Genomic DNA, 108,626 nt, shown 5'->3' on the forward strand with positions numbered 1-108,626 from the left:
TGTTAAAATTTGGATAACTTTTTTTGATGTTGTGAGACACATTCTGAACGATGAAGATCGGATTTGGATCTTTTTATCGAAGTGAATAGATTCTGGACAATTGATTTTTGGGTAAGATGTTTCTAAATATGTTGTTACGTAAAAATCGTGATACATTGACAGTGATTTTTGATTGTGTATCAGTTGGATTGGTTGTAGACCGATTGCAATCTATTTATGCATTATGGTTGAGATTATTTTGATGGATTACGATCTCATGGTTTTGATTCTTCACAATGGAGAGGTTTTTCATGTTAAAAGTCGTTCTTGCTTTTATTTTGCTTTGAATATTCTTGGTGGGATTTTTAGTTGTTCTAATTGATATTGTTTCATGTGTAGTTTAACAAAAGATGGAGATAATTTGTTTCACTATGTTATTGATTTACCTATGCTTTTCTTGCCATGATTTTATACTATTTTTTAAATTTCTCTAAGATATCACGAGAATTTAGGGTATTCTTGGCAATTTTTAAACATATAGGATTTTGTATATTGTGTTCATTCCAAATGTTATATCCATATTATTTATATTTTTATCAAGTAAAAAGAATATCAAATTTAATACCCCTCGCTTTTGTAAGCATGACTCGTGTAATAATACGTAAGCAGATTCATAACATAGTTATTGTGAAAACCCGAATCGATTTTGTCTTGCATTATTCCATGTATTTTGAATAAATATGTAGAATGTGCTCTCACCTTTTAATCACCATCATTTTAAGTTGAATTGGTCAAGTTGTAACAACACGACATATCCGTTTCTATTTGATATGCTATATTTAAAATCCGTTTGTTACTTGCTATTAACTATGATATTCGAAGCATGTTTGAATTAATTGAAATGTACTGTAATGAGTCAAGTTAGAAGTGGTAAAGAAATTCCGATGTCTGATTTGATATGCTCATGATGCGGTAAGATATAATAATCGTTTATTTGGTCTCGTTCCTTAAAAAAGTAACATATAAGAGACTGATCAGTAGACCATGGAAAAACGAGATGATTTTCAGTTCTATGTTCGTATTTTATTTGTACTGGATTCAGCATGTTTATTATTGAAATAATGATAATTTATTTGTATATGTATCATTGATAAGTTTTATGCACGATCGGCCCTCATTTATTTAGTATTCCTCCAAATACTCACCTCTTATTTTCTCCCATCAGATAAGAACAAAGAAAGAACAAGAATACTTCTGGGAATGTTGAAGATGTCAAGTTATAATAAGATCAGTAAGTTAATTCGTTTTATTATTTTTACGCTTCCGCATTCCGTTCATGTTTTGTGAAGACAATGATATGATTTATGTAATAGACTGGCTTTTGGCTATTTTATGTGCTACATGGCTTCTTGTTATACGATTTTAAATTGTTAAACAACGCTGATGACATGTCTCAGTTTCGAGGCGTGACAGAATAGTATCAGAGTTGGTCACCGACGAGGAACACCGAGAAATAAGTGTTATGCGGTGCAAAGTGTTACGTGCATAAGAGCAACCTTTTGAACCTGCGGGATAAAATGTTATATGAGTGGAGCCACCTCTTGTATTTGTAGGAGCCGTTTCTATATTCTCGGCGCTGGTGGATCGAGGGTTCAGGCCTTGATGAGGACATCGCGTTCGGAAGGGGGGCGATTGCGATATCTCTTGTCCCAAATTGTAAAAATTAAAGATTTAAAATGAGTTTATAATGGAATTACAATGAACTTTTATAACAACTTGAGTTAATCATTTTCGTAAAGCGACGACGAATACGAAATAGTTGCTATAAGACCTCATTGTGTAGCCACACAGACGCAAGCCCGGGCTCGGGATGTGACAGTTATTCTAAATTTATTACGTTTTGTACAGGAACATGCATGTTTCTTTAATCTTAAGCATGAAAACAAAAGAGAACACGAACTACATAAAATAGAAGATCTAAATTTATAATGGATTCGTTGTGGACATAATGGTAAACTTAAGAGTGAGTCTCATGTGAAACCATCTCACGGATCTTAATCTGGAGATGGGTCAACCCTATCCATATTCACAATAAAAAGTAATACTTTTAGCATAAAAAATAATACTTTTTTATGGATGACCTAAATAAGAGATCCGTCTCACACAAGTTTTTGTCTAAACTTAATATCCAAAAAAAAGAAGTTGATATTCGATTCTTTTTATTTGAAGAAAGACAAAAACTATTATGAAATCATCAATTTTGTGAGACCGATCTTTAACTCGATCATATTCATGAAAAAAATATTATTTTTAATGTCAAAAATACTATATGAGTATGAAACATGTTGATTCATCTGAAAACCTAAAGTCATAAATTAATTTAAACAAACCCAGAATTTTGAGTGAGAAAAGTATTACAACATGTTTGTATAAGATACTCCTATCAAAATAATGAAATGAGATCGATCGATTCTAGACCTGCCCTATTCAATTTTCAATTTGTTAACCCGAAACTTCCAAAGAAAAATCAACAAATGTTCTCTGAAATTGTTGTTTCTTTTTCAGCGTGTCCTAAACTAACAAACCCAAACCTGGAAGGACCATCAATAGCCGTTGGACGGATCAGGAGTCCAAACAGGAAGAATTTACACAGGATTACAAAAGATTTTTCTCCCAACTCTTTCTGAAGAACTTGGCCAAATTCGGCAACACCTTTCTCTTCTTCCTCATGGCGAAAAGAGTCGATCTTGGAGTTTCGTGAAATGCAGGAGGAGAAGATCCTCTAGCCATTCCTCGTTTTCCAGGCGCCATTTTGGCTCCCCTGTAAGTGCCTTTGCTTGAAACTGAACGCGCCAACCTTACACTTCTGTTCATGGACTTACTCGGAATCGAAATCAACTCGGGCCGCAACTTTTTCGCCTGTATATTTTTCCTCCAGTTTTCAAATTCATCGGCAATCACTTCATTTTCCTTAATTATTTGCTCAATTTCAGAAGCTTCCTCTTCTTCCTCCAGTGTCTGCTTTCTTGCTTCTCTTTCCAGGAGTTCGATTTTTATCAGTATTTCCTTTTCACTTGCTTTCAAAGCTTCAGTCCAGGCCTGGGATGCCGCAATTTTCTTGTCAGCAATTTCCTTGGCTCCAGCTGCGTGGTCTATCAGGTATTCATATTCGAGCTTTGAAATAGTGATCGTTGTGCTTCGATGAGATGTTGAAGCTCGACTTCTCAGTGTATTTTCTATGAATTCTTTTAGATTCTCCAGGGCTATGCATTCTGATTCTTTAGCTGCTTGAAGTTCGTGCATTGAAACTTGGAAATTTTCCTCCGATGAAACTATATTAGTTTCGGCTTTATGGATTTCTTCTTTGATAATTCTTGCTTCGTTTCGAATCCTACGGAGTTCTTTTTTCGCTGATTCGGCTTCGGGTTTCAGCTGTTCGAGCTTCCCAATCAGATTTGACAAGATCGATTTAGCTGTTTCTTCGGCTGCTGATGTTGATTCCAGCTCAGCTTTAGCTCTTAGAAGCTTTGAATTCAGATTCTGAATAACCATATTTACTTTTTCTTCTTTGTATTTTGCATGTGCCATTTCATCCGCGACGTATTTACGCTCCTCCCGGATGATATCCATGGATGTCATCAGCAGAAAGCTTTCTTCTTTAATAGAAATCAGTGCCTTTTTTGTATCCTCCACTTCTTTCTTTGCAGAATCTAATAAGCACATAAGATCTGAGTTTTCGTCTTCTTCCATATCGGTGTCAGCTCGATCTTTGGCTACTTTTTTCTCCACTTCCTCTTCCATTTCCTTAAATCTCTGGAGCTCACTTTCTAAGATATTAATGTCCAACAGTGCTATAGCCAGTTCTGTTTGCAGCCCTTTCGCATCTTCGATTTCTTGAATCAAATCACTCTGTTTATTTGAATTTTCCTCCATTTCAGCGGCAAACCTTTCACTATTTTCTCTTCTCCAATCCTGTATTTCTATTAATTCTTTAATGGCCTCCATTTTAGCTAACTCGACAAGCACTTGCTCTTCATTTATCTCCTCAATCTTCCACTCAAGTTCTTCGAATAAACTCGAGCAAGACTGTATCTTCGACAAGGATTTGTCTTTGTCTTTCTCGGCCCTTCTCTTCTCTTCCATAACTGAACCCATATCCAGCTTAAGCTTATTCCGTTCGTGTTTTATCAATCTCAAGTCTTCCACCACTTTGTCGTACTGAGAACTTTCGGAGTAACTCGTTTTGGTCTCATGGAGCTTTCGGAAAGCCCGAATATCAGTTTTTCTTCTTGAATTCGATTCTTCAATTCTTTTAGTTAAATCTTTTACTGTCTTTCTAGCAGCAAAAAGCTCCGACTCTGCCTCATCAGTAAATTTCCTGCTCTCCCCCAACCAGTCCGGCGTTTTAGTAGATGCCTTCCAAGTTATAATAATTCATACAATCAGAATTAAGAAATCAAACACCATACTGCCTTACGAACTAGGCATCGAAGAACCAAATCGACACCACAAATTTTCAAGAAATCAGTATAACTCATATTTTCAAGGTACCTTGGAATAATTTTCCTGGGATTTCTGCGTTTTAGTATTGGCTTGAAAAACCCGCTCCCCGAAGGAACTAATCGCCGCTTTAACCGAACCAATTTTGGTATCATCCAGCTTGACTCCTTCCATCACAATTGCAATCCGAACGTTAAAAGTTCAAGTTAGTGCCACAATTGTAACGCTAACAAGATTGCTGTAGCAGAAATTTACGCCAAAAATTTAGACCTGAACTCATTGAACTGCAATTTGTTTTGGCTGCAGAATCTCATTCTGCATGCTAAAAAAAGGAAATGTGATGGTAATAAAATAAAATTAAACGGGTGGAAGGGATAAACTGGTGGCGACTGGCAGTAATTGTCTTTGTCCACACCCGTTGGATTCTTTTTTCTCGTGGGACCATTGAAATAAGCTTACGCGATGGTACTCGTTAATTTCAGATTGCGTTTAGGACACATGCGCACCTTTTGATTCAGGACGAGTGAACAATGTCTAATATATGAACATGCAACTTTTTTCCAACACTTAATTACTTTAAATGTTTCTTTCTTCGTATACGAGTGATTTTATTTTTAAAACAAAACGTTTCACAACATTAATTTTTTTTTTTGGGGTTTCGTGAATAAAAATTTGAGAAGTATACGAAGAAAGCTCAATTGGTATCAAGATTGATGTCAAGACTCATATAAGTCCCCGAGGTCTTGTATTTTAATCCTGATAAGGTAAAAGCTATCGTGTTTGGGCTGGAGAAGTTCAATGACTAATGACGCATCCAGTGGAAATACAAGTTGGGACAAAGCGCCCGAGGGATCCCAAGATCGGGATAGCCCATAAAATTGAAAAATCATTAAACTACATCGTCGCCCATGTTAAATTGTGTAATTTTTTTGTAAAATTAAATAATAATAACTTATATTCGAACTGATATTTTTGTAAAGTAGTAATTGAATAAATATTCATACTGATTTGTGAAATATTGAAGTAAATATGATGTTTATATTTAAGAACTAACCAAAAGTGAAGTAAGAGAGAATTTAATTGATGTTAAGGCATATACTTAATCTTCATTCGTTTTCATTGGTTTCTATTTGATATGTCATATCTTCTCACAAATGATGATCCCCAATTTAAAAAATAATCATTGAAAATAAATAATCATAAATAATGTACTTTTTTTTAATATGTAAATACCGGGGAAGGAATAATATATACATATGGGCAAATTATTAAATGCACGGAAGAAACCAAAATAAGGCTTAGAATGTATAGGGACCGTGAATTGTAGAAAAACACGAGCCACTCACTTCTTGGAATAGATACTAAAAAAGAATAAGCAACGGAAAAAAACCATTGAAAATAAAGACAAAGATCAATAAAATAACGTTTGTTATAACATAAAACATTCGCTTCCTCGCCATACTCGAAAAAAAGGGATATGTTGTAATCGACTTTGAACACAATAATCTATTTATTATTTTTACTTTGCACTGTTGGGTACGAAGAATAAGACAATTATTGTTCATCTTTTTTTATTCAATGTTTGGCACAAATTTTATAAAAAATAATATCATGTACCATTATTTTATCCAAATATATTGATGCATCCTTATATTATGTTAATCTTTCATCCTCTCAAACTAGTCAATTTGCCTAAAATTTTAACAATTTAACTTAATTTTTTTTTTTAAAAAAAAGACTCATTTATTTTACATTACTTAATTATAAAAGTAAATTAAATGGTATGCATGAAAATCACATAAAACACATATAATTATTTTATTTTAGTAAGTTTATAATCATATAATAGCAAATAAATTTGATTAATATTATTAATATTTATCATAAAATTTAATTAACCAATATTATTTTAATTAGGTTTTTACTGAAAATAGTTATAAAATTATATATTAAATGAATTGAACTATAAAATAATTGTAACAATTTGCATGTAGAAGAGGGTCGATCAATGCAACAACGTTCATATATTGCTCGGCGCATCGATATCCACGACGGAAGCAGTGGGCGCCATCCTCGGAACAGCAAATGGCTCCCGGTCCAAGCACCGGAGATCTAGCTCCGATGGCTTGTCCCTCAATTTAAGCTACCATTTCTTTAATTCTTAGTTCTGATAAAATGCATTGTAAACGGAAATAACTTCATAAAGTTAAAAAGAACACTGTTAGCGGAGCAACCCCATTTTGCTATATATTCATAGAAAAATAATTAAATTCAACATTTTGGGACGGTGACAGCACAGGCACGTGCAACTTTCGGCGAATTGGGTGAGTTAACAAAAGGCGCGAGGGATGGATCCCTGATGTAGATGCAGAGGCACGGCACCTGCTCTCTGAGCTTCACACAACACTCGGCCGATGGTACGCCAGAGCCTACTATCGCCGCCGTGCACGGGCTGAGCTCATGCACGTCGCAGACGACAGCAGTTGCTTCCTTTACTCCGCAGACCAGCACAACCACTAGGCACCAGAATGCAACATTGGCTGCAGATTTCTTCATTTTGATCAGTGAAGATTGAATATTTTGTGGTTGGGGGTGGTGGAGATTATGCGCACAATTTATAGGACTTTGAGTTCTATTTTTTTGGAAATAAATTGATTTACTTGGTAACCATTTAAGAATTTTATTTTTGAGAATCTGACACATTATTTATTCGCATAATTAGTGAGATTCATATATAATATTTAACTAAATAAATCCGATAATTATTTTGTAAATATTCGTGTATATATGTGTGTGTATATATATATATATATATATATATATAGTTGTTTAGGTTAAGTTTTAATTGGTCAGCCTCTTGCACACCAGTACTATGGTAACACAACTCAGAAATCCAGGAAATCAGGGTGAGATATATAATTAGACGTTACATGTCTCACTTCCCGAAGTTATTGAAAATTATATATATATGTGGATGTTATAAATTTAGTAGAGAGAATGAGAGAAAAACTAGTCTCTTATTACAACCAAACAACTCTATTTATAATGTAGAGAGGTTAGTCTATAAAAGGAACTTTACAATCAAATCAATCACCTAAATATCATATATATATATAACACTCCCCCTTAGATGATTGATGGAGAATCCAGTGTTGCCTCGTTAAAACCTTGTCAGTAAAACCCAGTGGGAAAAACCTGAACGAAGGAAAAAGAGTACAACAACTAACACTCCCCCTGATTTCAATCATCGAAGATCTGTTAATTGATGCATCCCTATCTTGTACACCAATTTCTTGAATGTTGATGTTGGTAACGCTTTTGTGAATAAATCAGCTACATTGTCACTAGAACGAATTTGTTGTACATCAATATCACCTTTCTTCTGAAGTTCGTGTGTGTAGAAAAACTTTGGCGAAATATGTTTCGTTCGATCACCTTTGATATATCCTCCTTTTAGTTGTGCGATGCAAGCAGTATTATCTTCAAATATAGTCGTCGGGCTATCTTTCATTGTTGGTAACCCGCATGATTCTTGAATATGTTGGGTTACGGACCTCAACCACATACATTCTCGGCTTGCTTCATGCATTGCAATGATCTCAGAGTGATTAGATGATGTCGCTGTTAAAGTTTGCTTTGTCGACTTCCATGAAATAGCAGTGCCCCCTCGTGTAAACACATAACCTGTTTGGGATTTGGCTTTATGTGGATCTGAAAGATAGCCTGCATCTGCATATCCTATTAAAGATAAATCTGATTTTTTCGAATAAAACAATCCCATGTTAGTTGTACCACGAAGGTAACGAAATATGTGTTTCACACCATTCCAATGTCTTCGGGTTGGAGAGGAACTATATCTTGCTAGGAGATTAACAGAGAATGCTATATCTGGTCGAGTGCAATTTGCAAGATATGACAATGCACCAATTGCACTAAGATATGGTACTTCAGGACCAATGATTTTTTCTCCATGTTCAAGTGGACGGAAAGGATCTTTATTAGTGTCGAGTGATCGGACGACCATTGGTGATGGTAATGGGTGTGCTTTGTCCATGTAAAAGCGTTTTAATATCTTTTCTGTGTATGAAGATTGATGAACAAACATTCCTTCGGATAAATGTTCAATTTGCAATCCAAGACAGAACTTTGTCTTTCCCAAGTCTTTCATCTCAAATTCACTTTTTAAATAATTGGCAGTTTTGGTGAGCTCTTCGGGAGTTCCTATAAGATTTAAATCATCGACATATACTGCCACGATTGCAAAACCCTCATCCGTTCTTTTTGTAAAAATACATGGGCAAATAACATCATTTGTATAACCTTCTTGTAGTAGAAACTTGCTAAGACGATTGTACCACATGCGTCCAGATTGTTTTAATCCATATAATGATTTTTGTAATTTTATTGAGAACATGGTCTTGGGGGTTGTATCACTTGCTTCTGGTGGTTTAAATCCTTCAGGGATTTTCATGTATATGTCGTTATCAAGTGATCCATATAGATATGCAGTGACCACATCCATTAGTCGCATGTCCAAATTTTCTGATACAGCCAAGCTAATCAAAAATCTAAAAGTGGTGGCATCCATCACAGGTGAGTATGTTTCCTCATAGTCGATTCCAGGTCTTTGAGAAAAACCTTGAGCAACGAGTCTGGCTTTGTATCTTACAATTTCATCATTTTCATTCCTTTTTCGTACAAACACCCATTTGTATCCTACAGGGACTACATTTTTAGGTGTTTGAACTACGGGTCCAAACACTTTACGTTTTTCTAAAGAATCTAATTCAGCTTGTATAGCTTCCTTCCATTTTGGCCAGTCATTTCTTTGTTGACAATCTTTAACAGATTGTGGTTCGGGGTCATTAACACCTTGCGTGATATCAAGGACCACATTAAGAGTGAAAACATTGTCAATGTTTGTTTTTCTCCGATCCCATATTTTACGAGATATCAAATAATTTGTTGAAGTCTCGGTATTTTCATGTGATTCTGGTTCTCCCTGAATCACGTTATCCACATCTGTTTCATTTATTTTTCTTGTTGTATCATGTAAGGTTGCTTCTTCTGGAGCTTTCAATTCTTGCTTTTCTTGCACCTTTCTTTTCCTAGGTACTATATCCTTCGAACCAATCGGTCGACCACGTTTCTGGCGTATTTTAGATTCATTTGCGGGTGAAGTATTAGATGGTCCTGTAGGGACATCGATCTTCACTGGAGTATTCTCCACTTGTATGTGTGGCTTTGTTACATTTTTTGTATTAACAAAAGCATCGGGCAATTCATTAGCAATTCTTTGCAAGTGAATGATCCTTCCAACTTCTTGATCACATTGATTGTTTCGGGGATCATAATGTGCTAATGTTTTCTCATTCCAACAAATTTTTCGTTGTTCTTCTGGATACAATTTTGCTCTTCCCAGTGTTGGAAAATCACTTTCATCAAAATGACAGTCTGCAAATCTTGCGGTAAACAAGTCGCCTGTTAATGGCTCCAAATATCTAATGATAGAAGGTGAGTCATATCCCATATAAATTCCAAGTCTACGTTGTGGACCCATTTTGGTCCGTTGTGTAGGTGGGATGGGTACTTGTACCGCACAACCAAATACTCTAATGTGAGAAACTTCAGGTTCTCGACCATACACAAGCTGCAAAGGTGAGTATTGGTGGTAGTTAGTTGGTCTTACACGAATCAGTGATGCAGCGTGTATGATAGCATGACCCCAAGCTGAAGATGGTAGTTTTGTTTTCATGAGTAGCGGTCTTGCAATTAATTGCAATCTTTTAATAAATGATTCTGCAAGACCGTTCTGTGTATGAACATGAGCAACTGAATGCTCAACTGAGATCCCAATGGATATACAAAAATCATCAAATGCTTGTGATTTGAATTCAGCAGCATTATCAAGACGAATTGTCTTGATTGGGTGATCAGGGAATTGAGCTCGTAATTTAATAATTTGACCAAGTAGCTTTGAAAAAGCTATATTTCGAGTTGCAAGCAAACTAACATGTGACCACCTAGTTGAGGCATCAATTAATACCATGAAGTATCGAAATGGTCCACATGATGGGTGTATAGGCCCACAAATATCCCCATGAATTCTTTCCAAGAATGTTGGAATTTCAATATCAACCTTCGTTGGGGAAGGTCTTATAATGAGTTTGCCTTGTGAACAGGCCACACATGAAAACTCATTATTTAAAATAATCTTTTGGTTCTTTAGGGGATGTCCACGAGTATTATTTATTATTCTTTGCATCATTGAACTCCCAGGGTGACCAAGTCGGTCGTGCCATAATATGAAAATTTTCTTGTCAACAAACTTCATGTTTGTGACTGTATTTGCCTCAATTGCTTTAATTATTGTGCAATACATTCCAGAGGAGAGTGCACGTAATCTTTCTTTTATTTGCTTCTGGCCGCATATAATAGATGTAATACAAAGGTATTCAACATTGTTTGCATTCAATGTTTCGATATGATATCCATTTCGGCGGATATCTTTAAAGCTAAGCAAATTTCTATTGGATTTGCTAGCATATAGAGCATTTTCAATATATAGGCTTGTCTCATTTGGTAAAATGAATTTTGCCTTTCCATGGCCTTCAATAATTTTTGATGCACCCGATATTGTTATAACATTATTTTCAGCTAATGTTAATTCTAAAAAATACCTTTTGCTTTTAAGGATGGTGTGTGTTGTACCACTATCGGCTAGACAAACGTCTTGATATTCCCTCATTAATCTAAAAATAAATGCATAATAAAGTAAGTTATAACTCTAATAAAATTGTAGTTAAACAAGGTTCTCAAAGTAGTTATCACTTATTACAACTCAAGAAAAACCTTAAACAAAGATATAATAATGCGGACATCCTAGAAAAAAAATAATTAAAAGCATTGAGCCAAGACAAGAAAAAATACTAGAATTAGAATTTGATCAATCTATATTTTCTAGCACACCACCCCCAATCAAATGATCAATATTCCCATCCGGTTGTGCAAAGAAATCAGAGACATCTAAATGAGTTATGTCGACAGGGCCATCATCATCAGCAAAATTTGTCTCTATTTTTCCTTTTCCTTTTCTTGAATTTTGGTAGAGATCTACAAGATGCTTTGCCGTACGACAGGTACGAGACCAATGCCCCTCCGTTCCACATTTGAAACACTTATCTTCATATTCTTTTGGTTTTCCAACTGATTCTTCATTATTCGGTTTCCACGGTTGGTGGTTTGTTTTCTGTCTCTTTCCATCATGTTGCTGAAAATTTTTCCTTTGACCATTGCCGCGTCCGCGTCCACGCCCACGCCCTCTTCCATAATGAGGGATTTGGGTTGAGTTGACATTCACTTCAGGGAATGCTGTTTCATTTGCTTCAGGAAATGGTGTAGAGCCGGTTGGGCGCATTTGATGATTTTTCATCAGTAGTTCATTGTTTTGTTCAGCAACTAGTAGACATGAAATAAGCTCAGAGTATTTTTTAAATCCACGCTCACGATATTGCTGCTGCAGGAGCACATTTGATGCGTGGAAAGTAGAGAATGTTTTTTCAAGTAAATCTTGATCAGAAATGTTTTCTCCACAAAGTTTGAGCTTGGAACAAATTTTGAATAATGCAGAATTATAGTCGCTTACAGATTTGAAATCTTGCAGGCGAAGGTGGATCCATTCATAGCGGGCTCTTGGGAGAACTATAGTTCTCTGATGGTCAAACCTTTCTTTAAGATCTTTCCAAAGTTCTTGCGGGTTTTTCACAGTGAGATACTCGGCTTTCAATCCATCATCGAGATGGTGACGAAGGAAAATGAGTGATTTTGCAAGATCCTGCAGGGATTCGTTGTTTGCTTCTTTTATCGTATCTCCAAGATTTTTAGAAATGAGATGAACCTCAGCATCCAAAATCCATGACAAATAGTTTTTTCCACTGATATCAAGTGCTTCGAATTCGAGTTTGGTAATATTTGCCATATCAACTGTTAAATGAAAAAAAAATTAAGAAAATTAATAACGAATGAAATCACCCACAGGTTTTTGATGGAATACTGATTATAACAAAACACTTTTAATTGAGTTTTGAGTAAAGTTATGAAATCATACATATAATTTGAAAATATATATATTTATCGATTTTTAAATTTGAATTTTAATAATTAAATATATAAGTATATATTAAACAAATATATAAGGGGAGATGTGAGTTTAAATATATAACAGATACATGATTATTCGGTTGTCTATATATTGATGGAATCATTTTTTGATTTGAATCGGTAAGATTAGGATCAATCACGTTAATGTAGATCTAAAATCAAGAAAATGCCTAAAAGCAAAAAAAATTAAGAATCAATCACGTTAATGGTCAAAAAGTAAAAGCATATAAAGTAAATGTATTTCTAATTAGTATTTAGTCAATATTCTTCAGGAATATAAATTGAAGATCTTGGATAATATTCTTCAGGAATATTGATAGATATAAGATCTTGAATAATATTCTTCAGGAATATTGGTAAATTTAAGATCTTGTATCCTTAGATCTGTCACGATTTATCAACATAAAAATATGTAGTGCTGCTTTAAGAACACCAACATAAAATAAGAGTTTGTGCTTCTTCAAGAGCATCAATATAAATATAAAATATTGTGCTACTTCTGGAGCATTAATATAAAACTAAGATTATCATCATAAGATCATATTTGCTATTTCGAGAGCATCAATATGAAATCTACATATTGTGCTTTATCGAGAGCATACATACGAAAGAAAATAATTAATGAGTTTACCTTTGAAGAGCACCCGTGCTGATAACGTGTTATAAATTTAGTAGAGAGAATGAGAGAAAAACTAGTCTCTTATTACAACCAAACAACTCTATTTATAATGTAGAGAGGTTAGTCTATAAAAGGAACTTTACAATCAAATCAATCACCTAAATATCATATATATATATAACAGTGGACAAATTTTTTGAGTTAATTGTTACCCGTTAATATCTTATAAATTTTACGTTCTAATTATTAATTTATAAGGATGATGGTGAAATAAAGCTTTTTTGAACGTGAGAGTGGTGTATTAGATGTACCACATTGACTAGATGTGTCATATATCTCATATCGGTTGTATTAAGTTTTTGAGAGTTGTATATACATACATTTAAACAATTTTTTCCATAAATTAACTTTTACAAGGAGTTAGACTTTAGTCCATAATCTTAATATTAGATAATAAAATTATAGATAAATAAATAAATTATCAGCAGTTTGACACTGATTTTTTTTTTTTTTTGGTTACGACAGTGTATCTTAAAATAAAGTGTTGAAGAACTTTTTTTTAATCATCGACCATGTGATTTCTTCTATATTGCATCAAAATATATTATTTGTTTTTCTTATGAACTCATCTTTCATAAGTAAAATTAGTGATCGATAGTCTGCACTTCTAATTTTTGCTCAAATATAAAACTTTTATTTCATTCATTTGATGAGTACAAATATTAGGACTCGCATTTTTCGGTTTCCAAATTAGTTGTCGTATTTTTTATTTTGTCGTCTAACTTGTCAAAAGTTGGCTCTTAATATTGTAACTTTGTTTTTTTTTTTTGGGATTTATAGTAATATTATGCCGGAACGCTTACGTCGCGCCTGAAAATAATGAGTTGACACCGGGGGAAATTTCACGTGTTAGAGAAATAGGACAAAATCAACCAAAAAAAACAAAAGGAAAGAAAACCAAGCCCCACGTTAATAAGTCATAGGATTTTTTCCTAATTTACTTATAGAAATTATTTACTTGATTGATAATTTAAGGATTATGCCATACATAAAAGTTTCCTTCGGTGCTGGATAATTTCTTCCCGGATTAATTTGAATCAGGGATTTAATTTCTATAATTATTGATATTCTATTACATTTTTATCATAATGCAGTTGTTATTCTTAGTTGGATTTATTTTTATTTTTGATAAGGGATGATTTCAGAACGAATGGAGGGAGTTCTATTGTAAGTGTGAAAGTAACCGGGCATGTAGGAAATTTCTTTCTATTTGCAAAGCCTGACTTTTCTTAACAATTATTTCATACTTTTCTACCCAATTTTTCCAATTTGCCGACCCCATCATTAAATGACATTTGCCAATTATTGGAATTGAAGGCAAGGAATGTCATAGTTTCAAAAGTTTGCATAAACTAAGAAAAAGTTGTTCCACTTCCTGAATGACGGGGATCTTAGAATCAATGAGTAAAAGAGAATTTTGAAACCAACAAGTAAATAGAATTGATGAAATTCCTGACCAACACATCAAGGAACACAGAAAAATAGTATATCCTTACCGATTTGAAATGGTAAGATAAAATATGATTGAATTTACAATTCACTTATTGCTGTCAAATTTTGGAAATTAACGTGAATACATGAAGCTGAAAATTTTCCCAAATTCCTTCTTGCTGCGAAATTCTGTAGAAGTGATGTGATGCTGAAAATTGTAAAATTGGGAGAAGAAAGGTGGAGATGGAGGGAGGAAACTGTTCCAATTTCTTATCTACCAATTACCAATACTATGTAATTTAGGAATTTTTTTGTGTTTTATTTGCAATTTAATAGAGAACATATCAAAAGATCATTCGGTTAGTTAGTATACGATTGTCATACATACTTAATAAATAGAAATAGATATTTCAAATATCATTTCATCAACCACTTTTAGGTTACAGAGAATAGATTCAGCAAGTCGGGTATGGAACACCACAGTCGGAAAAAGTTTTCTTTGCATTTGGCGAGGCAAGATAAGGCGCCAATATGGGACTCTTGATGTAGCGGCAAAGGCATGGCACCTGCTCCTTCAGCTTTGTACAGCAATCCGGAATCGGAGGAGCGCCAGTAAATATGGCCCCGATGCATGGGCTGAGCACCGTCACGTCGCAATTCACCGCCGACGTTTCTTGTATTTTGAAGACCAGGACCGCCGCTAGGCACCAGAAAGCAACAGTAACGGCAGACTTGTTCATTTTCGGAAGGAAATTAATTAATGGTGGGAATTTATAGTACACTTGCTAGGGTTTCAATGTAGCTCAGAGAGTTTGTGTGATTGAGGATGAAGAAATGGAGTGGAATTTATAGGCGTGGGCAGCAGAAAACGTCCGGAGAGGCATTAATTTTCCAGGCTGGATGCATATAGTTTGTTTCCAAGGCAGGGGACTCGACATTTTCTTTTTTTTTTACGGTAACGGGACTCGACATTTTCTAGGCAGCAGACGGATTTTGAAAAATGATGATCATTTTCGCAATATGTTTCGGTCACTTATTTTATTAATCAGATATTTATCTGAATCAAAAATATAAAATATGAAACGAAGTATAAAATATCAAATGATATTATTACTGCGTGCTGACTCGAACAAAATTAGAAGAAAACTTCATCGCTCACGGTTGCACTGAAATAACTTGTAGCAGCATTTTCACATAATTTCAATGGTTTCCTCGAACGTTTCAAATCAAAATTCACGCGTACAAAAAATGGAATTCAAATTATTTTGAATGAAAATGAAGATAACAATTGTACCAAATAGCCGAAAATTAATTTAATGCACAAAAACCAAACTTTGAAAACTTAGTAGCTAAAACCAAAAAGTTAGTTGGCAAAAAGAATTACACAAAAAACTCTTATAACACGGTCTCATGGTTCAGTGTTGTGAGACTAGATCTTTTATTTGGGTCACTCATGGAAAAAAATATATTTTTTTATCGTAAATATGAACATGATTGACCCGTCTCAGAAATAAAGATACGTGAGACCATCTCAGAAGAGAATTACTCAAAAAAATTATTATCCTATATTCTATCGTAACACAGTTGTTATTCCTAGTTGGATTTATGTTTAGTTTTTATGAAAGTAACGAAGACGATCGATTATATAAATAAACAATCCAGATATTTCAAATCATTTAATTAACCATCAATGTGAGGGTACATGGATTTAACAAGTCGGGTATGGAACACCGCAGGTGGCTAAGGTTTTCTTTCCATTTTCTAGATAAGGCGCCAATAAGGGATTCTTCGTGTAGCCGCAAAGGCATGCAACCTGCTCCTTCAGCTTTGTACAGCATTCCACACTCGGAGGAGTGCCACCAATTACCGCCCCCAGGCATGGGCTGAGCTCCATCACGTTGCAAGTCACCGCCAGCGTTTCTTGTATTCCGAAGACCAGCCCCGCCGCCATTAGGCACCAGAAAGTAACAGTGACAGCAAACTTGTTCATTCTCGGGCGCGCGGAAATTAAAATGGAGCGGATATTACCGTAAGTTGCTAGGGCTTTCAATATAGCTAGCTCAGAAAGTTTGTGTGATGGGAGTGAAGAAATGGAGTGGAATTTATAGGCGTGGGCAGCAGCAAATGTTTGTAGAGGCATTTATTTGCCAGACTGGATCCATATAATTTGTTCCCAAATATTAGTTGAATAATATTAATTATATTTTGATTTCTGTCACCAAAACATATGAGTGTGTAACTATTTTGATTTTTGTCACCTATAAAAATTCAACACATGACAATCAATTTTTTTAAAAATTGCCGACAATCATTTGTTGATGTAATAGAAAATGTTACATGAGATTTTTTTCACAATTCAAATTGTAACTCTAGAATTTTGAAACTATTTGATGATACGTACCGATGATTAAACACTAGAAATTTAGTTTTAAAACTTTATATTTTTAGTATAATATTTCTTTAATTTTAAAGAAAACAACTAAAAATTTCTTGGTCAGATAACCATATATAGTATCCCATCCGAAAAGTATAGATATCCGCTTATTGAATGATATATTATTTAATGGAAAAATTGTGCAAATTTTCATTCTCACTACTTCTTCTTCTTCTTCTTCTTGTTGTTGTTGTTGCACTATTGTGATCTCTATTTAATGTATATATTTTATTTGTTTTGCAAATTGCAAGCCTATTTAATGCTCAAGGCATATCATGTCTTCTCTTCAAATATACTTCTCAATTATTTAAGCTCCCTTTCGTTTTTTATTCATTTTCTTGAATATAGAATCTAATTTCTATATTTAATTAAAAAAATTTTTTTTTTACAAAAATACCCCTATTAACTAAGTCTTGAAAAATGTACAACCATTTTTTTATTGAATTAAATATGGACAAAATAGAAAGTTTGTTTGTTAACGTCGTTCTCCAATGATTTTCTAAATATATAAATAAAAAGCTTATATATTTGAAATGTATTAAGTATATTCTTTTGAAATAAAGAAGAAAAATCATTTGAAAATTTTAAGATTTAAATAAAATAATTAAATCAGGGAATGTGTGTGGTTGGCCATAATAATTAATAGAAGCTCGACTTTTCAGATAGACTTTGCCTAGGTAAAGTAAATATTTCCCCAATTCTGACCCGTCTTTGGGAACCTCCAATGAGAGGTTTTTTCCGTAGGTTCAATTTTTGAACCTTAAACCATGAATCTTTCATGGTCCAAATTTAAAACATGGTTCAAAATTCTGAACATTTTTCATGGTGAAAGAAGATGTGGGAATGCAGCACTCCAATGATATGGAGTCCCCATAATAGTGATTTAATTTAAGCGGTCGTGTCTGCAGACTCATGGATATATATGACACGATTGTTTTGGTGTCGCGAGATCAAATAATGATATCAATATGCTTAGCCAATCATCTTTGTTCAACGTGTTCAAAAAAATGGACTCAAGATAAAATTTACAATAAATTGCAAAAAATATATATACCAAGGGATATTGCTTAACATAAGGAATTTATCCGGAGTGGCAAATTTTGTAAGAGCTTTCCGTGCTCTCCATACCCTAAGAGACAGAAGTTCAAGGCAATGCAGGAGGAGGCAAGAAAAGATGTCGAGCAAGCATTCGAGTGATATAATCTCGTTGGGTACATAATAATTAGAGATCCAAAGCGATTTTGGAGAAGAATTATAACTTGAAGGATATCATATACTTGAATTATTTTGCATAACACCATTATTAATTACGAGGGAGATACATCACCCTTCAGATTATTCAAGGGTGCGGTCGAAGAATTTAACAAGTACATCAAGAGAAATTGCGAGCTACTTGATAGGGCAACACATCACCAACTACGATCCGACTTAGTTGAACATATATGAGCATACTACGCCACCAATTACATATCTTTATATTTTATTTACGAATTGTTTGTAATGTATTTTTTTCTTGCACTCTTTTATTTTGAAGTTCTCGAGTAATATTTTAAATATTTATTTAATTATTAAATTAATTACAAATTAATATATATGATTAATAAATCAATTTTATTAGTTATCATGATTATTATAAATATAAATTTACTTGAATATATACTTTAAAATTATAAATAGAGATAGTAAATTAAAGTATTGAGAATGAATGTGATTGAATAGAGGGATCTAGAAAAAATTATGTTTTGGGGTTATGCTTGAAAGAGAAATATTTAAAAATAATGAGTTTTTAACTTTTGACACATTGTGTTACTATGTGTTTAAATCATTCGGCCGTCTCATGAATTAACCTTATTATAAATTCTCATATTTCCGCATCAAAACCCAGAAAGTAGAGATATTTTAAGAATAAGGGGATCGAATTTTTTAATAACACGCGTTTTTAATTCATGTATTTATAATTGCTCCAAAAGGTGAGATCGCTCACCTTAGGCGCCCTCACCCCGACCCGACAGAAATGTGAGAGGAGGTAAATTATGGTGACTCAGCCAACCAGCAGCAGCTAGACCTTATGCTACACCGCATACAAGGAGCTCCCCCTCATTGGAGGGAATTTAACTCCCACACTGCCGCTTGCGAGACTTGATCCCTGGTCATTGCTCCAAGATTCACTGCTGCTGACCAACTACGCTAAGCCCATGCGGACTTCATTTATTTATAATTGGTATGTGGTTTGATATCTATATCCATCGATGGATATAGAGTTGCTTTTAATTTCAAAATAAAATATTAGAATAATTGTGGATGGCCGCTGATCTCTCAACAAAATTGCCTCGGTTCTTATCGATGTATATCGAAATTCTTAATCTTTGTTTCTCAATAGGTTTTTATTTTTGTTTTTTGTACTTGAATAATTTGTTTTAATTTCTATAATCGATTCTTCAGGAAACTGTGAAGCTTAAAATCTTTAGTATGTGCATCATCTGCAACGTATATATTCATAAAAATCACACACGTTATTTTACCAATAAATTTTTTTCTGTAATAACTAAAAAAATTTCAAAGTCAGTGCACCAAAATCAAAGCCAGTGGACCAAAAATATTATTTTTCTCTAAGAAAATTACTCACATCTTTCATAACTAAGGCCGATTTTCCACATGTGCTAGATTTTTAATTTGGCAAAAATTTGTGTGAGACAGTCTCGCGGGTCATATTTTATGAGACGGATCTTTATTTGGGTAATCCATGAAAAAATATTGCTTTTTATGCTAAGAGTATTACTTTTTATAGTGAATATGGGTAGAGTTGACTCGTCTCACAGATAGAGATCCGTGAGACGGTCTCACATGAGACCTACTCTTTTAATTATTTGTTAATTCATCGTCATAAATCCTACTCAATTTAAATGTTTTTAGTCATTGCTTGCCATCAATCTCGTCCCAATACAGCGCTAACAGTGTGATTCTATTAAGGATCTTGTCTCCTCGATCGGGAATTAGTACTGGTATACTTATTGCCTATCCTTCTAATAAATTATGCATTAATTTTTTTCTTAGTTTAATTGATTTGTTTTTCATCCATTACATGTTATATTCATAATTTATAATTATTAGAATTTGTAAGAACATAAACAATCGAACTATAAAACTAAAGAAGACGATCGATTATATATGTTTGATCAAATCTCTTCATTAACCACTAATTTTAGGGTACATGTGGATTTAACAAGTCGGGTATGGAACACCGCAGGTGGCTATAGTTTTCTTTACATTTGATATATAAGGCGCCAATGTGGGACTTTTGATGTATTCGCAAAGGCATGGAACATGCTCCTTCAGGGTTCTACAGCAATCCAGAAACGGAGGAACGCCGCCAATTATCGCAGCGAGGCATGGGTTGAGATCCGTCACGCTGCAGTTCAACCCCGACTTTTCTTGCATTCCGAAGACCAGCACCCCCGCTAGGCACCAGAAGGCAACAGTAACAGCAAACTTGTTCATTCTCGGGCGGGAAGGGAAGAAATTAAAATGGAGGGGATAGTACCGTTCGTTGCTAGGGTTTCAATGTAGCTTAGAAAGTTTGTGTGATGAGAGTGAAGAAATGGAGTGGAATTTATAGGCGTGGGCAGCAGCAAATGTCCGGAGAGGCATTAGTTTGCAAGGCTGGATCCATTTTATAAGTTGCCAAATATATATTATTAATTATATTGGAAAATTTCATCAAATTATATGTTATAATAATCATTAATTACTACCTATATCAAATTATAATTTTTTTTCCTAATCCAACATATTTAAAAAAACATTCTTATAAAAAATAAGGCAAAAACTTGTGTGATACGGTTTTATAGATCGTATTTTGTGAGACACATCTCTTATTTGTGTCATCCACTTTTTATTGTGAATATCGATAGGGTTGATCTGTCTCACAGATAAGGTTCGTAAGACCGTTTTATAAGATACATACTCTATCAATAAATCCCAACACATGACACATCATACAAATTTTTTTCCTATCCTCTATTTGGTGTATATAATATATATATCTGTTTTGTAAATTTAGTTATTTTTTCATTAGTGTTACATAAGCAAAATCTGATGTCACATAACTAAAAAACAAACAATAAAACAAATTAATTACACCAAAACCGAAATTTAACTAAGAATTAAAACATTTTGGGCCCAAATTATAAAACCAATTACACTATTTTCCCTTATTCAATTGAATTTGATAGAATATCATAAATGACACGTGGATAATAATGAAATGCCAACTGCGTCGTTGTATCTCTTGCCATGCGTGAAGTTTAAGTCGGCTGCACCGTTATCAGCACGATATTCGAAGTTTCGGTTCTCCGTATTTTTCCAAGCTCTAAAACGCAAAAAAAATGTAACAATATTTAAAAGTGAGAATATTTATTTATTTTTATTGTGAATGTATTTAATATATAATATTATTTTATTATGTAAAAAGAGTCTATGACATCTCATTATAATAATGTGATGTGATTATATTATTAGGCTGCTTATATATTTTAATTATGTTACTTTATTGTATATATATTTGAATAATATCATGTTATTATATAAAAGAAGTAACATGATGTGATTATTTTACTGTTTATATATTTTTATTGTGTTATATATTAATTATATATATATAAATATAATGTAAAGATATTATATAAGGGTGTCACTAACCACCACTGAAAAACATCATGAGAACATGAGTGTTCATGAAAATCACTAAAAACGATTTGAAAGTTCTTGTTTTATATGCGGCACTCCTAGGACATTGGTAATGCTAGTGAATTTACTTCCCAGACTTTCAATTATTATTGTATGTCAATGAGAATCACTGTTGAGCATCATAATGCTAATGTACATGCACAAAATGAATTAACTGAATCATTGATTAAACGTCTACAGTTGATTGCTAGATCATTGATTATGAAAACAAAACTCCATGTTTCTATATGGGACATGCAATTTTACATGCTGGTTCATTAATTCGCATCAGACTAAGTGCATATTATAAATACTCAGCATTGCAGTTTGTCTTTGATAAAGAACCAGACATTTATCATCTGAGAATTTTTGGATGTATGGTATACGTACTTATTGCACCGCCTCAATGAAAAAAATGGCCCTTCAAAGAAATATCGAAATTTATGTTGGTTATGATAGCCCATCAATAATTCGATATCTTGAACATCATACATGCGACGTGTTTACAGCATGTTTTGCTGACTGTCATTTTAATGAGGAAATCTTCCCAATGTTAAGGGTAGAAAAGAAACACATCTAAAAAAAATTACATGATATACATCATCATTCTTACATCTGGATCCAAGAACTAAACAATGTGAAAAGAATGTACAACAAATTGTGTACTTGCAAAGAATAACAAATCAAATACCAGATTCATTTGCAGACACAAAAGGGATAACTAAATCATATATAAATGTTGTAAATGTCCCCGCTCGAATTGAAATTCCAAATAAACAAATTGAAGACATTCATGATGTCATAAAACGCTTGAAACGTGGAAGGTCAATCAGTTCCAAGGATAAAAATCCTTTACAAAGAAAGAGCATAGAGAAACACGATGATCACAAAATATATAATGATATTCCGACAGAAATACATGATGATGAAAATGTTCTGTGACATTATATGAAGATAATGGTGCATGTGTTGCTCAAATGAAAGAAGGATATATAAAAAAACGACAAAATTAAACATATTCTTCCTAAGTTCTTTGCATTCACCCAATAGTTTGAAAAGAATAAAGATATTGATATTCGTCACATTAAGTCAAGTGAAAACTCATCAGATTCCTTCACAAAAACACTTAATATATATATATATATATATATATATATATATATATAGATATATATATATAGATATATATAATTTTGGGATGCGCAATCTACGAAAAAATCGTCCGTGTTAACATGAGGGGAGCTTACGTGACTACATTTTTTTCCCTTACTATGTTTTTATCCAAACGGGTTTTTCTTAGTAAGACTTTTAACGAGACAATATAAAAATACGTAATGAATACAATCATTGTATCATGATCATAATCACAAAGAGAGAGTGTTGAAAATAAGAGATTGACTGCTGAAAATAAGAGTTGTAAATATTAAAAATTACTGTGTGATGATGTATGTAATAATTTATTTATTTTTGGATTATTTCCGAAGAAATTTTATAAATAGATTTTTCAATTTGTGAAGAAAAATACAAATGAACGGAGAAAATGTTATAAAATGTGTAGTTTAATATATTTTGTGAATTTGAGATTTTTACTTTTTACTATAAATTTTTACTTTTAACATTTAAAACTTATTCAGAGATATAAATAAATGAATAATACATAATATAAACAAACAAACACACACAAAAATCATTAGTATATATATATATATATATATATATATATATATATATATATATATATATATATATATATATATATATATAAACAAACAAACACACACACACACAAAAATCATTAATGCAGTTGTAAATATATAAATCAATGAAGACTTAGTTGTTACACATGTATATGTTGAAAAGTCGTTTTCACAGATCACAAGCGAAAACACACCACTCGAATATGACATCAATTATCATTCTAATATCTTCCTCTTGGATATTATATATTTCCACTCAAAATAGGTGCGTTTATTCAACTTCCTACCTACCTACATAGCTAGAAGACTCGGACGTGCTTCTTAAATTAATCCCACTCTTTTCATTTGTATAATTAGGTGTAAAAAGATCAGCAAACTACCATTTTTTTTACATCTCAACCAATCAATTAAATTTGTCGAGGTAAATTTTTTGGATCAAATATACTGTTTATTAGGGATTCTTGGAATTTTAAGCAAGGGGGATTCGGATTCTGATGCCTCTGACGTTAGTGTATTAAGTAAGCCATGGATGTTGTTGTTGCATTCAATTTCTAATTCATGTGTGCCAAATTTTATCAGTTGAAACCGTATGGCATATGCGTAACACTTTTACCATTTCTTCCAATAATAATTGACTTGCAAAGTAGCAGGTGAACGATTTTATTATTTAATGTCATTTACCAAGTCCATGGTTTTATACAACGTAGTTGCTTAAGTAAGTGCCCAATCTCCACTTTTCATTTTTAATCATTTTCTTGAATTAATACCCCAACTTCCATCAATTTCCAAGTCCTTCAATGTGATTGAACTCGATCTTCTTACAATCATAAATGATTGATCTTCTATATAATTTTTCCCAAAAAAGTTTCTTGAAATGAAGGCTGAAATCCCTTCCTGGTTCACTAGGTTTCTTCATCTTGTATTCGCAATAAAAGTCTTTGTCATATTCCAAGCCCCTAATGGATCCAGCAACCCCCAACAACTCTACAACGCATGCAGCAAGTGCATTCAACTGCGGCAATACAATCAACGGAATCGGCTATCCTTTCCGGGATATTCACGATCCTCCCTACTGTGGCCACCCGAGCTTCATCCTCAGCTGTGATTCAACCAATGTAACAAGAATCTACCTCACGAGCACAATGTATCAGGTTCTGGAAATAAACCAAGCCGCTCAAATCATGCGAGTCGTGAGAGACGACATCATGATGGAAACTTGCCCACAAGTGATGGTTAACACCACTTTAGACCACACGGTCTTTGGTTACGCATCCACGTATAAGAATTACACGTTCTTGTACGGTTGCCCGGCCTCGAAATATCCGTATTACAACCCTCTTTCTTGTCGGAGATTCGGATCAAATGACGGTGATTTTGTAAACGTGTATCTGCTGTCAGGAAATCAGGGCCCTGGAAAGTGTAATACTAGTGTCGTAGTTCCAGGGCCTGGAAACGAGGACGTTGAAAATGGGAATTCAACAGGTTTAGTTGAAGTACTCCGAGAGGGATTCGAGATTAAGTGGAAACTTGATAGCGAAGCTTGCCTTGCGTGTATTGAATCCAAGGGAAGATGTGGATTCAATATAAAAAATAATCAGACGGGCTGCTTTTGCCCTGGTCCTCCATATTTGGCTGACACTTGCTCAATATTCGCTAATGGATCATCGCCTATTCCCGAATCGTCTCCGTCTCCGGGTACGCATAATGCCTTCCTTCTTGCTTGGAATTACATATGTTTTACGGCATCTTACGCAATCACTTCATTTCATTGCACAAAATTGTGAGCTATATAAGATTTGTAGGCAGCTTTTTACAGTTAACACCAAGTATTTTTGAAACTACTCTAATCAAGATGCATGTTTTTTCCAAAAACCTGTTGGTTCTGTATGTGTTCATTTGATTTGGAAAACTTGGTAAAAGGTTGCAAGTGGTAGTCTAGTACAAGGTGTCTCGTTTATAAAGAAAACAAAATAAAGGGAAAATGATATTTTTCCCATTGAATTATCCATTTTTTTTTTACTAAATTTTGGTTTTGATACACTGACTTATGATTTTTTTAATATTTTGATCAAACTGTTGACGTGATATTAGAATTCATGTCAGTATTTTCCGATGTAGCACTTCTACGATATTAAACTCAAAATTAGTATATTAAACCTGTTAAAATTGGAACTTGGACCTAACTCAACCCCAAAAGCTAGTTTAAGGGGGAGGATTGTCCAAGCCAATATATGCAATTCCCAGGTTATTTATCCTACCGATGTAGGATAATTAACACACCCTCTCACGTCCATAAATGAACATTTGGAGCGTGGAGTTTTTACAAATGACCCAATTTGAAAACTTAGGAGGCTAAAACCCAAAATAAACAAAATTTATGAACCAAAACTATATTTCCCAAATAAATTATGATTGTTAGGTCAGTCCACCAACCTCATCGTGATCATCAGAGTTGGTTTACTCGCACCAAATTTTGACTAATTCGATGGCAGTTGAGGCGCATTCCTTGAAAAAGTATTCTGCTATCCCTAAGTGAAATAGCCGAAAACACCTAACAAAAACTTTGTGTGACACCAAGAATCAATATGTGACGTTGGAAATAAATAAGATTCCATCCGATCTTCTTTCCACATCTTGGGTTTATTTCGATTTCGAATCAGCTGGAAGAAGCAAGAATCGATAACAAACCCGTAACTTAAGCTCTGATTAGAGGATAATTTGTACAATGATCAAGACTTCTCATCAATTTCATTTATTTTGAATATTGATTTCAATTACTTAATGCAACAATATTCATCCAAATAATTATATTCTTTGCAATCAATGTACCTCAAACTCGTAACCTAGGTTTTGATGCCAATTATAAGACCGAATGTTTGTCGAATTCGTACGGGGAGAAAATTAATAAAAACATATTATAAAACGCTGTAATTTTTGAAAGGAAGATTTTAATTAATTACTAAAAATCATGTGTAGCAATTTGATCTTGATTTCATTAGAATAATCCGTGAATTTCTTAAACAAAATCACTCAGCACTAAAATATATTGTACTTCAATAAACTAGTTTTACAACGTGTTAATAGAATTATTGGTTGTCGAGTAATAAATGATAATTTTGTATTTAAATTGTTTCACCCACGTGAGTTAAGTTTATCAAATTGAATTGTTTATATATCATGCCGTTTTTTTTATTGAATATGTTTTTTTCTTGTAAATGATTCTATAATAATTTAATTTGTTTATTTGGTTCTTAAACTGATTTTTACTCAATTCGATCTTATTTATTCCTTGCATTTGTCAGTATTTAAATCATTATTTTTATTTGTTTTGTGACAAAAATCAATTATTTACATTTCATTATTTTGATTATTTAAAAATCAATTATTTACATTTCATTATTTTGATTATTTTTATTTTATTTGTATTATACATAGATTCATCTCTGATCCGTGAGATCAGGCCTACATAGTTAATTCATTGAGTTCATTTTAGTTTATATTTAATATTTTTATATATTTTAAAAAAATTATATAGAATCTTTCCTAAAAATTAGCTGAGAGCCTCCTAGGGATGTAAATGATCCAAACCAAGCCGAACAGTATCAAGCTTGAGCTTGGCTCGTTTAAGATTAATTCAAACTCAAGCTCGAGCTCGAGCTTGAGCTCGAGCTTTATTCGAGCTTTTATCATCAGGCTAGAATTCGACTTGTCTTGAAATTACTAAGCTTGTGAAAATCTCGAGTTCGACTCGTTAAAAGCTCGTTTATCATGTTAATCAAGACGGGCTCGAGCTTGATTTATTAATAGCTCGTTTATCATATTTAACAAGCCTGACTTGAGCTCGGCTCGTTTTCGAGCTCTTAAAACATACAATTGAGCTCGAATTTGAGCTTGATTCGAGCTTGTTAAAATTAAATATATCTATGAAGTTATTTTATATTAGACATAAAAGTTTAACTTTTATTAGTACTAATATTTTTATTTGTCAACTCAAAAAATGAGTCAAGCTCGAGCTTACGAGCCACCTAAATGAGCCGAGTTCGAGCTCACGAGCCTATTAACGAACATGTTTGCGAGGTCACGAGCCGAATACGCTTAGGCTTGAGCTTGGTTTGATTAAGTTGTCGAGCTCAAAATCGAGCTTGAGCTTGGTTTGATATGATTAACAAACGAACTCAAACAAGCTTTTATCGAGCCAAACTCCGAATAGCTCGCGAACGGTTTGGTTTGTTTACATCCCTAGAGCCTCCCATTTTCGAGATACAGGCCTCTTTTAGACGTAACTGTTCCCCGTAGCCTAACAAATCAGTCCGGTATTCACGATAAAAAGTAATATTCTTAGTATAAAAAATAATATTTTTTTCATGGATGATCCAAATAAGATATCCATCTCACAAAATACGACCCGTGAAACCGTCTCACATAATAAAATATTTTGCTTCGGACACTGCTTTTGAAACTTGATTTGCAATGTCAATATCAGAATGGGACTAATTTTGACCAATATGAATTTATGATCAATGGGAAATTACCAAATTCTGTTGTCCTATACTAGAAAGTGGGCTACCGGCTACGCATCAGTAGTCCACCCTAGCTAGCTAGCGAGGAATTAGGATTATTGTAATATTCTAAGGGTTCGCTTGGTACTGTAGGATGTGATAATTGAATGATTAATAATTTGATTGATAAATGCTTGATATGATAGATATCAATAATTTGAGAGATATATAATATCATGTGTAGTGTGAAATAAGTGAGATGGATAAAATCATGACAATACATTAATGACCAAAATACCCATCATTTTAATACTGAATTTGTTAATTAAAGTGATTTCCTCCCCAAACCTACAGCCTCTCTTCCGATAACTCACAGAGCAATTGCAAACCCTCTCACCTTTCTTTGCAACTGAAGATTGAAATCTGAGGTTCAATCCCTAAGCCCAAACGGCGTGGATTTCGTTTCACGGAATCAAGGTTCAATCCCTAAGCCCAAACAAATAATAACATACGCCGCCGCCATATCTCTCTAGTTTTTGCAGTGCGCTGTACAAAACTGCGTTTCGTATCTCTCCGTTTTCACTCTCCGGTGTGCCTACGTCCGGCGTCATTTTTTTTGCCTCTCCTCAAGCGGACCTCCGACGTATCCCTCCTTCCCTCTCCTCTATCGAGTTTTATCTTCGATTAATCTTCCAAGTTCTTCAGATATGTAATAGAAATGTGGATTTCATACTCCCCTGTCGATTTCGTATGTCTTCAGCAGGGGTCAATGGCAAGAGTCGAGTGAGAAGAAATGAAGAGAATGACGTAAATAAGACATATTTGCAAATTTGATTCTTTAAGTTAGGGGTATTTCGGTCATTATTATTTATGGGGTTGTCGGACAGTTTTTATCCTCATTGCATTACTGGATTTACTCTCCCACAAAAACAGTGAAAGTTGTCAAACTAATAGTCAATCACAAGTTTCAAAATCAAAGCAAACAAAATATTAACAGTGTATCCAACAGTAATCCTACAACCAAACTGGACCTAAAAATATGTAAATATTCCTTGCTGCATATTTATCGGTTTTTTGTTGAATTTTTTGTGTAATAAAATCTTCAAATCATGTTATTTTTTATTTTTGATATGTAATTATATTTTAATCAAATTAATATATCTTAATATTAAAATAACAAAATTGATTGAATTATTTGAACAAGTGATGTGTCAACATAAAAATTAGGAAAAACACACGTTGGATTAACATTAAAAATCCTTAGTCTACCAAAGCCAACCAAAATATTCAACGTTCAAAGTTCGCCTACTTTTATGATTTATCAAATTGCTGTAAACAAAATGCCTCCGACGCTTCGTCACTTCCCACTTCCACCAAATGCCTCCCTTTCCTCTTTTCTTCACACTCGTCGCCACCCTCTTCACGGCGGTGCGTTCCCAGAACGATGCAGCAACATTCCCAGACTGCGACCGCACCTTCTCATGCGGCGCCATCACCAACATAACCTACCCTTTCACAGGCGGCGACCGCCCCTCGTACTGCGGAGTTCCTGAATTCTCACTCACCTGCCGAGACGACACGATCACCGAGATGACGCATGGTGCACTCGTTTACAGAGTCCTGCAACTCGATCAAACTCAGAAAACTCTCGTTCTGTCTCGCTCCGACCTGTACACTACCACCTGCCCGTCGGAATTCCGCAACACGACCCTCAATTCCTCGTTGTTCTCTTACGAAAGTGTTCAAAATGAAAATCTTAGTTTGTTCTATGGCTGCAACACTACCGCGATGACAGTGACACCGACTAATCTTTTCCAGTGCAATTCCGGTGGCTTCAGTTTCACCAATGCGTATTATATTATCGGGCCGGTGCCAACCGACCCGATTTTGAGGATCCTATCCTGTAGCGTTAGTATTACGGTGCCTGTTTTGCGGGATATAGGCAATCTACTTTCGAATCTACAGCTGACACTTGGGAAGGCATTAACAGAAGGTTTTGGTGTGAATTATGTCGACCCGTACGAGAAGTGGTGCTCCGAGTGCAGTAGGTTAGGCGGGCGATGCGGGTTCGATTCGAGTTTGGTTCAACCCGTTTGTATTTGTGGAGATAGGCCTTGTCCTTTTGCTGTAACACTTGCTCCAGAAGCTAGTTCAAATGCTTCTGAAGGTAATACGGATTTGTCATGCAAGGTCTTGAGCCACTAATGTAGTCTGGAAAACTTACATGTCTTGCTCTTTTGGTTTCTCGTGAGATGTTATCGTTTTTACTCTTCTTCTTTTTTCTGTAAAATGTTATCGGTGATATTCTTTTCTCTTAATGGTGAATTATATATTTATATTATCCGATCGTTTTAACTAAGATTTTGGGGATGGCTACTGCAGGAAATAGCTCTTCGAAGAAAGTGGGATTGATTATTGGTATGATCTCCATCAATAGAACAAAATTTCATTCACTTTCGCAAATTGTATTATGCCTGAAATTTTGATTTTCAGTTCTTTCTATGTGTGGATCCAGGTCTGGCCCTAGCTGGTGCAGTTCTCGCTAGTTTTGCGCTCGGATTCTTGATTTTCTACAGTAAACAGAGGCGTAAAAAGCATATTGCAACCAACTATGTGGACAAAATGAGCAAGGATATCGCCGCTCCTCCCTTGAGCAAGGGTCCCTTGTTTCCCAGTTCGATGAATTTCACTAACAGCATCCCTTCATATCCATCTTCGAAATCCGAATTGGGTTGGGGAAGCACATACTTCGGGGCACATGTTTTCAACTATGCTGAACTAGAAGAAGCTACTAATAACTTCGATCCTTCTAGGGAACTTGGGGATGGTGGATTCGGCACTGTATATTATGGTATATATTCGAGCTCCTTTTTATTCCTTTTTGACTTTGTTATTTCAGCCCACGGTTGGTTATTGAAGATGGGATCTTCTGTTTTTTTTTACTCGAAACAGGGGTGCTAGCTGATGGTCGCGCTGTTGCAGTTAAGCGATTATATGAAAACAATGTCAGACGAGTGGAGCAATTCATGAATGAAGTCGAGATTCTGACCCGGTTAAGGCACGAAAACCTTGTGATGCTTTATGGATGCACGTCCAGGCGCAGCCGAGAGCTAATACTAGTTTATGAGTACATCCGAAATGGAACAGTGGCTGATCATCTTCATGGAAAACGAGCCAAATCAGGCTTGCTATCTTGGCCAGTTCGGCTACATATAGCCATTGAAACAGCTGAAGCACTTACATATCTTCACAAATCAGACATCATCCATCGAGATGTTAAAACCAACAACGTTCTTCTAGACCAAGATTTTCACGTAAAAGTTGCCGACTTTGGGTTGTCAAGATTGTTCCCCACGGATGTCACCCATGTATCAACAGCCCCGCAAGGAACTCCTGGTTATGTCGATCCTGAGTACTACCAGTGTTACCAACTCACCGAAAAGAGTGACGTGTATAGCTTCGGAGTGATGTTAGTCGAGCTTATATCATCATTACAGGCCGTGGACACAAACAGACACCGGCAAGATATCAACTTATCAAACATGGCTATTAACAAGATCCAGAACCGGACATTGCATGAGTTGGTGGATCCAAATCTTGGTTTTGACACGAATAGTACAGTGCGAAGGATGGTCACATTGGTCGCGGAATTAGCTTTTCGATGCTTGCAACATGAAAGGGTTATGAGACCCTCGATGGAAGATGTTCTCGAGGTTCTGAGAGGGATTCAGAATGAGGATCTGAATGCGAATAAGGCAGAAGTAGTCGACATTTTGGCGGATGAAGATGCTCGACTGCTTAGCGTCATCGTTGACCCTCCGTCACCGGATTCGGTTGTCCCCAACAAATGGGGAGGTAGCTCTACATCTAATTCTAGTCGTTGAACTTATCCATTTATCTGCTTGGTGTTTATGTCACAGAGAGATGGACTTCATGAAACATGTTTAAGATGTGATCCTACAAATTTCCATGTATTTTAATGTTATATTTTTTTTTATAAGTGACATGGTTTTGACCATAAGTTTCAAGGCAACGTACATGGCTTAAGTTCTGTTGCTAAGTAGTTTCTTCTAGTAACATGTGGAGCTACAAAATTCTATGCTTTAGTTCAAAATAAACTTGTCAATCTCTGTTTTCAAGTTTTTTGCACCTCAGATTCTTTAATATAGATTCATATTAGATGACTGAACAATTAAAGAATCAGAATCCAATGATAAAATGTCTCTATTAGCAATAAAGAATGATGAAAGCGAGAGCGAAAGGAGGGCCTTTCTCCTGGTGCCACGTGTAAGAATATCAGAGGAAATGAATGGAAACACCGAAACAGAGGATAAAACGAAAAAGTGGCTGGTTTCCCGTACTTACTTAAAACCAGCCCCCTCAACTCTTCTCTTTCAACCTAGAAAATTACACACAGCACTCTGCCTATATACCCTTCCACACAAGATGTCTAGATCTTGCTTTTCCACACTCTGAATCCCTCCAGCTCCCAATCTGATCATTTTCTTGATTGAAGGAAGAATATATCATGGCCACTTTTCAGAAATTCAAGCTCTTGGCGACACAGTGTGCGGTTGCAGGTAGCCCTACTAGAAGCCCAGCCACCAGCCCAGGAAATGTAATACACATCCGCAGGAAGAGAACCCTTCGAATGCTGCTCGGCCGCGCTGGTGGGAGAAGGCTCCCGGAGTGTCCGGATGAGGGCTCTCCTGATCGGAGGGACAGTAGCGATGAAGGGAGCTCGCCGGAGAAAGGGGAGAAGTTGTCTGCCAGGAACAAGCTCAAGGATTTGTTTGTGTCGTCGCCCCCAGCTTTCGGAGAGAGGTCCTCGGAGAATGTCCGGGAAAGGTTGTTGACAACGAGCAGCGTATCCGATGGCGGCGTCAGGGAGGCTGCGTACCGCTCGCTGCGTCCGCTTTCGGCGACGATTCGACAGCGGTTGATGAGGAGAGCGTGGCGTCCGTTGCTTGTCGCCATACCTGAGTAAATGTAATAGTATTGTGAAGTGAAAATTTTGTACGAACATTAAAATTTGTTGTCCTGTTCTTCTCTGGTGTATTACCACACGTGCTATTTTGTCTCTGTCTTCTACTCCATAATTTCAATCATAATTTAATTGCTTGGTGGAGAAATTCAAATGTTATTGTTAATGGTATTTTACAATTTTACTCTTAGAAATGTTGCAATTAAAATTGGATTATTTCTGTTATATATGTAGATTGTAGATAAACAATTTTTATTTTTTTCAAAAAAAATAATATGAATTGATTGGATTTAAATACATTTATTAATATCAGTGGAATAAATTTAACTTTGGGGCGAATTTTTTTTTTATTAATTCTCAAACATGATTTTTGAATTTTTAAGAAATATCAAACTCCGTGCTAATTTGAACTTAAAATTGGATCTAAATAAAAAGAAGTGAAAATTTAGAGGGCAAAGAATATCTTTTTGACCAGCATGAAGCAAGGAAGAAGACAGGGAGTGGGGGCATTGTGCTCTTTTGAAAAATATTTTAAAGTAAAAGAAATAGGGCCGACCTTTTTAGAAATTCTCCAAGAGATTTGATTATGATAAATTGTATACTAATGTATGAAACAATATTTAATTAAAAATACTTGATATTTTGATTATTTGGTAGTTTTTATTTATTTTGTAGTTTCGGTCTTATTTTTCGCAATTATATTTGGTATTTTATATATGTTCTGTCTAAATTGATTGTGATGTTTGTATGAATAAAATTTAGTGAACATGTACAACTAGTTCGCTGCCGATTTTTTTGTGAAAATCGATGAAATAATATTCTTTTATTTGATGTATAATTTTGATATATTTTATTCGAGATTCATGTTAATGTTCACAATATATCAAAACTATATATATATATATATATATATATATATATATATATATATATATATGTATATATTGGGCTTGTGGCCCATTTGATCACACACAATTAAACAAGGTGACTAAATATTTTTTAAGCTTAAAAGTAATTTTATCCAATCTTCTCCTGTAATTTGATGTCTGCAGTAAATTTTTTTTTTGGTCCAAACAAAGCTAAGCATATTTCTCCGAAAACAAATCCAACATTGTCATGAATTCTACAATTTGGGTTTAAATTCCTGAAAAACAGATGGAATCCAACAATGGCTGATTCAGATAATTTTCGTTGGAAGGTTTTTTCTAGTACGTTTTGCTCTACCGACTATAGGCTCACATCAGCCAGCTGCCACAAATCGCAAAGTCGTGAAAAAATGGACTCGAAACTCAATGAGGAAAAATGCATCAAAAGCGACTTGCAGGTGATAGAGATTGAATATAGAGATGACCGTGTCGCGACTTATTACAAGAACATCAAAACCCCTCCATTCTGAACATCTACCATGCGTAAAATTTACATATATAGCACAATCATGGTCATACAACCGAATGAAGCACAAACCAAATACACAAGTACATAGAGAACTAACACTGCATATATTAGATTTTCTTGGCCTCATCTTCAATTGGATCACGAAGAGTTCCGAACATCCAGTCCATCCATATTGTGTAGTGGCCGTAGTTGTGGCGATAAGTGGTGTGATGAATTGTGTGGTACCCTGCGCCCATCACAGGCCATAGCTTCCCGTGTATGCAGTCGTGAATATTTGCAGTCCATATGGCCTCGATAAATAAAAGTGCTATGTGTGTGGTAAAATGCACTGGTACTAAAAAGAGAGCTATGACATGAGGTACCGCCTGTAATATCCCATCGAGCGGGTGAAAAGCCAGACCTATTCCAAATAAAGTAAAGAATAAGTATCCAATGATGAACGAGTGTTAATTTCCAAGGATAAACATAAAGAAAATATAATCAGCAGACACATACAGAGGCTGCTTCTTATGCATAATTCAATGAGGGTGTGTTAGATCAAACGATTCAAGAAAATGTAATCTGAACTCATTCGTACATTGCAAATTCTCTTTTCAAAAGCTGTCTTCAATAATGATGATGTACTCCGAAGTTCTCAAACTGAATGCATTTTAAATCATGTCTAAGATCCTTTACTTAATACAGGAACTTCAATCTATGAACACACCAGGCGAAAACAAAGGTCACAAATCCTAAAGTTTGCCTCATTATAACTCATGTTCAACAGAGATTTGCGAGAAAATGTGAAGTGACAAATATAAAAAAAAAATTGAATAGATTTAACTAAATTTGTTTTTATGTTGTCAAAGACTTAAAGTCTATTCCTAATGCAATTTCTCTAAGACCAAAAATAAATTACACACGATCTTTGCATAACCCGAGGGTGGCTATTTCATTGAAAGACTTAATAGGAGATATGAAAGACAAAATAAATAAGAACTTACCAGCAAAGGGAGAAAGTGTATTTTGCTTGTTATAAATGTGATGAGTGGCATGAAGATACTTATAAAGCGGTTTTATGTCAGTGTAATTCCCGGTGCATCCAGTAAATCCCAAACTCCACGATTACTAGATAGATAGTCGTATAGCAAAGGTAAGGAATCCACCCAACATCACATATCCTCGAATAACATTTTGTCCATCCATGTTCAATCATGTATTCAGATATTGTCGGAAGAGCACAGTACCATGGCATGGCTTTCATGGCAACTCTTATCTGCAAAAGCATGGCTTTTTTCGAGGGAATGGAATCTGTAAAAAACAGGTTATCATGGACATCGTTCCATACACCAAGTTAAATCAAGAATTTATATACTGGTCTCAAGATATGTTCCCAAAAATTGGGTGGAGCCGAGGGTCGATCTAATGTAATTGCAGGGTGAAATATGAATTCCTAGAAAAACATCAAACAAAATCTCGAATTATTTTACAAGCAAAACGTGTATCGCGCTGACCCAGATAAGATCTGCCCCTTGATTTATATTTTTCACAAGTGATCTCACATAGCCAATAAACGTGACTTTGTATGAGAGAGTTAAGTTTAGCTATGCACATAAGAAAGCAGAAACAATTGACATGATAGACATTATAGTAATTTAGAGAACCTTAAGAACCTGGCTCCAAATAACTCAAAATAACAGGCACGAGGAGAGCCATCTAATGTAATTGCAGGGTGAAACCTGGATTCTTAGAAAGAAATCAAATAAAATCTCAAAAAAAATTTACATGTGAAAGGTGTATCACGTTTACCTGGATAAGATCTTCCACTTGATTTCTACTTTCACAACTAATCTTACACAGCCAATAAATCATAAAACAACTTTGAATGAGAGTTAAATTCATTTTTTTCTATGCACACAAAAAGTGGAATCAATTGACGTGATAAACACTAGAGTAATTTGGAGAACCTTAAGAACCTGACTCTCTTATCTTACGCCTGCAAATCGCCATTACAGTGCTCCAAGATAAAACATGCAGAGAAGAGCCTTAACTTTCCATCATAAAATTATGTTCGATAATAAATTTAAGCTATGGATAAAATTGGGACAGCCAACTGGAACATGGGACACATATTTCATCAAAGTAAATACCATGGAATAGAGTACATGCCCCCCACATATTTTTTTGGGGAAATGACAGTTTCAACAAAAAATAAAGAAACCGATTCATGTCACTTGATAAACTTGCTCAGCAGATTTTTTGAATGCAGAGAATGATCCTGTTAGCTTTATCAACATCTCAATAATTGATTCAAAAGTTTAACAAGATTCATGATACAGATAAGGCCAGTAAGAGAACGAAATCCAGTAGATACAAAAATTACTTCAAATAATCAACAACAAAAAATCCAAATAATTATATGTCAGGTATCACAATCGAGAACATGTGTTTACTACTGTGTAGCGGAAAAGATTCAGAAATTGAATTTCAAATGACAGTTGATATATTCAGATCCAAGTTTAGGCAGCAAAAGTGAGACTGAACAGAACTACATAGGCAGCAGATTAAACAAAGAAACACCCTCAACCCATCCGCCTCTTCAAGAAAAAGAAGCAAAACAAAGCAAGAAACACGCATTAATCACCATTATTGAACAAAATCGGCACAAGCTTTATACCCCAAAATATATACATTAAAAAAAAAAAAACCTTTACAAAATGGAAACTTTTGATTTTCAGGTAAGGTAGATAAACAAAATCAAATAAAAAATTAAGAAAACCAAAAAAAGAAAGAGAAAAAAAAAGGTCCATCAAAAAATTAGAACCAGTGTAAAGTTGAAACATAAAAAAAGAAAAGTACCTTTGGGAACATAAACATTGCGCTTCAATGTAGTAGATATAGAAACACCACAAAATCCCAGAGATAAAATAAAGCAAAGTGCCTCCAACGTAGTTCCGTAGCCACCCTCGGTACAAGTGAGGTAATGCAGCGCGCCACTTCTCCGGAAGCATTGAACCCAATACGATGTCATTGTACCATGAGGTTTCCTCCACGAACAACTTCAAGTAATCTTCTTCCATTAGACCTAGGTTCCGGTGCCGGCGTCTCGTGTCCCGACCGCCGGCGGGGATTTTTTGTCGCTAATGATAATGAGAAAAATTATGTGGAATGGAGAGATTAATACACTGTACTAGCGAGATTCTCAGGTTTTACTTTGCCAGAGCAAATTACCTTCTGCCAGAGCATAATCTTGCCTAATCTCCTATTTGCCCTCAGTAAGATTTAAGTTTCTCGCTGTCATACGAGTAAAGTGGAGAATTCAATTTGATTTTGTAGTCAAATTTAAGTATTTTATTATAATTTTAATTCTTAAAATTGGGCTGAGGATTTCTAAAGGAATTTTTTTTATTTGAAAATTTCAATATGCATATGTTATATTCTGAATTATGCCCCAACAAATCTCTATTTTTTGTTTTTATTAATAAGATAATTAACATTTTCTTTTAGAAATAAAAAGTTTCGTGTATTGTTTGGTATATACTGAAATTTTCAAATTAGAGACCGATATAGTACAGAAAAATTCGATATTATTACTGTACCATACCAAAATCTTTCGTATACCATAAATTCGATATTTTTCGATATGATAATATCGATATATAAAAAATTCAGTATTTTTTGCTACACATATTCGTGATGGTATGTCTGACAGAAGTAGGAAATTTTCATAAATTTATAGTCGCCAAAATTTTGCAATCATTTCCCCTTATATATTCACAAAGCATATGAAGTGATAAACAAAACCTCACACGAAATATGCAAAAGGACAAAATTAATTTCGTTTCAGAATTTCCAATATACGTGTACGGAAAAGGTTATCACCTGGGCGTTTGTTTCTATTTGCACGTGCTGTTCTCTTTTTATAGATAGTGGACATGTTTTTTTACTCCCTAGATTTTATATACCAATATTTTGATACTAGATCGATCTTAAAAAAAATGATTCAGTTAATTACACCAGTTCTAAACCAAATCGATTTATCTTAAAAAAATAATTCAATCGATCAAACCGATTTAATCGTATGATCGAACCGAAAAATTTTATATCATATAAAATAATAATATAATACAATAAATAATATCTTTTAAATTCTAAAGATTTTAAATATATACTGAAATAATAATAAAAACTATTTATCGAAATTTTAAATCTAAATTATAATTTATATCCATATTTTTAGAAAAATAAGCTTTAATTCTGTTAAATAATGTGTCTTTTATTCAAGTTGGGCTCTTCACTAGAATGCTTATACAGATCACCGATATCAAGTTATCAGATATAAGGGCATTATTGGTTAAGAGACATTACTACAAGTTCAAACAAAAAATAAAATAATGTACACTGAACTGTCCGAAAGCCATGTGAAGATGTCAAATATGTCTTCCTCGTCCAAGAAAAGGATACCACATGGGGGAAATTAGACTATGATCAATGAAACCTGTCCCATAACTGCAGACGAGGCTGTAAGATACATGAATAGAGTACTCAGATAGACGGGCTCAGAGCAAGCTCGATTTCCTCCAAAGATCGGCCCTTCGTTTCCACAACATTACCGGCTATGTACATGACTGCTAGAAGACAAACAGATGCAAATCCCAGGTACACTGTGCTGATTCCGAACTTATTTACAACGCTCAAGAAGTACAGGCCGATCACAAAATTGGATATCTGTGCGAGAGAGAAACAAAGGAAGCATCATATTAACCGAGTTGATAACACAAACAGATTCAATTAATTTGCTTTAAATCTTAAGAAATATATTTGAAGTCTCAATATGTTTTTTTTCTGGAGGGAGCATTTATAAAGATAATGCTCGGTATTAGGTTACAGAAATAATGCCTACTACACTTGAAAAATCTGAAATTCTTCAATATCCGTCTCAAGTGGTGCACAAATTTATTCAGGAAAATAAGTGATATTGAATGTAACAAGGGAAAAACCTAGAGGTGCAGAAAGTTGGTGGTGGACAAATTGCATAGATTTTCTTACCCAATGCATGCCCAAAGACAACGCCACTGCTTTGGCTCTGATCCTAGAGGCAAAGATCTCTGGAAGTAGCAGAGCAGGTACCGGACCAGCACCAAGAGAAAAGGACAGTACATAACTGCAGAAAGGAACAAACAATACGATACTATTAATGACGAAACAATCCTACAAAGATGGAAACTGAACCTGAACTATGGGATATAACAACTTACAGAACAGTGCCAAGGACAGCAAGTGTTCCAGAATAAGATGTCAGAGCATTCCAAGTGAAGGTCAGGAAGAGTAGCAGCATAGAAGCGGCCTTCGAAAATACACAAATTGGTTATCGGTAGTGATTATAATAACCATAAATGAAAAATTCAATCCACAGTAAACAGGTACAGTGGGCCAGACAGAGGTTTAAAGTCCCTTGAAGAGGTAAGATGTTTTTCCAAAGCTTTAAGCATTCATCTGAAGATGAAAAACAATGTAGACCGATGACATACAATGAAATGTCCCATTGATGCTTCATGACATTACAAATTGCTGATTTTATAAGATCAAATTCCGTCAAAACGAGTCCTACCTTGGAAATAAAAAATACAGTTAAAGAGCTGATAATTCAACAGACATAAATAATTTTCAGTGGCAAGACAAGCCAGTACTTCAAGATAAGGTATTGTTCTAAATGATGTTTTGGTGGAGTATATTCCTCTTGATTAAAGTATGTCTTCAGCCTATCGCAAGAAGCATCATCCTTTTTGTCTTTGAGACCTCAGACATGAAATTTAGTTAAAACATTACAAACAATACCTATCAGAATCCAAAATGTATCTTACCATTCCAGAAAAGCTTATAAGCAGAAGACTTTTTCTTCCTTGTCTGTCCATCAATGAAGATGCAATAGTTGTGCCTAACAAACGATTGGAATCATGTGAGGGAAGCTAGGCAAATATAATCACAAAACTCCCAAAACCTCCAAAATAAAACTAACCAAACACATTTGCCGCTCCAACCAGAGCACTAGCAGCAACATCAGAAGCAACTCCAGCGCTGCGGAACACGGCCGTCGAATAATAAACAACTGCATTTATCCCAGCAAGTTGCTGCAGCAAGAAGAGAGCTGCACCGACACTGACAACTGCGGAGGAACATGAAAAAGTATTACTTTCAAGGAGATACTATATGTTCCAACAAAAGCTCACAAGAAATTGGACAAAAAGAAACCGAACTATGGTCACCCATTAACTGTTCAATTATATTTATGAGCGCATCGAACAACATAGAATAAAACCAAAATTTGTAAGCCCTCATTTATGATGCATATATTTTCTATGATGAGTACAAAAACCACCTACAACAAGAAAGGGGCATAAACTAATGTATCGTTGAAAGAAGGAATATTAGACAGAAAAAGGTAGGGATCCACACTAAATTCGTTGAATTATATGTCTCAGTTCCCTCAAATTGTTGCCATCAGCCAACTCAGACATACAATACATGTATCCCAAGAGAGTAAGTCATAGCCCACAAGAGAAAGAAGAATACGAGAAGATCAATGAGTCAACGAAACCAGAGTTGAAAGACGGTTAGTTCACCAGCAAATAGTCTTGACACTTCCAGCCGTTGTTCTTCGTTTTATGGTGCTAAAGAAGTAAACACACTTATGAAGAACTATGGTCCAAATATATCTAAACTTACTATGGTTGAGTTCAAGTGGCCGTTTATGATGATGTGTGGATTCTTTGTGAGGGGTTGACTTTTCATTTTTACATGACAAACAATCAACAAAGTCAAACATAAAGAGGGGGATAGTTTTTCTCTACACTTTCTTCTTCCCCGCAAATGCAAGTTCATCAACATATGCATCTTTAAATTCTGGTGGGGGTCAGGAAACCACTTGTTAACAAAAGATATACCGTTTCGGTAACGACGGCTCAAAAGATCAAACCATCCAGCTTCTGGTTCAGAGGAACCTTGACTGGCAGCATCCAAGTCACTCATAACCTCAGCAACTCTTTCTTTTCCATATAGCTTCCTAATAGCCTGTTTCTGCTTGAGAAATTTTTCCTTGCTGTACAAAAAGAAAAGGTCCTCATCAAGCATCAGTTAACAAGAATAACCATTCAGATACACAAAAATTAAAATTAAAAAAAATAAAGAAATGTGTTGATCTGAAGTATTTCAATAATGAAGTTTCGAACCTGGTACAACCATCGTGGACTTTCAGGAGAAAATGCCATTCCAAGGGCCAATAATATAGATGGAACAAGCGCCACACCAAACATTGTCCTCCACCTGATGCATTGATCAGATGCTTGGTAAGATAATAATCAGGCAATGTAAGTGCAATCTAAAATATGAAATGAAAAATTCATGAAAAACAAATGATAGAAGACCAAAATCATCATGATATTGTATAGAATCTTTAGGCTTGTTGTATTCAATATAGACAAAATTATTCACATCCTCTATGCCGACACTCCATTATATTATAATATAACAATGAAAAGAAATCAAATCCTTCTTCAGCTACCTTACATTATACAATCCAATAATAAACAATTTTCACTCACCCAAAACCAAATAAAACCAGCTGAACTTGAAGGCCCACGAGCAATATAATATGAAAAGATAAGATAGTTATACACGAACCTAATGTAGGTTTCAGACTTGATTCACAAAAAACTTGCCAAATCATTATTAACTCTTTAGGCCATTTCAGGAAAAAAGAGATAAGACTATTTCCCATGGAGACAACCATAGGCATTTCAAGAATTCTTGATGTATCTGGTGGAACTGTGGAAAGTAATATGTGTGATCATCCAGCTTCGATACACAAGGATTTAAATGAGAAAATACCACAAAGGATTCCCTGCCAAAGGTAATCCAGCTACCAAAGCCGCGAGAATTCCAACACATATAAACAATTGGTTTACAGACCCGAGTGTGCCACGAACTTCAGTAGGTGAAATCTAGTGGCAGAAACCAAGGTAAGATGAAGAACAAAATGCATTTGAGTAAGACAGAAAGTATAAAAAGGTGAGAAACAAATGTACCTCAGATATATAAAGTGGGACAATAGCAGATGATATGCCAATCCCAATTCCAGCTAGTAAACGGCCAATTATCATAGCCTCTATACTTTGAGCCGTGGCACTGTAAATAAGGAGGCAGTTTAGGCACAGTTATTATAATAACTTTATCAAATCCAAAACATCCTCCATCCCAACTACAGACCAAAGAAATGCTCCAATAGTAAGTGGGATTGCATCCAACTGGAAGGTCTTTGTTCGACCAAATTTATCAGCCAACGAACCCCCAGTAAATGAACCAACAGTGGCACCGGCTAGAAGAGTGCTAACAACCCAGCCTACATAAAAAACATTGGTATAACAATAGGCATGCCGAAAGTACTAAAATAGTAACCACGGGACAAAATTATTATGGCTTCCAAAGATAAATACAAATCATTCATTTCCAGAAAAACTTTGCCAAAATATTGGATAGAAAGGAAAGGAGTCTCCTCAACAGTCAGGTCAAAACTATGCGAGATTATATCGACCTAAAGATAATTTGGAAGAAGACCTGGACAATGAATACAATTAACATGAAGGGGAAAATCCTGTCATTTCTTTAACAAAGAAATGTGCTTGCTTCTTGCTACGTGAACAGAAAAATGCAAGCTGGCAGACTTCCAAGGTCATGGGAAACAAAAAAGACAATAGTTTTTACTAATACTCTAATAGTTCTGTTTGCTATCCAAAGTTCTTCCAAAAAATACTTGATGATTGGCCACGGGATACTGGACAAACGACTGGCTAAAGGCTCCACTGTTTTCGCTCTGTTATCCCCGTAGTAAGTGATTTTCTGAAATTCAAATATATGGGCAAGATTCTGTTTGATTCCATCTCGAGTTAATTGTCCATTTCCTAAACAATGCAAATATACCTAAAAATTAAGAGTTAGATCAAACACAACTTGCCTTTTAACACCGCATTCTCAGCAATCCCAAGGTCCTTAGCGAGGTACTCTAAAGCTCCATTAACAACCCTGAACAAGAGTGGAGTATGTCGGTAGTACATAAAAACATAAGTTTCAGAAATTTAATATAAAAGCAAGTCAATCAACATCCAACCAACGACCAAGAGAATAAGAATACAACTGAAGTGGATTCATACTGATTTAAAATTCTAACTCAAGGTCAGGTACTTTTAAACATCAGATTTACAAAAAGGAAAAGGCAAAAACAAAAAATTAGCATACCCTAAATGGTATCCAAAAAGAATGGCTCCCAAGCAAGCAACGCCGACATATGGAAGCACTGATCCAGATGATTTCACATGGATTTTGGCAGATGCAGCATCCTCAACATCTCCTTCTGTCGCTCGACAGGATATAAAATAATTAATAATACATCTAATACATAAACAAATGTCCACAAAAATAAGCTTCGACTTTTACTCAACATTGTAAAAAAAATATATGTGAAATATTTGAAATTACATAATGAGAACATACACTGATTAAAAATAGATTGATAGTATCAAAACTCAGCACATATTTGGTAATGTATTATCAAAATGGAGCTTAACAATAGTGATTACTTGATAATTGCCGACTAACAAAGCTTAAGTGCTCCGAAATTTCATCCCCATAAAATTCAAGAATAAAATGTCAACAGTTGGGAATTAATAATGACGTCATTAGGCATAGTGAAACCAACTAAGACGTGCAAAATACATTCCATCACCGCATCACAAATTTCAGCGCACCAAGTGAATCGTAATGTGTCTTGAAGAGTGAACATGTACTAAAGAAAATATTCCAATTCATCCAGAAAAGGGTGCCAAATTCCCTCGCTGACTATATTTTTTCGAATGGATGAAAACAACAGGCGATTAAAAGTAAAAAGAAATTCTAAAGAGTAATACGAAAAAACAAACCAGAAGCTTGAACCCTGACTGATCTGAACTTGGTCGATGATCCGAAGATGGATTCAACACTTCCTTTCGCTCCCATTGACGCCGAACCGATCCTAAATCCAAAGCAACCAGTCCGCTTACTCATCGGAAGTCGAGTTCAATTACAGGGAACGCCGAGTCCTTTTTCCCATAATCACTCACTCCCAAAAAAAGTCTGCGGTTTTGGAGGCCAAAGCCCGATTTAATGGAAGCTTGCATTTTCCACGAACTGACCTGTCAACGCTTTGATTATGAATTATGACAATTAAGAAAGTCAACAAAAAGAGTAAACAAGTACACCGAAAACGCTACTCTAATTCAATCCGAGTCAGAACGTAATTAAATAGCGAAATCAAAGTAAAACCACACTTACCTGGAAAATAAACTCATCCACCAAAAACCGGTGAATGCAGACTCCACAGAACATACACAAAATCGTATCAGAATCCAACAAATTAGCACCATACTCTTACCAGTTTTGAATCGATGGCGGTTGTGTTGGAACGATCAAAGAAGCGTGCCCTGGCGGATGAGCTGCGGGGGCTCCGTGCCTGCGGATAAACGACAAGTGAGAAGAAGAAACAACTGTGACTGTTTGCTTAATCCTTAATAGTAACGAAATCGGTGGAGATTTCAAACTCTCATTTTCCTATTTATTTTCGAAATTCAAATAAAACTTATCCTTATCCCACATTCAAAATAGCCGGTCGCACACTCTTAATTAGTAATAAATAAATTTTATATTTTTTGGACGGCACACGTTAGAGAAAAATGATACGAGCAAGGGTTTGATCCTTACAGTAAGGCTAGTTATTGAATTGGTCGCGACTTGCGCTTTGGTGGACGTCTCGTCGGGGAGCCTGAGTTGAGAGAGAGGGAATAGATTTTGTGTGTTGCAGATGGATGGATGGATAAGTGCCTTGCTGTGCTGCATGTGGCAGCAAACTGCAGAATTTGCCAAATAGTACAAAAAACATAATGAATTTCATACAATATTATTACATAATATATGGGATATTTATATAAAATATTTTTTAAATAACAAAAATATATTTGTATCATATATGATCATACAAACTTATATCTTAAAAAAAGTAATCGCATACCAAATTAAGATAAACATTTTTGTATATCTTGAAAGAAACCATATCAACATATTATGGAGTAATCACAGACCAAGTTAAGATAAACAATTCAAAAATGTTGGTTGGACCAATTTTCTTGATTTATTGGATCGTCAGCTCAAGGTCGATTTTTTTTAAAACTACGGCCCTGGAAACAGTTGATATTCCCACAAACTCCATAGGGATCAAACGCTTCAAAATCGAACGGTGCTGACCCCACAGAAGCAGGTGAAATTCAGTTCCCAGGAAATCCAAGCTTCGCAACGCCACCAAAAAGGCCGGAAGGGTCCTCTATCCTGACGACTTGACCCAGTCGGTGCAGATTACTCCTCCATTTTAAGGAAGGAGAACCGTAGACCCGCCGTGGCACTGCCACCTGTGGTGGAGCGGTTCGGTGACGCCGCCCACAGGGCTACTGAAGAGTTTTATTTTTGGTTACGTCGAGAAATAAAAGATTGTATTTTGAGTTACAAAATTTCTTCTACCCATTTTTTAAAATAAATAAATAAAATTATATATGAAGTTTGAATTTTTTTTCAGATAACTTCTCTTTTAAAATTGGCGACCACAAAAGGAGAAAAAGAATCCAGCAACTTGCAGATCGGATGCCTATTAATGTATCGAGAAAAAGCAATACTAGCAGAAAGAAACATCCACGGGACATGGAAAATTGAGCAAAGTGAGGTGCTTTGATTTAAAATCGAGTACAAATAAAAAAGCATTACATATTTGATCATTTTGTGATGAAGAAAAAAACAGGACAAATATAAAATTCTTCATCAATCCATATATATAACAAACTTGGAGGTAAGTCGATCCCCATGTTTATGATAATGTGAAAACTGGAGCTTTTTGCCAATAACAAAAAAGAATTTTGAGGAAAAAACAAGAAACCAAAATTGCTGACATACTGAAAGGCTTAAAGCAGCTTGCGTTCATAATTCAATACTCGCTAAAGTTACTGGAAGTAGACCATAGCGTGGCATCTAAATCTGATCAACCAAATCCAACAAAGATTAAAGCAAAAGAAACCAAACTTTTCTGACTATTCCCTAACACCTTTCCAGACAATCAATAATTATAGGCCCAACCCACTTCACACACACACACACACACACATATATAAACAATTTTATAATAATTATTATATAATTACAAAAACCAAAACATATATACATACAAAGAAAGTAATTTTTTATCCAAAAACAATAAAGAAAATCAAAATTTTTTTATTTTTACCAAGATCGACATTCATCAATAAGTCATAGGACCCATGCCGGAATATTGAATCATATAGGTGTAATGGTGCTTCTCTTAGGCTGCGTTTGGTTTGAAGGATAGGATAAACTAATGATTAGTACGTAAATGATAAAGAAAATGATTGTGGTAGGATTGTAATATATGGTGTAAAATAATATTATGTTTGGTAAGATTTTTAAGTGTAGGATAATTTTGAATTTTTTGATGAACAAACGAAATTGTTCTTCCCCCGGAAAAGATCGGTGGGTGAGTCGGCCGGAGACGGCTGCCGGAAATTACCGACGGATTTTGAAAAACCGTCGCTAATAGCGACGGTTTTCCTGAGAAACTGTCGCCGATCTTGTTTTGAATTATTTTAATTACTAAAAATTTGACATTTTGCGACGGTTTATAACAAAACCGTCGCTATTTGCGACGGATTTTTTTCAAACCGTCGCTAACCGGCTGTCGCCGGTGTTCGGCCGGCAATCGGCAGTTCGTCGCCGGTCTGCCGGTGCTCGGCCGCGGTCGGCGGTCCGTCGGTGGTCGGCCGCGGCGGTCGTGGAGGCGGCGGTCGGTGGCGGGAAGTGGTGGTGAGTTTGAATTTAGGAGAAGGGTAAAATTGGAAAAATATGAGGTATTAAGAGTGGGGTAAATAATCCTAGGGGGTGAGGAGATATTATTTTAACCTACCTAATATAACCTAATCATTCATAGGAGGGATTGAGTTGGTTTAATAATCACGCGAACCAAACAGCTGACTAGATAGGATAAAATAATCAATACAGGCTAATCACCCGAACCAAACGCAACCTTAATGTTTCAAATCTTATTTTGCAAATTTGAAATTGTTGCTAGAGTTAAATACGGCCGTCAAATAATTGAATGAAAATGATTTGATTATAAAATTTGTTTTTATGGTTATTGGATGGAAAAAGACCTTATCATAAGCGGGTTTTTTTATGTCTTATATGTTGCATAATACATTTATATTTGTAAATATATTAAGATGGGCTAGCAATTTCTAGTGGACAAAATATTATTGTCCCTACTTATATATATATCTTTGCTTGTCTATATTGCATTTAGAGCATTAGAGTGTTATTTTTTTTTTGTATTTTTAAATGAGATGTGTGCGTTATCATCTGGTCGATCATATGATAACGCGAACATTTGTTGCGAAAACAAATAGGAAACAAAACTCTAGGAGTAGTATATAATTACCCTTCATGAGGTAGTTGTGTGTTTACGTGACTTGAATCATATCAATTCTGTAGGACCAGACGTTTGTAGTTTTACCAAAAGTTATAACTTGTGGCGATAATGAATATCAAATATTTTAAACTGTACAAGAGCTCAAGTACCACGTTTCGATTTCTTTACCCAATATAGACAATTATTGCACGCAACAATATTTCTCTCAATAATTGTACTCTTTGCAATCAATATTAATTGATCAATTGAACACGAATTTAACTCTGACACCACTTGTATGATCAAATATTTGCAGTTTTACCGAAATTTATAGCTTTTGGTAGTGGTACAACTCAAATATTTTAAACCATACATTAGTTCAAGCACCACATTTCGATAATTCTACATGTTGGAATATCAGAAAAATAAACAAGTAACATCGCAACATAACATCATAAATAATATCAACAACGAATAAGTTGGATACCAATATTTATAGTGGTTCACACCTAAATTTAGCTACGTTTACTCTAAACATCTCAATGAGATTACTTATTTTTTAGAGAATTGAGAATACATAGTATTTCATCCATAACACTATCATTTTAACACTTACTTTCTCTGCACTAATTATATTAATTTCACGGATAAACACTTCTTAAAAAATCTCACATCAAATCATTTATCTAACATCCACACATGATTATACATGAGATGATTTTGTGTTTTTATGTGATTTTGAAACAAAAAATGAATATGTATTTATAGGTGAAGTTTAGAGAAAAAAAAAATTATACATCATTGCATATATAATCAAATTTAATAATTTTTGACTAATCAACATATGAGTTTATAATTCAAAAATAGTGTTTTTTAAATTCAAATTTAGCTTAATTTCTAAGAAATATCAATATAAACAATTATTACACCCAATAAATCCAATTCTAAAACTATTTTAACTTATTTTGCCGTATGGATCCCACAAATACTTGAAATTTTTTATGAAATAATGTTTAGTTATCTTCAATATTACTTCGAAGAGTAAATTTATTGTGAGATGGTCTCACGAATCTTTATCTATGAGATGAGTCAACCCTAACGATATTCATAATAAAAAGTGCTAATAATACTTTTTAATGGATAACCTAAATAAAAGATCTGTCTCACAAAATACAATCCATAAGAATTTTCACACAAATTTTTGCCAATTTCGAAAAAAGGATGTGCATTATTCGATCGATTGGAGTTTCAATCAAAATCAACTTGGTTTTGCAGCCGGTTGGTGTCATGTGGGAGAGCCCATTGTCCATTGACAACAACAACTTATAAATTTAATTAGACGCCTCATCCCGTCAAAATAGACCAATTCTTAAATATATATCTGACACAAAAATCAAGCTGAAAGGAAAAGAGGCGAATATTCAAACGAACATGACAACAAGAAAATAAAAATTAAAGCAACACAGCACAATCTCGAAAGCTTTCCCACCATTTCTTTAAGCATGTGGGAGAGATTAAATCATGGCAAACCAGTCGACCCCATCAACACATTTTCTTCAAATTCCCATTATCACTTCCTTATTAAAGTACTCTAACACCAGTTTTGTAAAAATTAAGCAGTTGTTACTAATTAATTAATGCTTCTTCTTGATCTTGTCTTTTCCGCCGGAAAAGATGGAACCCAAACCGAAAAGATTTGCGTGAGGGACGTTCAAGACTGGGTTGATCTTGATCCCGTTGTTGTAAGAATGATTTGTCCTCTTCAATGGCGGCCTCTGGTGGGTATTTGAAGCAGCGGAAAATGGAAGTTGGGATTGTTTTAGAGGACTGTACGTGGAGTTCTTGAATAAATTCTGCTTCTGGTTATTTGAAAGTGATGCGCGTTTCGAGCTCGCAGTTGAGCCTGTGGAATTGCTGCGTGATAAAATCGGCAGCGGGCAGAGGGTCCGCGCGTAGCCACTGCCGCAGTTTAAGCTGGTGCTGCGCTTGAAACTCCAGAATGATGATTTCTTCTCGTCTGGTTCTGGATTTGGGCACTGTCTTGCTTCGTGGGTAGCTGTGTTTCTGGTGAATTTCTGAGGAGGCGGCAATGGTTGCGGAGGAGGAAATGCTGGTGCCGGCGGGTGAGGTGGTGGATCGCCGGATGTTCTTGGTGGGGCTAGTCTTTTCTTGATCTCGATCGGGAGGATCTTTCCATCGAAGAAAAGCTCGTCGGCGGAGGACGATTCTTGATCGAAGCTTTCGCGAAAAACGCAGAAATCAAAGTCGATGCTGGAAGAGGAACCCGATCGAATGTATTGTTCGATGGGTACGATGTCTGTCTGGGGAAGATCATGCGAGAAGGAGATCCGAGGACTCATGCCCAGGCTGGGGCTGTCGGGCAAAACTTCAATCGCCATTATCGGGCTTGAAGACAGCTCAATTCTTTTCTTGATCGGTTTATATTTCTTCTTATAAACAGAAATTTAAAAGCATCAAAGATTCAGGACCAAAGAGACACAACCAGTCACACTACTGTTTGCATGGGAGTTTGAATAATTCTCGGAATAAGAAAGAAGACGAGACGTTTGAGAGTAAAAATGGGCAACTTCTAGAAAAATGTTGAAAAAATTCAGTGTGTAGAAGAAGATTTGAGCGACGTGGGGAGATGAAATGGGAGTACTCCAGGGATTGGGAAAGAATTACAAGTAGTAGTTTAAAGGAGTCTTTGGGGCCTGCTTTTCTCGAAGTAATGGAAGCTTGAGGCCACACAAAGTTTCTCTTTTTAAATTATCGGTTTGAGTCATACTATATCAAGCATTTGTTTAATGTCTAATTCATCTACTTCATTGCTTTTTCGATTTTTATTTTATCAAATTTCAATTTTGATTTACTTTATTTGTAATTTTAGTCATTTTTCGACGTAATGTTAATGTAACGTCGACGTGATACTGACTTGACGTCGATATACCGACATATTTACAAAATTTCTGCTAACATATTTACACAATTTATAGTTTCGAAATCCATATCCATACTATTATTTAATACCTTGTTCCCCTGTAACAGTTACACATACTTAAACTTTAATGGCGGTGTTAACCCATATATTCCCTTTGTCTGCATGGTTGTGTCCATAAAATATTTAATTTGTTTGGTAAAATAATAATAATAATAATAATAAAAATCGACATCTTTATATTTTATATATGTTCGATGGATGTACTGATATTGGATGAAATGAAAGGGAAGGAGACATGGGTTTTGGACAAATTATATGTTTAGGATTAGGACAGAAATACGTGACATAATCGAGACACATATGATGTAATACAAACCAAAATAATTCTGTCACCATTCGCTTCTTATCTGTCAAAAAGCCCACTTCTGAAATTGATTCTTTACTGGTATTCTAAATGCTTAATTACTCGGCCAAACAGTCATTAAGACCAAATAAAATACAGTCTAAAATTAATTTGTTCCTCATTATATCAAGAACCTTGTGAAATCATGAAAGTTAAAGTTTGTGCATGCACCTGCACCTAGAAATAGAAGATTGTCTGGCATGGTTTCATTTGAGTCGCCCGCCTACTGATGGACTTAGCTTAACCAAACACGAGAAAATGAGACCTTAAAAGTGCACATCTAACAGTGAATATTTAACCATATATGTATGGTCAGTTAATTTTTTTTTTTACTGAACCACACATGTATTATTGTCGCGTAGAATATAAGTTGTATCGATGTTTTTCGTTTGAGAATTCGAGAAATTTATGTTTTCTGATAGATAATATGTTTTTTTTAATATATATACAAAAGTTTGGATCATATCCGTCTATCTTTTTGAAAAATATTAATATTCTCAAGAGTCATCCGATTCCAAATTCTTTTACAAATACATATTTCCGAATGATTTTCACATTATCATTTACACGATTTATTCAAAATCTAATTCCACGTTCTAAACTTCCAAGCAAATAATTAAACTATTTAGAGAACACACTTTTCAAAAAGAATTTGTGAAATTATTGAATACAATATCCAAACATAACCGAACTCGCCTTTTGATTTCTCCCGTCGCTGTCTCGCTTGGTGGATTGATATTCTCCTCCTTTTATCATCAATTCGTTGGTCCATGAAACTTTAATTTACATGTACTAATCTAATGCCTTTCATTAGTCAATTAATATTAATTAAAAATAATTTCAAAAAAACAAATGGATTTAATTAGTATAAAAATAAATATAAATATTTTTTTAAAATATTTAAAATAGTGATTGCTCTAACCCACGCTTATTGTGAATTGATCTCTCATGATAACTACTATGAAATAATTGCCAGCCATAAAGAAGAAAAAAAGATGCTTTTTTCTTGTGTAAACCAATAAAGTTAGCTTGAAGTTTTGTGTATAAAAGGATATAAAGCTAATAAAAATAAATAATGTTTTTCAGAAGTTGGTGACATTTCTTGTCAATAATATACATACATTTTCCCATCAATAATTAATTTACTATAAGACATTATACGAGCAACGCGTGTGCAAAAAACATTGTTATATTATAAAATTTGTATTTATATTATATAAAAAAAATTAAATATGGAGGGAAAATTATAATAAGTTGCACACTGCGTTTATTGAGACATATTTTAGAATATAGAGTCCTATAAGTGAATTAAATCACAACATAAAATATGTTAAAAATTATGAAATTAAGTTCACATTTTTTCAAAAGTTTATAAATATTTTTCTGTCGATAAAAAAAGTCTACTCTTTTTCTCGGTCCGGAAGCCCACGTTGGCCATTGTGTGATATTTTCAATATGAGTTACAAGCTTGATTTGAAGTAAAAGCCCAAATATGATTCTAATGTAAAGCCCAGAGAATGATTAAAGCCCAAATTCAAAAATACACCAAAAGCCCAACGTTTTGTTTCCTTTCCTTTTCCAAACAGAGACCAATTCTTCAATAAACGACAAGGACTGTTTGGCCAATAGCGATGAAGAGCAATCAATGCCATACCAATCAGCAGTCGTCGTGCCAGTTAGGACACCAACTCCGCTCCTCATTATAAGGAATTTTTCAAACATAAAAGTTCCCAAAAATACAAGATAACGAGTTTTCTCTCTGTTAACTTAACTTGGTCTCCTCCTTCTTGGATTCCTCCTCAAAAAATTCTTCACTTTATTCAAGATTCTTGATTTTCTACTTAGTCCTCTCTTCAAAATTTTGCATCTTTTATTGAGATTTACGGAGAGAAGGGATGAATCCGAACTGGGAATTGGAGAATTGCTGTCAGCATGATCAAAAAGTTTTCCTTATCACCATTGGCGTTTTCACCTTTGCTATTCTTGCTGTAAGCTTTTTGGCCCATTTTATTCTGCTTGTTTTTGTTGTTTGACGACCTTTTTAGTTCTTATTTTTTCATATTCTTGTTGCTTTTGGAATGTTGACTCAGATTAGAAAGCTTTGTGCAATGTGTATATTCATCTTTTCTTTAAACTCGATTTCTGTGTGGCTTATGTATCAAGACTTGTGGCAAAGTTGATTTCTTATTTTGTGTGCAACTCTTTCTTCTGTTCTTTAATTGGATTTCTATCTTAGTGGCGTTTGTAAACAGTTGGAAACTGATTTAATATAGCGATAATAAATAGCAACATGGCTCTGCAAACTCTTGATCTTCCTACTTCCCTATTATCATAAATTTGAATTTCAAATGATGTCAATTGAAGTAACGAAATATTGGACGGATTGACATCAAGGAGAGAGATTGTTTAATAAAAAAATATCCTGGTTATATAATAAACTAGAACATGGTTTCAAACTGCTGAACTTATTAATTAAGTTCCACACTTACGCTCTTCTAGATTGCACAAAAAATGATGAATACATGTACCAAAAGTTCACATCTCAATCTTGACTTCTGTTTAATCTCTTGGGTTTTTTTTTTCTTTGATTGGCTTGTCAATAGTTTCACCGATGTAGGTTGTGTTTAGCAGCTCCTATTTGGGAATCGAAACTTTTACACTGCCATATTTCAAGTGATCTATATCTTAATACTCATCCCTTTATTTTTTTTATTCTCGTTTCATTTATTCTATGTATCCTGAAAGTTAATTTTTTTGGATAACATATCCTGACAGTTATGGAGGACATTTGTCTTGACACCATTTAAGCTCATCACTGTGTTTCTACATGAAGCCAGCCATGCAATTGCTTGTAAGCTTACATGTGGTGAGGTAGAAATCTCTTTGCTCTCCTCCCCCCGCACCCCCATGTGCAGACTTAAACGCGGTTTTTTATTGTGTTGAAGTTGAAGTACCCTTATACCAGTTGCCACTCTTTAATAATGCTCTTGATGATAACTTTTCTGTGATACCCGTGACCGAATTTTAGATACAGTATATAAATATGTTTATGAATTTTAATTTTTCTATTAGCTTACTGTTGGCTAAATGTCCGTTCATACCTTATATCTCGTTAGAAAATATATAAACTTATTCCAATCTATCATCATCATCATCAAGGTCCTTCTAATTTCCTAATGCCACAATCCCACGTCCTATTAATGTACTTTAGACCCACTAAATCATGTTCATCATCTTACAATTATTGTGAACCTTTGAGTGACTTGGAAATTTTACTATAAATATTGTAAAACCTCTATTTAGTGGCCAACACATATTTTCTTTAAAAAGCACAAGCACACCTTCTCCACAGACAACTACGGGCCAGCAACTCCTACGCCCATGCCGGAATATTGAATCATAGATGTCTAATGGTGCTTCTCTTAATGCTTCAAATCTTATTTTGCAAATTTGAAATTGTTGCTGGAGTTAAATTCAGCAGTCAAATAATTGAATGAAAATTACTTGATAATAAAATTTGTTTATATGGTTATTGGATGGAAAAAGACCTTATCATAAGCGGGTTTTTATGTCCTATATGTTGCATAATACATTATATTTGTAAATATATTAAGATGGGCTAGCAATTTTCTAGTGGACAAAATCATTATTGTCCCTACATAGATATGTCTTTGCTTGTCTATATTGCATTAGAGCATTAGAGTGTTACTCTTTATGAATTTTTTACGTGAGATGTGGGCGTTATCATCTAGTGGGTCTCATATTTTTTTTTGTTTTGAATTCATATGATAGCGCGAACATTTGGTGCGAAAACAAATAGGAAATAAAACTCTAGGAGTAACATATAATTACCCTTCATGAGGTAGTTGTGTGTTTACGTGACTTGAATCATATCATTTCTGTAGGACCAGGCGTTTGTCGCTTTACCAAAAGTTATAACTTGTGGCAATAATGAATATCAAATATTTTAAACCGTACAAGAGTTCAAGTACCACGTTTCGATTTCTCTACCCAACATAGACAATTATTGCACGCAAAAATCATTCTCTCAATAATTGCACTATTTGCAATCAATGTGAATTGATCAATTGAACATGACTTTAACTTTGATACCACTTGTATGATTGAACATAATGTATATCTTTTGGTAGTGGTACAACTCCAGAAGCTATCATTTAATAATAATGAAGAGAAATATCATGGTATTTAGATATCATCGGCAAAAGATGGAACATCCAACTCCATCATCCTTTGCATGTAGCTGAATATTTATTAAATCCTGAGTTTTTTTACTCAAATAGTGATATAGAAAATGATGAAGTGTTCTTACAAGTTCATAGCTAGATTGGCGTGAGGTAAAGATTTATAAGATAAGATCACAAATGAATTGGAGAAATACAAAAACAAGACTTTTTGGTTTACTCGTGATTATCAGACAAAGGATAGTAATGAATGGTTGTCGGGAAAGTTGGATGACAGTGATAAATACAACGACGATAACGATTTTGTCTATGAAGATGATGATTTGCGTTTGAGTGGTGTAGCACAAGTGGCTGAGGATGATGAAAGTGCAAATGACTTTCGATTCTCGAAATGCATCTACTTCAAAAGGAGTATCATCATCCAGTTCAGCAAAAAGAAAGCAATCTTCAGCTCGAACTAGTTTTGTGGATGAAGAAGAGATCCACATTGATGATGAAACTGAAGAAGATGATACCGATGGATACAAATCAAGCGATGAGGCTGATGACGTAGATTTGTAAGATGAAGATGACGATTATTATGACATTTGATATTTCATCTATCACATTTTCAAATACTTTTTATTTATCTTATTTTATTTTTTTGATAATATTTTGTTTATTGCGTTTTTTCCATAAAGCGCGCGATTCGCTTTGCGCTTTTAAGCCCCAAGACACTTGAGCGCCTTTTTGCGCCTCGCATTTTTGACAACTATAGTCAATTTATCTCTGATAGGTATATTCTCAATAATATAAGTCAATACTAATTGTTTCCGTAATACAATTTCATAAAAATTCGACAAGTAGTACAATAAACGTGTTGAATGGGGTTTTTCAAGAAATTTTTTGAAAACAGAATGTTTGGAGATTTTGATATAGATGGAAAGCCTACGCCAAGAGGTTTACAGAACAGTTTACGGAATAATTCCGAGTTTCTTATGCGAAAAATTTCCAAAAACAAAATTTTTTTGGATGGCATGAGCTGAGGTGCCTGGCGCTCGAATTTCTGGCGTCGAGGCACCTTTTGGCGGCGCTTAAGCACCTTGCTGCGCAACCCAAATTTTTCATAGGGCTTTGAGGCGCCTAAAAGAGGCGCCAAGGCGCTTTTCCTATGTTATTTAATACAAAATAGGCGCTAAGACTCCCGACGTCGGCTCTTAGACGCATGATGCTCAGAAAGATGGGCTCGGAGACTCCGAATTCTAGGCCCCTGTCTTGCGTAAATTCTACACGATTTTTTTCCCAAACGGATTTTGAACTTGGTGGCTTTGGTATCACTTAAATGTCACGCCTCGAGCCCGAGATATGCCGACACCGATATTGTTTAACAATCACACAATTGTAAAACATCAAGTCTCGTAGTACGATATAAACCAAAATAGTCTATTTCATAAATAACCCGTCTTTACCATTAAAATTTCCAAAAACAAAATAGAATTACGGAAGCGTTTTACAGCTTTATTAAAACTGGAAATAATCATAACTAAAACCAAGTTCTTAAATTCAAAAGCATCTTCTTCACCAATCCCAAAAAATATTTTTCTCATCTTCATCTAATTTCTCGTTCTTATCTGGGAAAATAGAGCAAATAGTTTGTGTTTGGAGAACACTCAGCAAGTAAGAAACAATCGAGCACATATAACAAATACATATATATATATACACTTTCGAAACATGGGTATATCTTACCAGACAACAAAGCATATCATAACATATCAAAAACTCGAAGCACCAAGATTCATTTTCTTTCCTTTGTTTACTTATATTTGTCCTTAACCATAGTCCTCTAAGGGGTGAGATCATACAATGTTCACAATTCCACCATATAGATATAACAGTTACAATCTCACCGTATAAATGTTATATAGTTCGGAAATCCTTTCCCTTATCTAGTCCAATCATATCACTGCTTGAAACATATTATTTTTGAACAAATCATAGGACTAAAAACATTGGTCGATCGATTTAAAATTTTTAAATATATTTAAAACGAAAAGACTGCTTACTGATTATTCTTCATAGAAACGTAAAAAGTGCAAGGATTCTTCTCGAAAATTCTCCATTCCTTTTGCTCGTTTTTTTCCTTTTTCTTGAGAGAATTTTGCAGCGTTTTGCCTATAGTCTTCTAGCTTATTTTTGAAAATATTGAGTGAAAGAAGTGGTGTAATTTTCGAATGACTTGGGGGTTTATTTTTAGGTGTTGAGGGGAGTTTAGATTGACTTGGACTCCATCTCCATCTTCAAAATCAATTTTTTAAGGGATATCCAATCTGGAGATTTGATTTTTGATTGCAGATCGATGATAACTTGATTCGCTTATCTTGTAATCTTATATTGAGAATCTGAGTATCTATGTCTCAAAGTTCATTTATGTTTTAATATACTTATATCAAGATGGTTTTATCTTGGCCAAAACTTTATCAAGTTTTCTCATGCATATTGGTATTGATATGAAATGAGATTTCTGATATTCTCTTTCCGATCTCCTCTTCCACCCAGGTCGAAGGTATCCAAGTTCATGCAAATGAAGGTGGCGTGACTCAAACACGTGGTGGTGTATATTGGTTGATCTTGCCTGCTGGATGTAAGACATTTTTCTTTGAGATTTTAGCGTTTCCTTCTCTTTTCTCTGTTTGTGAAGTTTCTTTTTTCTACGTTGTAGATCTTGGTTCATCATTTTGGGGTATGCTTCTTATACTTGCTTCGACAAATCTTCTCACAGCAAGGATTGCTGCGGGTTGTCTTGTTCTTTCTCTTCTTATTGTGCTCTTCATTGCTAAAAATGTAAGAATTCTTTAATTAGAAGTCTCTTATATTTAGTGTTCCTTTATTTACAGGAGGCATTTTTGAAACATGGATTTTCTTTTTTAAAAATGGAGTCTAGTGTATATATTCTTCAGCTTTTATATGTTCACTCTCTCACTTCAAGTTTATTGTGAACAGTGGACACTCCGAGGACTCTGTGTTGGTGAGTTTCTTCACCATCTCATAGCATTTGACACATAATTAAAATAAAACTAACATCTGCATAATGTCCTCGCCAGGATTTATTATATTTATTGCTATTATTTGGGTTCTTCAAGAGACAACTAAAGCTCGTATCCTTCGCTACGTTATACTCTTCATTGGTATAGGCTTGTCCTTGTTATTCTTCCAGTGTTCAATTCAACTTAATAGTTATATTCTCACATTGGTTATTCATTTTTTGTCTGAATGGCAGGTGTTATGAATAGTTTGTTTTCAGTTTATGGTACTAACTCCACTCTCATTGGAAGTTAATAAGATAAACACACTGAGCTGAAAGCAAAATGATCATATTTTATGATGCAGATATATATGATGACTTGATATCTCGAAGGGTTCACTCAAGTGATGCTGAGAAGTTTGCAGAACTTTGCCCCTGCCCTTGTAATGGAGCTGCGTGGGGGGTGATTTGGTATGTATTCTAGTAGGATAAAAAATCGGGACTCTTGATGTTGAAATATTCTCACTTGATACTACAAAATAAAAACATCTCATACTCGAACGGAATGCTATTGCAGGGGAATGATATCCTATATATTTCTGTGTGGATCAATATATCTCGGACTTGTCATCTTGTCTTGAGGTATTATAATATTTCTTTCGGTGTTTTCCTTTTGTAGCATATTTTCTACCGAGTTAACTTAATGGCCACAAGGACTTGAAGAGTGTATTTTCCCTTTGATCGAGCAAAACCTTCCATAAATGCCATTTTAACGTAACTAAATATGAACATCTCATTTTCCCTCGTAGCGAAGCTCACACACGTATGCACATTATATACAAAGTTAGGTTATGATGGACTTTTCATTGATTGTCGAGGCCGTATTCTTCTTGCTGCTTTCATTGACAATACTTTGCATATGTTGTCCTCAGGGTACGTTCTCAGAGCCGGAGGATTTTGTTTTCTCTTATTATTTGTGCCATTTGTTTAGGTGATTGTTTCATGTAAAATATGCATCAGATTCATTTTTTGGCCTGCAGGCGTGCCATTATGCACCATTCATGGCCTCATCATTGAATGACTCGATACACATTTGTTAAATTTTTTTAACAGTAAATGATTAAGATAGCTTTGGACTTTATGTGATGCAGCACAAGCTACGCCATGATGACTGAAATAATTAATCTGTTGTGATGCTTGATGCAAGTTGCGTTCAGAAAAAAAGATTACACTTGTTTTAGAGTCCGCTTTAGAAAATCTGTTGAATCAAATTTCTCGTAAACCATCCTTGCGAAATTTAGTCTAGAACATGGGTCAGACTTTGTTTTAAAAATCTAAAATTTGACTCTCCCAAACTTTTCCACGACGCCTTATGCGCGCGCACACACACACATATATATATATATTTGATGTATTATAATTTATACGTAAAGAAGCATGCGCTGAATTCTGAAGAACGCTTTTGAAACTAATATATCGAATTCATACATATCAATAGTTTCATTTCAAAATTATCTTAGACCATCACCAATTCCAATTGTCATATAATCACAGCAAGTATGCAGAAAAATAATACTTAACAACCGTAATGCAACAAGTATTAAAGTCTACTGAACGGATCTCCTCTAATTGCTCAAGACTGAATTGTTACGAATGTGTCAAATGAAAAAGGGGTATGGTTCAGATTTCAGATAAAATCTAAATTACTTGCTCTCAAAACTTCAAACATGTAGAAAATCAAAGATAAATTATTTGCTTCTGGAAACGGTAGGTTTGTCAAGCCTCTGTTATTGGAAATTCAAAGACGACATCTTTCCCTGAGAGTTTCCTGTAGACTCCAGAAAATGTTTCGAGCTTATTCTCCGTGTCATTCTTTGCTTTCGGATCCAAGAAAACCTACAATGAGCAGAAACAAGTAACATCAGTCACATGCCAACAGAACATTTTAAAATATATATGTACATATGTATAGAAATATAAAAATAACTGTAGTCACCTTCATTATCTTAGATCCATCGAGTCTGTATCTGACACGCTTTCCAACAATCTCAGCGGGATAAACTATGTCCTCGAGGATGGCCTCATGAACACTCGTAAGTGTTCGGGTACGAGGCCTTTGAACGGCAGAACCCTTCTTAGGTGGGCGCACTATCCTCCTTGTGGCAATGAGAACAACCTCCTGCAAATGCATTAAAAACAAAGGAAGTAAGTGCAAGCATTTGCCAAGTAAACATGACACAAATGTTTTTGGCATGTCAAGATATTAAATTTCAAGCAAAAAAACTTTGTAAGGAACAACCTATTTCTCTACCATCCATCTAATATGTGCTTTGTTTATGTGACTTATTGAACAAAAACCATATGGAACTCTATGAATACTTATTGGTGTACACAGCATATCATTCATCTGCATCAAGTTACCTTTCCACTGAACTTCTTCTCAAGTTCTCTCACTAGTCTGGGATGAATCTTGCGGAAAGCTTTCCGCAATCGATAAGGGACATGGATCACAACAGCCTTCTTGCCTCCAGAAACATCAATTTGCCTACAGAACATTAATACAAATATATAAGTATACCTCATCTAGGGAATAAGGTGAAAAGGTGGCATAGAAGCACCTACAAGGCAGAGTTGATGTAGAGGTCTTTCAAGTCACTCTTAATATCTTGGTTTGTATTTTCCAAATCAAACAAAGCCTGGGTACCCAATAACAAAACTCAAACATGATGAAATATATCTTTAATGCCGAATAAGCCATAATGGAACAAGTACGACATAAAAGCATGTTTAAGGTAATGAATGACCTGAGCAACATTCTCCTCAAATTCAGGTGGGCTCGGCGCCCCTGTCTTTGTGAATCTTTTGTGCTGCGGTGAACATCTTGACAGAACCTCTGCTCAACAAAATATGCAGTCAGTGTGAATTTCAAACACTGTATTTTAAAACTAACACTAGTTTCATTTTCTCTACGGGGCATGGAACCAACTCAAAGTCTTAAAAAGAATTTTGTCCCACTTATATCCTTGCACAGAGCTGTCGGACAGAAAATAACAATAACTTTTCACTAGATTGTAAGCGCAGTAACACAATAACGGTACAAGATCCAGCATTCCTTCATACAAAATTAACAAGTCAATGGTTTCAAAAATTCGAAAAAACAACCGACGAAGCAATCACCTAAGTACATTCAACAACATAACCAAATGTAACGCATCAGCGCACATGAACACGATACATAGACCCAAACAACACGCTGCACAACGTATGACAGAGTAATTAAATACAAATAAGTAAGAAATTCCAAACAACATATTAAATGCTGAACCAGTGAAACTGTATCGTTGTTCAGGCTACACTGCAAGATAAGCGCAGATTAACCAGTTTCCATATATTTCGGTAAATAAATGAATTAAGACGAAATTCAGGGAGCAAATGTACCTCTACCGACCGGAATGACGGGCTAAATGTAGAACCCAAGACTCGCCGCCCGAGATTTCACGAGAGAAGACGAAGCTGTGTGTAAAGAAGCGCTTTAAGGTGGCGGAAACCTAATTGTGGACGTGTTGGGTTTACCTCTTGAAAAAATTAGTCAGGACCTCAGAAACCCAATCAGACCTATTTAGAAATATGAAGCCCACATAAAAAGCCCAATATTGAGGCCCATTTATCTCAGCTCTGCCCCCGACCTGGATTCCTTTCACTTTTCTACTGAACTCTAGCAGTAAAATCGGTGTTTGTTTGTTTCAATCTTTATATTGATAAAATCTTTGTATGCTAGTTCAAAGTAACAGAAAAGATGATGTCTCCAAATAAAATTCTAGAAAATCGGAGCCCTGCGAATGCCGCCGCTTTCAGGTCAGTCAATATTCGTTCCACCGATCCTGTATCCAGTATTTGGCGATTAATTGTTTGGATAATTTTGATCGTGTTTTCATTTTGCAATGCTGCATTTTCTTTCTTTCTTTTTTTTTTGATTATGGGTAGTTCTTTACAACGAAATTAAGTTCAGCAGCTGTTTGAAATTACAGAATGATATGGATTCGAATCACGTGGTTTTCCCCTTTTTTTTTGTTTCACTTGTTTGGGAAATACTGTAGACCTGGAGGTCTGAAAAGGTTAAGCTTTATTCATGCACTACCAGTGTTTTTACATCTTCAATGATTAGCATCCTAGCTGTTTTGCTATTGCCTTTACTGGCGGGGTTCAACGGGCATGCTTTAGTCCCGTCCTCATATTTGAGAAAGATATGCTTCAGACTATCTAAACTCTGAAATTATATCGCTAATCTTTGCAAGTTGCAGGAAAGAATTGCTGGATGTTGATTTAGGGTATTTGATATTTTGATTCCTTAATTTTGTAAAAGTAGTAATTGAATTAGATCATATTGTGGGAAGATATAATAAAGAATTAAAGATGACTAACACGATTTGTGAATACGTCTCAATCTCTCATTTTATTGATCTGAAGATGTTTGTATGTAGGCAAACTCCCTTGCAGGTCATACATGTTCTTGGTAACTTCATGAGAATATGGTCAATCTACACTCTATACCTCTATTTATCACAAACAGGTGCTTCGGTCTTGTTGTTTATCTTCAGCTGTCTTGTTCCATCGTCCCTTCTGTTTTTACTGTTGCAAAAACCTTGGAAGGGCAGACCACTTTCTAATACTCAGGTCTTTTCCATGCATTCTGCTCTCTTTTTTGTGCTTTTTTTTTCCTCGTTGCTGTTAACTGGAACAAGAAATAAATTTGGTATAAATTTCTTGGCTAACATGGTTTTGCATATTAATATTTTTTTCTAGGTTGTGCCTTCAGTAATAAATGGTGGTGTTACAGCCCTATACTTCATCTTATGGGGAAAGGGTCTGAAATCTTGTGGTCCTCTCAGGTGTAACTTACAAATCAAGATTTTCTACATGTTCTATTATTTTCTTAAATATTAAATGAAACATGATCTGCTAGAAATGAAGAATTGACCAGCTGTAGCTTGTGAACAAGAGGGAATTTAAACTGAGCTGTTGTGATTCTCAAAATCATTTTAGCGTTCGGTTTTGTTTTCGAAGAATGTTATACAATGTGATTTGTGTATAGGGTATGATTTTATTTTGGCCTTTATTTTAATTTTTCTTTTCTGTTTGTTGATTTGCAATAGTGAACTTGAAAATTTTAGATAAATTTTCTTTTCTTTTGATTTTATCATTTTAAAAAAAAAATTAGAGACCATACTCTGTTGCTGTGTGAGTGAAACATGGTTTACTTCTGCCACAATTTAGGGGAAAAAACTTCTGACATTAACTAGCCGAGTCAAACTTGATACGGATTGTGCATGTTGTGAGAAATCCTAGCACAAGACAAATATTTTGTGTCAATACTGTGCATGACATGGTTTAGATATGGATTTAGATATGTGAACATTCCAAATACAGATTTTATTGCTATCTCATTTGTTTTGTATCTCAACGTGAGTTGAAAATTTTGACGACAGATGTTGACAATTGTGCTATGATTGACTTTTTATAGGATAACACTCTTTAATTTGCGTTATTGCAATTATTAACACGGGGAGAGCCAAAATCACCGCAAACAGAAGCTGTTCTTGATGTGACTTTGGGTTGTCATAAATTTCACCTTGTAATCCATTAGCCTCACTGGTGTGGGACTATGGGGCATGTGATTGGTTCCGAAGTAGAAGTGGTTCAAAAACAAAAAAGTTTTGATTTCCCTTTCCCAATGTAAGCTTGCAATCTAAGCTTGACCTAGAAGATGCCCTTTGACTTAGCAAGAGGACCACTCACTACTTTTCTTGTTTTAAGATTTAAGATTGAATGGATATGATCCAGCTTCCACCTTATTTTTTGATTCAAAAAATTACTTCTCCTTTTGATTTAGCTTCACAATCACATCAATATATGCTTATTATTCAGGGCCATATTGGCTGAGTATGCTGGTGCTGTTCTTGGAGTATTATCTGCGGTGTTGTATGGGAGGAGAGGCCATCTCTGGAAAAAGGTACTGCCTTGATGGGCTATTATATCTTGGTCTCCTCCGCTCATGAACTCATTGGTAATCGAAGCTTTGGTGTTTTTTATTTGGCTTCGGACTTTGGGATTTGTGTCAAGTCTACATTCCAATAGTTGATATGGATGAAGGAATCTATTACGGAGATATCCTCGTGGAAGCATTTTGAAACAATCATTAATATACATGTCTGATTTACCACACGATCATGGCTAAATGTCACTATTACCATAGTCAGCATCTGACGTTTATTGCTCAACAACATCCGTTTAGAAATAGAGGAATAAATGTTATAAGATTTCAATGTTTCAAAAAGAATTAATCTGTTACTTTGCATTTTATTCTAATCGATAGAAATTTCTTCTACTTTGTTAGATTGGCGGCCTCTTTATGATGTTGGCATCATTCTATCTTATATCTCAAGGATGGACCTCGGCCTCATATACACATTTGAATATCCTTTCAGCATTGAGCTATGACTAATTGTGAATGTGTCATATTTCTTAATAATGCTGAGTAATTTTTTCACTTCTTTTTATGCTTCTGAACTCAGTTAAATAATTAGTAATGAACTTAACCAGAAATACCAGTCTTTAATAATTCAGAGGCAGAGGTTGAATCAGAAGTAGCTGTAGGATTTAAGGACATGCTAATTCCGATTTTTGCGGGAATTTTATCAACATTGAGAAGGGTGATTGCAAGACGAGTCTCACTTAAGGTACTGATGTTTCTCTGTCGCCTGATATAACCTCCCACATATTTGGAGACGACCCTTTCGAATCTTCATACAATTCGAAGAAAGAAGAAGAACAAGTGGTAATGTTGGAATTTTCCTTTCTCTGATTTCAGAATCAACTTAAAAGGCGGCTTCATGCCATAACTATTACTTCTGCCACCTGTTTTATGTTCCCTATTGCCATGTGGGATATGATACTTGTGAGTTTCACTGTTGTACTTTTCTTTGATCCATTTCCCTCGACCATTATTTTACTTTTATTTCTTAATTCTTATATACTTCACATTTCATCTTATAAGTGTGTGTATGTTGAAAATGTTTCAGGGATCATCCAGCACAGAGTTGCCTTTCTCTGCCTGGACCTTTTCTAGCACTATTCTTTTTGGAATTGTCTTGATATTTTACGTGGACAGTATCGCGGAGGAGAGGTGTTCCTCATAGCTTCTAATACTTACTGCAATTTTTACTATAAAATGGAAATGCCATTGAGTTTGTCAGTGCTATCTGACGTATCAAATATCGGCTTAAAGAATCTTGTGGACGTTTTCATCCCAAGCCTCCTATCGTTAATAATTTCTTATCCAAATTTATGGTCCTTTTGTTTTGGTATTATTGGGCTATACATTAATCATTGTTTGGGAGCTTTTAGTGCAGTTATGTGAGTGCGCATATATATCTATGCCCTATGTTGATTATGGGCAGAGTATGGAACTGTGGTATGGTTCTTGTCTCCAACCCCCACTCTCCCCCTCCTTTTCCCGTGGAAAGATCACCTACTTGCATTAGTAATTTTTGCATCTTATATTGCCTTATTCCACTAAAGACAAAGGAAGCATCATGTCGCTTTTGCACTATTCTTCTATTTTGTATTGTTTTTATTTTATTAAATTTTGCAAGTTTTCCAATATGTATCAGGGCATTACATTGATAGCAATGGTGCATTTGCAGATTGTTCATGGTGTTTTCATCCCCAAAGCATTTATTTGTAGCAGGAGGATGCATCATTATTATGGAAATTGTGTACAAGATGGACTTTTCCCTGCTTGGTTTTTTACTTTGCGTTGCCATTTTGAGCTTCGGTATGAACCAATAGAATCCTTCAGTTTTTAAAATTTAGCACAAATTGTCTATCTAAACGTGCTCTTTTGACTAATCAAGTGTTGTATTTTTGGACTCCCTTCCTTTGTGTCTAATTGATCATATGAACAATAATTTTATAGTTGGGTGATTACGAAAGTCATCTAGTTTAAAAAAAAAGGTAATTGGATAGCAGCTTGGGCCCTCCAAGTGCAACTTAAGTTTGACATAATGCATTTTGGCATCATTTACTGCTCTGGTGGTGATGCCATGATTTTCATGTGGTAAACAGAGTAAAACCTCGTCATGTGGTAAAAAGAGTTAAACCTCGAAAGCTTTGTATTGGCTTACATGTTTTACTTATTTCTGATATTAAATTTATCTTCAATGTTCACTTTACTTCATGGACCAAAATCATAGTAAGACTATAATATACGTTCAATCATATTTACTAAACCATAAATGGTGTTTGTGATTTAACAAGACGCATGTCTATTTTGCAGGAATACATGAAGCAACTTCTTTGGATCGCACGAAGAAAGATTCTTCACAAAATTTAGATCCATTGAATGGGGGTTTTGAGGACCAAATTCAGATGGCATCACTTCCAACTTAAGGTACTGATGGATCACAGAATCTTGTTCATGTTGCCAGAATGATCAACAACTTGCGGCTGTTCCCTCTTAATATCTTTGGCCTTGCCGATAAAATTAGGGGTTATTTATTGCACATATGACCATTACATCGTTGAAGTCTTATTTCAATTGCTACCTATTCAATTGTCCTCAGAAAAAACCTTCATGCTAGAATTTATCCTTAGAATGTAAACTGTGAAACTTTACGAAATTAGAGTTACTGGACGCTTTCATTGGGAGGCGACTGTTCTGCAAGCTCTTGCAAGAGTATTGCTGAGAAAATCGACAGGCTAAAATTGATGTGAAGGGAAAAAAATATTTATTTCCCTTTTTTAACAGCATGACGGGCGTCTGTTATCTTATCTTCGACGGAGCGGCAACTTGTTTTCAATTGTGGATGTGTGACTATGAATGGCTGCAAGACATTACTGATGCAATGCTGTAAAAATATATTCAAGTGGTTCTTGATTGTGCAATATGATTCTTGGTTGTTGTAACCAGAAAAAACTGCTGTGGATAATAAGGATTGTACTATGAATTATGGGAACATGCCTACCACAGTTGTTGATGTTTTGAATTGCAGTCCTGTTTGCAAGTTTGTAAAGAAACTCCACAGAACCGTTTCTTTTTCTTTTTTTTTTAACTTTGTGGCAGATTTTCCTAGTCTGGCTATTTACTTTGTTTTATTATTTTGTCGTAATGTCATGTGACCTTTTATACTGGGTTTATGCTATTAGTTTTTCTTGGGTTTGAAACTTCTATATCTATATCATGCGAGAACCGGTTCACAAGAGTAGAACTTGAACATGAAAAAATAACTCACATATCCTTACATTAGCATCATCTTCTTAACAAGTAGATCTAAAAGATTAAAGACTAAAGTTGCATTTCTAAACAAGTTATCACAAGAAATTACTATTTTCCGAACGAATACCACAGTTGGAACTACTAGTAGCATGCTCCTGTTTGTTGGCTTCAAAGCATGCCGATAAACAAAACTTCTGCAAACTATGAAGCCTAGAGCAAGAGTCCATTTTTTTACTGAAATTGATGAGAAGTGTCTCCATGTTCTCTTCTTTTTCTGCTTGCAGTGAAAGCTCTTGTGATGAAATGAACAAGAATTCCGAGTGGACAAAACAGCAGGCAAAGGGACACTGAATGCCTCATCTCTATGTTGTTCTTCAATCCGTCATAGTAAACTTGCCTGCTTGAATCAAGTGGAGTCAGAATGCATTCTGTATTCTGTGTATGTGTGAGCGTGTGTAAATAAGTTGCTAACATTGGGAATAAAAAACATCAAGTAGACATGGTAAAATTCAAGAAAAAATGCATAATTTTTTACATAATGTAATCAACCAGTTAATCATGTTTTAAAACCGAAATTATAATCCAACAAATAATACGTACATCAACAAATTAAGCATAAATCTTCTCAAATCTCAAAATAAAAATCATCGTTCAAAACATAGATAAAATACTTAAACCCTGAATTTTTTTTATTAAAATATGAGAATTATTGGTTTGGATATGTGTCATGGCATTGTTCGAATAGTATGTCTATTGAAAGAGTATCTGACACTTCAGTGTAACCATTTGGCGTGTCAGTTCACGGGAAAGGTAGAGAGAATGACCTTGCAGCAAAAAGATCGACAGCCAATAAATGAATCCAAGCAGAAGCCAGCGTCATCTCGTTGGAAAACATCTTAGCTATACCGTTTAACTGGACGATCATCATATTGAGGAAAAAAGAGGCACTTTTCAGTCCAACTTCAAATTTTTCTTTAGAAATGAGAGTAAAACTTTCAACCAATTCACAACACACCTCTGGCAACCAGTATTTACTTGCAAACATCAGCCGAATTGTATCAGGTGTCCAGGACAGATACAGTAAATAAGCGTATAATAGACCGAGAACTATATAAGGTATGCTGCTTGCTATTATTTTTTTGGTCTGCATAACAGATAACAAAGCAATTAAGACACACACACATATAGAATTCCGCATTTCAAACTTGAGCATTGCGCCTTGTGTTAAGGGAAGTTGTAGAAGTTCATTGTTATTTCAAACTCAAACAATTAATAGTTCACCACAATGATCATGTTGATGGGGTTTCAGATTTATAGAATGTTAGATTTGGGTGGTGGAGGATTTAAGTTACAGTTGTACACCATTAATTCTTAGGAACCAGAGTGTTTAAAATTCTACTAAGCATGGGTATCGATTCTTGTGGAACCCTAACAAGGTATTATGTTATCAACACTTACAAGCTTCGCTTCAGGGGCTGCAACCATAAATGTATAAAATGGAAGTACTGCTGCCGTTCCCAACGTAAAAGCACTACTTGCAATCTGAGAACTCGGGAGCCCTGCAAATGAGCAGAAAAATAGCGATTAGATTCAGATGTAGTTTCATTACACATGGAAGATTTTTTATTCACTTCCGCGGAAAGCGTAAAGGGGAAATCTTAACTAAGCAACAGGGCAGATGAAAGCAAGCTCAAAGATACCTCCAGACACCTTGGATCCTATTCAGACACGAAATGAAAGCAACATACATATAACATTTTAAACCTTATACATTTGCATGCGGTAAAGTTTAACTATCAAGTGCTCAATAACACTACGTGATGAACAAAAACCAACATTGTTTTCTCTCTCATTTTATGTTTTCACACTCAAAAAATCCAAAAACGTTCGAAACTGGCTTGGAGCACTTTTTTGTTGTGCAAAGAACGAATTCGCCTTAATCATGACACAATGGGAAAAACTAAACAAATAAATTCAACAATGTAGGAAATTTATAAAACAGAGCGAAGAAACATGAAAAAATTACATGAAGCATACACAGAAGACCTTCTGAACATAATAACTCTTCCAAGATTAGGTATAGTGATGATTCTTGATCCTCCAATAAAACTCCAGACAACATATGGACTCGCTTTTTTCCCCACTGCTAGTTGATCAAATGGTATTTCATTCTTTGTGCTTCTTTGATTTCTAAGCAAGGAGTTAGCTGAAAATCTTGAACAGCCAATCTATAAAAACCAACTCCAAACCTGTCACACATCTGATTATATCATACAGCACATTTCACAGATGAAACTACAAAACCATGAACAATTCAATGCTCTATTTATTTCTTCATCCAATCTGCCTGAAACTCAATACGATAGAACGAACAAATAAAAGACCAACTTTTATGAAGATTCGAGCACTCTGGAAATAAAAAAAAATCCCCTTCATAGCACGATAGACTTCTGATTCACCATTTGAATCTTATTAGCGCATACTAACAAGTAATCTCGGTAATTTAATACCAATGACTAAAGGTATATAAATAACCCTTATAGATTATACAACAAACCAACTTAAATACACCAAAATCCAGGACGAATGACACTGCGCGTGGAGAAATAGTCCCGAAAAGTAAACGGCAGTCCAAAAAACTAGGATTAATTATTAAAACGTATAAAGATTCTCAGGAGGTAATTACATTGAAAAATCAGGTATGCCCACTATTGCCCAGTGCAGGAAATTAAACATCTACTTGATAAATTTCAAACAGACCATTAATATAGTAAAGATTCCAGGAATATACACAACCATAAAAGGAGTTACAGCTCAACTCAAGAATCAATCCCTAGAAGAATAAAGAAGCTATACAAATAATAGAACGATTAGCAGAGGCAACTATCCTTAAGAGAACTTGATTAGCCACACCTTAAATGAGACTTGAGAGCTGAGAAAACAAAAAGACGTGACCATAATGATTCCGTCGAAAAAAAAAACTTCAATCGATTTCAACTTGACAAAAAAGGGACAATTTTTGCGTTCATCGGCTTATGCAAGATGAATCAACCGATACAAGAACAGAAAACAGTAATGGTCGAGTAAAAGAAAAATCTTGAATCCCCCATGAAAAACACTCGGAGACTCGATTTAGAGAAAGAAAGAAATGGAAGTCTGTGTAATTGGCACTCACAACGACGTGCACCAAATTTTTTTTACTTTCACAGAACAAAACCCGTAGACTGAATAACAGTGTAACCGTAAAAGTTTCACTCTGGGTTTTCAGATTATCTGACTCGATGGTTAACCTCACTTTGTTTTAGCCTATCTGAGCAGGCCAGGTGTATCTACAGACGTGGCGGCGCACATGCAGGGATTGCGTTTCTGGGATTCTCATTGGTTGATAGAAATTGGAAAGATGAAGTGTTACAAGTGAGAGTCGGGATCAAACGTTCTGCTCTATATTATATTTGTATATGGCTACGAGTATGGCAAACATGATTTGTATGATGTGATTCATCGATAGTTGTAAATAAATCGAGTAGTTTTGATAGATTTTTGAGCAAATATATGATTTGTATTCAAACTTATCGAATTCAAGTCAAATTTGGACATGTTTGAATTTTTTTCCAAGTCGAACCAGAATCAAAATTATTTTGTTCGATAGTTTGTGAGTCGCTCGCGAGTCTTAATATTTTATTAAGATTTTTTTTATTATATATTAAAATATATATTTCGAGCATTTTGAACGTTTCGAGCTTTCAAACCTTCATTTTTGAACTTTGATATCCGAGCAATAATTCAAATAGCTTGTGAATATATTCGAACATTTCAAGCTGAACTCGAACTTCATTTCGAGTCGAATTCGAGCAAAAAATTTTAAATTTTTTGAACTTCGAAGCGAGCTCGAGCTTGAATATATTTAATTCGTGTCGAATTCGAATATTAACCTTTTATTAATATTCGACTCGATTCAGGTTCGTTTACGCTCCTATAATTTACTCAATCAGCTTGATTTGCAGGATATATGTATTAGTACACCGAAAATAGCGGTTGCGGGTTCTAAGAATAAAAAAGAGAAAAAGTTAGGAAATTGAGGATGGCTAATCAACCTATCTAAATTATTATAACAGGTCTAACTACTTGTTTAAAATTTAATTGGTGTGGCACACGAAAAATAGGTGGTTTTGTTTCGTGGCATTTACTTTCAGCCACTAATACTGTTACATTGCTAATTCTTTGTATCATCGAGTAGAAATGAAAATGGCTTTCAATTGTCAAGTTTTATAATCTTTACAATTTTTCTACGAATTTTATATATTTTAAGATAAAAATTAAGATGACCATAAATACATCAAATATCACATAAAGTATAAAGACAAGGAAATTTTGTTATCACCCTGTGACCTCGATCGACCAAGGAATCCACCTCTAAAATACAGATATATACGACAACTAAATAAATTACAAGAAACGGTGTAAGAAATCTATACCAATGAAAATTTGTTCTAAAATATAGATATATACAACTAAATAAATTACAAGAAACAGTGTAAGAATTTTATGCCAAGGCAAATTTGTTTCCTTTATGCACTAATATCACGTACAAAATGCCATAAAATTACATCTTTTTTTTTTTCATGCTTTTCTGATATAATAATACAGTTTTTCCTATTTCATATAAGTAAAAGTATTAATATCATCCCAACGATTAAACTAAAAACTTCAAAAACAGGTGCAGGAAACAGTGTATGGAAAGATTAGGAATGTTCTAGCAATGCTCGTCGAGCCAAGATATGATATCGCCAAGAACTCGAAGTACCATCTCATCTGGCTCGCCTTCAAGAAGAGAGTGAAAGGCATCATCATACAGGTTAAGTTTCTTGTCTGAACTGCTTGCCTTTTTGTACAATGCTTCGCTCACAGATGGATCAGTTACTATGTCGTTTTTTCCATGTAAAATCAATAGTGGCAGCGACACCTGCAAAATGTAAGCCACAAAATTCATATTTTACATTTTCTTACATCCTTCAACATTAAAGTTCATCCCTCTTCCTTGTGCCTTACAAGTAGTTCACTGATAGAATCAGACAAGATTTTGACGTAATGAAGTACCTTCTCCAGTTGGTGTTCTATCTCCTGCGTCGTCCTCAGCAATTCCACGGCTGTTCCTAGCCGAGGTTTATGCTTGTAAGCGATGACATTATATGTTGCCTGACTCAAGACAAAACATAAGAACCTCATCGTGTTCGTAAATTGTTGGCTCTTCAATTCCACTTTGTACGGGATAAAATTTTAATTTCTTTTTCTTGAGCATACTCAGGTCACTTACTCATTTTATTATTTTGGAAGGCAACTGGCAAGAGATTGAAAAGAGAACAAACTTCATAAAACTATCACGTGATTCAACCCAAAGCCCGAAATGTACAAAAAATGTCCAAAAATTCTAGAGCTCGCATTATTCCATTCTTCTCTCTTAATATTTCCTAGAGAAGAAAGCTCAATAAAACTCTATCTGATATTTATCACCATTTTGATAATCCAAACAGATTCTTTATAATCATATCATAAGATAAAATTGATTCTAATATCTAAACTTGTGAACTTAACATGTCAACACATTCTCTTTAAGTAAAAAAAAGTTAAGCCAAAGCTAAAAAGAACCACGACTCATTTAATCTCATCAATTACCATTCTATTGGGGTTATATTTTTCCTTCAAATTCATATGACAATTCAAATTTCAATTTCCCTGACTTATCATAAACATGTGTCTTAGTTTAAGGATTATGGCCTACTTGTTCTCGCTTCCTCACATCTTGGAATGCCATCTCAGCCAAATCCTTCTGCGGAACAAGCTTCTGTTTTGGAAGTAATTTTGAGACTCCAATTAGAATTTGAGTTACTAGCCATGGAGGAACCATGTCATCTGCAATCTAGAGAAACATTTCGATAAGGCACGGATAAAGTTCAGTTGGTATGGTTTATAAGAAATAAAATGCATAGAGTACCTTACACATAGGTGCAACAAGAACTGCGCCGCTCCACAAATCGTGCTGTTTTAGGTGCACTTTAAGCGCAACTGCTCCCCCCATAGATTGTCCAAAAAGAAAACTTGGCAATGAACGGAAGTCTGGATTCTCTGCACCCACTATCACCTTAATACAATGGAAAAGTATACTGTACACCTAAAAACTCATTCATGGCACTTAGTATATGTGAGTTATCAATTTTTAAAATAGCTCGAAATAACAGGAGGTGGCATAATCAATAGCTTTATGTTTCAACAACTCTAGATTTTAGAAAAAGTAGTAACTAACATGGCATCATAACCAGTAAATCACATGTTTGATCAGAATGCAGCTACAGAATTTATGTGCATTTACAAAATATAGTTACTTTGGAATTATTTTTAATATACAATGATGGAAGGGAGTTGGAAGTTATTACAGGTTTAATGGATTCCCCCTGGACAAAACTTATATTTTCAGTAAAACATTTACACATCCTTGCTGCCATTGGGTCCGCAGCGAATCATCCTTCCTTTCTTTGTTTGCCATGAGAAACCCATTAGGATGCGCACACACTTTTCCATGCTAAAGTATAACACAGCGGTAGAGATTGTTAAAATCCTCAAGCAAAATAAGTTAGTTCACCGAATGACAGACCTTTCACTTTTGCAAAATGCTCAATGACATCATCCACGAGCCTGTCAAAGCTTGGAATATAGCCATGTAGACCTTCTGAAAGACCAAATCCGGGGTAGTCCAGCGCGAAAACCCCATAACCAGAAGATGCAAGCTTTCTAGCAATTCCTGTGAACATTGTGTAAAAGCAATAAATTCAAATTTTCTCAGAAGTATGAAATATTAGCAGTTATATAAGATTCATGCCTTCGAAGAAAAATGTGCAAGTATCTCCATAACCATGACAAAAACAAACCACAGCTTTTGGGGAACCATTTTCCGGAAGCCAACTTTTTGAAAATATCTCCAATCCCCTAGAGTTCACTTCAAATGACTGGGAAAAAAAAAAATTTAGTACAATCTACGAAAAGTCAACAAGATATTCGACAAATGGAGGCAAAAGTTGAACTCCATTATGATGGACAATGCAGGATAAATCAGCGTTACCGATTAAGAGTTAGCCCATGGGAAATATTAAGGCATATACCCGAAGGTACAAGATCAGGCAAATGGAAACCCACCAAGTTGGAAATTTATAGATATATTTTCCATGGAAAAGTGGAGAGTTGGGACGATAAAACAATTGAAACCTTAGAATTTCCTTTAATATATTTGAAATGAGAACAAACAAATTGAAAAATGATTACCTCAGTCATCTTCAATCTTTCATGTGGCATCTGCAAGACAAGTAAACTCAAGTGTCACACAAAATCTAAATTTCATGTCCATAAAAATCTATTGTTCAATAAAGATTGGACTAGCCATATTTCTGTTTCAAAAACATTCAAAAAAAAAAGTAAGTGAGGACTGACTTGGAGCTGATGATGTTCCTCTAGTGATATAATCATCAAAATCAGACCATATTTCAAGTAATTTACCAAAAATTATCCTCACGTGTTCACAACCAGATTACACTATCAGCCATTTTTACTCACTCGTGATAACAAGATCTTACCCCGTTTTATCGCTCTTTTTTGTCAGATTTTCACTTCTTAGGAAAACGACGATTTACATTTCTTTCTTATCTGTACGCATGGTGTGGATTCATTCTAAAACAACTGAAAAAAATACCATACAAAAGAAATGACAGATTAAATATTAAATGTAACAAATATCCGGTTAGACTCGTACACAACCATGAGATTAGTCCTCGTAGTCACTCCACACATACGCAAGTCGCACAAGTGGCTACTATAACCTTCAAGTATGTTTAACTATGGCAGTAAAATAAATCTCCTAACCATAATTGACCTACAGAAAGTGGCCTAAAAGTAACATATCAGAATCATAAACTCAACTAATTTTATCATGTGCAAAAATATTCATCAGCTAAATCTTAGCATGATCACATTCAAAACGTGCTAAACTAGGAAATCATTTGCATGAGACATTAATATTAAAGAGGAAAGATAAATCCCTTATACCTTTCCCCTGAGGACAGGGTGGATCCAGGATTTCCAGGGTGGGGCTAACTTCGCTACTCGGCGACATTAGAGGCTGAAACTTGAATTTTTAGACAAATTACATATTATCTCATTTATTTTTTAATCTGAGTGTGGTGATCGATCCCATGTGGTCAAAATTTCATCTTTAACTTTAACTGACTCTACCCCAAATCAATCCAAATCGATAACATATCAAATACCAACCATTATCATTCAATTTTCAAGAACAAAAAAGGAGGAAAAAACGCAAATTTTAATTCAACCAAGATTATTCTATTCTATCCCATGAAAACACGAGCAGCAAATCACCGAATACCTTGAATAAGATATGATCTATGGAGAGCTGAATGTGCTTGAATGCCTCGCGAGCCCGGCGCCTGGGTCCCACCATGTCCATGTCAGCATCCAATATCTTCTGCAACTCCTCATCGACACCCGCGAACTTTACTGTTTTTCCCATTACTTTCAAATCACTGCCACTCTTCGCAGGTAAAATCTTGGCATTCAATTCTAGTTCGTATTAATAACCCACGACGACTCGAAGAAATAGGTAATCGAAGAAAATGAAAAGAGGATTGAAGGAGTTTGATTGTACCATTAAAAGCGTGTCTACGATAAATTCTTGCGGATTCAAGTGCCATGTGTATTTGTGATAAGCGTATTACATCCATAATTTTGATATGTTTACCTCATTTTAATATACATATAAAGTGCATGCGAACAAAAGATATATGTATGTGTATGTATATATATATATATATATATATCTTACTTCTTACTTCTTACTATTTATTAAGGCTGAGTAGGTTAGAGTAACTTCTTTGGTCTGTTTTTTAAAATACCTAAAATACCCTTCACTCCCACTCTCTACATAAAAATAAAGTGTTAAAAAATAAAAGCAAGTCACATGTAGTTTAGTGGATAAAGTCTATGTTTCTTAATCATGAGGTTAGAGGTTCAATTTTTGCTTGGGTCTTTTTTATTCTTTTTTAATTTATTTTTTAGTTCATATATCAAAATTATAATGTAGCCACTCATTATTTCTTATAAATATATTTTAATCCTCATTTAAATATAAATCAAATAAATTATAAAAACATATCGTACAAGCACGCAATGCGTGCGTCGTTGTACTAGTATATATATATTGACGCGTATAGATAATTAGTCAATGTGACAATATTGACTTTTAAGTTAAGTTAAACTAAACAAAAATTTATGACAATAAATGAATACAATTGGATCCCATGGAAGTCCTGGTATATGTATATATATATATATATATATATATATATATATATATATATATATATATATATATATATATATATATATATATATGCAGAGTTTTTGTCAAAAATAGTAATTTCCCGTCAAAATGTCATTTCTAAAAAAGGAAAGATTTATTATGATTATTGATATATGTGTACTGCAATAAATGATCACTTCAATTATTGTTTGCATTGATTACATCAATTCATTTAAGTAGATTTTGAATTTAGTTAATTTTATATTAATTCAAATTTAATTTATATATTATATGTTTTTTAATTTTTTTTACTCAAACTAAAACTAAACTCTATTGAAAACATAAATTATATTAAAATTTTGTATTGATTATATCAATCGGTTTAATTAAAAACAATATAAATAAATTTAAAATACAAATGATTGCAATGTTCAATATCACTCATTAAGTAAATCATTCAAAAATAAAATTTTCTATTTTAAGTAATTTCTGCTCAAATTACTTACTAAAAAAGAAATACAATATTTAATTAGTTTATTTAATTTTTCTAAAAATAAAATTGGTTGAGTGTTAAAAGTTATCACTACAACAAGGTTTTCCAACATTAATTTACCATTTAATAATCATAATTTTTTTTATCTCAAATACATATTATTTCGAAATTACCTTAATTTGAAAGAATTAATATGTTGTAGTTTTCTTCCAAAACCATATGTATATAGTATATCTTGAATTGTCTTCTTAAAAATTCAAATAAGAGAGCACAAAAATCTATATATATATATTATAAAAGCAGAGTTGTCTGCTTTTTTTAGTAATTTCCCGCCTAAATAAACATTCTATAAAAGGAAATAATCGAAACATGTTATTATAATAAATGACTAAAGCTATTTAATTTATTATTAAAACTACATATTAATGTATGTGTATGTATAATCCTTGAAAATTGAATATCTTCTCGGAATAACAAACAAAATTAAATTACATTTCAATTTTCCAATACAAAAATTCAATTCCATCTGGGAATTATAAAACTAATACATGTTGGAATTAAAAACGAAATATAAATCTAAATTCTGAATTTTGACAGATGTCCCAAAATTTTTGTTCCGTTTGAAATCGTTTCATTTACAATCGATGTTTTTTTAATCTATAAATACTTATGTAATCGTTTCATCACACACAACAGTCAGATCACAAATGTGATATTATTTTTCAGCCGAAATACAAAAATGTCTCTTTTATTCATATTGCAAAATACTTCGACAATCCTCTATTATTCCTCCAAAATCAGATTCGTCAAATTTTGTAGAGGTGATAGCCTGTACAATTATTTGAGCCTCCATCTCAAAAATTACTTGGTTCAAATTCATTTCGCGGATCCATAAAAGAGCTTAACGTAATCCCATGACTTCTCCCTCCTTCACCTCGTATAGCTCTTCTATTACCATTGATCAACATCCAATACACTTTCCTTCAATATCGTGGACTACCATATCAAATCCCTACATTTTTATAATATAACAATGATTTGTATATATGAATTTCACATCTCCTTTTACTATCATACATGATATAGGATTATATATAACAATCCTAACACATGCAGGTCTTAAAAAATAGGCAACAAATGCACGATTTTATAGACCTAATTTGTTGTTTTTTTTTAACAAATTAAAGGACTTCTAAACAATAATCCCAGATTTAGGCAATCAAATGGGATCTAGATGTTTCGTAAATCAAGTTTGGGCTTCGATATTAAAAAATTACAAATGTTGGGTCCGACCCAAAAGTCAGTAGAACTCACGAAACCCACTTTATATATGCTCCCCAGGCCTACGCAATTGTGAAATCTTTTCTTGTTTTATATTTGTAAACGGTATTGATGAATTTGGGCAAGTCTTTTGCTATGGATTGTCATGCTAATGGATCTATATATTTTCCCATTTATTTAGATTTATATATTTGTATAAGTTAGCCTACCGTGGCATGAATTTTTTTTCTTGGAATTTAATGCATCCAGTGCAAGTGCATGAACCAATAATTTGCATGATGGGATTAGTTGAATTGGGTGGATACGTAATTGCACTATCTTATTAAAGATTGTGCTTTAGATCCTCTCGGCTAAACATGATCGTTGATTTGACCATTGGATTAATTTTTTATTTTGCTGAAACACGTTTTACTTTTTTAGTTCTTGACAGTGAGTGATTATATTTCAAAACCCGAACTATCGCAAACTGTTGGGGGTATAGACACTTTGGGATATTATTATGGAGGAAAACTCTAAGTGTAGTGACCCGTTCCAGAATCACCTACTAATCAAGAACTAAGCATGCAACTAACTTAATTAATAATAATCAGAGATAATTGCGGAAAAGGCCAACAAACGATAGTTATACAACCCAATCGAAATCCAGAACAACTCGAACTAAAATGAAATATACGGTACAACCATATCGAAAAGAATAGTACTGAAAACTAAACCAACCAGCCACTCACTGTCCTCCTCCTGCTCTTCCTGAGCTGTCCAACCTGAGGCCTGCCCCGTGGGAATGGGGTGTCCAAGATAAACAAAACCGAGGACGTGAGCGATAAGAACGCCCAGTACAAAAACATGAGTATACAAGCCTATATGAAATGCACATGCTATGATATGATACCAGGGTAGTCAAGAAACAGGAGTAACAAAGGATCTCAAAATGCTCAGTCTAGAGGCGCCAAGTGGATAGTGCCGCGCGGTACTCCTCTGGGTCACTGCATCCACTACAAGAACAGACGTGGACCTAAAATGTCCCGGATCACCGAAGCCCTCCGGACCCGTCGGCCACTGTGTACTCTCGGTGTCCATGCGTCCACAAGACAAGACAGGGCTGAGCGGCCCCACAAGATATAGCTTATCTCGAAAGAGATACAGCTCAACAGTAAAGGCTATCTCGAAGGAGATACGGCTCAACATGAAATGTAACATGCATCATAAAACGTGACATAATAGCATGCATCATATGACATATATCAATGCACCACATAATCATGCAACACATATAAGGATGTATACTCGACCAGGATATCTCGGATAGTACTTTCGTACCTCTATCACAGCAAGCCTAGCCTTACGCAACACCGCTAATCAGGTCTAGAACAAGCCTACGCATCAAAAGCATACCCAATGAACAATACTACCATGCTAGACTAGCAAAACCAGTACTACCAAAGGTTTAGGGTTTACCTTCGTCCGTCGACAGCCCTTTGATGTCGATTGCCTCGTAACTCAGGCGTCGCTACGCTACCAATCCTGGCAGCTCTTGGCTATCGCTCGACCAACAACTAACCCTAGAAACCTTCCAAACCTCTCAACTAGGAGACACAACTTCAAGAATTTGCAATCCAAAATGAAGAATTCCGAGCACTATTTATAGGCTATGTTCGGATCCACCGAACACACTTCGGAACGTCCGAACTCCTACGTGTCCATCGGCTCTTGACACCTCAAGATCGGATCCACCGAACCTACACTTCGGATCATCCGAACTTGCATGCAAACTGACGTGTCGATCAACTCTTGACACCTCATGATCGGATCCACCGAACCCACTTCGGATCGTCCGAACTCTTCGGTGCTACCGAACCATCTTCGGTCCGTCCGATCATGACCATGGTCAAAATCACACATTAAACCTTCTTAATCACCATTAATCTGTTAATTACCCAATTTGGAATTCAGGCTACTACATTCTCCCCCCCTTAAAAAGATTTCGTCCTCGAAATCAAGTTTAGAGGATGAACAAAAAGGAGTAACAACCTTGTTATTATATCTCAATTGTTGCTAAACACAACTGATATTTAGATTACAACGGAAAACACACACACATCCATATTACAACCATAGTACAACTCAAAAGAGCTCTGGATGCTCCGAACGCATACGACTCTCTAGCTCCCAAGTGGCTTCTTCAGTGCCTCTGCGCTGCCACTGAATTAAGACAAGATGAATAATCTTATTTCGCAATACCTTGTCTTTGCAATCGAGAATCCGCACTGGTCGTTCCACGTAAGACAAATCCGTATTTAGTTGAACTTCAGATGGATGCAAGATGTGAGACTCATCTGCTACATATCGTCTCAACAAAGATACGTGGAACACATCATGAATCCCAGACAGATACGGAGGTAATGCTAACCTGTAAGCCAAATCTCCCACACATTCCAGAATCTCAAAAGGACCAATAAATCTCGGAGATAGCTTACCCTTGAGACCAAATCTCAAAATCCTGCGAAAAGGCGAAACTCGGAGAAACACTTTCTCACCTGGCTGAAAATAAAGAGGTCGCCGCTTGGTGTTTGCATAACTAGCCTGTCGATCCTGAGCGATCTTAATCCGTTTCTTGATTACTGCAACCTTATCAATAGCCTGCTGGACTAACTCTGGTCCCTCAACATGTCGTTCCCCAACTTCATCCCAAAATAATGGAGTACGACAACGTCGCCCATACAACGCCTCAAATGGTGCCATACCAATACTACGATGATAGCTGTTGTTGTACGCGAACTCAATCAAAGGCAAATGATCCTGCCAAGCGGTTCCGAAATCCATCACACAAGCTCGCATCATATCCTCAAGTGTACGGATAGTCCTCTCCGTCTGACCGTCGGTCTCTGGATGATAAGCTGTACTCAAACTTAATGAAGTGCCCAATGCTGCCTGGAAACTACCCCAAAATCGTGAGGTAAAACGAGGATCTCTGTTACTGACAATACTAACTGGCACCCCATGCAAACGTACAATCTCTTGAATGTACAATCGAGCCATACGATCGAAAGTGAAATCACGGTTATATGGCAGAAAATGAGCAGACTTGGTGAGTCGATCCACCACTACCCAAATAGCATCACTATTCCTCGAAGACAATGGTAAGTGAGTAATGAAATCCATCGCGATATGCTCCCACTTCCATTCGGGAATAGGTAAGTTCAACAATAATCCTCCCGGTCGACGGTGCTCTGCCTTAACCTGCTGACAAACAAGACACTTGGAAACAAACTGATAAACGCTGCGCTTCATCCCTTTCCACCAAAATCGTGTCCTCAAATCTTTATACATTTTGTTGCTTCCTGGATGGACACTCAACTTGCTTCGATGGGCCTGAGATAAAATCTCTTCCCTCAAAGTATCATCTTCTGGTACTACAACCCGATTAGACAAACACAGAAGACCATTAGACTGATAATGGAAATTACTATCTCCACCAGCCAACCGAGCTAATCTCTGAGTCTTGAGATCAGACATCTGTGCATCTCGAATCCGAGCGAACAAAGCTGGCTCAGATAAAATGGTAGCAACACGAATGCTCTCCATACCTTTCCGATGTTTGAAATTAAATCCCAATGAACAACAATCCTGGATAGTACTAATCATAGCACTGGTCTGAAGTGCAGAGGCTCTCACCTTGCGACTAAGAGCATCGGCTGTGAGATTCGCAGAACCTGGATGGTATTTGATCTCGCAGTCATAATCTTTAAGTAGATCCATCCAACGACGTTGTCTCATGTTCAACTCAGCCTGAGTGAACAGATACTTCAGACTCTTATGATCAGTGAAAATTTCAAACTTAACCCCGTACAAGTAATGACGCCAGATCTTTAGCGCAAACACAATAGCAGCTAATTCTAGATCATGAATAGGATACTTTTCCTCGTGAGGTTTTAACTGCCTGGATGCGTAAGCGATCACATGATCATTCTGCGTCAACACACACCCTAAGCCTTGAAAAGAGGCATCGGTGTAAACACTGAAACCATCAGATCCTGACGGTAACGCCAAAACAGGTGCAGAAGTCAGAAGTCGACGAAGCTCTCTGAAACTATCTTCGCACTCAGATGACCACTCAAATGGAACATCCTTCCGAGTAAGTTGCGTCAATGGTCTAGCTACCTGAGAGAAATTCACGATGAAGCGACGATAATACCCTGCCAGACCTAGAAAACTACGGATCTCAGCCACCGTCGTAGGACGTGACCAATTCAGCACTGCTTCGATCTTGCTGGGATCCACAGAAATTCCTTCCTTGGAAATCACATGACCAAGGAATACTACACGATCAATCCAGAACTCGCACTTACTCAGCTTAGCATACAATTGCTTCTCGCGAAGAATCTGCAACACAATCCTCAAGTGCTGGATATGCTCTTCCACATTGTGAGAATAAATCAAGATATCGTCGATGAAAACCACAACAAACTGATCTAGAAAATCCCGAAAGACTCGATTCATCAGATCCATGAACACCGCTGGCGCATTCGTCAATCCAAATGGCATAACTAGAAACTCGTAATGCCCATATCGAGTACGAAATGCAGTCTTGGAAATATCATCATCTCTAACTCTCATCTGATGATAACCCGATCGCAAGTCAATCTTGGAGTAAACAGAGGTACCCTGGAGCTGATCGAACAAATCATCGATACGAGGTAATGGATACTTGTTTTTGATCGTTACACGATTCAGCTGGCGATAATCAATGCACAATCGCATAGATCCATCTTTCTTCTTGACAAACAAGACTGGAGCTCCCCAAGGTGAAACACTTGGGCGAATATAACCTTTATCAAGAAGATCCTGCAATTGCTGCTTCAATTCTCTCATCTCTGACGGAGCAAGACGATAGGGGGCACGAGAAATCGGTGCAGTCCCTGGCATTAACTCAATGCCAAATTCCACCTCTCTAACCGGAGGAAAACCAGGAATCTCATCTGGGAAGACATCAGGAAATTCACAAACCACTGGAATATCCTCTATACCAACACTACCTGTGGACGAATCAATCGCATAGATGAGGTAGCCTTCCCCGCCCGACTCTAAAGCACGACAGGCTTTCAGAGCAGATACCACTGGCATCGGAGGTCGCGCTCCCTCACCATAGAAAAACCAACTAGAGCTCTTAGTCGTACGAAACTGAACAAGCTTCTGGTAACAATCCACGGTAGCTCGGTAGGTAGTCAATAGGTCTATACCTAGAATACAATCAAAATCTTCCATCTCCAGGATCATAAGATTCGCAATCAATTCGTTACCCTCAAAATCTAAGGGACAACCCATCACTAGACGCTTCGCTAACACCGAATGACCCATCGGAGTAGAAACAGAAAGAATGACGTCTAGAGAAACATACGGTAACTTATGACGCTTAACAAATCGTGCAGAAATGAATGAATGTGATGCTCCGGTATCAATAAGAACAAAAGCAGGAATACCGCATAAACAGAAAGTACCTGCTATGACTCTCTCTGTCTCATCTGCAGCCTGATCCTGGTTCAACGCAAAAACCTGACCTTGGGCACAAGGTCGAAGATTTGAATTACCCACTGCCTGACCCTGCCTCCTCTGCTGAACAGTCGTCTGAGATCCGGAACCAGATCCTGCTCCACCTCGCAACTGAGGACAATTCTTCTTGAGATGACCCATCTCTCCGCACTGAAAACAAGCTCCCGCGGCTGATCGGCATTGCTCCGATGGATGGTTCTTCCCACAATGCACACAAGAAACCTTCTTCTTACCAAAGCGGAAAACACCGCTAGACCGTGATCCAGATCCAGAAGAAGAAGAACCAGATTTCTTGAAAGACTGAGATCGAGGGCTTAAAGTACTCGGAGGTCTAGAGGAAAGAATAGCCCTACCACGCTGGAGACTGATCTCTGCCTGGCGACACCGGTTCACTAATCCATCATACGAAGTAGGATTATCACAGACAGTGACTCGATCAAAAATCTCCTGGTTAAGACCCTGGAGGAAATGGTCATACTTGGCCTCAGAACTGCCACTGATATGATGGGCAAAAGGTAACAACTCAAAGAACTTCTGCTGATATTCATCAACAGACATACTCCCCTGCTTAAGATTCAGGAGCTCAATCGTCTTTGCCTGGCGAAGGGCTGGAGGAAAATACAGCTGCATGAAAGCTGCACGGAAATCGGCCCAAGTCACCCTACCCTGAGACTGGACTATCGGTGCAGAAGTCGATCGCCACCACTTGCGCGCACGGCCCTCGAGAAGAAAACTAAGGGTCTCCATCTGCTGCTCCTCGGTGCACTGGAATGCACGGAAACAACTCTCCATGCGCTCTAACCAATCCTCAGCATCATCGGGAGTCTCACCGCCGACTAAAGGCTTAGGCCCCATCTGAATGAAACGGTGTAAATCAAAACGCCTAGGACCATCCCGACGATGACGATGTTCACGATGACGCCTACGATCGTCCTGGTCACCCCAACGACCTACACTTCCCTGACTACTCTCATCACCAAAGTGGTCAGCCATCGCTACAAGATAGAATGGGGAAAATGGTAAAATGGTCAACGAAAATCCCAAAACAGAATCTATATCCCAAAATCGTAAGCATGCTCTGATACCATAAATGTAGTGACCCGTTCCAGAATCACCTACTAATCAAGAACTAAGCATGCAACTAACTTAATTAATAATAATCAGAGATAATTGCGGAAAAGGCCAACAAACGATAGTTATACAACCCAATCGAAATCCAGAACAACTCGAACTAAAATGAAATATACGGTACAACCATATCGAAAAGAATAGTACTGAAAACTAAACCAACCAGCCACTCACTGTCCTCCTCCTGCTCTTCCTGAGCTGTCCAACCTGAGGCCTGCCCCGTGGGAATGGGGTGTCCAAGATAAACAAAACCGAGGACGTGAGCGATAAGAACGCCCAGTACAAAAGCATGAGTATACAAGCCTATATGAAATGCACATGCTATGATATGATACCAGGGTAGTCAAGAAACAGGAGTAACAAAGGATCTCAAAATGCTCAGTCTAGAGGCGCCAAGTGGATAGTGCCGCGCGGTACTCCTCTGGGTCACTGCATCCACTACAAGAACAGACGTGGACCTAAAATGTCCCGGATCACCGAAGCCCTCCGGACCCGTCGGCCACTGTGTACTCTCGGTGTCCATGCGTCCACAAGACAAGACAGGGCTGAGCGGCCCCACAAGATATAGCTTATCTCGAAAGAGATACAGCTCAACAGTAAAGACTATCTCGAAGGAGATACGGCTCAACATGAAATGTAACATGCATCATAAAACGTGACATAATAGCATGCATCATATGACATATATCAATGCACCACATAATCATGCAACACATATAAGGATGTATACTCGACCAGGATATCTCGGATAGTACTTTCGTACCTCTATCACAGCAAGCCTAGCCTTACGCAACACCGCTAATCAGGTCTAGAACAAGCCTACGCATCAAAAGCATACCCAATGAACAATACTACCATGCTAGACTAGCAAAACCAGTACTACCAAAGGTTTAGGGTTTACCTTCGTCCGTCGACAGCCCTTTGATGTCGATTGCCTCGTAACTCAGGCGCCGCTACGCTACCAATCCTGGCAGCTCTTGGCTATCGCTCGACCAACAACTAACCCTAGAAACCTTCCAAACCTCTCAACTAGGAGACACAACTTCAAGAATTTGCAATCCAAAATGAGGAATTCCGAGCACTATTTATAGGCTATGTTCGGATCCACCGAACACACTTCGGAACGTCCGAACTCCTACGTGTCCATCGGCTCTTGACACCTCAAGATCGGATCCACCGAACCTACACTTCGGATCATCCGAACTTGCATGCAAACTGACGTGTCGATCAACTCTTGACACCTCATGATCGGATCCACCGAACCCACTTCGGATCGTCCGAACTCTTCGGTGCTACCGAACCATCTTCGGTCCGTCCGATCATGACCATGGTCAAAATCACACATTAAACCTTCTTAATCACCATTAATCCGTTAATTACCCAATTTGGAATTCAGGCTACTACACTAAGCCTCACCAAGTGTGTTACACTTGAACTCGATCCTATATGACCCACAAGCTAGATATGATACCCTCAGATCGGAGATGAGTCTAGCCCACTCTCGGGAGCCCAAAAAGAGAAAGACCATAAAGGTATTTGGAAAGCCTTAGAAGGTCATCTTCTTGATAGAGCCCATCAGGAGGTCACCTCATTCGCACGAAGTGTGCGAGAGGCCATTCGGTAGGTTATCCAGGAGGTTATCCAAGTCGACCTCCCGTATCCACAATCTCGTCGATCAGTGAGGTGGCCGACCTCCAAGAGACGACCTCCCATGTTGACCTCCCAGAGTTTGTTTTCACGATGACGAGAAATGCTTGGCCGACCTCCCAAAGGACCAAGATCCTACCCGGGCTCATTTCTAGGAGAGCTCTTACCTAGCTATTAATGGGTAACTCACATAAATCAAGCTCAATAAGATCTAAACCAAATCTTGTACATAATCTAACCAAATCTTCCACAAGATTTTGAGGATCTAAATCTACTCTATTTTTCTCCTATAAATAATAGGTTTCGTTCATTGTTTATTGATTCATATATTCATATTCTCTCAGTTTTCTGTTATCTGACTTGAGCGTCGGAGGGGCTACGCCAGAACAACCTTCCGACCCCTTCTAACACTCTTGTTTGTGCTTCCAGATTTCGAATGTCCGATCCGAGCTCCATAAGTGAAGATCCAACCTCCCACTACCTTTCGAATGTCTGATCCGAGCTCCACCAGTGAATATCCGACCTCTCAGCTACCGTCCCGAATTTCAGCAACATCAAGATACACGGTCCCAATTTTTTTTTTTTTATGTGAGGTCCATGCACATCAATGACCGCGGCCGCATGACATTATTATTATTATTATTATTATTATTATTATTATTATTATTATTTTTGATCGAAATGTGTCATATTCGAGAATTTAATCGAGCTGACATTTGTACATCACGAGTAAGATAAAAGGATCTAGTTTAGATATGCATTCATCGGAGTAGTGTTTTGCAAATGAAGTGATTTGATGGCACTACAAAACTTTGGATCTGGTTATCTGATTAGACAACTAGCGTTACTTATTTTTCCTATCGATATGCATATGCCAAGTGTGAATATAAAAAAAAGAAAGGAAAAAAAAGTGAGTAAACTTTTGAGAAACTGACGTCTTCATTCTCTGGTACAGAACAAATTCAGTCCTCCAGCATTAATAAATAATGGCATAATCATGTTATTCTCATGATGAACTGCCTGGAACAAGTACAGTCCTTAAAGTTGAGCGTTCATGTCATTGTTAGCTGGAATGTTCATGAGTTTATATTCAATTGTTGTGGATACTGGTTGTATAAAAACGGAGTGACGGTATATGTTGATGATATTATTTTGATGTGTAAGAACATTTTATTAATATTTATTCGAGCTAAAGGATAAGAAACAACTGCTACCGTTTTGCGAAATTACAATAATTGATCAAATGGCTACATGGAGAGTAAGGATATTGCAGGTAATTGATGTGAAAACATCCGATTCATAATTTTAATGAATCATGTTATTTTCCTTTATTGACTATTACAGCTTTCAAGTGAAGTAGTGCTAGCACCCTATCGTTGGTGAAGTAGCGTTAAGCACCATAGAATTTTAACTCTATAATTATTAATTTTTTTTTTTAAATTGAGTTAGGTTAATATCAAATTAATCCAAAATTATTGAAAATTAACAATAACTTTTTTTATAAATAAATTGGGTCACCCGTTGTGTGTTCATAATGGTGATTGCTTCTTGCGGATAAACTGCGAAAAACAACTTAAATGATTAAAATCCCTGAGAAAAAAAAAACATGTACAATGAGCTAGCTAAAACTCCTTTATTTTTAATTATATATTATATATATTATATATATATATACTATTATATTAAGTATGAGGCCCTAATAATAACCGATCCGCTCTATGAAGATACCAACTTTCTTTCCTGTTTTACTCTTTTTAATTTTTATATTTACTATTTACTATTTTATTATAGTTGAGCCCCTAATAATAACTGCTCTATGAAAACACCAACTTTCTTTCCTATTTTACTTTTTCTCATTTTTTATATTATATTTTTTCTTAACAAATAATATTTTCACCGTCATAAGGAAACTGCGCACGTGAAAAATAATATTAAACCATGTGAAAAATCCCCGAACTAGAAGTCCTCATGTTGTTGAATTTATAGCTAAAGCCGTGATTTTTTATTTTTAAAAAATTTATTACTAACACTTTTTTTATACACCCTTTGTTACTAATCTTAATGGGCTAAAAAACGCCTATGTAATTAAATGGCTTGCTTAAACCCCATTGCCGACAAGTTTTTTAATTGTATTTTAAAATCGAGGAAAAACAAACACGTGTATTTTATTAATACAATCAAAACATCATTTTCAATTCTGAGTGCTTTAACTTTAGATATAATTTCATATATTTATGCTTTAAAAGCACATTCACGGTAAAGAAATAGTGACAGGGGTTTTGGACTTTTTAGCTACAAATTTAGCAACACTTGTGGTTTTTAGCAAATTGTTACTTTTTCACAAGAAAGTTTTTGCAAATTTAAAAAAAACATGTGTTTTCTAAAATTTACCCCATTTTGCTCCATCAAACTATAGTTATAAGCGAGCCAATCTATTTATCTCACATTAGTTGAATACAATTTTTGGAAGTTGTGTATATGGACTTGAACAATACTCCTCTCTTGAGTTAGTTTTTGGGGTCGAATTAGGCCCATGTCTCAATTTTAACATAATATCAGAGCTCATGTTTCACCTGTGATGCTCGGTTGTGTTCGTCGGTAGCATGATGTCGAATGGGCAATGAACGACTCATGACTGGCTTCTAGGCGAAATGAATATGAATGAACCGTTCTCACACCGGAATGAGAGAGAATCCAAAAAATTGTCCAGGTATGAGACTGTGCAGGTGATGAGTGTTTAAAAGATTTGATATGAACTACTCATATCAAGAAAGTGCATCTTCATTTTGGGATCTCATTACATAAGAACTCCAAAGTTAAGCGTACAGCGTACTTGACTGAGTGCAATTTTGTGATGGATTACCCACCCCTCCCTCTCCCCCCCCGAAAAATTTCCTAGGATGTGTGTGAGTGAGATCATAAGGACGCTGGAAAAACTCGTCTTGATACAGTGAGGACAATCGTCGAATTTGAGGCGTTACAGTTGGTATCAGAGTCGACCTCTTAGTACAATATGGTTCGGGGTGTTGTTCGGGGACGAACTAAGCAGAAGCTGGTGGGCATGTGATGTCCATGGACAAAGAGGACGTGGAATGATCGTCGGTGCCATAAGGTTGCACGGACAATGAGCGTTTCCCGATAGGTTTCTTGGCGAAAGGAATATGAATAGACCGATCTCACACGGGAATAAGAGGGAATCAAAAAAACTGTTCAAGTATGAGAGTGCTTAAAAGATTTGAGAGGTACTACTCATATCAAGAAAATACATCTTCTTTTCGAGAGCTCATCACATAAGAACTTTAAAGTTAAGCGTGCTTCACTTTGGGTAATTGTGAGATGAGTTTTCTCCCTAGGAAGCTTCTTAGAATGCATGTGAGTGAGGACATAAGCACCCTGGAAAGACTCATCTTGGTACAGTGAGGAAGATCGCGAATCTGGGCATTACACCACCGTTATGTGTTGGAGTGCCTATAGTTGAGCTAGTCGTTCTACCCATAGTTCGATCATTTGTAAACTTCACGTTCCGGATGTTCATTCTTAGGCGTGAGAGGGTGTGTTAATTGTCCCACATCGATTGGATAAAATCCCTGGAAGTTACATATATGGACGGGGTTGAGTTATCCTTGTGAATTATATATATGGACTTAGATAATTCATCCATTGAGCTAGCTTTTGGGATTGAGTTAGATCACAGTCTCAATATTAACAAGACTTTAGCAAGCTCAACATATTGTAATTCTTTTATCTAGTACAATTAATGAATTAAGCACGTGGCTCGAATTCAAGTCGAACTTTTAAGTAACAAGTCATTGGCGACTGATACAACGATTTCAACCCACATAAAATTTTTAAGTACCGTCGAGCTTGTTTTGTCAACGTACCCACATTTCAAAATCATGTCACAAATCACAATCAATATCCACGACTAAATATGCTCCACCACACACATTACCACTTCAATGGTGCAACCCCATCTTTTTTGCATGGAAACATGGAATAACACTTTCTTTAAGCACTTGATTGCCCAAGAGAAGAAAGGAAGGAACCAAAATGGATAAATATTTTTTGGGTAAGAAACATTTCTTGATTATCTTAGTATATTAAGAAATTGATTTAGCTGTCATCGTAACTATAATCTTTACATTGGATTGATTGATTACCATTTAATTATAAAGGAATTCTCACAGTCTTGTTTTTGTTGCTTTCGTTTAGTGGAAGCGGAGACACGGTTCAGTTTTTCCAAAAGTAAATTATTAGAGCTTGCATGCTGTGGCTTTATCAGAAAGCACTAAACAGATTATCAAGAAATTTAGTAGAGCTAGATTCGATTTATTATAGGGCTAAAATTATCTGTATTTTTTTAAAATGTTTTAAATCATATTTTAATTTTTTTTTATTTAAATTGATGGGACGCCGTCTGTTCATTCAGCAATGGGTATATATGCTCGTACATATGGTAATGTCCAAAAATCAAGGGCAATGCAGTACACCTGGTAGGTCTAGTGGAATGAAGAGATGCTTTACATTTTATCCACAACTTTTTTACACACTACAAATCCTAAACGCATTACTTGTTCTTCTGTCGTTCGAGTTCGAGTTCGAACATCGAGTGAATATATATTTTGTTGACATACATAACCATTAATGGGTTGTCCCTCTCCGATTCTTGGGTTTTCGTGAGCAACGGTTTCGATCATGATATCAAACCAAAATTCAAAATCCATAATGTATCACAAGGCTCGCTTGCATTTGACAATTAAATCGAGATCTCGAGTGTTTATTTTTTGGCCTCGACCATATGGTATTCAATCAACATGAAAATACATGCTTTTGATGTGAATTTGATCAGGCTACATTTCTTAGTTTTTGTTTATCAACTTGCACTTTTGTGGAAAAAATAATAATCCCTACTTTATGGTAATTAAGTGCATTTACAGTGTATTTTACAACTATATCATATAATATAGTGTCTTAGAAATTACATGAACTTGGTTTGTATTATACTAGTGTTGTAGACGCTTGCATGAATTATTAATCTTAAGAAAAGTTCAAGCAATTATTAAAAAAATAGTGAAAACACTGTTATATCAATAAAGGGAAAATAATTTTTGTTGTCATTAAATTTTTCTATTTTTGAATTTTGGTCAATTAAGTTTTTAAAGTTTGATTTTTGTGTATTAATTTTGAATTATTTTGGCTTAGTCATATTTCGTTAAAGTGCTGACGTGATATCGAAAATTGCTAACATTACACCAGAAGATGATAGAATAATACTAAAAAATGGTGACGTGCCATCGAAAATTGCTAACTTCAGCAATTAAACCAAAATAGAAAAAAAAAATAAAAATTTGATTTACCAAAACAAAATTGGAAAATTTAGTGAATCAAAATCTAAAATTGGACAAATTATTGGGAAAAGATTGTTTTTCCATCAATAAATTGAGAATTGGACAGCTTAAAGCTTAGAACTGGAGTCAGCAAGTCTTGGATTCTGTGTGTCATTTTTATTTTTTAATTTGTTTGGACTGTAGGAAACTTGTTCGTCGAGCAATTATTAACAACTTTACATAGTGCGATTTAGAACCGGTGTACATGAACGGTCTCGTTGTGAAACATTTGTCAGATTTTAAATGTAAGTTTTTTTTTTATCAAAAAGTTCAAGAAAATTACACATGACATTTTTTTTTGAATGATCCATAATTCCACATATGTTACGTATATTTGCTGCCACATCTTGTTCCTTGTTTAGTAAAGATGCAAGTCATGTCTTGAATACAGGGAATGGGCTCCTTCAAAAAAAAATATACATAATAATTTCATCAAATAATTGTTGTATATTATTAGTCATTTGTACAAGTTCTTGGGAAGGAATATATTATTATTGTCGAGAAAACATCGATATCTGGTATTTCTGTTATTATATGATTTAAAAGATTTAAATTAAATAGTCATTACTCTTTATAAATCTTGTTAAAGAGCTCGTCCTATAATTATTAGAATAAAAATAACGTGTTTGACTGAATTTTATAAGTTACAACTTAATACAATTATTATAATATAATTGTTGAGAACAACAAATATATATGTACCAAAGTAATCTTCTTGTGGCTCTTGGATTGTTAAATGATTTAACTATCACCGGTGTTCTATTCGATGAACATGAAAATCAATTTTTAGGAGTTGCGTGAAAAGTTGTTGGATCATGATTAAACTTTAAATTTATTCCTACGTTACTTTAAACATGACATTCCGATTTATATGTACACACGTGTTATTGATGATTGAGTTTTTTAATTTATAATTTATCTCATGATGATCAGGTCGATTGGGTGAGACGAGTGAGCAATTTACTGGGTAGATACGTGTAATTTCCATGTGAAGATTTTTAACTTAATGAAATGAGTTCGGGTGGTCTGTCATACACTGTGAGTACTCTTGACGGGGTAGGATGAGCTCATGTCATATGATCTGCACTCACTCAACAAGAAAATGTCAGTGGACGCTGAAAAAGTTTCTAGTGTGGCCACTCCGACGCTAAAGTTAGTACATGACACACTAAGTAGAGAGAGAATTTATTGAATGCAATATCTCATGTCCCCAATGAATTGACAAACTTGAGTATTTATAGGGTAGAAGATGACTTTGATTGGAGTGTCTGGACATTGTTCCTGATTAGATATCTACTCATTCCATGCCTTCTGACACTAGGCATGGTGACCCATACTGTCCATGGTCTTGTTACGAGCACTGACTTGTAGGAATGGTAACCCATACTTATGACCTTGCTCCCATCTCATGGTCGATATGAGGAGGAAGGAACCAACCTGGACGGTTCTTGCTGGTGATGGGGTAAGGTGAGCTCGAGTTGGATGGCCTGAAGACGTGGAGGAGAATCGACCCCTCGATTACCCGTGGACATGGTCCACAATCACTTAACTTAATCGTATCGGGTATCCTGCCTTACTTTGTCAGGGAAAACTAAAAAGTGTTGTAAGTGGCTAGGATGCCAAGGGCTTCCCTGCCTAGCTAGACACCTTTTCCATGCGGATATTATCATTCAATCCTATCTTTCCCGATCAAGAATATGAGCACAAGCTTGTATGAGTCTGTAGTGGTATGATATGCTTCCTAGGTTGCTGCATGTCCGTAGTTGTTTAAATATGTTACTCTTTCTTTACCCGAGCTAACTTCTATCCAGTCTCCTCTTGGTTTCTTAGAACCAACTATGAACCGATCCTGCTTTGGTCCTCCCTTTCTGCCCGAATCCAAAGATGACCGGAGCCTATCTAAAGTATTATTAATTGTCAATGAGCATTGGAACTGCATGAATACCTATTTGAATTGGACTGCCATTTTATTGCTGAATGGGGACGAAATGTTGGTTGATTTTACAAATTAACAGATATATTTTGACTTTAATTCGTTTCATTTCTTCTGGATTAAAAGTGTTTTTCTAGGGGAGGGGGGTTAACAAATGATGATAATTTAAAATTCAATTAAATTAATATTGTCATTTGTACTAAAAAGTTGATTATATTCGTTAGATATTTCCGTCAAACTTCTATTAAATTCAAGGATGAAGCTTTAGTGGGTGGGTGGGTGGGTGGATGGAAGTTAGGGTGAATGAAATGATTAATAATCATTTTAGTGCGCTTATTTAATGAAACACTTGATGTTTAACGTTAATTTATTATTTATTGTTCATATTAAGATATACGATAATGTTGTTTTAAAAGCCACTGATGATGGATGCAGATAAAAAATCAAACTCACTCACTTCCTCGTAAAAAAAAAGTCACTCACTTTATCATAAGTAACATGTTTTTTTTTTCCTTAAATTGAGTTGGGATCGATGGATTCGAAATAAAATTTTAACTTGTTTAGATAAATTATATTCAAATGAGATCATTCTTCAAATCATCGTCTAAATCAAACTACGTCCTCCAAATCAAATTATCTCATTCAAATGCAATCTTAAATTGCATCCGATGGATTTGAGCATATTATTTTAGCCAAAAACTTGTGTGAAACGGTCTTAAGAGTAGTTTTTTTGTGAGACAGATCTCTTATTCGAGTCATCCATGAAAAAATATTACTTTTTATGCTAAGAGTATTACTTTTTATTGTGAATATCGATAGGGTTGACCTGTTTTACAGATAAAGGTTCGTAAGATCGTCTCACAAGTGACTTACTCTTCATTTTAAACTTCAAATCTCATATCAATCTTGCTTGTTACATTCGAAACGATGACAAGTTTATGAAATATAGTCTATACATGTAATTTCAAATTCATATATTTAAATATTTGATTAAAAAGCCTTGTCTCAATCCATTAATTCAAACACATCCCATCAGAAATAATATCTCGCTTTCATATATAAATTAAAATATTAAATTTAATTTCATTTGACTAGATTAATTATACCTACCATATATTATATAGAGTGAGTCTCATGTGAGACCGTCTCACGGATCATAATCTGTGAGACGGGTCAACAATACCCATATTCACAATAAAAAATAGTACTCTTAGCATAAAAAGTAATAATCTTTTATGGGTGACCCAAATAAGAGACCCGTCTCACAAATAATATCCGTGAGACCGTCTCACATAAATTTTTGCCTATTATATATATCTTCCTAAGTTCCTGAGTGGGGGCGAATGCGAGCTTACCTATAGACAGCTTCATCAAAGTTGTAGGTTTTTTAAAATTAATCCGTGAGACTGTCTTGTGTAAAAAAAAACTAACTGGGAATAAAGTTGAATTTTATTATCCCAATACACAATAGAATTGTGAACCTCCAATTAATTACCTCTGAGTTAATAAAAGAGACATTGGGTTATTTTTTTAAATTACTTTTCCACCCCATCAACTTCCACTCGTGCCATTTATATATTAATTAATAATTAATTTGAAAAGGCTAATTATTAAAGTATAATAATTGTCGTAGGATAATTTATTTTGTGTTTGTGGGTCTTCAATAATTGATTCACCTGTGCTGTTTAACATTTTATTTATGTACCAAATTGAGTATATTTTTTTGTAAAGTAAACCTAAACACCCTTAATGGCGGGTCAATGTATTTAATTTAATGGTCCTGATCAATTAATATACATACTTATATTATAGAAGCTTACACTATGTGAAGACTATGAGAATATTTTTTAAAAAAACAATCATCGTCAAAAATATATTTTCTAGAACTAAAAAGTATAAATTCTTAAAATATAGTACATCGCCTCTGTTTATATTTTTAAATGTAATAGTCTATAAACTTTGTTAGTTGAGCAAATTGTACTGTACAAATCATATACGAGGAGTCTTCTCGAGAAAACATTTGTAGGGAGCATCAATCCTATGACTATCGGTCAAACACATGCGTATTCCACCGACTCAGATATCTTTGAAAAACACAACTTCATCTATTTGTAAACATGTGCATACTCCTCTTGTCACTATTCTACGTATTACATAGTTAAAAAGAGAACTCAAAATATAATTGTTCACGGAGAGACAATGTTAAAAAAAACAATAATAAACAAAGAATATATGTATGTATATATATATATATATATATATATATATATATATATATATATATATATATTTTTACAAAAAACTAGTCTCGATATGACTCTTCGGCATCCACTAGAATCGTTTCGTTACAATTAAAGCTTCTAATTAATTATTGTTATGCATTATTATTAATTATTAAGCATTGCTACACTTTGTTTTGACTCATCATATTCAATTCAATGTATAGAACAAAGCAACAAGTGAGAAATATGTATATTCAATTACGTGGGATTTTGCAATTATATAATTAGACTTTACATTTAGAGTAGGTCTCTACTCTCTTATAATACGGTCTCACGAATCTTTATCTGTGAAACAGATCAACCCTACTGATAAATAAAAACTAGCACTCTTAGCATAAAAAATAATACTTTTTCATTGATAACCTAAATAAGATATTCGTCTCACAAAATACGACCTGTTAGATTGTCTCACACAAGTTTTTGCCTTACATTTAATGTATGGACATATTTTGATGAACTGGATTTTTGTATTGAATTTTTTTATGTTGTATAAATTGATATTAAAATATTGATGTGCATGTAGCATCACCCATGTTCAAATGGCTAAATACTATTTAAGTAAAGACAAATTAAGATGCTAACTAATTTAGATTAAAATGAAATTAGTGCCTGTTTTTGTCTCCCACTTTGACATATTATTAAATATTTAAGACTAATCTCGGCATTAAAAAAACATTTAATTTGTCTCGAGGTATTCAAGAGATTAGATTCATTAAATAGTTCTGCTATACTTGATGATTTTTTTTTTAAAAAAAAATTATCAAAATTATAATTCCTGAGAAAAAAAAATCACATATACCCATTGTTATAACATTCTCTATTACATTGGCAATTAATTGTCATAAGTTGAGTTTTATTGGTGTGGTCAGTTTTTTTTTTAAAAATATGTTGAATTAGACATGTGTCGATCAAGGGTTACTGTATTATGAAAGAATGAGTTTTTTGTGAGACGATCTCACGAATCTTTATCTGTGAAAATTAATATTTTTCATTAATGACCCAAATAAGATATACGTCTCATAAAATACGACTCGTGAGACCGTCTCACACAAGTTTTTTCATCATGAAATGTTACAAGAATGGTAGCAGATTAATTTTTTTTTCTCCAATTTCTTAATAATTGTAAGCTTGGTCTTTCATTATATTTGGAGTGTAATTATACGTACACATCGTGTTACAACTTATAAATTCTTTCATTATTGTCAAAACTTACTACCAAATTTTAAAGAAAGAATGAGGATAAAAAAGAAATTGTTACTCGAATTAATGAGAGTGATTTGATTTATATCATATCGAGTATGATTGATTTAAATCACTCTGATCAACTCTGAAAAGTCGTGGTTCAAATGAAACTAATTATTTGAGCTTTATCTTGATGTAGTCTAAGTTGTGCATAAATAGCTCAAGTACGATATCTTAAATATTTTAGAAATGAGAATGGGAGGGAGAATCGGGACGAGTATGAGGTGAGGATGAAATTCGAAGACGGAAATGAGGATGACAAATATACTCCCGTTTCGTTCTATTGTCATCCCTAATTTAAATTCACATAGCGAAAAATCCTCCACCCTAATATTGCAATAAAAAAAAAAGAAAAAGAAAAACTATAAGCCGTTTTGTTTTATATCAAATTGAATGGTGGAAATAGAGAAAAATCACCCAATCATTAATTTATATGATATAAATAAAGTGTGTAGATATATCAGAGCTAAAGAAGATAACCTTTTTAACCCACGACTTTGTATTTATGCATATTTATTAAGTGATTTTATGCTTTATGTGGGCATTTCGCACTTATCCAAATATAGACAACTCAATGAATAGTCTGTAGAGGATATCTTTCCAACTTAAAATAATTAATAATAATAAATATATATGATCAGATATGTAGAAAAAATAACTTAATAAAACAAAGAGCCAGCAAAGATATATATTTTTCAAATAAACATTTTAGGTCTAAATTTTTTTATTTTAAAAAATTAATTTTAAAATGTGATAAGTTGGTCTCTCTTTAACTTTTATTTACATATAAAAGCAAAGCAAATCGAATAAACTATTCAAAGTGCACTGAAATTTTTTTATCGTATTAATGGAGTCGCACATTATCAAATCACTCCAGCTCTATCTCAGCATACATACATACATACATATATATATATATATATATATATATATATATATATATATATATATATATATATATATTGACAAAACAAAACCATTATTCTAATACTCTTCAATCTCAACCTTAGAAAACCCAAAATAATTTTTTTGAAAAAAAGGATCTCATCACCAAAATTTGTCATGGGGTTAAGGGTGTCAAACGGACTTGAACCCCGTACTTGGGTTTTATTGTGAGAACCACCACGGGAGCGTGACGGTAATTTTCCGATATATCAAAACTGAATCTCGAGATCAACATGGCTAATATGATCTTGGCTTCCATCAGGGCAAAAGATTGACCTACACAATTTCTTGGACCCGCGGCAAAAGGGATGAAATGCCGACCCGTGGCGAACGACTTCGATGCAAATCTAGCGGGATTGAACTCGTTCACATCTTTGCCCCATATCTCTTCACTGTGGTGAATCGCAAGCATTGGGATCCAAATCGAGAGACCCTTTGGGATGCGGAGATCGCCTAGCTTGATGTCTTCAAATGCCATTCGTGGAAGAACCGACGCTGGTGGATACAGCCTAAGTGATTCATTTATCACCATGCTCAACTGCAGTGGGGAAAAAATGTCATTGGCCGGCATTTTAGTATATCTTTGTGCACCAAAATCCAAAATTTTCAGAAAAAATGAGTGGTGACACTGTATATGATATCCAGTACGTGTCCCAAAAATAAAAATAAAAAAAAATCAAAAATCATAACAAGTAGCTCTATTTACCTAAACCAACAATAATTATGAGTTGTATACAATCCAAATTGCAGAACCCTGAAAGGGTTGAGTCGGAGTTATATATATATTTTTATTATTCTGATCATCTCTATGTTCATAACGAGATGATACTCATCTATTGGATTATCATTAACAAACACAGAGGTGAATACGGTTGGAGGACGGCATAACAAAATTATATATATATATAGACACACATAACAAATATTTGTTTTTGTACCTCTTAAATATAGAAAATTTTAGTATAGTTCTTCCACTACACAACTTCTGACTTAACTAATATTTTATGTATACAGAATTCTCTTTAAAATGTTTTCGATCCTCGATTCAAAACTTTTGATTCACTAGAACCTTACACTTTACGATCTCCTTCACGTGGCATAGAATCACGCACAACCCTTGATGCGATCACATGAAAATATATAAATGAAATCAATAGTTACCATAATAAATAAGAATATTTTTTAATTTTACTACATATAATTTACAACTATTCCCAGAGTTAAGTGATCATAGAAATCCAGCTCATGTGATGCAAATGTTTGTTGCGACATGCATACGAATAACAATATATATTTTATAATCTCGGCAAAGAAAATTATTTTATTATACGGGTTATTTGGATGGGAATGATTAGACAAAAACTTTAGAATAGCTCAATTTTAAATAATGATTTTTGGACTTTTCAGGTGTTTCTAACCAAATGAACATGATCACAAATTCCAATTATAAGTAATGATTTTGATCACATTGAAAACTCAGAATTTCAAGAGTAGTTATAGTTATTCAAAAGGTCGAATTGAATTATTAATTAATATTTATTGTGATTATATTATTTGAAATATTAATGAATTATTTCTCTTCTTCCTATAATCTGAGTATTCTATATATCATTTAACTTGTTTCTACACAACAGTTGCATGTGATACCATTTCATTCACGTGTTGTGATTTTTTTGAAATTTGTTATCAATCAAAAATGTAATCAAACTACTCAAAAAACATTTTGTTGATATTTTTAAAAGAAACAAGAAAAGAGGGAAAAGGACTGAGAGTAAGGTGCGAGCAATACTCACCATAGTAAGCTTCGACAGCTGATCGACAGACGGCGCACCACTGCCACAGACTTGCCTGACCTCCGCACGCACTTTCTCCTGCCAGTCCCGATTACTCGCAAGCAACATCACTGTCCAAGTCAGCAACAGAGCTGTGGTCTCATGCCCGGCAAAAAAGAAAGTCTTGCACTCATCCATTATTACTTGTAAATTCAAACTGAACCCATTGCTCCTCTTCTTCTGCATTTCATTGAGTAAAATTCCCAGCAAATCGTTCCCATGTGACCCGCTTCGCCCTATTTCTACGCAGTCTTTTCGACTCTGTATTATCTCCATTAACAGCCTTTCCACCTCCAATTTCAGTGATTTTATTTCTCTGTTGTATTTGCTTGGGAAAAACCTGTACGCAGCCAATTTTCAATATCCTGATACTTTCAAAAGAAAAGTTTGTGTTTGAACATGATAGTTGCGTACCGGCTTCCAGGGAAGCACAAATGGCGGCTTGCTTGAGAACAAAGATGCTGCAAAACTGTTAACAGATGAAATATTTGCTTCCCCTTTTCATAGTTGCAATCAAATTCAGTCCTCGAAATGATTTCAGCCGTTAGTCGGCTCATGTGTTCGCCTATCTCGAAATCTGTTCGGCCATTCTTTACTTCATTCTCCAGTGACTGCAGCATATGTTTAGTGCATTCCACCATGTAACCTGCGTAGCTCTGCCCACATGTTTTTAAAACTAAATATATTAATATTGACATTTGGCATTTCTTGACATACTATTGATGAATATATATATATATATACACATATATATATATATATAAAACAAGTATACCTTTAGCTTGTCTCCCGTGAATGCCGGTGCCACTATATGTCGTTGATGGTACCAATCGTCCCCATTCGCCATTAACAAACCGTGCCCGATAAAATGCTTGGAGCCCTGTTGTTGCAGCCATGATTTCCCGGAAATTGTGCTGTATTTAGATAGAAGTTCTTTGATAAGTTCGGATTCGGTTAAGCACATCCTGGGCTCAATCCCGTTCCAATATATAAATCTCTTCCCTACAAAAAAAGTTGCACCATCACGAATCTTGATCACGTAGAAAACATAACCGCGTACATGTAACATATCTCCATAATTTCATTAAATGAAGTTACCATATGACTGGGACCAAGAAACAAAATGAGGTAGGAGACGTCCCACGATATCGTGGTTGATCGAATCCATGTCGTGGGAGGTCGATTTTGCGACCATAGAAGCCATCTCCAAGATGTTGCCGACTAGGAACCGGGGTTTTGGGCCGTGCACGCCCTGTTTTTCCATGATTTTCCTGATTCTTCTCGGGGTTATGTAGTAACATGATATAGTTTCGTAGATAACTTTTAGGAGGAAATATAGGCTTAATATGAATATGGCCATTAAAACCACCAATTCCATGGTGGAAGATGGATTAAAAACACACAGAGGATATGGGAGAAACACTCTGTAATTTGTGCGCTAACCGAAAGAATGAGGATGGGTGTGGGGGGTTTTTGTTCGGTTGCAATGGGGTGTGGGGAAGTGTGTACTTATTTATAGTGCCAATGATAGGATATGAGGCGCTTTGCAGAGATGGCACAATTAACAATTAAAGCTAATTTGTTTAGTGAAAACTTTGAGCCATAATGATCACTATATTATTTTCATTTTACAGTACTTTTTTAAGAAAAATTGTTTGAGGAAGATAGGAAATTTTTCTTTTTTTTATCCTCCTCTATAACATAAAAAACATATTTTCTTTTTTCTACCATGATATTATTATTTTTTATTGAAATTTAATTTAATAAAAAAATAATTTTTTTGTCATACATAATACGAAAATATTTCAAATATCTAATATTATGTTACTCGCGACGCGTGTGCCATACCATTGTTTAGTTGAGATTAAGTATCGCTTAAGTGGACTTTTAAAATTAACAAGAATTCATATACATATTTATAAAACACATTAATTCCAAAAAAAATAAATGAATTATTGTTTCTAAAAACGTGGGTTTTTAATCAAGCTTAAGTGTATTAAAGCTTAAACAAGATTAACTGTGTGTTTAATATTTATATACATGTTTATAAACATATTTATCCAAAACATAAATGAAATCTTGTCTTTTCTACGGTCGCTTAATCTAGCTTGAGTGTATTAAATCTTAAGCAAGATTATATGAGATTAAGCGCCACTTAAGCGACTTTTAGATCGCTTCTTTTAAATATTAATTCGCATACGTGAAAAATCGAAAAATTCATAGGAGACTAAAAATATACTTTAAACGTGTAAAAATTTCTGAAATAAATTTAAATTTTCCTTTCCATATTTTAATCGATTATTTAATTTAAATTATTGACAGGAAAATAGTTTTGGTAACACGATTAATCAGATTATGTACAATTTAAGTTAGTTTTTTTTTTTTTAAAGTCGAATAGAAACTTTTGTATCTTTAAATCGAATAAAATATTTGCGTATACTTAATGATGGGCTCGTAGGTTTCAGTACTACCATCTGGAGAAAGGCCAAAATTCTTGTTGAGCCCAATTAAAATGTCAATGTACTTTTCCAAATCCAAATCTAAATCTGTAGATTAAAGAGATTCATCTAACCTGTTTGAGTGAGTGGAATAAGTAAATATTCGATCGTTAAAAGATTTATTTATACTGTTCGAGTTGGTGGAATAAATAAATATTTGATCGTTAATTAAGAGATTGATGTTCTTTGCTAGATATCTTTTTTTTTCTATTAGTTTCGGGTACCCAACAGCTGCGACGCCAACGTAATAAAAAAGTAAATTCAAATGCTTGGTTCGGGTTACACTAATTTTTTTATATTATTTTTTTAACACGTGTCGATCAGTTATTGTGTTTTACGGTACCAATTCGTCACCGCCATGTTACAAAATCATTAGCACCTCTTCTATATAAGCTGTAGCAGTTGTTTCTGGGACCGTACTGACGTATTGGAAGGCGGGAGATGAAGATTTTTGTGAAGACTTTGAAGGGCTCCAACTTCGAGATCGAAGTGAAACCTGAAGATACTGTATGGATTTATTTTCTTCCCTGTCTGTCGCTCTGAGATACGTAAATTAGTTCACATATATGATTATATGTGTGATTTCTGCTTGAATTCCAATGGATTTTGTTATTGGAGAGCAATTAGGGTTCTTAATTGGCGCCTTTTTGTGAGAGGTGATTTTAACCCATGGCGTTTGAGATTGTATGTGCAAGGTGCTTATCAAGAGTCCACTATTTTGTTGGGGATGGGGAATAAGCTGGTGTTAATTACCCGATTACTGTTTGTTGCTTTAGCAGTTATTTAAAAGCAGCTCAATTTTTTAGCCATCTGTTATAAGATGCGCATTATCTTATATTGGGAAGGGCAAGAATGCAGTTGCATTCATCAATGGAATTGAATTGTTCTAGATGTGGATTTCCTATCTTGTAGCCATGAGTCGAACCCTGTTATTGCTTGTTGCCAAAATGTTTTTGGATAACTTCTCATGGAATCATGATAAGTTGCTCCAATTCATGGGGTAAAGTTATATGGTAAGTTTGGTATCGGTTTAAACTTCTCTGTGCATAAGTAGTATTTTTCATTACCCCCTTTATTGTGTATATTGTTTCTGGACTTCTATTTAATCCGCTCTGCACTTATTCTAATACATCACACTAAAAATCAAATATCAATCACAAATATGGCTAGCTATGGCCTTGCTCTCTTATAGTGAATAAGAGAAGGTTTCCTTTGGGACTTGATAGAGTTTCTTAGTATCGCTGGTCTGTTTTTTTCCCTGTTCTATGTTCATAGTCCGTATATTCTTAAAGTTATTTGTTTTTTCAGGTGGCGGATGTGAAGAAAAATATTGAGAAAGTTCAGGGTTCTGACTCCTATCCAGCTTCTCAACAGATGCTTATTCATCAAGGGAAAGTTCTTAAGGATGACACTACACTGGAAGAGTACAAAGTTGCTGAAAAAAGTTTTGTTGTAATTATGTTGGCCAAGGTAATTACAATCCTTTCCTCTGGAGAAGCAGTAAAGCTAGTACTTATTTACTCTTTTTAGTGTCTGTCACCTGCAAAACCCAGATGCTGGAATGCATTTTAATGCCAAAGAAACAGCAATTTTTTTTTAAAAATTATTGACCATATGTGCATGTGGAAATTTTCTAGAATAAGGCATCATCAAGTGGAGCTTCAACTACATCTGCGGCACCACTGAGTACAGTGAGTTTATCCATCCCTATTTTTCCCTGTTTTGTCTTAGCGTGGTTTAACAAACTGGTTTGCATATCTTTTGTAAAACAAGGCATCATCAAGTGTAGCTTCAATTACATCTGCTGCACCAGCAAGCACAATGAGTTTATCCATCCCTAATTTCCCTTTTTTGTCTTAACATAGTTTAACAAACAAGTTTGCTAATTTTTTTTAAAACAAGGCATCACCAAGTGAAGCTTCATCTATATCTGATGCACCATCAAGCACAGTGAGATTATCCATCCCTATGTTTCCCTGTTTTATCTTACCGTAGTTTAACAAACATGTTTGCATATTTTTAAGTTAATTAATTATTTTCTCATGATTGATATCTTTAAACATCTGTATATCAAGAAATTACATTTTGCTTGTTTTTTTTTTTGGGGGGTAGTAGTATTTAAATGTTGAACTAATTATTCAAGGGTAAGTGCGATGATCACGATGAGATATTCTAGGGATTTTGTCTGGACATACTTCCATGATTTGAACTTAGTAGCAACCATTGGAGAGAATGAAGTCCGGAAACTGACACGCTCTGAATCAAATGAAGATAACAAAAGGATCACCACTAAACATAAATTCAGGAAAAAATGTAAACAACACCCAAAAAATCAATGAAAACCCTGCAGTAGTTCCAAAAGTTTGAAGCATACAATATATGTCGCCTCTCTGTTGGGGGAGGTATCACGATGGTAAGTTATGTCGGTGAATTTGCAATCAGTAAGCCATGGTTGTTAGTTTAAGCTAACTGAAAATAGTTTAACAAAACTCCTGCGCAAGCAGGTGCAGTTGGAATGCATAGAAGGTGAAGACGATACATATAAAACTAGCATCGCCAAAAACGAAAAAATATTAATGAATGTGTATCATGTAAGATCTCCAGTCAGCTTAAATGAACAACTGTACTTGCTTAATTTTGAAATATTTATATCTATGTTTTCTTTAAGTTTTGAGTGGTAATGACATCCGTCTGCGCATGTTCTAGATTTTACTTCCAAATTTAGGTATATGAGGATTGAGAATGTCAAATCTGCTGATATGTTTTGTTTGGTTAATTTGTCTCTTTGTAGGCCCAACCTACAAGTAATGCACCTCCAACTCAGCCTATAGCAGCGGCTCTGACACCTGCACCTGCACCTGCTGTTGCGTCGTGAGTTCATATTATTCTTTTAGATTTCAGCTATGCAGCAATAACAAATTATTTTCTACTTCAATATTCCAATCAATAACTTCGGTTTCATGCATTTGCAGTCCACAATCAGCTCCAGAATCTGCTCCTGTCCCTGCACCTACCGCTGCTTTGGAGTAAACTGATCTGTTTATTGTGTGATATTTGGTTGGATATGTAACTTTTCATTACAAAGCAACATTTTTCTGTTCGAACAGCTCAATGACTGATGTCTATGGTCAAGCAGCTTCAAATCTAGTTGCTGGAAGTAACTTGGAGGGTACTGTTCAACATATTCTTGATATGGGCGGTGGAAGTTGGGATAAAGACACAGTTGTTCGTGCACTCCGTGCAGCTTTTAATAATCCAGAGAGGGCTGTTGAATACCTCTATTCTGTCAGTCTCTACAATTCTTGTTCATTTTACTCTGTTTCTTTCTCTTATTATGTTGCATTTTCTATTTGCGATAAATGCAAAAAACGATAGTGAGAGTTAGAAATTACTGTATTTCTGTGGTTTGCTTTAAATTAATATTCTCTACCTCCTATAACATGTTTATAATTGTTCGAGAAAAATGTCACCTCAGGGTATTCCAGAGCAAGCAGAACTTGCTCCTGCAGCTCAACTACCTGCTGGTGAGCTGCCTGTGAATCCTTCAGCTCAAGCTATGCAGCCAACTGTACCTTCAGGTGGACCTAATGCCAATCCTTTGGATCTTTTTCCTCAGGTAGTAATTTGTTACTCTTTAGATTTCATATGATCTTGGAGAGAGCAGGAAAAAATATTACCCTAGAAAAATGGAAAGATTAGTAATTGTATCTTTCTGTTACTAGGGGCTTCCCAATATGGGCTCAAATGCAGGCACAGGGAGCGTAGATTTTCTTCGCAACAGTCAACAGGTACTGAAGATGCTTTTCTAGACATCTTCTAATTTGAAATTGAACAATGGCTTGATCTTGTTTTCTTCTTTTTATTGTTCTCAGTTTCAGACTCTGCGAGCCATAGTGCAAGCCAATCCTCAAATATTGCAGGTTCTTAAATTACACCATTTAGTCATACTGGCATGTAAATGTTAATGCTCTAGTATCACCTTTACGGCTTTTGATTGTATCTTTCCGCATAGTTGTCAAAGGCGAGCGCCTCTCGCCTGAGGCGAGAGGCGCCACCAGGCATGGGCGCCGTCCCAGGCGCAACGATTCACAAAGGCTCGCCCAGGCGCGTGCTTGGGCTCGCCTTGGAAAGGCTCTCGGGCGTGCCGAGTTGCTTTTTTTAAAAAACAAATTCAGTAACAGAGAAGTTGCATTTTGAAAATGCAACTTCTCTGTTTTTTTTAATAGTAACTTAAAATGCAAAAGTCCAAACCAACCCCAAACGTAACTGCTCAGGATGATTGAAGAATTTTAATTGTGTTACTTATTGTTATGAACTTATTAATTATTTGTTGTTTTGTGTAACATTGTGATTTAATAATTTCATATTTTAATATATTATTCTAAGATAAATATATTTAAAAAAAAATTAAAAATGTGCGCCTTGCTTCGGGCGCGCCTTGCGCCTTAGGCTCCAGAGCCCTTGTGCGCTTCGGTGTACCTTGCGCCTTTGACAACTATGTCTTTTCGTGTGTGCAGCCTATGCTTCAAGAGCTTGGCAAACAAAATCCACAACTAGTGAGAATGATCCAAGAGCATCAGGCTGACTTTCTACGCCTCGTTAATGAACCTGTCGAGGGGGAAGGGTGAGAAAACTTGATTTAATTTACTTTTTTAACATTTTTTGCGTTCATATTTCTACCTAAGGGGAAAGGTGAGATTTACATGAATTGGTACCATCTTTCTCATTCTCTTCTTAGCTCTGATTATAACATTTGATGTTTCTAGGAACATATCAGGACAACTTGCTGAAGCAATGCCACAGGCCGTCACTCTCACACCGGAAGAGCAGGAAGCAATTGAACGGGTGAGTTTTTCTTATTCCATTAAAGTTTATCCATCGCATGTGTTTTAATGTAACCATGTAATCCATCTCATCATTTGGTTACTACACTTGTATTTCAAATCATCTCTTTGCATGCTGCTGGGATATATCTATTATCTCCTTATTATGCACTTCGGATCTCATGTGGTAGTGTCAAATGTTGTCTTGTATATAGTTGAGTGACAGTGACTTTTAAAGTAAATCCAATAACAATTGCTGAATTTGGCGAACCTTTGAAGAGTTCAGACATTGGCGCATTTTCGTGAATTGCAATACTTTTTCTGATGCTACATTACCCAACAGTGGATTGCTCATTTTTGGTAACGCTAGTTGCAGCTTGTAGCTATGGGTTTTG

The 108,626-nt window shown here is 35.2% G+C and overlaps 12 protein-coding genes and 2 pseudogenes across 25 annotated transcripts in view; 5 read left to right on the plus strand and 9 right to left on the minus strand.

The window, feature by feature from the left end:
* Positions 1 to 2,369: 2,369 nt before the first annotated feature.
* LOC140838283 (protein PLASTID MOVEMENT IMPAIRED 2-like) lies at positions 2,370 to 4,790 on the minus strand. Its single transcript, XM_073204459.1, has 2 exons — positions 4,531 to 4,790; positions 2,370 to 4,395 (listed from the first exon to the last, which is right to left on the minus strand). The coding sequence occupies exons 1-2, from the start codon at positions 4,651 to 4,653 to the stop codon at positions 2,635 to 2,637; spliced, it is 1,884 nt and encodes a 627-aa protein (XP_073060560.1). The 5' UTR covers positions 4,654 to 4,790; the 3' UTR covers positions 2,370 to 2,634.
* A 6,635-nt stretch (positions 4,791 to 11,425) lies between these two features.
* On the minus strand, positions 11,426 to 12,457 carry LOC140837904 (uncharacterized). The gene has a single exon (XM_073203982.1). It carries the CDS (start codon positions 12,455 to 12,457, stop codon positions 11,426 to 11,428), a length of 1,032 nt encoding a protein of 343 aa, XP_073060083.1.
* Positions 12,458 to 24,308: 11,851 nt separating this feature from the next.
* Positions 24,309 to 32,243, plus strand: LOC140838285 (LEAF RUST 10 DISEASE-RESISTANCE LOCUS RECEPTOR-LIKE PROTEIN KINASE-like 1.3). Of its 2 annotated transcripts, none has more exons than XM_073204463.1 (4): positions 24,309 to 25,300; positions 30,487 to 30,522; positions 30,620 to 30,955; positions 31,057 to 32,243. In XM_073204463.1, exons 1-4 carry the CDS (start codon positions 24,565 to 24,567, stop codon positions 31,986 to 31,988), a joined length of 2,040 nt encoding a protein of 679 aa, XP_073060564.1. In that variant the 5' UTR covers positions 24,309 to 24,564; the 3' UTR covers positions 31,989 to 32,243. The 2 variants fall into 2 exon arrangements, with proteins under 2 accessions (XP_073060564.1, XP_073060563.1); XM_073204462.1 differs by lacking the exon at positions 24,309 to 25,300 and adding an exon at positions 29,398 to 30,271.
* Positions 32,244 to 32,632: 389 nt separating this feature from the next.
* Positions 32,633 to 33,091, plus strand: LOC140837906 (uncharacterized). The gene has a single exon (XM_073203984.1). The coding sequence runs from the start codon at positions 32,633 to 32,635 to the stop codon at positions 33,089 to 33,091; it is 459 nt and encodes a 152-aa protein (XP_073060085.1).
* A 1,300-nt stretch (positions 33,092 to 34,391) lies between these two features.
* On the minus strand, positions 34,392 to 37,700 carry LOC140838286 (delta(7)-sterol-C5(6)-desaturase-like; annotated as a pseudogene).
* Positions 37,701 to 38,768: 1,068 nt separating this feature from the next.
* On the minus strand, positions 38,769 to 45,210 carry LOC140838287 (plastidic glucose transporter 4). The gene is given in 15 exon segments (XM_073204464.1): positions 38,769 to 39,190; positions 39,512 to 39,626; positions 39,721 to 39,809; positions 40,327 to 40,400; positions 40,482 to 40,628; positions 41,407 to 41,536; positions 41,538 to 41,561; positions 41,692 to 41,785; positions 42,350 to 42,462; positions 42,547 to 42,646; positions 42,728 to 42,860; positions 43,473 to 43,540; positions 43,754 to 43,868; positions 44,434 to 44,685; positions 44,925 to 45,210. Coding segments are annotated over 14 exon segments (1,509 nt in total). The 5' UTR covers positions 44,558 to 44,685; positions 44,925 to 45,210; the 3' UTR covers positions 38,769 to 39,007.
* Positions 45,211 to 49,360: 4,150 nt separating this feature from the next.
* LOC140838288 (uncharacterized) lies at positions 49,361 to 50,837 on the minus strand. Its single transcript, XM_073204465.1, has one exon. The coding sequence runs from the start codon at positions 50,405 to 50,407 to the stop codon at positions 49,643 to 49,645; it is 765 nt and encodes a 254-aa protein (XP_073060566.1). The 5' UTR covers positions 50,408 to 50,837; the 3' UTR covers positions 49,361 to 49,642.
* A 2,187-nt stretch (positions 50,838 to 53,024) lies between these two features.
* On the plus strand, positions 53,025 to 59,723 carry LOC140838290 (uncharacterized). Of its 3 annotated transcripts, none has more exons than XM_073204467.1 (10): positions 53,025 to 53,340; positions 54,128 to 54,223; positions 58,093 to 58,177; positions 58,256 to 58,377; positions 58,537 to 58,561; positions 58,638 to 58,721; positions 58,814 to 58,843; positions 58,924 to 59,029; positions 59,136 to 59,200; positions 59,599 to 59,697. In XM_073204467.1, exons 1-9 carry the CDS (start codon positions 53,248 to 53,250, stop codon positions 59,197 to 59,199), a joined length of 705 nt encoding a protein of 234 aa, XP_073060568.1. In that variant the 5' UTR covers positions 53,025 to 53,247; the 3' UTR covers position 59,200; positions 59,599 to 59,697. The 3 variants fall into 3 exon arrangements, with proteins under 3 accessions (XP_073060568.1, XP_073060569.1, XP_073060567.1); XM_073204468.1 differs by lacking the exon at positions 59,599 to 59,697 and adding an exon at positions 59,368 to 59,445; XM_073204466.1 differs by having other exon boundaries at positions 53,026 to 53,340; positions 59,491 to 59,723.
* Positions 59,724 to 60,149: 426 nt separating this feature from the next.
* On the minus strand, positions 60,150 to 61,451 carry LOC140838294 (small ribosomal subunit protein eS7-like; annotated as a pseudogene).
* A 546-nt stretch (positions 61,452 to 61,997) lies between these two features.
* LOC140838292 (uncharacterized) lies at positions 61,998 to 67,688 on the plus strand. 2 transcript variants are annotated; one of them, XM_073204471.1, is made up of 11 exons: positions 61,998 to 62,413; positions 63,040 to 63,232; positions 63,362 to 63,447; positions 64,484 to 64,568; positions 64,953 to 65,031; positions 65,165 to 65,295; positions 65,427 to 65,513; positions 65,638 to 65,741; positions 66,262 to 66,392; positions 66,894 to 67,007; positions 67,365 to 67,688. In XM_073204471.1, exons 1-10 carry the CDS (start codon positions 62,355 to 62,357, stop codon positions 67,004 to 67,006), a joined length of 1,068 nt encoding a protein of 355 aa, XP_073060572.1. In that variant the 5' UTR covers positions 61,998 to 62,354; the 3' UTR covers position 67,007; positions 67,365 to 67,688. The 2 variants fall into 2 exon arrangements, with proteins under 2 accessions (XP_073060572.1, XP_073060571.1); XM_073204470.1 differs by having other exon boundaries at positions 62,223 to 62,413; positions 66,894 to 67,366.
* A 137-nt stretch (positions 67,689 to 67,825) lies between these two features.
* On the minus strand, positions 67,826 to 71,251 carry LOC140838293 (protein MAO HUZI 4, chloroplastic-like). 5 transcript variants are annotated; one of them, XM_073204475.1, is made up of 7 exons: positions 70,746 to 71,251; positions 69,859 to 70,081; positions 69,496 to 69,550; positions 69,291 to 69,391; positions 68,848 to 68,976; positions 68,657 to 68,745; positions 67,826 to 68,229 (listed from the first exon to the last, which is right to left on the minus strand). In XM_073204475.1, exons 2-7 carry the CDS (start codon positions 69,952 to 69,954, stop codon positions 68,064 to 68,066), a joined length of 636 nt encoding a protein of 211 aa, XP_073060576.1. In that variant the 5' UTR covers positions 69,955 to 70,081; positions 70,746 to 71,251; the 3' UTR covers positions 67,826 to 68,063. The 5 variants fall into 5 exon arrangements, with proteins under 5 accessions (XP_073060576.1, XP_073060575.1, XP_073060574.1 ...); XM_073204474.1 differs by having other exon boundaries at positions 69,859 to 70,060; positions 70,746 to 71,250; XM_073204473.1 differs by having other exon boundaries at positions 69,859 to 71,251.
* A 1,101-nt stretch (positions 71,252 to 72,352) lies between these two features.
* LOC140838291 (caffeoylshikimate esterase) lies at positions 72,353 to 76,624 on the minus strand. Its single transcript, XM_073204469.1, has 9 exons — positions 76,540 to 76,624; positions 76,261 to 76,454; positions 75,147 to 75,176; positions 74,707 to 74,833; positions 74,482 to 74,628; positions 73,825 to 73,955; positions 73,612 to 73,749; positions 72,930 to 73,028; positions 72,353 to 72,795 (listed from the first exon to the last, which is right to left on the minus strand). The coding sequence occupies exons 1-9, from the start codon at positions 76,613 to 76,615 to the stop codon at positions 72,586 to 72,588; spliced, it is 1,152 nt and encodes a 383-aa protein (XP_073060570.1). The 5' UTR covers positions 76,616 to 76,624; the 3' UTR covers positions 72,353 to 72,585.
* Positions 76,625 to 99,096: 22,472 nt separating this feature from the next.
* On the minus strand, positions 99,097 to 102,454 carry LOC140838296 (cytokinin hydroxylase-like). The gene is made up of 5 exons (XM_073204477.1): positions 102,009 to 102,454; positions 101,686 to 101,912; positions 101,325 to 101,566; positions 100,872 to 101,250; positions 99,097 to 99,616 (listed from the first exon to the last, which is right to left on the minus strand). Exons 1-5 carry the CDS (start codon positions 102,286 to 102,288, stop codon positions 99,194 to 99,196), a joined length of 1,551 nt encoding a protein of 516 aa, XP_073060578.1. The 5' UTR covers positions 102,289 to 102,454; the 3' UTR covers positions 99,097 to 99,193.
* A 1,306-nt stretch (positions 102,455 to 103,760) lies between these two features.
* The window catches only part of LOC140838298 (ubiquitin receptor RAD23d-like), a 5,700-nt gene continuing 834 nt past the window's right edge, over positions 103,761 to 108,626 (plus strand). Inside the window, exons 1-13 of one of the 6 annotated variants that reach the window (XM_073204484.1) lie at positions 103,761 to 103,915; positions 104,717 to 104,878; positions 105,046 to 105,099; positions 105,182 to 105,229; positions 106,200 to 106,279; positions 106,381 to 106,434; positions 106,516 to 106,693; positions 106,884 to 107,024; positions 107,131 to 107,196; positions 107,281 to 107,328; positions 107,926 to 108,032; positions 108,175 to 108,253; positions 108,602 to 108,626. The exon at positions 108,602 to 108,626 is cut by the window's right edge and continues 834 nt beyond it. In XM_073204484.1, the coding sequence (XP_073060585.1) occupies positions 103,850 to 103,915; positions 104,717 to 104,878; positions 105,046 to 105,099; positions 105,182 to 105,229; positions 106,200 to 106,279; positions 106,381 to 106,434; positions 106,516 to 106,693; positions 106,884 to 107,024; positions 107,131 to 107,196; positions 107,281 to 107,328; positions 107,926 to 108,032; positions 108,175 to 108,253; positions 108,602 to 108,626 (1,108 nt within the window). In that variant the 5' untranslated portion in view covers positions 103,761 to 103,849. Of the gene's footprint in view, positions 103,916 to 104,716; positions 104,879 to 105,045; positions 105,100 to 105,181; positions 105,230 to 105,310; positions 105,359 to 106,199; positions 106,280 to 106,380; positions 106,435 to 106,515; positions 106,694 to 106,883; positions 107,025 to 107,130; positions 107,197 to 107,280; positions 107,329 to 107,925; positions 108,033 to 108,174; positions 108,254 to 108,601 lie in introns of all 6 variants that reach the window. The other 5 variants (XM_073204486.1, XM_073204485.1, XM_073204487.1 and 2 more) reach the window with 5 other exon arrangements.

The sequence above is a fragment of the Primulina eburnea genome, chromosome 8, assembly GCF_022965805.1.
Source record: "Primulina eburnea isolate SZY01 chromosome 8, ASM2296580v1, whole genome shotgun sequence".
NCBI classification, from domain to species: domain Eukaryota; kingdom Viridiplantae; phylum Streptophyta; class Magnoliopsida; order Lamiales; family Gesneriaceae; genus Primulina; species Primulina eburnea.

Excerpts from the sequence above, each read along its gene's own strand:
- LOC140838292 (XM_073204471.1), top strand. The coding sequence starts at position 62,355 with ATGATGTCTCCAAATAAAATTCTAGAAAATCGGAGCCCTGCGAATGCC. Across the intron at positions 62,414-63,039 it reads GCGAATGCCGCCGCTTTCAG|GCAAACTCCCTTGCAGGTCA; the intron begins GTCAGTCAATAT and ends GTTTGTATGTAG. Across the intron at positions 65,742-66,261 it reads GACAGTATCGCGGAGGAGAG|ATTGTTCATGGTGTTTTCAT; the intron begins GTGTTCCTCATA and ends GTGCATTTGCAG.
- LOC140837904 (XM_073203982.1), bottom strand. The coding sequence starts at position 12,457 with ATGGCAAATATTACCAAACTCGAATTCGAAGCACTTGATATCAGTGGA.
- LOC140838296 (XM_073204477.1), bottom strand. The coding sequence starts at position 102,288 with ATGGAATTGGTGGTTTTAATGGCCATATTCATATTAAGCCTATATTTC. Across the intron at positions 101,567-101,685 it reads TCACGGGAGACAAGCTAAAG|AGCTACGCAGGTTACATGGT; the intron begins GTATACTTGTTT and ends ACATGTGGGCAG. Across the intron at positions 99,617-100,871 it reads AGCTGTCGAAGCTTACTATG|TTGAGCATGGTGATAAATGA; the intron begins GTGAGTATTGCT and ends TCCCCACTGCAG.
- LOC140837906 (XM_073203984.1), top strand. The coding sequence starts at position 32,633 with ATGGCCACTTTTCAGAAATTCAAGCTCTTGGCGACACAGTGTGCGGTT.
- LOC140838291 (XM_073204469.1), bottom strand. The coding sequence starts at position 76,615 with ATGGATGTAATACGCTTATCACAAATACACATGGCACTTGAATCCGCA. Across the intron at positions 75,177-76,260 it reads TAGATCATATCTTATTCAAG|ATGCCACATGAAAGATTGAA; the intron begins GTATTCGGTGAT and ends CTTGTCTTGCAG. Across the intron at positions 73,750-73,824 it reads TTGTTGCACCTATGTGTAAG|ATTGCAGATGACATGGTTCC; the intron begins GTACTCTATGCA and ends ATGTTTCTCTAG.
- LOC140838293 (XM_073204472.1), bottom strand. The coding sequence starts at position 70,790 with ATGGTCACGTCTTTTTGTTTTCTCAGCTCTCAAGTCTCATTTAAG. Across the intron at positions 68,977-69,290 it reads CAGCCCCTGAAGCGAAGCTT|ACCAAAAAAATAATAGCAAG; the intron begins GTAAGTGTTGAT and ends TCTGTTATGCAG. Across the intron at positions 68,746-68,847 it reads GTAAATACTGGTTGCCAGAG|TTAAACGGTATAGCTAAGAT; the intron begins GTGTGTTGTGAA and ends ATGATCGTCCAG.
- LOC140838290 (XM_073204467.1), top strand. The coding sequence starts at position 53,248 with ATGAATCCGAACTGGGAATTGGAGAATTGCTGTCAGCATGATCAAAAA. Across the intron at positions 58,562-58,637 it reads ACTCCGAGGACTCTGTGTTG|GATTTATTATATTTATTGCT; the intron begins GTGAGTTTCTTC and ends TGTCCTCGCCAG. Across the intron at positions 59,030-59,135 it reads GCTGCGTGGGGGGTGATTTG|GGGAATGATATCCTATATAT; the intron begins GTATGTATTCTA and ends ATGCTATTGCAG.
- LOC140838283 (XM_073204459.1), bottom strand. The coding sequence starts at position 4,653 with ATGGAAGGAGTCAAGCTGGATGATACCAAAATTGGTTCGGTTAAAGCG. Across the intron at positions 4,396-4,530 it reads CCCAGGAAAATTATTCCAAG|GCATCTACTAAAACGCCGGA; the intron begins GTACCTTGAAAA and ends ATAACTTGGAAG.
- LOC140838288 (XM_073204465.1), bottom strand. The coding sequence starts at position 50,407 with ATGGCGATTGAAGTTTTGCCCGACAGCCCCAGCCTGGGCATGAGTCCT.
- LOC140838285 (XM_073204462.1), top strand. The coding sequence starts at position 29,482 with ATGCCTCCCTTTCCTCTTTTCTTCACACTCGTCGCCACCCTCTTCACG. Across the intron at positions 30,272-30,486 it reads TAGTTCAAATGCTTCTGAAG|GAAATAGCTCTTCGAAGAAA; the intron begins GTAATACGGATT and ends TGGCTACTGCAG. Across the intron at positions 30,523-30,619 it reads GAAAGTGGGATTGATTATTG|GTCTGGCCCTAGCTGGTGCA; the intron begins GTATGATCTCCA and ends GTGTGGATCCAG.